Raw genomic sequence first — 143,372 nt, 5'->3', positions numbered from 1 at the left:
TGTGGGGCTCCATCCCAGGACCCTGAGATCATGACCTGAGCTGAAGGCAGAGGCTTAACTCACTGAGCCACCCAGGAGCCCCTCTTTATTTTTATTTTTTAATAGATTTTTCTACTTTATTTCTAAAACATGAATGCATAGACTACATAGCTAGTTCTTACTTCCTTTACACAAATTCTTCTACAGAATAGCTGAAAAGAGGCATTGGTTTCAAATTAAGCTTATACCTACAGTGACAGGAAATGGTGAGGCTAACTCACAGGAAATCAGGATAACAATGTACTTATAATGGCTAGGGGATCATGGAATACATTTTATAGAGATTTTCATCCAAATGGCCAGGGTAGGGGGAGGAAAGTTAAGCCGCTTCTGAGCTCTCTGGAAAACCGGGCACTCTCAGGGCTCACTCTCAGGGCTCTGAAAGGCAAAACTCCGCAAGATTGGTGTTAGGCTGCCCTCTGGTGGATCCAGTGGCACACAGCAAGGCTGGAAGTTCAAGGTCCACTCCGCAGTTCTTCAGGAGATTCCCTTCAGAAGCTTGTGTTCATTTTTTTGTTTGTTTGTTTGTTTTTGTTTTTTAAAGATTTCATTTATTTTATTTGACAGACAGAGATCATAAGTAGGCAGAGAGGCAGCCAGAGAGAGAGGAAGGGAAGCAGGATCCCTGCTGAGCAGAGAACCCGATGTGGGGCTCAATCCCAGGACCCTGAGATCATGACCTGAGCCAAAGGCAGAGGCTTTAACCCACTGAGCCACCCAGGCGTCCCCGAAGGCTTGTGTTTTTACAGGTGAATGGTAGGCTCCGCAAACGCCCCAGAACAGAAGGTGGAGAAGAAACCCTGGAGTAAGTATACCAGGTTTTGATAATCCAGACAGTCCTTTGCTAACTAATCCTGTTCTTATTACTAATATGCCTAAGACACTTAGGTAAGCGATCTCACCATATCATGGGCTCGACTGACGAGAAAGCTGAGGCTTAAAGGAAAGCAATGACGGGTCGAAGGTCACACAGCACACGTGTTGGATGTATGGTGTAGCCACTGATATTATGCACCTACTATGAGCCAGTCACGGACATGGACATAGAGAAATAATTTCCTCTGAAGAAAGTACAACAGTACAGAATGATGGCTGCTGGGATGGAGGCATACAACATGCATTTTGTCCAGACTAGGCCAGTTGGGAAAGTTTCCCAGCAGGACAGAGAACTGCACTGAGCCCTGAAGATACAATGTATATAATTGAAGAAGTCGGAAGACTAGATCAGTCAGGAGGCTAGAGAAGGATGTCATCCCCTCCCTGACACACACGCAAATATGAGACTCCAGTTGGAAGGAGATTTCTGAAGGAGATTTCACAGGCAGTTCTAGAGTCTTCAACTGGACAAATTTTCTGGAAAGTACTGCTTTGGGCGACATAAGTATATTTTAAAACCAGTACCCCATACTTTAAAAATGTATTAGATGGCTATCTAGATGGCTATCTAGGCAACATGGAGTCACTCTGGCTAAGCAGGCCCAGGAAGGCCCTAGGGGTTTAACAGGTTTTAACGTGGAATCAGCCCCCAACACAACGGATTTGCTTTGCAGCTCAGGAACAGCGAACTGGGGGAATCCTTTGCTTTTATGGCAAACAGTAAACATGCCTATTCTTTGTCCTGGTGAGACATGACCCTATCCCTCAAGGCGGCTTACTGCAAACTCAATTCTGAGCAATGATCTGGATAAAGAGCAGTCGGAGCTTCGCATTCTTGGCACGCCCAGTGAGACACGCAGGGGCTCCAGACACCCGTGATGGAAGATTACCCCTCCCAATAGCACTTATTATAGGAAAGTTGAAAAAAATAAATACAGAGTAAAATATACCTCCTACTTACATTTCCCACCAACTTTGTTGTTAAGTTAGTTCTTCAGAGTGGATCCAGCTGCAGGAGGTTTATGGGCAACCATTGGAGTCACACATCAAATTCAGGGGATCATATTTTTGAAACCGTGACACAAACGCTCCTGTTAGGGATAGCTCAAACTCCTCATACATTATCGGCCCTACTACTTGGGACTGGGATGATTCACTCAGGGAGGGTCCCTGAGGGGTCTCCATGTCCCCAGTCTCAAGGATGAGATTCCAGGGCCCCCCTGAGATGGTGCTAATGTCCTCTGTCTCAGAGTGTGGTGGGAGCTTCCTCACAGACCCACGGTTGTCCACTTCCAAGCCCTTGCCTGCCACCAGCATGCTGTCAAATTTCAGCCACTCCGCCCCAAGTGGCTTCGGGTAAGGACTGATCTCTACAGCAGAACAGCACATTCAATTCTGAGCTCAGAAGTCCCTGCTCCTCACACTTTGTCATCTTTCAGAGATCTTTACGTTGTTCCATCATCTACTCATTATTTCCTTTTCATTTAGTTTATTAAATATATCTTGAGATGCTACCATACTGGGACTTCTGCTAGGCACTGAGAGCTCATGCTTCTGCTCTCAAGAAACCAAACCCGAGAAAATCTCAAGTAAGTGTATATATATATATATTTTTTTTTAAAGATTTTATTTACTTATTATTTGACAGACAGAGATCTCAAGTAGGCAGAAAGGCAGGCAGAGAGAGAGGAAGGGAAGCAGGCTCCCTGCTGAGCAGAGAGCCTGTTGTGGGGCTCAATCCCAGGATGCTGGGATCATGACGGGAGCCAAAGGCAGAGGCTTTAACCCACTGAGCCACCTAGGCGCCCCTCAAGTAAGTATTTTTAAACCAAGTGTTCCTTATGATGGATGTCATGTGATTTTTGCGGGGTGGGGGGGGTTGCTAAATAAGATGCTGTATCACTTTTCAAAATTAAAGTTGTGGAAAAAAATGATTGCTTGATCTGTGTAGAATCCTTGAGGGGAAACTACTGTGTTTGTATATCTTGATATTATTAGCAAAGATGCACATGTGGTGTTTAAAATGTAACAGAAAATGAATTGAGCAGAAAGTATACAAGAAACCATCCACCTCTCTCTGGATAATCTTACAAAGGAAGAAAATACTCAGATTGAATCACTAAGTAAATAAACCAAGACAGGATCTGAGAAGACGACCACGACTTGGGTTGTGTTGTTTCCCTCTCACTTTCCCAAGGAACAAAGTGGCCACTCACGGACAGCAAAGGCCAGCCCAGCTGTCTCCTCTCAGTGTCTCCTCTCAGTCCTGGTACCCAGGGAGCTAGAGACCCAGAAATAGCAGTAACACACATTAGAAATAATCGTTCATGGGGTGGTCACGTCACTGTCCCTGACCTGGGTGACCTACTCTCCTAGCAAACACTAACACTTTGAAACAAGATTTTTTGTGTGTGTTTTGTTTTCAAGAAAAAACTTCCTGGACTCTGTTGATTAGTATTTCTTAATGAAAATTTTAATCTCCTAGTTCCTCATTAGCAAAATCTCATTTCACAGTCAATTACAAGCCATTAGGGTTAGCCTACAGCACTAATAGTCCTTCCATTGATTTATCAAAAAGGACATGAAGGGCTGTGGATTATGGAGACAGAATTTTGTAGTGAGTACCTCCATCTTTAAATGGGCAGAAATCTTATTAAATAGTAATTAATTAATGCCACTCCCAGCCCTTTCCTCTGATGGGCCTCAACATCAGTCAACAAAGGGAATGCCCTCAGGTCATGAGCACACTTGCAAAAGCTGTGTGTTCGGGGTGACTGCTCCCTCTACAAGCATCGAATGCGGAGTTGAATGACTTGTTCAAAGTCCCTGTCGCTCAGGAAAATGAGTGTTTCATTCAAGCCAGGCTGTCAAATTCCCAAATCTGTGCTTTTTGGGACTTCGAGGAGAGAAAGTTTGCTGAACACGTGAGAATCTGAGGGTGAACGCCAGCCCTTACCCCTTCCCAACTCCAGCCATGGCCCCCACCAGCGATCTGGTCTACTGCATGTGTCGAATATCTGACTGAGATTATATTCAAAGAAATGCATCTGTTGGTTAAAAAGAAAGAAAAGAAAAGAAAAACACCAGGCATCGCACTACTCAGAAAATTTTGGGGCTGAGTTAAGTAAGACTGGATGATTTTTTATCATCCAAACTCTCAGCCTCTAGTCATGGTTTTCAAGTCTTGGGTATGTAAGAAGCAGCATAAGTATTTGTTCAGCCTGGAGATTTGTAAGTCCCAGCCTCAGAGATATGATTGAATGGTTTGGGGAGAAACACAGAAATTTGTGGTTTTAATGGGTGCTCCAGGAGAATTTGATGCAGGTGCCGAGAGAGATGCATTTTGAAAAACTAAGCAAAGATATTTTAAAATAAATACAAACTGTGAATGCAAGAAATTATCCAATCTTCCCCATTTGATGGACGTGCCACTCCCTTGGGAAATCCCTCTTTGAATTGAAGGTCCAGCAAAGATCTGTCTTACATCCTGGAGGTCCGGTCTGATTTGAGGTTGGGGAGAGAATAGTAATGGCAACGGGAGAGAGAAGATGGGTCTTAGAATCCAGTATCAACTCCTTCATGTAAGACTGGGAGGCTAATGAACAAGGGACAGGTAGAGGGAAGCATCAGGGTGTTCAAAGCCAGCAGAAAGGAGACCCCTCCCCCCAGTCAGAAGAACACGTGAAAGAAACAAAGGAAATGAACAAAGAAATTATCCTCCTGAATACTGCTGAGTAGATTTCTTAGGAACTCAGAGTCGGACGCGTTTCTAATCTCAAATCATGGCCTGACAGCTGGCTACAGGCCAGTCCATCTCTGCTGGGAGCCATGTTCTGAGAAGCCTTTCTCCTTGGACTCGGCATTGCTGACGCATCCCAGGAAGGGTGAAGAACGAGAATGGGAGGTCGGCGAAGCCTCTGTGAAGGGATTAGTGGCAGGCCCAGGGTTCGGTTGCAGGAGGAGTTCATGCAGCCGTGTGTAGGCAGGGCGAGCGTGAAGCTAGGTTTGCTGAGGACTTTATGAGACATTGACAAAATCTATAATCTGCATCGGATGTATCTCCCAGGTAGAGATAAGTGAGAAGGGTTTGTGTTTAAATGCCTCTCCCCAGCCACCCAACCACATGCGATGTGACGTGATGATTAGTTGATTTTATTCTCTTTCCTGCTGTTTTCCCCAGGAGAGATGGCACTATGAAGGTTCTAGAGTTATTAAACTTGCACTTGCCAAGACTTGGTCCAGCTCACATCAGGAAGGGCGTGCTGTTCCTGGGGCAGCCGGGACTATCAGCCACAGACCATCCATCCAGTGGATCCTCAAGGCCATAGGCAAGCTTCAGTGGGGGAGGCATGACTGACCTAGAATGACCAGTGGTCCGTGTGTGCTGACGGGTTGTTACCCACAGATCCTACTAGTCCCTGAGCGCCACTAGTCCCTAAAGCTGGCTGTTCCCGCTCAGTCTCTCGGTGGGATTTTTCTCCGTATGTTTCATACATGTCCAGAGACTCCTGGCTGGCTGGGCGTCCCCATACAATCTCCCACAGGGACCTCAAATTCACCATGTTCCAAACTGAACTGATCATTTCCTACCTACCCAGATCTGCTTCTCTATTTTACCTTGATGGATGAAATATTCAGCCACTCAGTGGCCCGAACTACAGTGTTTGGAATCCTCCTTGACTCCTCCCTCTTGCCTACCCTGGGTCAGCCAACCAAGACCTTGTCTTGCTGGTCTTACTTCATAAATATTCCTTATACCCACCCCCTCCTCTGGATCCTTAGCCGCTGCCCTGGCTTAGGTCTTCATTATTTCTTCAGTAGATGTGCATTTGCTTCCTTATTGAACGTTCTTTCAAGCGTTTTCAAGGCAGGAGAGGCTATTGGCATTTGGGGAAGGACAGCTGTGCATTTGTGAAAAGTGGTTCCAGCACTCTATGACTTTCAGCTTGTGACATGTCAGTGCCCCCTCATTGTAAGAACCAAGGTCTCCTCCCACACATGGTGCTAGAAAGGAGTTTAATGCTGCCCAGAGACCCAGGAACAGCGAGGGGGAATGTGGAACTGTAGGAACCAGCAGGGGTGACCTGAGAGAAATCTGGAGGTGAGATCCTGTACCCTGATGAGGCTTTTATACTCTCCTAGGGTAGGAATATGGCTCCTCGGAGGGCCTTAGATGCAGCCGACATCACATCTCTGCCTGTCCTCCTTCAACTGTCTCTTCAGTGCCCTTCTTGACCTCTGGTGATTCTATATATTAGCCCCCTGGAGACTGATTTTACTTGCAAACCCCAGATGTCATGTAAATGTCGATTTCTGCCGCCTTTGCGTCTCTAGCCAAGTTATCTCTTTTGATTTCGGAATTGAGTATATGAAAGAGATGGCTATTCAAATCAACTTGAAAAGGTATGAACTACTTAATGAATTGTGTCTATTCATATGGGAAAAGGTTGAAATAGGTCCGTAACCAATCATAGACGTACACTCCTGAGGTTAAAGAAATTAATAGAAAAATTACAAAGTCATTGAAGAAAATAGAAAAGGCACATACCTTTTGATGGTTCAAGATGGCGACATAGGAAGATCCTGACTCGGCTTCCTCCCACAGACGTACCAAGTCCACAGCTGCGTAGGAAAAGAAACTCCTCTGAAAACAACCTGAAGGCTAACTGAACATGACTGTGCATTGGGCAAATGAGAAGAAAATCACCTCAAAGAGGAGAGGGGTATGGACACAATCTTGCCATAAACCTTACACCCAGGGCAGCGGCCAGCCACCGGCAGGGAACTCGAAATCTGGAGCTTCTCCTTGAGGAGAGAAGGGTTCCAACCCCACGTCAGCACCCTAAGTTTTAAGGCCTGCCTCTGAGAGATGAGCCCCCAAACATCTAGCTTTGAAAACCAACGCAGTTTGCGCAGATCAGCAATCCGACACTGGGCTCTTAAAGGGCCTGTAGGCGGAGACTGACCACCTGCGCGCCCAGGGCAAAGCAGCGGTGCTGCCCAGGCTGTAAGCCAAAGAGGCCCGTTTGCTCATATTTATATTATGTTATCTGGGTGGAGTGCTTGGGTGTGTTGGTGGGGAGTAAAGCGTGTTAGGACTCCAGAGAGATCTAAAGGGACTTGCGCGGCCAGTGAGCTGGCCATGATCCCCCAGGGGGGAATCGATGATAATCAATTCTCTCAACTGCCACAAGGAGGCAGACACGTGTCAGGAGGGGTGGGGAGGGACTGGGATATATTGGGATTCAATTTCTGCTCTTCCTATGGAACAGCAGTGCTACTGGTGGTGCGGGGTTTCCAAAGAGAAACTGAGTTAAAGCTGGGTGAAGCTTTATCTGTTTCACATGAATCCGAAGACTGGCACTCTTCCCGCACAGCTCTTGTTTTCTTACCAATGCTTCACCGTCAGACTGACTTCCCGAGAGACTCCTGGCAACATTCATGTTTATTCCATTATGAGATGGCTACAAGGCTCCACTGTTTTCTGCATGAGGTCTGGGCGAAGAATTCTAGTTGTGGAAGGAAACAACACACTCGGTTTAAAACTATAAGCAGTAGGAGGGCAACAGGGCATGGGGGCTGGCTGCAAGTAGAGCATGTAGAAAACTTCAATGAAGGGATCACACATCCACGCACTCTTTCCGCTTCAGTACCGTCCAGAGAACCCCCCAGTGCACCCCAGAAGCCTTTTTCTTGCTTCTGTACAAGGATTTCCTGACCATGCTTCTAGACTAAATTCAAATCTTACTTGCCCTATGAAACCCTGCCCAGCAGCTCTAGGGGAAAAAAAAAAGTTTTTTCTCCTCTTTGCTTCTAGAGTATTCTTTTAAATTTATCTTATTTTTGGGGGGCTTTATCGCTATGATTCGCTTCTATATTTGTCTTCCTCTGCAGAGCATGTATAAGAGAAATGCTTAGCGTTGTTTAGATTGGACTCAGTTAGATTCATGATGTTAATTAAACTGTGCACGTTGACTCATGGGTAGGGCTTGAAAACAATAGATTGTAAGCAGTATATTTTAAAAATGGAGAAGAAAACAGAAACCATCAAAGTGATCCAGCCATTATAAGGATGAATAATGCTTCATGCAATTTGTTTCTATTATCTATTTGGATGTTCTGAGTCACAATAAAATGTTCTTCTTATTGTGGATAATTTAAAAAAATCAAACATTGAAGGCTCAGGCATTTGGGGGTAGATCGAGGAAGAAAGCGATGGCCAGAGAGTCTGAATCTTTCAAACTATGAGGGGATCTACACCATACAGAAAGCAATGAATCAATTGATACAAGTTCATAGCTTCAATGGGCAAATAAAATAGCTATGGGTCACATTACGGAGGTCAACGAGCTATGTCTGTGAAGACAGTCAATATTTTAGGTTTTGTGGGCTATGAGGTATTTGTCATAACTACTCCACTCTGCCATGTAGGACAAAAAAACCAGCCACAGATCATATGTAAATGAGTGTGGCTGGATTCCAATAAAATTTAAATTTCATATATATTCAGGTGTCATGAAATCTTCTTCTTCTTCTGATTTCTTCAACCGTTTAGAATGTAAAAGCCATTCTTAGCTAATGGTGTTTTAAAAAATTATCTCATTAATAGAAAATTCGAGGTCTCATAAGGTCTATACATCAGATGATTGCCATTAACAAGATAGTTTGTTACTCACAGTTCCCAAGAGGCAAGGGCCCACCATGCCATGGGCTGGAGGGGCACACAGGGAAGCATTACGATCACTCTGGAGCAATGTGGGAAATTGTAGGCAAAAGCATTTACTGTGGTTTCTGTGGGAAAGAATGAGTGAGTCAGGGTAAACAGGCTTAGGACTCGCTAGTGTGAATAATTTCAGCAGGCTCGGGGATATAGGGTCTGTCCTGGTTATCGAGTACTCGGTGCTGGGGAGATGGGGTCAGGTGGACTGTGGCCGGGAGTGTGAAAGCCCAGTAAAGGGGGTGGTTGGGGCTGTAGGCTCTGGACAGGTTGGTTTACATTTGAAAAGTATGCTCATTTGTTTACTGTCTCTAAGAATTAATATATAATTCTCATATATTATAATTCTTATAATACTAACTCAGGGAAGGCCAGGCCGCCAAGGTCAGAACATCAGAATACAGAATACAGAATATCGCAAATAAAAGCAAGAAATATAAATACAGCAAATAAAAGACATGGTTAACACCTATGTTGAAAAACAGGGTAGAAAAACAGGGGTCAGGCCAGATTGGGCCCATGGGCTGTGGACTGCCATCCCATTGTCTAAGAGCCCAAAGATAATGTCGAATGTCAAACACGCAGGTGTTATGAAAAATAAATACTTCATGACAAATGAACAAATGTAGTAAATCATGAAGCTTCTTGATTCCTGCCGGCGAACATGAGAGAAAGAAATGATAATTTACGGTAAGAATCACCTGCATCCATTCACACTGAAGGAAGACCTTCTCCTCGTTGGCCCATGTACTCTGTTCATTCTGCTCCTGTCGTTCCCAGAGCAGGAATATCCCCTGACCTGCTGTTTCTGTCTTTACTGAGGAGAGCCACCGCCAGAGAATGGAACTCAGAATTCTCAAAGCAGTTGTCAACACGGTCGTATCTGCACAAGCCCTCCAGGAAAATATTCGTGAGATCTCTGTCATCTCATCACTCTCCCCAGACTGAATTAAAGTTTTTGAAGTTCACGATCTAATCACACCATTGCGAATTCCTTGAGGGCAAGGACGCTGTGCTCCTTCCCATTACTATCTTGCTCACGTCCTTTCGCTGGCTGCTCAGCGCAGTTGGGAGAAAATCCCAAGACCAAGGGGGGGGGCAAGCCTGTCTCCCTATCCGCCATGGATTGGACAGGTGCCTGCCCCAGCCCTTGCTGCCAGAAACATCTCTTGGCAAGTGCGCCCTCATCAGTAGCCCGGAAGGTGGGGGCCCAAATCCCAAAGGTGTCCTGCCTTTCCTGCGCTCTTCCTTTTGTGTATGGTCCCTCCTCCCCTTTCCCCCGGCTCATGCCCCATTCCAGAGGTCTCACCCTTCTCATCTCCATCGGGTGCCCTGGAGGGCGGAGGGCCTGGGACCCAGGAGCTACACCATAAACATTAACAGAGTGAATGCATGAAGGATGGAGCAAAAGCAAATCCATGGCAGCTTGAGGAAGAGGGAGAAGTTCTGAGCGCAGTGTTAGGAGTGACCACCGTGTTCCCCATGTGGGCCCGGAGGGTTCCTTCCTAGTGGCTTTGTAAATCTTCGTTCACACTTGACAGCCTTGGGCAGCAGCTACCTCTCAGCTAGAAGTGAGCCTCATGCAGAGACTGTGAGGGAATTCTCAGCACGCCCAGGGAGAGAGGGAATTAGAGGGAACTTTAGGGCTTTTAAAGGATGATCATAAGCGTGCCTATGGGGGCAGCTGGGACCTCTCCTGGATGCTCCTGCAAGATGGAGAGGGGAGACACACAGTGTAGTCTGGCTAGATTTTTACTACACACTGGGGACATTTTCCTCAACAATAACCTTTTTGCCCTATTTCCTTTGCTACCACAAGTTACACCAACGGATGGCTTTACTGGTATATGTAATTATTCTATTACCTACCAGGTGTTATGAGTAAATGAGAGTATTTACTCTGGTTGGTAGATCTAGAATTCCTCCCCCCCTCCTTTATTTTCAATGTGTTCTATAATATGTACATATTCATTTCATAATGGAAGAAGAAACGAAGGCCCAGTCCATACCCAGCTTTTCTCCCCATCATGACCTCTTTGTGTAGTGTGCTTGCTGTCACGTAAGGCATGTGGGTTCCAGAGCCACAGTGCTAGGGTTTATATGTTGTGCTGTGTGTCTTTGAGCACCTCACATAACCTCTCTGGGTCTCAGTTTCCTCCTATGGAAAATGGGGATAACAATAAAACTCATCTATAATTGTTATGAAGATTCAACGAGCAAACGTAGGTACGATATTCAGAATGGTGTCTGCAACACATTAAGGCCAAAGTCAATATTAATTATCATTACTATTTGTATATGACTTTAATACCTGAAAAGAAAAATAGTGATCCTAACGAAATGGTTATAAATATCTGTTTAAAGGGGCGCCTGGGTGGCTCAGTTGGTTGCACGTGTGACTCTTGATTTTGGCTCAGGTCATGATCTCAACGTTGTGGGATCATCGAGCCCTGAGTTGGGCTCCATGATCAGTGGGGAGTCTGCTTGCTTGTCCCTCTTCCTCTGCCTTTTCCCCCTAGTCTCTCTCTCAAATGAATACACAAATAAAAATCTTAGAAAAGAAAGCCTGTTACAGTGTTATGTTGACTTACGGCACAGATTAGAAGACTTTCCATTCAAAAAATCACAAAAATTAAATAGTCGTGTTGCTCTAAAATCCTAGGCTAGCTATGGGAACCCAGTTCTACAAAAGGTGTTCTTCCAGGCTCTGGAAGGCCCAATTTGGCTCTGTTTAGACTGCCCTCTGGTGGAGACCTTGCAGGAGGGCTGGAAGCTAAAGGACCCTTACATTCTCACTTAACACAGGCCCACCATTCCCCCCACGGCTTGGACAAAATGACTTTTAATGGAACTCTCTGTCTCATTCGCCAACAGCCTGCAGCGTGGGCTGGAAGCGGCTATGTTGGGGCATGGACTTTGGGTTCTTGTCGTCCAATATGCTCTCCTTGTGCAGTCCCCTGATCTCTACCCTGCTCTTCGGTGCACAAAGCATTGGTTCAATCCTTACAGCAACTCTTGGGATGGGCACAGGGATCCTCATTTTAATGATGAGGACACAGAGATTTATAGAAAAGCCATGACGTGCCCAACATCACACATCAGTGCCCTGGGTCCTCCGTTATTTAATCCACCAGGAGCTGAAGAATCCCCTCACAAGGGCTCTGAGTGTGCTATGAAAAAACCATAGTGGTATAGTGTTTGCTGGAGTGTAGGGGGTGGCCCAGGGGACTGGGCCATGGACTGGGCCATAAATGCTCAAAAATGGCATTTATACAGAGTTAGGCAGGAAAAGTCCTCAGAAGTGGGGCAGTTGAGCTCAGTCTTAAAACAGGAGTGGCACCTTTCCAGGGGACAAAAGTTGGGGAATGTCGGCCTCCCAACCTTGTAAAATCTCCCCTGTAATATAATACCTTGTAATACACATACGACCCAGCATAAACTAACTCGAATCTATATTTAATCTTTTTTGCTTCAATTATGAAGTTTAAATTTTTAAAATTATCACTTTTCCACAAGCAGTTTGACTTCATTATTACAATTCTGAATGTTACAGAAACAAAAAAATAACAAATACTTTGTTTTTCAGATTTCAGATCCTTTTTTCTTTCTTTCTTTCTTTTTTTTTTTTTTTCATAAAGAACCATGTATGCAACAACCTGACAAGATGTCAGGAACACTCTCCTGGTCAACAAACATGGGCGTTCAACATAGTCTGAATGTTTGCAGAGTGTTAAGCCCTGTGGTTGCCCCACCATGTACTTGGCCAATACCCTGCTGGTGGACATCAGGGCCATTTACCCAACAGCTCTGAAAATAAGCAGAGCTGAGCTGGAGAATGGGACCGAGCTACAAGCAGCTGGGGACAAACCAGGTAATAATTACTCAGCGACCCACCCTTGCCTTTCTTGTAAGTTATTTGCCTTAGACGGAGCTGCAATTTTGAAAGCTAATCTGGGTATTTTGCAAGAAAAGCAAATAAGCAGAAGTACCCTTTGGAGCCTTAAAAGTCGACGTGGGTTGTGCGCAGTGAAATTTCAGAGCCAGGCTGAAGTGGCCTCTGGGAGCAGATGGACGTGGGAAAGTGACAGACTTTTCATCTTCCTGAGGATGCATTGGTTATGGGCGTAGCTCCTGAAATGCAGTACAAACCTGTTAAAAAAAAAAAAAAAAGCATGAAGATTCCCTTGTCACCTTATCTTGTTTTGAAAATGAAATTCATGTCCACAGAAGTGAGGTGTGCTTCTCTCCTAATGAAACCTTACAAGATTTTCTGAGTTCCAACAGGCATGAGTATTTTAAATACTCCCAAGGGTGTGACCTTGAAATCGACATACCTTGGCTACTTCTTCCCTCTCTTCCCCTTTTCTTCACCCTCTCCTAGTTGTTCGAATACCAGCTTTATGCCGGGTGTGGCACAGGCACTGGGGATACATACAGGCAGTGGCCAGAGCTGACCTCTTAGGGACCTTATTCACAGTCCCTGGGGCTGTTGACAAATCCACACATGCACATGCGAAGGCAACGTGTGTGGGTCCGGGGAAAGATGGATGTGTGAGTCCATGAAGGTCAAATAGGTCCCCAGAGCAGCTGACATTTGAGCTGCATCTTGCTAGGAAACAAAGGGGAAATGCTGGTGCAAAGGCACCAAGGGTGAAATCTTTTGTCCTCCTTGTGCAGAGAGAAGTGCAAGGCTCCAGGAGCGCTGGGAGCCCACTAGAGGCCAGAGAGGGATCAGGGCTTTCTACAGTGTGGAGGCGGACAGGGCTTCTGCCACACACGGTGAGGGGGCATCAAAGTCACCTAAAGTCTTAGTGAAGAAATTAGGGTCCTTCCCAATCCCACCTTCCTTTTATCTGGCTAACTCTGATTATCCTACACCTTTTAGCTCAAATGTCCCAAAGACGTCGCTCTTCTAGTTCTGACACTGCTACTCAGTCTCCACACCGTGACCTGTCACGACGGGTCTCTGTCACCTGTAAAATGAGGAGCAGAACACGGTCCCACGTCTAGCGAGGGCAGGATGTAAGGAGGGAGGAGAGAGGGACTGCAGATGAGGGTCACTGCTGATTGATCTTCTCTGGAAGCGGGAGAGGAGCAGGGAGGTGACTGCGCAGCCAGGTCAGGGTCCCGAGAAGACTGCATCTGGACGGGGGATGGGACACTCACGGGCAGAGGAGGGGTGGTGGGAACGGTTGAGGAGAGGCGCTGGTACCGTGCAGATGGTCGGGGATGGCAGTGGGCAGGGACTGCTGAGAACAGCTGCCACAGGGAGAAGCAGGGAAGTTCAGGCCCAGAACTGCCACTTCCGCATCCCCTCCTGAAAAGCATTGCCAGGCTCAGGACAGTCCCCGGAGGGTGGTGTCCTCCCGGAGCTCGGCAGAGCTTCACAGGGCAGGCCATCACCATGGAGTCCTCAGTGAGGAGAGGAGGAGAGAGAGAGCGAGGGAGCCTCAAGGACCTCTGAACTCAAGGGCACCCAGGCTGTGGAGATGCCCACCCACTGGACGACTTCCTGTTCCTGTTCAGTGTCCCACGGGAGGCACCAGACTCCCTCTAACAGGACGGGGGCGGGGGGCTCTCAAGGATAGAGGCTCTAGCTCCCCAGCAGGGCGCGGTGCAGAGAGAGGGCCCGGTAAAGATTTGTTGCGTATCTTGCACCCTCTATGCTGCACAAACCCAAGTGGACCATCATCAAAACACATTTTTTATTTTTGTTCTACCATCCTTTTAAAATGTGCCTTGGACCCTTGGCTTTTTTGTTCTCATTTAGGCAGTAACTGTCTTGCAGTCACTGGGGTTGTGAACAGTCTTACTCAAACAGTTAAAAAGGTTAATTTGTGTAATAATAAAAAAAAAATCAGACTGGAACTCAGCATTCAGTCTTGTCCCCTCCTCCTAGTTGTAGCAGAAAGTTGGTGAAAACCTGTGGTGTCAGCCTCTCACTTTCTCAGCTCCTGTCCCCACAACTTACAAGTAAAGGGTGGCAACTGGTTGGGGGCAAGATTATTAGGGGTCAAGACAGGGTCTCCTGTCGTGGGACTGTGGCTGAGGGAGCCTCGTCAGGGGCCAGATATCCGAAGCTAAGACTTTCACTCATCCTGCCTTCACGGACTCTGCAGAGACGCTCCTCCTCACCACCCTGGGGACTCCCTATCACAACGGCCCCTGTGACGTGGGCAGTGTGTTCTCTTTGGATGTCATTCCCCGGAGCCCCTGGTTCACTGGTGGCCCACTGTGCACAGAATCTCACTGTTAGGGTCTCCTCCGCCTCTGAGGCTCTGCTTTCCCACAGAGTTTAACACCCCTCTGGCCAGGCTCTTTGGGTCCTCAGAAACACTTGCAGGTCCTCACAGATGAGTCCTAAGAAAGCAGCCCTGTCCTGTGTAGCCTCTCCTGTCCTGTCCTGTCCTGCTGCCTAGGCTGCCTCAGCTCTCAGAGGACTTCCTGTACCCCCAGTCTATGGGAACACAGTGGGGATGGCCTGTTGCAGCCATGGAAGGTCCCTGGTCAGGCTTGAGTGGAGGAAGCCGCCCCCTCCAACACTCCTTTGAAAGGAAATGGGCACTTGGCCACAGTGCCCTGCAAAGAAATCTTTTCACAGCTACCCCCCCCCCCCCGGGGGGGGGGCACAGACCCTTCTGTATTCTGAATGCGGGGACAGGGCTCAGGGATCAGAGAACCTGCTGGAGGAGATTTCCTCTGTGAATTCTAGATACGGAGAGCTGGCTCACACCCAGCTCTGTGGGGCCCGGTGAGACAAGGACAAAAAAAGTCCCATCGGCCTGGTCTGTTACCTTGCCGCTGAAAGCACTGGCAGCTGGAATGTCAAGTTCAGACACCCTGAATTGACCGCTCTTTTGCTCTGGCTCTCCACCCTCACTAAATGTCTGTTCTGAGAGTCAGAAACGCGCAGCCGTGGGAAACCGGACAGCCCTAACGTCTAAGCAGTCTTGATTCCCTTCAATTAGGATCACCTTTAAGTCATCAATTTTTAGGTGAGGCTATTGGCCAGGGCTAAAGCCAGCCGAGAATGGCAGTGGGTAAGATTGCGCCACAAACTTGCTGTGTAAATGTGGGCCTATCTCTCTCGTATTTCCACCGAATGGCAAGCAACCTGCACCTACTTAACAGAAAATCAGCACCTCCTTGAGGTTCCCGGTCTCACCCGTCCCAAATGGTCAGGGAAGGTCGGTCTGGGTGGGCGCGGGACCGCCCTTGGATCTGCCGCGGCCGCCGCTGTCGCTGCCCGGCGCTGCCACACGGCGGCGCCGTCGAGGGACGCTCAGTCTCCACAAAGCGGCTTTTGTCCGCGTCCCCGTGCCGCCGCTCAGGTTCTCCCTGGGAGGATGACCCCATTCCCTTAGCCGTAACCTCAGCCAGGGGTGACCCCCGCTTGAGCTCACGAGGTTGCAGCTCAGCTGAGCTCTGCCTCCAGTGTTTTTTCACAGCCGCCGTCCAGGTGCCAGCTGGTCCCAGGAGCCCCAGGGCCGCACAGCCTCCCGGGAATCCTAGCGAGCCTTTGTTTTCCACTCCCCGCACAAAGCGAGCTGTTATCACCTCCCCGTCTGGACAGGGGGCTACTGGCATCCATCTAGACTTCGGAGAAAAGTGCCCTCGGTGACTCGTTAGGGGAGTTCAGGATGCCCCAGCTCTCCCCGCCCCTCCCCTCCACCTGTGCTTAACAGCCCGTGAAGGCCGAGTGGGTTTTCCGTCTCAGTCTACAGGCCAAAAAGAGAAGTTGGCACTTTCCGCAGGAAAGCAAGGGACTACAAGTGTAATCTTTTAATCTTTCGCCGGCAGCCCTCTTGTAAGTCACTCTGCCTCAAAGTAAAACTGTGTCTAACATGCTTTAAGATCTAGAACAATCTGCAGCCCTGACCTTCAGAGCAAACCTCTGGGAGCTCATTTGAAATTGGTGCAGCGGTCCAACCTCTTGCCCTTAAGGAAGTGACTTGAAATTCCAAGGGCTTGCTCATGCAGGGCAATTCATGTTTAAAGCTTCCAAGAGCAAAGGGTAGACTCTGTGGAGATGCAGAGTGGGGAACCCGGTGTTACAGAGATGGAAGTCCTTGAGTGCTGATGTCCCACCAGTACTAAGCCACCTCTTAACTTTCCTGAGTAGGAGCCTGCACTGAGGGGAGCAGGATGGGTTGATACACCCCACAATCCAGGATAAGAGCGGCTGCCATCTTTGAATATGGGCATAACTCAGAGCCCCTGTGGTGGCGGAAGGGGGAGGGGTAGGTATTCTGCATATGTTATTTCTATCCGCATGACCAGTTTATTTGGTTAGTATTTATTACTCACCCCCCCCCCCAAACAGATGAAGAAAGTATGGCTCAGAGAAGTTAAGTAACCAATCCAGTGTCACACAGCTAGTAATTGGTGGAATTGGGATTCAAACTCAGATCTTAGGACTCTACAGTTTATTTTCTCGCCCTAGCACGCTATGCTGCCTCTCCAGAATGGGGTCTACCTTGGAAGAGGACGGCAAGGAGGAGATAGCTGGGAATGGATCTTGCCATGTTTCAGGTTCCTTGTGAAATTCCAAGGTTAGACAAATAATGGCTTGGCCTATGAGTCAGCCATGAAAATCATTCTGACTTACAGTCCCTGGCAGAAAGAGTGGGAGGGAACAAAGGGCACAGAATGAACGTGGCCACTGCTTTCTCTTGGTAGCACGTGGGCTTTTCATTAATGTGCATCCCCTTCCCATATCAGTCTTTGCTCCCGCTGCTCCTTTGCTTGGAGCTACTTGTGCCCTCTACCCTGCTTCCTTGGGGGAAAGTCTGTCTCCTCTGCGAAAGAAGGCTTTCTTTCCCTGGGGTTCCCCTAACAACCAGGTGGAGTTAGGCACTCCCTCACCTGTGTTCCCGTTGTTCTCGCCCAGGCCCCAGTGCTGAGGACATTATTCAGGACTGCTAAGTTGGGAGGAGAATTCTCTTTTACTCAAGACGAAAGCAAAGAGGGGGAATGCGCCCCAAACTTTGAAGAATAAGGAGTCCATGGTCAAGGGGGAGGGGAACTGGGCCAGGAACCAGCACCTAGAGAGGGTGGTGGGAGCAATCCCAGGTCAGGTCCCAAGGTGCACGTGGCACGGTGCCCACACTCAGATGGCCCGTCCTCCGTCAGCTTGACGAACGGAGGGAAGGCTGAAGTGATGAGCAGCGTTACTAAGCCAAACCTGAGGCCGTGTTGGTCATGGGCAGTGACCGCAGTCTGGCAGTCTGGACCGAACTCGTCATGCTCCTGGAACTTCCCCCGGTGTTTCCCAACTGGCTTCTCCACTGGTGTGACCAAAGACCTGGACTGCTTGACTTGGTAAACCACACCGACCATCCCAGCCAGCTGCATTCCAAGCCCTGCTTTCCTCTGCAGGCGCCTGTTTCCAGTCCTCCATGGAGGGCTCAACTCCCTCACTGGGGGGCCAGCCCCTACTCCTGGCTGTGAATCTGTGTCCCACACCCCCTTGTTTTTCCAATTGGGTGTTGGGAATTTCCTCCGTTAAGCCTCCAGGTCTTCCTTCCTTCTGGATTTAATGAGCTCATTTATTTTTCTTTTTCACTTAGCAGGTTTTAGGGCTGGTTAATGAGTGTTGGGGTTCTCTTTAAGAGCCAAGTTGGGCCAAGCTCAGGGCACTTTTCTTGCCATTTCCAGTCCTCAAGTCCCCAGTGTCTCTTGCAGTCTCTCCCTGGCTCTGGCAGTCACTCTCCACAGTGCAGTTCCCATCTGTGGAAATGTCTGGAATACAGTGACACATCAGCCTCAGGGTTTTGTTTCTTCACATACCTTAGCTAGGGCAGTTGTTTCAAGATGATCCTGTGCTTTCTAAAAAGAAGAAGCTGTTGAAGCGCCAGGGAAAGAGATCCATTTTTAAATGCAGAGTTTCCTCGTTAGGTTTTGTCTGAAGTTTTTGGTAGATTTGGGGGGGTGGTGGCGGCTGTGAATTCCAGGGAGACTTGCCAGAGGCTATTTAAACCTCCTTTCTGTGAAGTGTTGTAAAGAGCTGCCAGGAGGGAGCACTAATAGAAGGGAACTTGGAAGCCTTGCTGTGGTGATTGGCACTTGGGAGACTTTCAGCCCAGAGAGAATGAGAAAGAATGCAGGGTCCATGTGGCAAGAACAGGGATCCGCAGGGACTCAATGGCTTACTCGGTTCCCAGAAGCAACTTGAGGCCATGACTTCACAGCTGCTTTGGTGAATCATGTACCACAGGAAGTTTAGCCCAAGGGATCCCCTTGCCTGTTTTGTCCATTCATTTGTCCATCCAACTGTCCATCGTCCATTCATCCATCCATGCAATAAACAGAGATTAAGGACTTGCTGTGAGGCAGGGACTGGGTTAGGCCCTGCGGTGGCAGGAGGAATAACTGGACACAGTCCTATCCCACAGGTCATCTCCACACATGTCAGAGAGTGAGGATCCTGTGCAGGAGAGTCAGAGAGACAGTGGGAAGGTTCAAGAGGGTAAGTCCCGGAAACCCCCACATGCTGGGCTTAAGCAGTTTGCAGAGCTGTTGTTAACTCCTAGTTTCCAGCTCCCGAAACTTGGCACCACGCTGCCCTCCTGAGCTCCACTGCCCCCCCCCCAAGGAAGTCACAGCCCTCATCCTGCCTCTGAGAAGGGTCTAGGCTGAGGGTGGCCATGGGCGGTCTGAGGGGCTTCCCTCCCAGCTGAGAGCGAGGCTCTGGGGCCAGTGTCACTGAGGCACAAAACACATTTTTTGAAGCTTGTTGGGATCGACCCCAGCAAAGATGGAGAGAGGCGAGGCAGGCTGCTGTCAGCTGTGTCTCCTGGGGGTATTAGTTTGCTAGGGCGGCTGTAACAAAGTCCCACAGAATAGGTAGCCTGAGGAACAGGAGTTTATTTTCTCACAGTTCTGGAAGCTAGAAATCCAAGATGGAGGTGTCGGCAGGGGGATTCCTTCTGAGGGCTGTGAGGGAGATTCCGGTCCCAGCTTCTCTCCTTGCTTCCGGTGCTTGCTGGCAGTCGCTGGCATGCCTTGGCTTTGAGCAAGACCACCCCAGTCTCTTCCTTCATCCTCATAAGGTGTTCTCCCCGTGCTGTGCCTCTGAGCCTCAAATTTCCCCTTTTACAAGGATACCGGTCCTGCTGGATGAGGGCCCACTCTAATGACTTAACTAATTACATCTGCAATCACCCTATTTCCAAATCAGGTTCCATTCTGAGGCCCTAGGGGTTGGACTTTAAGGTAGAAACTTTTGGGGAACATAGTTCCAACCATAACACATGTTCCTGACTTTATTGTCCTCCTGCTACCATCAGCAGTGCCTATGAGGAGGGGCCCAGCGTGACTGTACCTCAGGAAGGGTCAGGAGTGGTGCCCCAGGGAGAAATCAAAGGGAGGTCTGGAAGCAGGGAAACATCTGCTGGAAGGAGAGCGTTTGTGCTGAAAGCAGCGTGGCCTGTGGAAACCCCCTGGGCGGCTGCGGGAGGGGCAGCTAGCCGTGCAGGGATTTGGTCCTCTGTGCCTGGAACTGGGTAGGACTCTGAATGGAAGGAAAGCCCCCAGCAGGCAGCCCTTTGGCCTGGGACAGAGTTGCAAAGGGGAGCAGGGACAGGCTGCCCCTGGGATCTGGGTGAAGTGGTTCCTGGAACCCGAGGAAAAGGGAAGAAAAGCAAGCAAGGTCCAGAGTTCTGAGGTACTTTCAGGTAGTCTGGTGGCAAGAACTGGCCTGTAGGGCTGATCTCAAGGGTGTCTGCTGTGACTGAGGCTGTGTGAGTGACTGCGTGGTCCTTCGTGCAACCAGCCAGGATTTGCTGGGACTCTGTCAACCACAGCCTCTTAGAAACACGGAGGAATTTAATTAAAAAGGGTAATTATGGCCTGTGATTGTAATAGAGCACTTGTGGACTTCGACAAGTAATTTTGAAAAAGAAAAATTGGAAACATTTACCTCAACCAAATAATAAAATTTGAGATAAAGTCATTGTCATTGAAAACATATATTTTGGCACATGAATAAATAGCTCAGGGAATGGGCTAGATGTCAGGAATGTGGACATATGGAAAATTTGATAAAGGAGACATTTCAATTCAGTGGAAAAAAAAATGATAGATTCAAGAAATGGTGTTGACCTAACTGGGTCTCCATCTGGAGAAAAAACCAAGGTAGACACCACCTCCTATCTCTTGCTCCTATATACAGTAATAAATCTCAGATGGGTTTGGTTTAAAGATCTAACTGTAAGTGAACAAAGAAACATGTAACATATTTGAGGAAAATCTAGTGGAAAATTCACTTTCCAAATTTCCAAACTGCTATAACTTTGGAGTGGAGGGGACATTTTTAATAATTGTGGAAATCCACAAAACTGAAAGGGGAAAAGGAGGGTGTGTGTCTATATGGTTTTTTTTTTTTTTCAAATTTTAAGAAAAAAACACCATAAGAAAGATCAAATGCCAAACTGTAGGTTCAGCTAAATGTGGGTAGAATATATGAAAAGATGTTATACTTATTTTACCCAAGGCTCATATAAACTGGTAATAAAATGGCAAAAAACAATAGGCACGTAAGGAAAAAACATGAACAGGCAATTCACAGAAGAGAAAATAAAGATTTAAGTGGATCCAAAAAGGATTGGTCAGAGAAAGTCAAAGGTGATGATTTATTGGTCAGATTGGCAAAAATTAAAAATACCAATAACATCTTGTGCCTGAGAGCATGTAGGAGGACGAACACTTTTACACCTTGCTGATCATATGAACAGCTGAAACCTCCAGGAAAAAGAATCTGGCAATGCTTATCAAACTTCAAAGTGCCACCAGTGATTCAGCAACCCCATTTTGGGCAGTTATTGCAGTAGATATAAAGACACTGGTACCCAAGAGCAGACGGACATGGAGGTTTACGGACCGCTGTCTGGTGCGGCAAAATATCAGGAGAGGCATAGTCATCCATCAGCAATAAAGTAGCAGGATAAACATGGTGCCCGCGTGCTGCGGGACCGTATGTCGTGCCACAAAGAGATCTGTCAACATATTCATCTGGGGAGATGCTAATACATTGAGAGCAAAAGCAAGTTGTGAAAAGTATGTATAGTATGATCGCTTTTTGTAAAAAAATTGACTAAAAGCACATTAAACCTAGCACCCATGCCCGTGTGTCCTGTGTATTTATTCCAGTGTCGAGAAGCATGTTCACTGCGTGTGTTACCTCCAGGCAGAGGCATGAGACAGAGTGGTTTTTAATTTCTTGTTTCTGTATCTTTGGCTGTTATGCTAATTACAAGAATCATGTTTTTGCTTTTTTAATTAAAAGCAATTGGATAAAGGCAAATTTTTAAAAAAGAATTTATTTATTTATTTGACAGAGAGAGATCACAAGTAGGCAGAGAGGCAGGCAGAGAGAGAAGAGGAAGCAGGCTCCCTGCTGAGCAGAGAGCCTGATGCACCGGGACTCGATCCCAGGACTCTAGGATCATGACCTGAGCTGGAGGCAGTGGCTTGATCCACTGAGCCACCGAGGCGCCCCCCGATAAAGGCAATTTTAAAGGGGAAGGGGGAAAGGGCAAAATGTTTAAAAAACGTCTATGACTCACGGGCCCTCAGGGTGAGTCGGCTCTCTTTAATGGACTTACGAGGCCCCTGGGATCTGGTGTCCATAGGCAGCCCCATCCTCTTTTCCCTCTGTTGTGCCTTTCCCCCTCTGTTTTCCGGCTGTGCAGACCCAGAAACATTTTTTTTTTTAAAGATTTTATTTATTTATTTGACAGAGAGAGAGAGATCACAAGTAAGCAGAGTAGCAGGCAGAGACAGAGGGGAAGCAGGCTCCCTGCTGAGCAGAGAGCCCGATGCGGGGCTCCATCCCAGGACCCTGAGATCATGACCTGAGCCGAAGGCAGAGGCTTAACCCACTGAGCCACCCAGGTGCCCCCCAGAAACATTCTTGACGGTACTCTGCTCTCACCACACACCTTGGGCCTCCTTCCATGGGCTCAGCAAAATACCCACCTACCGATTCCTATAGCTCCTTCTACCCCTGTCCCTGGTGGTGTTGTGGGCTTTCCCCTTAGTCACCTGTGAACTTAGTTTTATCCCCAGTGGACGGTAATTCCTCAGTGGGCAGGAGTAGCATTGGTCATGGTATCCCCAGGACCTTGTCTATCTCACTGGAGGTACTAAATCCAAGAGGAAATCAGGATGGAACAAATGAATGGACACCAGGCCTTAGAGACACAAAGGACAAAACATAGTCTGCGCCCTCAAGATTGCTCGGTGCCGAGACAGGCATGCAAACAGCCCAGTTATAATAGAAGAAGATAATTACCATGATAGGACTGAGGGAACATAAGCTGCCCAAAATTGCCCCAGGGGAAGTCTGAAAGGTTGCACAAGTGAGAAAACATTTAATCAAAGATTTGAAGAACGAACATTTACCAGGAAATAAGGGGATGGGGTGAGGTTTCTGGCACAAGGACAAGCCCCTGCAAGGGCACGGAGGCATCAAAAAACATGGGAGCCTGAAAACCTCAGCAAGCATGAAGTTCAAGGTTGGGGAAAGGACTAAACGAAAGAAGATAAATGGGAGGCCGTTCTCCTGGAACAGATCATTTCCAAAGGTCCCTGTGGGCCAAGCCTGGGAGTCAAGGGTTCAGAGGAGGCAGTGCGGAACAAGGCTGAAGCAGGGGTGTGACATGAGGGGGCTTAGATCACACCAGCAGGATGTGGAGCGGGGACACAGGTGATGTCAGATGAAGGGCCACTGGCCTAGGGTGCACAGCAGGAGGGCGGTCAACGCAGTCTTCTCCTGGGGAAGGCTCCAGCTGAGCCAGCACGGGGACTGATGCAGTAAAAGGGGGTCAAGCTGACATGACGGAGTGCTTGATGGGCTGGCGTGAGGTTGGGGAGGGAGTCAAATTTCTGATTTGGCAGCTTGTTTTCTTTATTAGGATTCAGATGACCCAGAAGAGAAGCAAGCCTGAGAAAAGCAGAAAGCCGAGAACTGGGTGTGGGCCACGTTGAGAGGATTCCTTTCCTAGGGCTGCTGAGTGCCCTGAACTGTGTGGCTTCAAACAACAGACATGGAATTCTCTCAGGGCTCTAGGTGGTGGAAGCCCAGCCTTGAGGCATCGGCAGGACTCCCTCTGAGACTCTGGGGGGCGTCCTTCCTTCCCTCTCCTCAGCTTCTGGCTGTGGCCCGTGATCCTTGGTATCCTTGGCTTGCGGTGGTGTGGCTCTGGTCTCTGCATCTGTCCTCACTTGGTCTTCTCCCTGTGTATCTTCCTGGGGCATTTTCCTCTTCTTTTGAGGACACCAGTCATAATGGATTAGGGCCCACTACCATGACCTCATCTTAACCTGATTACATCAGCAAAGACCACATCCACATCCACAGGTACTGGGGTTTGGACTTAGAAGGTCACATCCACAGGTACTGGGGTTTGGAATTCAACACAGTCTTCTGCGGTGGTGGTGTGGAGAGACTCGATTCAACACACAGCACGGAGTTTGAAGGGCCATGGGACCTTGGGTGGAGACATCCAGGAGGCCTCTGGAGACATGGGAGTAGGGGTTCCAGGGAGATGCCTGGGCTGCATCTTTATTTAGGATCTGCCGGCAAAGAGACAACAGCATGAGGTCATCACAACGAGCAGCTGAGGGGCCTGAGTAGAGAAACCTCGAGGAAGCTCAAGGTCAAGGAGGTGTGCAGGGCAGAGGCTCCCACAGGCAGGAGTGTGTTGTGTGTGTGCATGTGTGCACGTGTGCGTGTGAGGGACTCTGTGGGCGTGACCAACCCCGAGCTGGCCTGGGTCCTTCCTTTGCTGGGCGCTGGTCTTCACGCACCAGCGTGCCAGTTCTTTCACGCCTGAATCTCCGCACCACATCTGACACAGTTTTTTCCCTTACTCAGGAAGCACTGGAGCCCTGCAGCCATCCCCCGTAGGAGTCGTGGGGACGTTCCGAGATGCTGCTGGGGCAGCCGCCTCTCTAAGCTCAGCACACAGTGCAGCATTGATAAAGCAAACAAGGCTGGCTTGTTTGTATTGTGTGTTTCTCCAGAAGTGAGCTGGCAGTTTTGTAATAACACTGAGGAATAACACTTTACTGCATCACCAAAATATTCCCATATGGCCATAAAAGTGTTGTCCAGAGCCTATGCAGTCTTGCCCCTCCCCTCACGCACACCCACTCAGCCGTCAGAGAGGCTGCAAAGCCGCCTCTGGGGTGTCAGAGAAAGCTGCAGATTCTCGATTGTGAGAGTGAAAGTCAGAGCAAGACCAGAGCGACTGAGCCCAGAGTCCGGAAGGTGTCCTCGCTTGTCCCTGCATTTGATATGCCTATGGTAGACACCCAACAAACATCTCCAGGCTTGGGCGGCCTAGGACGTGAGGTGTGTGTGTCCACACTGTCATCAGTAAATGAGCAGGAGTGAGACGCTTGTGTGTCCCCTTATCTTTTTCCCTATGGGACTCAGGCCACCAGTGGCCAGGCCTACTGCAGATCAGTGGTCCTGGGCTAACACTGCTCATTCCAGCAAGACCCATGTCCTCTGGTTCTGCAAAATGCATGACAAATGATGGCCACAGTGACTATTTGCATTATGACTTCATAAAAACTATGGCTAATATTTGCCAAGTGCCCGCTACGGATGGGCTTCTGTGCTAAGGGTTTAATATGCCTTATTTCAAGTAGCTCTTGCAATAACTCTGCGAGACAGGTGCTATCTATATCATTGCACTTTAAAACAAATATGGAATTTAAAATGATGACGTCATGTTCCCCAAGTCCTCACAGCTAGAATGCGGCTTTGGGGGTGTTAGAACCCAGACCGCCTGGGACTAGAGCCCACCTACTGGTTGTGCGTGTGAGTTTTGCCTACCTCCCGTTGAGATTCCTTGTTCAGTTCCTGCATGTTTAACTTAGGGATTATTGCCCAAGAGATGGGGCAAGATCGGTGTGCACAGTCAGGATGTCCTCAGGGCAGCTGCTGTCAGGTTTCAGGAATTAGGACACAAGTTTGGCTCTGGGAAGGAAAGCAGCAGTGAGTTTAGTGGGAAATGCAGAGGAGCCTGAGTGCCCAGGGTCATGGGTGCCCTGGGACCCCAGCCTGTCTGTCAGGCTCTGTTCAGCTGTCCCCACGCGCCAGTTTTCAAAGGGCATGGACTTGAAGCCTGGGCTTCTTTGTCTGTCAGTAAATTATGCATCAGGTCCAGTGACTCATAGCCTTTGGGGATTAGCAAGGCCCTCAAAAATAATCCGGTTTGACTATCCGATTTCACAGGTGAGAAGCCTGAGCCTAAAAGGCAGTGCGAAGACAATGTCAGATTAAAGATGGCTGAGAATCCTTTGTCACTGCTCCCACTGAGAGGAGGACTGTATCCCTCCCCTCGAGTCTAGGCAGGCTCTGTGACAGCTTAGCTTATAGAAAGCTGCCCAGGTGACACCGTACCAGTTTCTGGACTCTGGCATTAAGAGACTAGAAGGTTCTACTTCCTGCTCTGTGAACATGGACTCTGGAGACCCAGATGCCATGCCATGAGGAAGCCCAAGTAACACCTTACAGACACACATGGAGAGGAACTGGGGTCCCCAGTCAACAGCCCCTGCTGAAACTCAACATTCTGGGGCCAACTTCAGGTCCAGCCAAGCACTCCTTCCTGGAAGCATGTGGAACAGAAATAGCCGTCTCTGCAGAGCCCTGCCCAGATGTAGATTTTGAGCAGACGAAATGCTTGTTGCAATTTTAAGTCACTAAGTTTGGGACTGGTTTGCTATGCAGCCACAGAAAATCAGAATGAGGACCAAGTAGTGGGTGTTATTCTGACCCTCCGCTGGTACACCTTCTACTCTATTGCTGTGCTGCTCACGGCTCACTTTAGGTCGCCCTGGTTACTCACCAGCCTGAATGGTCTGTGAGGTTGGGAAGGCTGGTGCGTTACCTTGCATGAGGACTGATGGATTTGAATGTCTTCAACAAAAGTTACCAAATCTAATGATCCTGAGAATCCTGGGGCCTGGGGGTTCTGTATAGATTCCAGGATCTATTGAATTAGAATCTTTGGCTGTGAGACTCAGACATTGCCATTTTTACTTGTTTGTTACCCAGGTGATTCTGAAGATCAGCCAGCTTTGGGGGTCACTGATCATGAATTATTTGCAATTAGGAGAAATGTCCCAGCATCACCTATGTGCACAGATTATCCTAGACTAGATATTAGTGAAATGTTTCCATTTATGTTAAAATTCCTGGGTGTGATGAGTTATTTCTCTTCTCCAGTTAAACGAACACGGGGATTCCAAATTCTTAAAATACTTACCCTTCATTTAACTTGGTGTTGGCCTGGATGTCTCTGATGCCGCTGGACCGGGCTAATGTGTGCAAATAAAAGGAAGGAATCCATTAATCATTAATGTTGTTCACTAAATATTTATGACTTTCTGCTCTTGTAATAGAGTAAGATTGCATTTCCTGGATCCCTGTGATGGAGTGGGACCATGTAAATAACTCTGGTTAAAGAGCAGAAGTGATATGTGTCACTTCTGGGCCAGAGCATCTTATTACAAGTGCAAAACCCTCCAGAATTCTCTTGCTTAACCTGTACTGTGAATGACAATGTCTGGTGGTTATTATAGCAGCATCGTCCCCTGAGTGACAATAAATGTTTGGGGCCTCCTTGCTGACCTACAATGGACATTATTATTGTTTGAAGCCCCTGAAATTTGGGGGAAGACTAGTGTAAGATCATCTAGCTAGCCAAATGATAGAGCCAGAGATGGTAGGCTTATCATTCCGAAGCCTCTTCTCTCTGTGTCTCCTGGGAAGATTCATGCCCCATAGCCAATTTGAATTTTCTCATTAAAGACTTAGAATCCCAAAGATCTATTCCCATTCTTATGTAAATGAACACTTTGCCCACCAGTAAACTTGTCAGAGACCTGTCAGTATTCAGAACAGCGAGTAAGTGTTGAGAACATGATGTTATCAGTTGAAAGGTAATGGATTTTGTTTGTCTATCACATGGGACTCTGATAAGGATGACTCCTGGGGCATAAACCAATTTAATGAAAAATCTAATTAAATGTATAAAATACACTATATAATAGTATCTTTTCAAAGGGCTGTCTTACAAAAATAAAAAACTTAAAAAACAAAGGGCAGGGCACCTGGGTGGCTCAGCCGGTTGGGGTCGACTCTTGATTTTAGCTCAGGTCGTGGTCTCAGGGTGGTGAGACCAAGCCCCATGTGGGGCTCCGTGCTGGGCGTGGAGCCTGCTTGAGATTCGGCCTTCCTCTTCCTCTGCCCCTCCCCCTGCCTCCTTCTCCAAAAAAATAAAAATAAAAAAGTAAATAAAAGGCTGTCTTGCCAGGCACGTTTCTTGACTTTTCTGAAAAGCCACTGGTGTGTGATATTTTTTGTCAGTGAGATGTGTGTGGGTCTCCTACACTCAGCAAAGTTGTGCTCGAGGTTAAGACTTGATTTTCAGAGATGGTTTTTCTCTTACTTTGTAGTAGAGAAGCTGAGAACCCCAGTATTCTAAGAGAGGCAGTGCTGCGTTGTCTCCTGAGCCTCCACGCAGCCCCTCATGCAGCCACGACGAGCCACCGATCCATATTCCTTCCCTTAGGAGAACAGGAACCTGGGAGGAGCTTTCTTCTGTCTTATTGGCAGAGTCTCCAATGCTTCCTGGTATCCTGGGTAGTGGATTTATTTTACCGTTTAACAAATAATGAGGTATCTTCTTATTTGACCTATGTTTGAATTTGGTTTCTGAATTTAGAAGCCTTATTGCTTTATTCAAGTCATATGCATATATATTGTTAATAGGTAATTCAATTATTGCAAATAATGCAAAAATCCCTCCTTGCTAACTCCTGTTTCCCATTCTGCTTTCCAGGGTGGGTTGCTGCTATCAAAATTGTGATATGTGATATGTGTATCCCTTCAAGTTTTTATATACGTGCTTACATCCATATATGTTTCTGTAACATTATATAGTATTTGAGGATTTTATTTTTTACATACATGGAATCTACCCACTGTCTGCAAATTCCTTTCTTCACTTAATAACATACTTAGAAAGTTTTCCATGTCAGTGAAAAATAGAGAAATCTCATTGTTTTCTATGATAGGGATGTGCCATAGTATATTTAATAATTTCTCTATTTAAAGACATTAAGGTCATTTCTAAGATTTTGTATCCAAATAGCGTGGCCACAAGCATCTTTCTATGTGATTTGTGTACATATGTGACTGTTTCTTTAGAGTTTATACAGAAAAATGGAATGGTTTTGTCAAAAATTCTGGAACTTTCGATTTCTTTTTTGCCTGTTTAGTTAGTTAGTTTCAGAGGTAGAGTTTAGTGATTCATCATTGTGTATAATACCCAGCGCTCATTCCATCAGTTGTCCTCCTTAATGCCCATCACCCAGTTACCCCATCCCCTCACCCTCTTCCCCTTCAGCAACCCGCAGTTTGTCTCCTATAGTTAAGAGTCTCCTATGGTTTGTCTACCTCTCTGTTTTCAACTTATTTTTCCCTTCCCTTCCCCTATGATCCTCTGTTTTGTTTCTTAAATTCCACATATGCATGAAATCATGATAATTGTCTTTCTCTGACTGATTTTGCTTAGCATAATACCCTCTAGTTCCATCTACATCATTGCAAATGGCAAGAATTTCATTCTTTTTGATGGCTGCATAATATTCCTTTCTCTTTCTCTCTGTCTCTCTCTCTCTCTCTCTCTCTATATATATATATATATATCACATCTTCTTTATCCACTCAACTGTCAATGGACATCTGGACATCTGGGGTCTTTCCATAGTTTGGCTACTGTGGACATCGCTGTTATAAATATTGGGGTACAGGTGCCCCTTCAAATCATTGTGTTTGTATCCTTTGGATAAATACCTAGAAGTACAATTCCTGGGGTATTGTACCCCACACAAAATCATAGGGTCGCTCTAATTTAAACTTTTTGAGGAATCTCCATACTGTTTTCCAGAGTGGCTGCACCAGCTTGCATTCCCACCAACAGTGCAAGAGGGTTCCCCTTTCTCCTCATCCTCACCAATATCTTGGAACTTTCATTTTAATAGATACTCTTTAATTTCCCTCCAAGTGACCAGATCATTACAGAAAAAATAGCCATATCCCTCTAATTTTGCCATCACTTATATTAAGGCACTTTTTTTCAAAGATGAAAATATTTTATTTGCATTTATAATTAACAGTGAAATTAAACTGGTTTTGTATTTTTATTTCTATGAATCACCTCTTTAGAATCTTTTCTCATTTTCCTATTGGACTGCTTATCTTTTTCTTATTTACTGATGTTCCTTTATTTTCTGCCTACTCTTCCTTTATCTGTCATACTCATTGCAATGATTTTGACTATTTCTTTCAACTTTGTTTGGGGGTGTGTTTTCCGGCTGCCTCATTACCTCTGTTATCCATTAGTCAAGTTCTTGTATTTCTTGTGTCTGGTAGCTCTTTTTGGAGGCACAGATGTTTTGTGACTGTGAGCAATTCTGTATGTATGTTCTTGTCTGTTAATTCCGATGCATGTATTACCTGCTCACTGGCCTGCATAGGACAGGGTGAGAAGTAGGAGAGCGCGGCATCTCCGGCTGCTTGCTGTGTTTATACCCAAGTGGGCCTAAGGCATGCCTAGGTAGGAGCAAATTGCTGCTCTTAGGTAGAAGTGCTCCTCATACTGGCTGGGGGTTGTGAGTTGCCCGAGGCAAGAGTCTGCTTCTCTGCGGGTACACAGGTTCGTGGCTCCTGGATAAGTACAGATAGCTCCGTTGTTTGCTGTCTGATCCCAAGGATCCATCTAAGCTGGAGGCATGGGCGGGAGCAAGGGAAGATAGAGCAGAGGAGGAAGGGTTCCACATGCTTGTGGCTCTTAGTGTGAAAGCTTATTTAAGAACCCTTTTAGTTGGGGCACCTGGGTGGCTCAGTCAGTTAAGCGGCTGCCTTCGGCTCCGTTCATGATCCCAGGATCCTGGGATCGAGCCCCACATTGCGCTCTCTGCTCAGCGGGGAGCCTGCTTCTCCCTCTCCCTCTCCCTCTGCTTGCTGCTCCCCCTGCTTGTGTTCTCTCTCTGTCAAAAAAATAAAATCTTAAAAAAAAAAAGGCCCTGTTAGTGATTACAGGACCCTCCTACTCTACCCTCTTGGTAGGCTGTGCCCTATTTTTGCTTCGCCTTTTGTAGGTGCCCTCTCCTGTGTGCACGTTGGTTGTTGTGGTTTTCTTCAGTCCAATCCTATCTGTGTTCCCTGTTTTAGAGACTTTTTTTTGGTTTCTGGTCTGCTAATGGTACATCTTACTTTCCAGCTTGGACAAGACTTTCTGAGAATTCGGGGTGAAAGATTGCCATGTGAAATCTGTGAGCTGTCTTGAATTAGACGATCAGAAGTCATCCTACCTGATTTACATGGCACTCTTCCAGCACATTCTTCTGAAACAGTAAATGCTTCTCTTGAGCAAGAGAGAACAGGGTAAGATGGGAGGGTTTGTCTCGTTAATGTAAATATTCTCATCTAGCAGTAGTTACACCAGACTATTTACATAAACAAAACAGATAGAAGCAGATAGAAGGAAGGAACCCAGACAGTGTAAGAGAAAAAAAAAAATCTATCTTCGGATTTCTCTCTGACAGTATTGTCTACTGGAATTTACCCGAAGGCCCTATCCTGACTTACGAGTTGCATGTGTCCATTGTTTTTGGATGTAATTTACATATTCATATCCTAGTTAGTTTTCAAGTTGTAACACGTCTACAGCCCTCACTAATAAGTCCCCTGGGAACAAAAGTGTCCTCCAACAAACCTGGCTGAGTGAAGTAGAAACAAACAGACTGTAAATCTCACAAAACAGCCTTGGCTTTGTGGCTTGTGGCTGGGGGCAATATTTTTGTAAGTTGCTCATGCCTGTGACAAATACGTGCCCTTGCAACTTATCCTTGACTGGGCCTTGCCTCCGGAGAACAGGGGAAATCCTGCTCACGGACAGTAGGCCTCCGTGAGCAGCCTGTCATTTCTTCTTTCCCTCTTCCTCCTTTTCCAGAGCCCGGGTCCTGTGTTCCCTCCCCCTATCTATGAGTGAGGGACAAAATGAGAAAGGACCAACTCTGTTATCTCTGAGTTTCGATGTGCTATCTGATCCTGGGGTAACACTGGGTTTTGCCCCTCCCTACCTATATACACAATCCCTTGGAAAAATTCCGTTCCCATGTCACAGATGGGCCACCACAAGGAAAAGTAGACCTGGCCTCTGCATATATAGGTGACTGCAAGATCGTTTCCATTAATCTCTCTGGAAGTTTTCTTCTGTTGAATGTTGTTAACTGTGTTCTTACATGATGAGATGGAGAAAGTGAACGGGCTGACTTTTCTTCAGGACTGTAGTTTGAGACGTATTTGAGTAAGTTGAAGCGGAGCATAAAAGTTTATTTTATTTAAAGTAGTCAGAAGAGGTTAACTGACTTTGTTCTCCTATCACCAATTTGAGGAAATCGAATATATCCCGAGATACCCCGTTTATCAGGCTCTCAGCGGCTCAGAGAATTTTACATCCTTGGTGAAATGACAAGACATGAACACACTAACCTTGAAACTGCAGGGGTAAAAAGCCAAGAGGACACCTAATTTGTTGAAGAAAGTAAAGATATTCAGTTTCAAATTGTACATATTTTCCTTTATCAAACTGTGCTGAATTCAGAGGGAATATAGATTTGTGGAAATTGCAGATATTTGATGGAAATGAATTCACAGTATTAAAAGAGAGTGTCAGATTTCTAGAATGCATCTGAATCATCCTTTATGTTTCTATAGCTGCGCTTGGGATGGAAACTTCAAGGTATTCAGAATGGGGGCGCCTGGGTGGCTCAGTCATTAAGCGTCTGCCTTTGGCTCAGGTCCTGATCCCAGGATCCTGGAATTGAGCCCGACACCAGGCTCCCTGCTCAGTGGGAAGCCTGCTTCTCTCTCTCCCACTCCCCCTGCTTGTGTTCCCCCTCTCGCTGTCTCTCTCTCTGTCAAATAAATAAATAAATCTTAAAAAAAAAAAAAAAAAAAAGGATATTCAGAATGGCTGAACACTCGCGCCCAACAGTCTGACTGTTTGGGTTACAAGTGTATTGTATCCACCAGGAAGAGGTCCTAATCCTGAAGTTTGGAGATAGGGATATACATACTAAACTATAAATATATTCCATATTCCATAGGTTTGATAACTCCTAGCCTGTTGATACCAGTTCTGTAATTAACAGGGATAAAATTGAACTTATACTCTTAACAGGCCTTTAAATGTTTTATGGAAACAGAATTTATTAAAATATGTTTTAAGGGGCACCTGGGTAGCTCAGTCAGTTGTGCGACTGACCCTTGGTTCCAGCACAGGTCCTGGGCTCTGCCCTGCGTTGGGCTCCAAGCTCAGTGGGGAGTCTGCTTGTCCCTTTCCCCTCTGCCCTCCCCCACTCGTGCATGCTCTCTCTCTCAAATAAATAAACCTTTAAAAACTAAAATTAAACAAAATAAAACGTGTGTTTATTTGTTTTGGTATTAGAGCTAAAAAGCCCGTATTCCTGGCTAACAAATGGAAGATCAGTAAAACTTACCTGCCGCTCACAACCGACTGTGGCCCAGCTAGTAAATAAAGTGCCCAGCTAGACAAGGTCTCTCTGGAGGGATTCTGACTCACGACGGCTCTCCACCACAGTTTCAGGACTTCTCGGTGCCCGAGGATGATTGTGCAAGACGGGAGCAGGTGCTGGTATCGTTTGGCCAGGCTTTTCCCCCGTATGAATGGGATGATGCTCTTTTTCATTTCTGTGCCTGAGGTTCTGTTTCCATCTGCCTTCTGTAAGGAGCCCTCAGCTGGGGAACGACTGGCCCATCCAAGCAAAGGCTGTCCACCATCCAGTGGGATCCCTCTGTGCTTGGTGTTTTGCCTGGGGCATTTCAGCCCCCTGATTGGGATTTTTTGTAGGTCTTTTTGGGATGGTTGCATGACGCATTGTTGGTAATGAAACTTACATCTTCGTTCTGGATGAACGCCATCCTTAAATATACGCTTTTCAGCTTGGATTATCGCCATACTTATTTTACAAACATTTGTCTGCCCTAAAATGTAATTTTAGGTTTTTGTCCAAGATGTGTGACAGATTCTAATCCCCCCACGCTCCCGGCTTTGTTCTCCATCTTTACATAAGGGACACTCCTGTCCAGTTGAGGTATCTTGGACCTCCTTTTCTATCTTGCTGGCCCTCTTTCCTCTAAGCCATTGTGACTGCAGACTTTTTTTCCTCCCAGCTCTAATGGATTAAGCCATAGTTCAGGTTCTAAAAAAAAGTCCTTATCAGTGGTTTTATGCTGTGCAATCTTTAGATGTTAATTCACAGCCCTTCAACATTCTCTCGTCAGGCAAAGCCTGAGGGAGAGGGGAGAGGTTGATTTTTAAACTGCTTACGTAATGAAACTAGCTTGAATCTTTTTATGGAATTTTTCTTTTTTTTTATGGAAGTCATACAATACCTATTTGAGGAAAAACAAAAACTAGAGTGAAAGAAAAGGAACCCAGTATCCAGAGAAAATGAGTATTCATTCTGAGTGTCTTTTTTTCCTCTGCACTTAAATTGCCCAGCCGTTAGGGCTATTACTCAGATTGGTGTCCAGCTTCTACATTTTGTATTACATCATAAACATTTCCTTATGGTAATACTAACTTCATAAACATGTGTAATGGCTTCAACACATGGAATCACAGAGACGGATAATCATTCAACAGTCCCATAGTTTTGTTTCCAAATTTTAACGTGTATGCATAATGATATAACGGGCATCTTTGTGCATATGGCTATTAAAGGTTATGTTCCCAGGCTGGTAGTTTGCTGCCTAGAACTAGACTCAAAACTCCAGAAAAAGTCTCCCCAGCATGAAATTCTAATACTTAAAAGAGAAAAAGAGGGAAATCTGAATTAACCTCTTACAGACCCAGGGTATATTGAACGATCTTGGTGCCACACTCAAGAGTAAAGTATAGACTTTTTCCAGATGTCTTTTTTTCTGTTCTATGGTGCAATCCAGGATATAGCTTTTAAGATTCAACTTTTAAAACATGGTCGTAGTAGTTTATTCAGAAAAAGAGCTGCGTTGTGTATTTTCTGGGTCATTGCATTGCTAATAATGTCTCCCTGACTCTGACTCATAGACGGCAGCCTTGTGGGTAGGATTCTTGAGTCACAATCCCCCCCTTCCCATTTTCCTCCTCTACTATTATTTTTTAAAGATTTTATTTATTCATTTATTTGAGAGACAGAGAGCAGGAGCAGGGGAAGAGGGACAAGCAGAGTTGGTGTTGAGCACGGTGCCCAACGCAGGGCTTGATCTCACGACCCTGAGATCATGACCTGAGGCAAAACCAAGAGATGGACCCTCAACCGACTGAGCCACCCAGGTGCTCCTGTTTTCCTCCTTTAAATATCTGAATGTAATTATTGTGTTCCTTTTACGCTCCTTTTTCTTCAGTCTGGTCATTCTGGGTCCCTTGAGTTTTTCTCCTGTGATCTGGTTCCTCACATGATCTTGCTCCTTGTGTGATCTTTGGCAAGGCGTCACGACTCTGATTGCTTGCAGCTTGTCCAAATCTCACTGGTGGCTTGCTGTCTAGCACTGGATCAAAACTCAAGAAGTCTCACAGACACACAATACAGTAGAGTTGCCGTCTTCAGCACTTGGCTTTGGGACACACAGCCCATGGCCATGATCCCTCCTTTGGCAGCTAGATCGCTTTGTTGCCTCAGACTGAATGTCTGTTCACATAAAGTGTTAATACCAAATAAAAAGTTGGTAATAACATGAGGAAATGCTTATGATATCCTCTGAGTTTGAATATTGCCTGTTCAAATAAAATAAATGCATGGGTTATTGATCTACCTTAACCCATGCCTTCTCAATGGGAGTGATTAGTGGAAAAATCTCTACATGAAAGTGGTTTATGGTTCTCCAAAGCTCAGCCTCACCTAACAAAATCGTACTCCTTAGTATTTAATTTCTGTGAGGGAGAGATTAAATCAAATTAAAATGTTTTCCTTAGGGGAAGTGATAATGAAAGCTGTACAGTTGTTATCTTCAACAAAATACGGATGGCCCCAATCTGGTAAATTAATTTCAAATCTAGGAAGGCCTAAATGTTTAAATGTCTTTACTATGAATTGACCCAAACCTTCAAAAAACAGTAAGCTATTAAATGAGGCAGCACCTTGGTCATAAACAAAATTGGTGCCTTGGTACGGTTATTAACAGACCAAAGATTCCTCCTCATAGGTAACATGATATCATTTTGAATACAAACATATAGTATAATGAAAGACTCTGCTATAATAGAATGAAGACAGATTGGGGATAGTGGTACTTCCTTGGTTTATTTAACCCAAGTTAAACAGTAAAAGAAATCAGTCTGGAACAACTGCTAACATATCTTTCCCCATCCTGCAAGATGTTTGCATTCTCTCTCAATGGCTCCAAACCACCACCACCACCACCAACATCGTCATCACTAATTTTTGTTGAGCAACTGGCAGGTGTAGGTGCCATGCTTACTGTCTTGCATTCATCACCACTTAATGATCTTCACAAAAAGTCCCGTGGAATAAGTATTAATGACCTCAGTTTACAGAAAAGGAAACTGAGGTTCAGGGAAGATAAGCAGATTTTCAACTTTGTATTTCTCTTAAAAGGTGAGGCTGGCCTTCAAGGTCTGCCTGATTCCCAAACTCACATGAGCATTGCCTTTCATTCATAACATCATATTTTTATTTCATAGTCACGAATAGGCTCTAGACTCCATCTAATTGGTATCATTCCTGGGATCCACCTTTCCCCCGTTTAAAACTTTGGATGTTGGGACGCCTGGGTGGCTCAGTTGGTTAAGCAGCTGCCTTCGGCTCAGGTCATGATCCCAGCGTCCTGGGATCGAGTCCCACATCGGGCTCCTTGCTCCGCAGGGAGCCTGCTTGTCCCTCTGCCTCTGCCTTCCCCTCTGTCTGCCTGTGCTCGCACTCGCTCGCTCTCTCTCTCTCTGACAAATAAATAAATAAAATCTTTAAAAAAAAAACAAAAAAAACAAAAAAAAAAACTTTGGATGTTATTTGGTCCATCTCCACTTTGATTTCTTGGGAACTATAACCACCTCCTTGATCACGGTCTGCATGTTCCTTTGGTAAACTGGCATGGTAGAGATGTGGGCCTAGAGAATTAACTTCATGGGGACCAGTTTACCATTGCTAGCACAATTAGGATTAGAGTTTAGTATAGAATGAGTTTGGGAACCATCCAGATTAGGTAATGAAATCCCATGGGGCTGAGCTTTTGTTAAAGAAAAAAAGTACCCCTTACCAATCCTGGTTCTGAGGGAATTCTGCCGGGAGAATGCATGTTCTAAGTTTCAGAGTTTAGTAAGGCTGCAAATTTTATGAATCACTTGGCTCTCTCCTATCTGAAGCTCTGGTCTGGTTTTCCTAAGTTTTGGCCAGGGATTGTCATGGCCGTGGTCAGCATGGGAGGTAGAAAGATTCTGGGGACAAGAAGACCCCTTTAAGGCAGCCGACGTTGACAGGTTGTGGCATTCGGCATGGCTCTGACCACCTCTGGGTCGCCAACTCCATTATGGTGGTCTTCTCTTACAAACTCTGGGGCTTCTAGGTTAGCCCAGCTTCAGTGCTATTCTGTTTGACTCTTAGTGCATCTTCAACATAGGAACACAGGAAAACGTTAAAACATTTTGATGGATTCACACGTTCTGATAGAAGGGCAATAGGTCTTTGATCTCTATTGGGGAAAAAATACAAAAGAACCACAGAGGATGAACATTAATGTGCTGAACTCCAAAAACAAATAAAAGGAGAGCTTTTGTCCTATTTGCTTTAGTTTCTTTTTCTTTGGAAAGAAATAAAATGTTGCAGGACACCTGGGTGGCTCAGTGGGTTATGCCTCTGCCTTCGGCTCCAGTCATGATCTCAGGGTTCTGGGATCGATCGAGTCCCGCATGGGGCTCTCTGCTCAGCGGGGAGCCTGCTTCCCATCTCTCTCTGCCTGTCTCTCTGTCTACTTGTGATCTCTCTCTGTCAAATAAATAAATTAAATCTTAAAAAAAAAAGAAATAAAATGTTGCAATAAAGTTGAACTGTCTTTTGCTTTCATCTCCAGCTCCATTCACCTCCTTTCCTCCCCAGAAGAAAGGACTACCAAGAATCTGTCATGTGTAAATGTACATACATATATATATATCCACAAACAATATATATTTTTCATAAAGTGTGCAGAAATGGTCTCATATGATACACAGTGTTATGCAACTTTCCCCACTGATATTGTTGTTGAAATTTGTTTTTGCTGATATATAAAATATAATAATTCAGTCACTAATTTTCTTATTTTTTTCTTCCTGTCAGTATTTATCTATTTTCCTTCTGATGAGCATTTAGGATGTTTTCCATATTTTATGATTGCAAACAGAACACTTTTCTAGAACACAGGGGCAGGACTATATCTGAGGCATTAACCTACGGTTAGTATGACTGGGTTGTCAACTTCCGGGTTCCAGTTTTTTGGGAACAATTCTCCAAAGTGGTTGAATCAAATTGTACTTGCATTTGCAGTTTTGACAATTCCTGTTTTTCTTCATCCTAGCCGACAGGAATATGTCAGACTTTCAGCTTTTGTGCTGTTAAGAAGTGTTAAATGGAAGCTCAGTGTTATTTTGTTTCATTTTCCCTGTGCTAGTATTTCATATGCTAATCATCCATTCATCTTATTCCGTGAATACAAGGAAGGAACGCTGGTCCCTCTCAAAAAGTGGATTTATTATACTAAAGCTTTAGTTTTGATTTAATCAAACGAATCGTGCTTTTATGATTTTTGCTTTTTGTGTTCTGTATAGGAGGTCCTTCCCTTTCCAAGGTCATATAGATACTATGATTTTTCAGTCAATCTGAAATTTATTTTTTGAATGGCATTAAATGGAAATTCAATGGTACTGTTTTAGCTACGAAAATTTCCATGTGGAAATTAAGTTGTCGCAGTTTGATTTATTAAATAAGTCTATTCCCTCAATGATTTATAATGTCTCATCTACTTTATAGCAAGGAATTTATATATCTACTTTATACTGGGTCTATTTCTGGACTCTTTATTCTATCCCATTGATCTGTTTGTCCATCTCTGGGCTGTTTTTCTGGCTGTCTTACTTTATGGTATACATATATAGCTTATAAAGTAAGATTTTTGTTCCAGAATTATTTGGGCTACAGCTTGGCTTTTTGTTTTTCCATATGCAGTTTAGAAATGGAAAAATTGCAATGAAAATCCCTTGTGAAGTTTTGATTAGAAATGCATAGAATTGGGGCACCTGGGTGGCTCAGTGGGTTAAGCCGCTGCCTTCGGCTCAGGTCATGATCTCAGGGTCCTGAGATCGAGCCCCACATCGGGCTCTCTGCTCAGTGGGGAGCCTGCTTCCTGCTTCCTCCTCTCTCTCTGCCTGCCTCTCTGCCTACTTGTGATCCCTGTCAAATAAAATGAATAAAATCTTTAAAAAAAAAAAGAAATGCATAGAATTTATAGATTAAGTTGATAAGAATATTGTTCCAGATATCTTCAACTTCTTCCGTCAAACTCACCCTTTTATTTTTATTTTTTTTTAAGATTTTATTTATTTACTTGACAGACAGAGATCACAAGTAGGCAGAGAGGCAGGCAGAGAGAGAGGGGGAAGCAGGATCCCCGCTGCACAGAGAGCCCGATGAGGGGCTCAATCCCAGGACCTCGGGACCGTGGCCCAAGCCGAAAGCAGAGGCTTCAACCCACTGAGCCACCTAGGTGCCCCAAACTTACCCTTTTAAAATAAATAAAACATTACAATAAATTTGAATTCCTTTCTCTTTTACTATTGTATGCTGGAAGGCTGACTTTTACTCAACTACCTTCCAAGGTATATATTTTATATATATACCTTAAAATAATACATGCTAGCTCTATATATGTTATTAAACAAATGAATACAATATCTAAAGAGTCAAGGAATTTGATAATACCCATAAAGAAGAACAAGGGATTGTGAAATAAAAACATTTTAGATGTGAATCCTGAACATAAGAAAATCTTGACATAAAATAAAAAAAAAAAAGAATCAGAAATCCTGGGAATGTCAGGAAATTCTCTGAAATTTAAAATACAAATCAATACATAGAATAAGCTCTAGACTAGGAACTCTTTCGAGATAATTGGTGAATTGGGATATAGTATGGTAGAAATCATATGGAAAGCTATAGAGCTAAAGAGATAAAAAATATGAATGTGATGACATGGAAGGCAGGCAAAAAGGTTCCAACACAAATGAAATAGAATATAAAGATGTACAAAATAAAGAAAATGGCATACAGCAAAAAATCAGTATTAGAAGCAACAGAATGTTAGAATTATAGAAAAATATGAGTATTAAGACTGTAAGAGCAGACAAGGTTCTGAGCAGGATGAAATAAACTCACAACTAGATATATTAATGGAAACTCTAGAACATGAAGGATATAAAGAGAAACCGTTACCAATTAATAGAAAAGAAAAAAACTAGTTAGACTGACAAAAGACATTTCATTAGCAGTTGTAGATGCCAGAAGAGAATAACATCTTTAAAGTTATGAAGGAATATTTCTGCCAACCTAGAATTCTGTACCCAATCAAGTTATTGTACAAGAGGAGAGAAAATAAAGATATTTTCAGAAAACTAAAAAGCACTTACCATTCATAGACCCTTGGAGAAAGTTACTAAAGGATGTACTTCAGCAAAAAGACAAGCAAATTCATACTGAAGACATGGGATGTAAAAAATGAGGCAAAGCTAGCAAAATTAATTGGTAAATCCAATGAAATAATTTGTGGGAATTAAGAAGATGGAACTAATATAAGAAAGCTGTGGATTTCAGTGAGGAGATAATACAAGGAAGGCCTTTCTCTTCTTCAAAATGTGGATGGGTGACAATCACTTGGAACAAGGCCAGATATTTCACTTTAATAAGCCACAATCCTAAGTGTGGTCTCAGCTTCTGGTAGCCTTCTTCCTTGTTTTAGGTCAAACTGTGATGTCAATAGTCTAGATGGCTTAAACAATAGACATCTACTTCTCAGAGTTCTAGAGTCCAACATCAAGGTGCCGGCAGATGGGGCTCCTGGTGAAGGTTGGCTTTCCGGCTTCAGATGGCTGCCTTGTCATTGTTTGCTCACATGACCTCTTTCTGTGCTCCTGGAGATACTGAACACGGTTTTCTTCTTCATCTTGTAAGGGCATAATCCCATTATAGGTACTCCCCCCTCCTGGCTTCAGCTAAACCTAATCAACTCTCAGAGATTCGATGCCTAATCCTATCACATGGGGATTAGGGTTTTAACACATGAATTTTGAGAGGATACAAACATTCAATCCATAACACCCATGAAGGGGTAGAATTCTAACCCTCTCTGTCCATTTCTGAATCCAGAGGTTTAGGGCTTCACCCCTGTTGATTGCTTTCTCATTCATGGAAGTGTTTACCTTGTTGGTGAGCATACCTTGTCCTACTTAAAAAAAATTTTTTTTTAAGATTTTATTTATTTATTAGAGAGAGAGAGAGCATGAGAGGAGAGAGGTCAGTGGGAGAAAGAGACTCCCTGCCAAGCGGAGAGCCCAACGTGGGACTTGCTCCCAGGACTCTAGGATCATGACCCGAGCCGAAGGCAATCACTTAACCAAGTGAGCCATCCAAGTGCCCCCACCACCAAATTTTAAACTGTTTTTACTGTCTTTGGAGCAGGAGGGAGAATCTCAAGCCAAAATGCATAAAATTATTATGCAAATTTCATTGACTGAAAAGCCCCCAAAGTTTTGGCAGGACTATCTGTGGGCAGCACAGCATCACTGTCACCAGCTTTCCCCCATGGATTGCCGGCACCAGGAAGGAGAGGCCAGAAATGACATTTCTTAGAGTTTCCTTCTGTGTTCCCAGGGTAATGTCAGTCAATGAAAGGCATTTGCATGAGATTGGAAGGCAGAGGAGTGGGAAAACCCACACCCACTGGAAACCCACCTGAGGTTCTCAGCAGCTCAGGGCTATTCACCCGTGAATGAACCTCTTGGAGACAGTAGTTTGCTAGAATGGCCAACAGTAGCCTCTAGACAATCTCTTGCTTCAGAGTTGCTGGCTAAGATGGATGGTAGGAATTTCTCAAAGTTTTCTCATATTTGAAGCAGCTACCAAGCAAGCTCTTCAGACCCTCTCATGATGGTGATGCAGGCTGAAATTATCACAAATAACCTCCTTGACCTTTGCTCTCTTGTCCTGCAAACATATGTGAAAGCCTCAAATGTCCTTGTTTAAAGTCTTTCATACTTGGATTAGGTCAAGGAATGTGGTCCCAGCCCCAGAGACAGCCCCAGTGATTGCTTTCTCCCACTCTTTATGACTTGGTGCAGTCCTTGCCAGCCTGAGTCAAGGATGGGCCTGTGCAAGCCTTCGAGTAGGTGGGAGGGATGGTGTGTGACTTCTGAGACTAGGTCACAAAAGGCATTGTGGCTTCTGCCTTGACCTACTGGAAGACTTGCTCTGGGGAAAGCTAGTTTCCAAGTCCAAAGGACACTCAAAGAGCCCTCTGGAAAGGCCTGTCTGATGAGGAGCTGAGACACCCCATCAACAACCAGCAGCAATCTGCCAGACATGGGAGGAAGTTGCCTTGCCGGGGATCCCCCAGTTCCGGGCAAGTCTTCAGATGACTGAAACCCCAGTCAACCTCCTGAGAGGCCCTAAGCTGGTATTTCCCAGTAGAGCCACTTCCAAATTCCTGGCCCTTAGAAACTGTGACAAATAATAAACGGTTATTGTTATTATAAGCCTCTAAGATTTTTTTGTGGGGAGGAGTGTGGTTATGCAGATGGAGATAACTAATACAAGCGGCTTCTATTTTCCTGACCAACCCCTTATTTAAAAACTTTTCATTCTTATGCTTCCTAAATCATCGTAAGTGCCTATGCAGTCACGGAATAATGGAGTTAGACTCATGGCCATTTTTTTGCCTGGATCTTGATGAGCCCAGGCAGCTTGTGTGTTTGTGTGCATGTTTTTTAAGTAGGCTCCGTGCCCAGTGTGGGGCTTGAACACATGACCCTGAGATCAAGAGCTACACGCTCTACAAACTGAGCCAGCCAGGTACCCCAGCTTATGTTTTTCAAACTGGTTGCCAGTTTCCAGCTGCAAGGGTTGTTTGTGTCTCCCCAGATCATCAGCGTGCCTATTGCCTTTTCTTTCTGCAGCAAGAAGACAGCAAGTTTGAGGGTGGTCAGATGTGACTGGTTGAATCCCATCGTTGCTATTCTATGGCTGTATAATCTTGAACAAATTTCTAAAGCTTTCTAAATTTTCATTTGTTTGACTTTTAAATAAGAATAATAGTTCCTACCACATAAATTTAACAACTGGTTACATTTTAAGAATATATTAAGAATTTATAACATAGTGTCTGGCACATAGTGATCATTTACTAATAGTTTTGATGATGATGATGGTGGTGGTGATGGTGATGAAGGATACATTTTGGTGTTTGGCAGTCAAGGCCTCCCATAAGTACTTTCCTGTTTCCATGATCTCTCTCTCTCTCTTTTTTTTTAAAAGATTTTATTTATTTATTTGACAGACAGAGATCACAAGTAGGCAGAGAGGCAGGCGTGGGGTATGGGTGGGAGAGTGGAAGCAGGGTCCCTGCTGAGCAGAGACCCCGATGCGGGACTCGATCCCATGACCCCAAGATCACGACCTGAGCTGAAGACAGAGGCTTTAACCCACTGAGCCACCCAGGCGCCTCTCCATGATCTCTTCTTATATAAAACATCAGTTCCAAATTTGTATCTAACAGCAAGGACCATTTTAGTGTCTCTTATTGTTCTCTGGGTTGACTGGGATTCCTTGAGTGGATCTTCTGCTCCATGTGGTATCAACCATAGGCATCTGGAGGCTTGACTGGGTTGGAATATGCAAGATGGCTTGTTCACATGGCTAGTCTTCATACTGTCTGTTGGCTGGGAGCGCAGCTGGGGCTTTGATCAAAGAGCCTACACATGGCTTCTACAGATGGCTTGCACTTCTCACAGCATGGTGTCTGGGTTCTAAGAGACAGTGTCTCAAGGACAAAAGTTCCAAGAAGCAGGAAGCAAAAGCTACCGATTCTCTTAAAGGCTAAGGTCCAAACTGGCACCCCATATTTCTGTTATATTCTATTTGTTAATCAGTCATGGAACCAGCCCACATTTAAGCATAGGAGAAGTAAAGTCTATCTTTCCATAGGAATAGTGACAAAGAACTTGGCATCATCGTATTCCCCAATTTCCTGTCCAAATATCTCTCCAAATTCCCCTAAGGGGATCCTAAGGAGCCTAAGTCTACTCTCATTGCCAAAATATATCTGGTTGCTCTTTGTCTCTCTGTTCAGAGCAAGCCCCTTCCTCCCCATAAAGCTTTCCCTCAGATACCTCTACCCTCTGGGGGACCCTTGGAACAGACTGTCAGGATCAGCCATTGACTAGGGCCTCCTGCACAGTTTTGTGACAACACATGTACCCGTTACTTGACACCTCCAGACTTGAATACTAACGTTGTTTGTGGCTTCCCAGTGAGTGGGTGTTTCCACTTCTTGGCTTTCTGTGTCCACCTGGTACAGGTCTTACCATTCATCAGTGCTTAGGCAATAGTGTCTTACATGAATGAGATACTGTGTGGAGACAGTGGGGGAAGGGAAATGACATTTATTGACTACTTGGGGTCGAGCATGCGAAGTGTACATGCTATCACTATCGGTGCTCCCTGCCTACCCTATAAGATGGGCATTACCATTCCCTTCCGACAGATGAGGAAACCGAGTACCAGCCTCACTCACGCAGAGTCGGCAGGTGAACCAGAACTGAACACAGGTCTGTTTGACACCAGGGCCTGTCTTCCTCTTTCATGGGTGTTAGCCTGCCTACAACTCCCTTGGAGTGAAGCTATCTGGGAAAAGAGGGGAAAACTCTGTAACTGTGGACTGTGGTTTTTAGAGCATTTGAACCATAAACTCCCCATGGCAAGGGCATGTTCTCATCAGCCTCTCTGCGTGCAGGCATTTACCCCCGCCCGGGGCCAAAGCTAAACATTAACTCACGCCAGCTCTGCGTTTTCTCTCCGTTCCCAAACCCTCACGGCTCCCAGTGGCTTTGGTCCTAGACCCTCTCAATTATTATTCCCTTTGAAACCCCTTCCGGGCATCATGATGACATGTTTGGAAACACCGTGGCATATTTGCAGTGATTTAGCCTCGTTGAAAACTCCCAGGTCCTCGGCTTCCACAGGCCTGCGGGCTCCAGCCGGTTCCTGGGGGCCCCTGCTCGTGCCTCCGTTTGAGGAAATCTCCAGAGAGTGTGTGTGGCTCCTTGTCCACAGCCTCGGAGGGAAGAAAAAATGCTGGCCACGCATTTCCAGAGGGTTTCAGGGGATCAAAGAGAGAAAAGCAAACACTGAGGGAAAATGTGCTATTTATTCTTGGAACAAAGTAACATTGGCAGCTTTCTCCTCGCCAGTAATGCTTGTTTTCCTGAAAGGATTACACACGCGTTTGCTTCCTCCCATAGGGTTTAGCCACCACTCTGCTCCTGACCTGCAACTTCTGCCTCCCACCCCCTCCCAGCCGAGCTTTCAGTTTTCTCCCAGGCTGGGCAAAAATTAAAGAGATTAAAATCATCCATGAGAGAAAGTGGGTTAGTGCAGGGGCTGTAAATGCCCGTGTCAGCAGTCCAAGTCAGCGGCTCCAATAAACGCGGCCATGTGAGCGGTGTCCTGGGCCGCAGACGGGAGGACCTCAGAGATTCTAGGCCTCCTTCTCTGAGGAAGGAAAAAGAGACCTCGTCTGAATGAGGAGGGCTGCCCGGTGGAAGTGTCTTTCTTTGGGAGAGCAAGTTCATTCTTGTTGTTTTTCATGGACATTTCTACTGTTAATTAAGTGATGAAACAAATTCACTGAAGGCTGTGTGGCAGAATCATTTATTGAGATGTTCTTTTACGTCTTGTTCTTTTTGCGGTGCTCTTCTCTCCTCTGCCTCAGGAAGGTGGGAAGACCCTGGTGTGCCCTTGTTTTGGGGGGCTTTTGTCTTTGAAAACAGACTTTCTGATAGGAGAAGACATCCTTACTGCCTATGTTCATTGAGGGGCATTGCAGTGTTATTCTGTGCTGGGGGTGGGGGTGAGAAGTTGGGGGGTGGGAAGAGAGGGGGTGTGGTGGGGGGAGGGGTGGCTGTGATTATTTGAGGGTTTTTTTTTTTTAAAGATTTTATTTATTTATTTGACAGAGAGAGATCACAAGTAGGCAGAGAGGCAGGCAGAGAGAGAGAGAGAGAGGAGGAAGCAGGCTCCCCGCTGAGCTGGCAGAGAGCCCGATGCGGAACTCGATCCCAGGACCCTGAGATCATGACCTGAGCCGAAGGCAGTAGCTTAACCCACTGAGCCACCCAGGCGCCCCTATCTGAGGGTTTTTATCCTGACTGGAAGCTAAGGGAGTCCCTGAGCAGGAAACTAAGGATGGAGTCACTGGAGTGTTCATGACATCTGAACACCTGGACTCTGCTTTCCCACGGCACCGACAATGGGTACTGCTTGGGGCAGGAGGGATGAGGGGGGCTGTAGAAATAACTAGACGTTCAGGGCTGTGGCCTTGGGAACCTCTGTGGGGAAAAAGTTCCAGGCCCAGGCCTCAGCAGACAGAACCTGCCTCCAGGTTTCATGCAGGCTTGGACAATAAACTTAGATGTGGTGACAAGTATGGACCGTGTCTGGAGGACCCTCTTTGCATCTGCGTTAATGGCCTATGTCACCAGGGACCTTCTTCTGGCGCTGGGAAGCTGGCATGCCTCAGTAATGACTGAGGTTGCATTTCTCCATGGGGAGAGTAGGAAGCTCAGGGCAAATCAAATTCAATGGGAAGAAATAAAACAAGCATGGGTTGTCTCTTGCACCCTTATCATGCAGTAGCCCCTGCTAGGTGCTGGGCACGGTGCCCAACTCTGGAGCCAGAGGGACAAGCACATACCGTGCTGGTGGGACCGGGATCCCGGTGAGGCAACGGCGCACAGCTCACGAGGGAGACATGTCCCCGAGGCTGCAGATTCTCAGGAGGGAAGCTGCCTCTATTGGGGGGCAGGGAAGCCTTCGCAGAATGGCTCACCTTTGTTCTGAGTCTTAAAAGATGAGTTGGAATTCCTCAGGGGAAGATGGGGGTGGAGTCGAGAACATTTTGTACAAAGGTACAGGAGCGTGAAACAGCAATGACATGTTTGGGAGTCTGTGAAGAGGCTGATCCGGTGAAAGCGTGACAGGTTGTTACCGGATGAGTGGGCGAAGCAGGCAGAGGCTGCCCCAGAGGGCTTTGCATCCCAGCCCAAGGAATCTAGACTTCATCCTGGAAGAGGTGGGAGACCCGGAAGGATTTCAGTGATGAGGATAAGATGTGTTCGTTGAGGAAGCAGAACCAGCTAAGGAAGATCACAAAGGAGGAAGGATCACGAAGGTAGGAGGGGGTGTAGGAGAGGGACAAGTGTGGAAGTGGGGGGGAAGAGTGTGCAGAGGGAAGGGGTCAAGAGTGGGCAACCTGCAGGGAGGTTAGCAACACCAGCTTGGGGGCAGCCCCTGGAGTTGGACATTTGGGGTCTGTTGGTGATGTGTGTGGTGAGGACAGTTTCAGTGGAGGGCTGCGGACAGACCAGATGGCAGTGAGTGGAGGATTGAATGGAGGTTAAGGAAGTAATGATAGTAAACACACCCGTTTGTTTGAGACATTTGGTTATGAAAAGAAATATATGGAAAGGTATCAATACATGGGGATATAATGTAGAAGGTTCATTTAATAGTAATTTACTAATGTGCTTTAAATGATAGAGCAGGTTCAGGCACATTCAGGGTTGAAGGGAAGGAGGCAGTGGGAAGATCAAAGACAAGGGAAGAGGAAGTAGCGTGAGGAAGAAAGTTCTGGCAAGCAGGGGCTTGAAGCACAGCGAAGACCCGTGACCTAACCGAACTTCCCATGTGCCCTGGGGGGTTCAAGCTCTGTTTCCTTGCCCATCTTACCACAAGTAAACCCTATGCTTCTGAGAAGTACAGTAAACCACTAAAAATAAAGCAAATGGATTGTATGTTAAATACATTAATCAAACTCACTAATTTAAAGAATGCCAGGTGTGGACATTTAAGTGAAGCAAATGAATCAAGCCTTTAATTTATTATCTTTTCTTCTGTTAGGACCATAGTCTTACACTCCTCGTGCACACCCAAAGTAGATACACACCAGATACAGAGGACTGATGGGTCACTGGTGGCAAGTATCAGTTTAATAATAGAAATCACTCCAACTTAAGCACTGGGGTAATGAACAGACTGCCATCCATTTGGTCCGATTGCATCTAACACACCTGTGCATAAGGACACAGTGTTCCAGAACTTGTTACCATGAAATTTATGGACCAGAGAAGGGATTAAATGGATGTGCTGCGGGGTGTGTAGAAGTTTGGGACCCCTTGACCATCCACCTGCCTAGTGCAATCTCTTCAGGGAAATGAAGAGCTGGTACGTCTTGTCATCTGTCCTGTGTTTGCCCGTTTATCTTTCAGACCATCTCACTCTAATTTGTCTCTGAATTTCCAAAGCTCACACCTTTTGACCACAGGAAGCAAGTCTTGGAGGAATTTTGGAACCGCTGCAGGCAGTCTTGTAAGGGGACTCTGTGTCCGGTTCATTGATGCCGGTAGGTTGAGCTGCTTTAATTTAAAAATTTTAAGCATTTACTTATTTATTTGAGAGAAAGAGAGCAAGAGCGAGCGCACAAACGAGCAGGGGAGGGAGAGGTAGAGAGAGACTCAAGCCGACTCCAAGCTGGCCGTAGAGCATGATGCCGGGTTCGATCCCACCACCCTGAGACCATGACCTGAGAGGAAATCAAGAGTCTAACACAGAACTGACTGAGCCACCCAGGTGCCCCTTTAATCTAAACTTTATACTTTGTTCGGAACTCTACTGTTTCTTATTCCTCTAAAAATGTGACTTTTTATTTGCCACAACTGAAGTATAATTTTTTATAAAATTATAGTAAGATGTCTCTGTCTCATAATGAGTCCATGGTATTTTCAACAGAAAAGTAGAAAGATATTTGTTTTCTAGATAACTTTTTAGGGTCAAATATAGCGTCCAAAATATAGTGGCCAAAAGATCTAACTTGCCTTGTCTTCGAGATTAGCTATTAGCAATTTCATTTAGGCATGCTTCATAGTTCCATCTTTTCACATTTTTATAATCGAAACCTCTTAGTTTTACAGTGGCTTCTTATTGGTTGGAGAGAGAGAGAGAGTTGGTACAGATGATTTATTAAAGTTCTGTTCATGTTTATTTGACCCCGTTGGCCGAGATGAAGAAGGGAAAGGACATGTCAGCCTGTGCATGAGAATCTCCCTATGGAAAACGGAGGGAGGAAAAAGATGCAAAATTTATACTAGCTAGGTTTATGGTTTAACTGGTGGATATGTTTTGATTCAAGACCCATGATTTTATCAGAGGTAAGATTGTATTGGGCAGCAGCCACTGGCTAGAGAAATATTTTGATTTCTACTCCAGTACTCTGAATAAGATATAGTGGTTGAGCCAAGAGTATTTAGACTTCAAATCTTCTGACTGGGGCCCAGGAGGAAATAATTCAATGGGAGAGAAGCTTCCCCTTTGAAACAGAATAGAGACCAAGCTTCACTGATGCTCGTGGCTCATGCTCTCATCCCTTCTGAGCACAAAGCACTTGAAGCAAGGTGATCAGCACGCTGTGGGCAGGAGTGAGGGGGACCCATCTGTACGGTTTATATTCCCTGGGGTTTTTTTGTTCTATTAAAATTTCTTTGAAACCATGACTGGTGGGCCCAGCATATCCTCATATGCCTGTGTACAGGTCAAACTTCACTTGGGGAAAAGGAAGAGGAAGGCCAGTTATGTAGATTTTTTTTTTTAAGATTTTATTTATTTATTCGACAGAGAGAGATCACAAGTAGGCAGAGGGGCAGGCAGAGAGAGAGGAGGAAGCAGGCTCCCCGCTGAGAAAGGAGCCTGATGCGGGGCTCGATCCCAGGGTCCTGAGATCATGACCTGAGCTGAAGGCAGAGGCTTTAACCCACTGAGCCACCCAGGCACCCGGGACTGTGGATATTATAATTTGGTTGTCTGCATCTGGAAACTAGAATTTCAGAGGGAACATAACCGTCAACATTGACTGATTTGGTGATTAAAGGCATCCATCAGACCTTGTACAAAGTTGGTGAAAGGTTGGCCTGGACGTGTTCGGTGTTGCATTCTCCGACATTCGGTGTCTGGGAGGTGTTAGTAGCTAATACTATCAAAGGAGTGGTTTCATCTTGACAGGCTGTTATGGAATGGAATGAATGAATTGAAATGCCATCTGGTAAAATGAGTATCCATGGACCTGCACAGATATCCCATTACTTTGTCAGGCAAAAGTATGTAATGGCAAAAGTGAGACAGTAGGTTCAAAAAAAAAGAAGAAGAAGAAGAAGAAAGAAAGAAAGAAGAAGAAATCATCCTGCTTCTCTAAACTATTATTTTAAACAAGTACACATTTTTCTTCTCATGCTCACTTTTGTAAGACGAGTAAACGTGAAATGACCATAGGGCAGAGCATTAAAAAAAAAAAAAGAATCTCGGCCTCCCGATTTTCCCAGAGTGACATCATTAATGGTGACACATTGGTGTCTCTGTCTGCACATCCATTAGCCTCTCATTGGGCCATGAGGCAATTTCCTTTGTCTTTCATTGTTAGGTTTACACGACTGTCTTGCTCTGACGCTCCTGGAGAACATTTACTACTTCTGGAATTCATAAGTGCTGGGCTTCTGAAGGCTTCTTGTAAATAGCAGTGCCACAGGAAAAGGGGCAAGGATTCTGGTTTCAATCATTTGTACTTTCTTGGGACAGAACCAGATTTCCTACCCTTGACCATGTGGGGATGACCTCACTCACTCAAGGCTGAGATAAATCTAGGGATTTTTGTCAGTTTGGAATTGTCCTAACATGCTTCAGACAAGGGAGTGATTTCAATATTTTCCTTTTCCTGATGACTTTTGGAAACCATCCACTACTCGACTGAGCTACTTACTGTTTTGCAAACTTCTCATCTGTGAGGACCTAGATTTTGTCTCTGCATTTCCTACAAAAGTGGTTCTTAAAACTGACTGCATATTTTAGTTACCTGTAGAAGTTAAAGAAAAAATTAAAAAGCCCACCTCTTGAGATTCTGATTCAGTTGGTCTGGTCTGAAGTCCAGCTTGTTATTTTAAAACACTCGCCAACTGAGGTCTGAGTGTCAAGTGTAGGTTGCCTACAGTGTCTGGGCAATTTCCTGTGAAGGGCCAGTGGTCTCCAGGAACTTGAGTTAACTGAGCTCATGGATAGGTACATGGGCTACATGGGGACACCGGTTTGGGGTGAGGACTTATCTGGACATACCTCCTTGCAGCTTGTTTTCAGGTAGAGCCATAGGAGCCTGAAGGTCTCACCAGGTCAGCTGGTAGCTCAGCTTCATTCGGTGTCTTCCTTTAGGTGTTGGGCCTCAGTTTGCTTATCACTAAAATGAGGATAATCAAAGTCTGAGGTTGTATTTTTGTTTGAGGCAACACCAGTGGTAAAAATTTGTCACAGTGAACTTTGTGTAAAACGGTCATATTGCTGTTCTAGAAACACCGATGGGAGTCTGGGAAGGGGCAGCAGCAGGAATGTGTCTGGGGATCTGGCCAAACAGAAACGAATGAATGGGGCTCAGCGAGGACCGAGATATAGGGATCCTCCTACCCAATCCTGGCATCACGATGTTGTCAAAGGAATGTCACAGCCCCCCTCACTGATGGATGAAATGACCACATCTCCTCTGGGCTAACAGAAGGGACCTGGTCCTGAGTGGGGTGGCTGTAGCCCATGGCATCAGGGTGTGGGGTGGTGGAGCCCCGCTCTGAGCCCAGGGCCTTGGGGGCCCTGTGAACTCTCCAGGGAAGACCAGGAGAGTCTGTGTCAGGCCTGCCAGGCCTGCCAGGCCTGCTGGCAGCCACACCAGTGAGGCTGCTCACACTGGAGCCTGGCTCACAACCCAGGGCTGGACCATACCGTGGTTCCTTTGGGTTCTGGTTTCCCGGGATGAACCTTTTTCTTTTCCTAACTCCCCACTACTGGCTGGAACTAGAGCTGACGCTGTGCGTGTGCACGACACCCTCCTGTTTCAGCCTCTGGCCAGCTAGTCCTCTGGATCTCAACCCTGTCTTGTGCTCTCATCCGCCTCCACCCTTCAGGCCAGTCCAGGAGGCCTTCAGGGACCCAGGAGAGCAGCTCTGCAAGGCGGCCACTGAGCATCTGCCCTGGCCTAGCACGGGGGCTTCAGGCCTCTTCCTCATGTCTGACCTAAAGGCTAAAATGCTGCCTCATGCTCTTCTCTTCCTCTTCCTCCTCCTCTTCCTCTTCTTCTCTCTCTCTCTTTTAAAGATTTATTTATTTGGGAGAGAGGGAGAAAGCAAAGGGGAGAGGCAGAGAGAGTTGAAACAGGTTGCCGAGCAATATGGATCTCGATCCCAGGACGCTGGGATCATGACCTGAGCTGAAGGCCGATGCTTTACCCACCGAGCCCCCCAGGCGCCCGGGTGTAATGCTATTCTTTCCTTATGTCCTCCTAGAGATGGAAAATAGAGCTCCTCCTTTATGGTAGTCGTGCTGTTACTGAAGCTCTGGAACTTCTCATCTTGGGACAGAAGCCCCACTTACTTTCAATCTCTCTTAGTCTACAGGTTATGTCCCCGCACCTGCCCTCAGGCTGTGGGGTGTCAAGCCACACACAGAGCCTTGGTAAAAAGGCAATCATGGACAACTATTTTATAGGTGGGAAAATGAGGCATAGAGGGGTTTGATGATGTGTCACTGTACAAATGAATGGGACTTGAAGGACTCTCTTTTCCCTGGAAGGGGCAGAGTGAGGGGAGGGCAGGGGTGGGGGGGGATGGGGACAGCAGTAGCAGCGGCAGTTGGGGAGCTGCGGGGACCAAAAGAGCTTCCCTTCATGATGCCTCAGTATTCTCGTTTATAAAATAAACAAACAGGAGCATTTCATCTGTCAAGACGCTGTGAGGATGAAAGGAAATACAGGTGAAGAGGCCGGGTGCGGGGTCTGGCTGCTGAGACACTAGTCCGTGGAAAATGCACGCACACGCAAAGGTGCACATCTGGCCATGAAGCCAGCAGCTTCCAGAACTCTCAGGCCTAGCCCGCAGGCTGCCTGGGGTAGCTTCTGGGTGCAACTACTTCTGTAGGCCCCTGGGCCAGTCACTCCAAAGCCATTCCTTCAAAGCCGCCCTCTACGTAAGGACGTATGTTCTGGAAAATCACCCATGGAAGACCCTCAAGAGGGCTCTGGAACCTCCTCTGTTGAGCTGCACAACCAGAGGCGGGGGGTGCCTCGGACAGCAGCTCTTGTCCCTCTATGTCTGTGGTGCCTACGACCAGCTGGGGTGTGGGGGCTCCCCAGTACCTTCCTCATTATCATGAAATGAGGTGATCCCCAAGCAGGGTATTTAGCCCAAGGCCTGGTGTGCACGAAGTAGTCAGCAAATGTTAGCAGTTCTTTATAGCCATGGTTTTAAATCCAAAGCTAGGTTCATGGGTCTGAGTATTTCCAAATGTCCTTCTTCCAGTTTAGGGGGACAAATGAATAGGTCCTGGATTAGGGCCAGATACGGTAAGTCTATACCATCTCTTGGCATCAGTGCACTTACTTATTTATTCGTATATTTGGCACACATTACCAATTATGTGTGTGGCCCTGCGCGCAGCACACAGTCCTTGTATCCCTCGTGTTCATGCATGGCTGTGCACGGGGCCGGTGTACATAAGAAGAAAACCACAAAAACCCACTTGTCAACATCGCCGTCCATTTGCCTGCAGATAAAGCTGGAGAGTTAGGAGAAGCTCTTGGCACGGTGCAAGCAGGGGATGGGGCGGGGGTGGAATCTGGAGTTAGTCAGGTGTTTCTTTTACAGATAGGGACACTGAGGTCTGAGAGGGGAGTACATGCCCAAGTACAGAGAGTAATTTAGGGACCATCTGAGGCTAGAATCTGCTTTCCTGATTAAGTTTAGGGAACAAGGGCCCTTTCCAGCACACCAGTCGCCTCTCTCTGTGTGAGAGTGAGATAACTAGTCTTGTATTTTCTTTTCTTTTCTTCTTAAAGGTTTTATTTTATTTATTTGACAGACAGAGATCACATATAGGCAGAGAGAGAGAGAGAGAGAGAGAGAGGAAGAAGCAGGCTCCCTGCGGAGCAGAGAGCCCGATGCGGGGCTCGATCCCAGGACCCTGGAATCATGACCCAAGCCAAAGGCAGAGGCTATAACCCACTGAGCCACCCAGGCACCCCTTATATTTTCATTCATACGTGGGTGTTCTTTTCCTTTCTGAAGAGGTGCATTTCAAGGTTAAATGAAGTAGCTCTCGAATGATTCTAGAACAGGGGTTCTCAACTCTGACTGTATTAGATCATCTGGAAAGCATTCCAGAAATACTGATGTTGGAGCCGCACCCCGAACCAGTTAAATAAGCATTTGTGGGGGTTGCGAAAGGGGTCTCATACTGGCTTTTAAAGCTTTGCAGTCTAATACACAGTCGTTCCAGTGTACGGCCACTGGTATAGAGAGAGGAGCTTCCAAAATTCTGGTGCATATTTGAATCTCTGGAGATCTTGTGAAAATGCAGATTCTGATTCAGTAGGTCAAATGAGACTGGCAAGTTCTGATTTCTAAGCTCCCAATCGGTGTTAATACTGCCAATCTCGGGGACACCCTTGGGTAGTAGCTCCAGAGGGCATCCTGGATTCTGTTCATCCCGGATTCTGATCATTGTTTACTCCAGCCTGAGGTCTGGAAGTTACCTCTTCCCTTCATCTTCTCCTCATTTGCCCCTGGCAGCTCTTGTCACCAGGTCCTGTCAGTTCCACCCCAGTGCTCCCTGCAGCTCTTACCCATTCTTGATGGACTGATTCAACATTCTCTTTCCTGTTTCCCCACCACCGCTCCCCGCTTTGGCCACATTCTCTGCCATACGGCCTCCTCATAGGGCTTTCTCATTCCTTCTTTCCTCTACCCATGTTGTTTTTATGACACAGAACGCTCTTTCTGTCCCCGACCTCTCTCTTAAGAGACCACAGCATCCCTGGACCTCCTCTGTGCTTCTACTCGTCACCAACGACGACTGTCTAGGAACAACCTGCCCTTCTGGTTCAGTTCTGCGTTTCCAGCGCCCAGCTCCATGTCGATCAGGCTCTCAGTAAATACTTGCTGAATTTAACAAACAAAACCTCAACTTTGAATGAGCGAGGCCAAACAAAGACCTCCGCAGCTTTCCTGATCAAAATGAACATTCCTTTCAGATTATGCATCAGGTTTAAATAACCCACTGGAAAACAAGACAAAACAAAACAAAACAAAGTCGATCAAAATTAACAAAGTAAGTACTTATATCCTGTCTGGGTTGGGTGGTTTAATAGGGGCTCAAAGCAGGCGACGGGACAGGAATGAGAGGATGGATGCTGGCAAGAGCTCGGAGATCTGCTTTCAAATCTGGACTCGTCCCAGCAGGGGGAAAGGCTAGAGCTCCGGGACAGGGTGGAGACGGCCGGCCGACCCGGGACCTTCCGGGGCCCTGGAGAGGGTCTGAAGCGCGCAGCGGCAGGCACGAGTTGAGGAGCATAAACTAACTTGGCGTGGAGGGAGGCGCCGCACGCCGCCACCGTTCAGGTTTCGCGTCTTTCCAGCGCCCACATGGGCCGCGGGCTTGGGGAAGGGGGCGGGGGAGAGGGAGGGCAGGTCCGGAGCCGAGGGGGTGGAGGAAGGGGGAGACCGAAGGAAATGAGACAACCTTTTCCTCCCACTGACTCGCGCTGCTCCAGCGACTGCGGGGCTCGGTGCGACCGCCCGTGAGCGCCGAGGCCAGCACCCCGCGCCCCGCGCCAGCCCCGGCGGCTCCTCCACTGGGATTTCTCTCCGAGGCGTCACTGGCGTCCCAAGTCCGGGGCGCCTCTTTGCTGCTTCCTCCCCTCGGCGATCGGCTCCGGGTCCCCCGGCTTGGCCCGGCGCGCCCCGAGCGCAGCCCCCGGAAGTGCGCGCCGGAGGCCCCGGCGAAGGTAAGCGGCGCCCGAGAGCGCGCCCAGGGCGCAGGGGACGCCAGGCATCCCCAGCCGACCTGGGTTTCTCCGGAGCGCCCCCTCTTCGGAAACACCCAGAGCACTTCTGACCTGAAGCCGCTGCTTTGTTCCTGAACCCTCTGCCCAGGTGTTGTAGGCTGGGTGCCCCAGGGAACTCTGCTTCCCAGCGCTTTCTTTTTTTGCCTCCTCTTCCTCCTGTTTTCCTGTTGCTTCTACACGCCCTACCCCCGCCCCGTTTCTTTTTCTCGATCCGCAAACTCTCAGCTCTCTGCCGTTGCAGCTTGGCTTCGGAGAGCGGGTCCTGCGCAAATCGCGGCGCTTCTCTGCTCCCCCGCCAAGGGAGCCTGGGCTAAGAGGGTCGGCCCATGGCAGTAACTGCCTTTGAGCCCAGGCCTGCCGGGTGCGGACCTGCCCGAAATTTCTGTGGCGCGCGTTTAAACTCACGGATCTCGCTCCTTTTGGAGGCACCCAGCTCGCCGTGCGCTTTTGGCGACCCCCAGGACCCCGAAATCAGAGCGCACTGGGGAGTGGAAAGACTGTTGGCGCCCCCTAAAGCCTAAGTGGGACGCTCTGCTGTTGGAGAGGGACGCTATCAGCTCCTTGCCGCTCTCCCCCGGTTCCCCAGGATTGAAAGGAGTTGGGGGAGTACTCGATCCCAGGCGCGAGTGAGGCGGGGAGGTGATGATGATGCCTCTCTGAGGGAGAGGAGGGCCAACCGCGTCGTGCAAGCTTGCCATCTTGCTCTTATTATACCACCTGAGTTCTCACATCTAGCCTCTGAGTAGGGACTCCCCTTGTTCTACACGCGGGCAAAATGAGACTCAGAGACGGTAAGTAATGTGTTCAGGGCCACACAGTTGGGAAGGGGCCCAGCCAGGATCTGGGTACCAGCTGGTTTATACCACACATCCCATGTCTAGACGTATAAAGCGTTTTCTCGACCCAGAGTGAGCAGGAACCGGCCATCTCCCGCTGGCTCATACCGTGGAGAAGCTTTTTCTTTTTTGAGCAAATGCATCTCGAGCCTATTTGCACCCAGATGATTTATTTAGTACCTACTGTCTTCACAGTTCAGCGGCAAGCACCGAGTTTTCACCTTTGAACCTCACTCTTTTATCCTCTTCTCATCAGCCAGTCTCTCAAAAAATACACGGTTCTGCCCCAGAATTATTTCCAGACAGGCAGTTCAGCTCAGCGGCTAGAGCCCAGGCCCTGGAGCTGGACCACCAGCCTGGGAGTCTGGCTGAGGCCCTCCTGTACCTTTCTTTCTGCAGCCGGAGTTCCTCATCTGTAGAGTGGGGATGGGAGGATTTAAAGCAGTTGTTCTCAACCAGGGTTTCCATTTTTGCCTCCCAAGTGACATCTGGCAATGTCTGGAAGCATTTTTGGCTGTCGGCATGTAAGTGGGGGAGAATGCTGTTCATCTGGTGGGCAGAGGCCAAGGATGCTGCTGAGTAGCCTGTAAGGCACAGGACAGCCCCCCACAGCAAGAATTCTCCAGCCTCCCACGCGTCGGTAGTGCTGAGGTGGAGAAACCCTGGTGTCATGTCTCGGTTCGTGAGGGGTACTCTTGTGCCCAGCTCTCAGCCTCTTTTCTGCTCCAGTTAGGTTGATTACACCAGCCCCGTCCCCAAATCTCCTCTCAGTCCACTGCCAGAATTCTGTTGCTCAAACCACAGCTGGCCCTGCGACTACTTTGTCTTAATACTGTTGTTGGACCCCGGGGGCTAACAGAAGGGGTGGGAAGCTGTGCATGTTTTGCAAGCGCCAAAGCCAGCTCTTGTAAACACCCAGGCTTGAGAATCGCTGTCTTGCAGGGTAACATCTGACCTGCGGCATTGGCTCACACGGCTCTTCATGGTAAGGCCTCACCTTACCTTCCCAGCCTTACCTTAGTTCACATCTGGAGGTGCCAGGCATACTACTCAACTTAAGATTTTGGTATTCTGGGTCCTGACTTTCTGGAATAAACTTCCTCCTCCTTGGCACATTCCTTGTCATTCTTTGAGGCTAGAGCTCCAGGCTCCTCACACCCTGCTGCCCCAGCGCAGGCCCTCCTCTGCCTTTATCTTTCAATATTTCTTCCCTGTAGGGGTGACTGTATAGGGATCCCTTGCTCATCCCCACACTGGTCTCTGGGTGCCTCGAACCTAGCACAGGGCTGGACTTGCGGTGGTGGTGAAGCTTGTGGGCTTCCCAGCTCTGCCCCTTATTAATTCTGTGACCTTGAGCAAGCTGATTCAGTCTCTCAAAGCCTTCTTTGGTATAATAGGAAGAAATCATCTGTCACCCCTGCAGACTGGTGTGACGAACTAATGAGATAATACTGACGGCCACTCCATCCATGCCAGGACAGAGTTCGAGTTTAGCATTTTATGTTGTTACTCATTCAGTCCTCCCAGTGAGCCTTTAAAGTTAGAATTGGTATTGCCCTATTTTCCCAACAAAGAAACAGAGGCAGAGGGAGACTCAGCTGTTGGCACAAAGTCATACAGCTAATGAGTGGTAGGGCCAGGACTCCCACAGACGTGAGGACTGTGGCACACAACACGCTTCACGCTCTGTAGGTAGAGGCCTTAGCTCGGTCCTCCCCCTAGAGTAAGTGCTCGGTAAAGATGGGCTGAGGTTTGTGGTGTGTGTTCATTAAGAGCCGAAGTCCGTCGGATTTCCCACCCTTACCATACCTGTGATCTACCACTGTGCCATGATTTTCACGGCTTCTGTTCTTTTCCTCTGCTCCTTGCCTGGAGCCCAGCCTCAGAGAGACAGCACGTTGGGGTCAGTCCTCTGTCACAGTGCCGGGTCATCACCAATACACTTGATGCTAAATGCAGCCATAAGTGAGCTGTAGGTTAGGGTCAGAAGAGCACGAAGTCTTGGGGGAGGAGGGTGTGGAGTTCACCTGCCAGGGGGAGAGAGAGATTTAGACTTGGGGTCAGGAACAGACTCCAGCTTTGCCCTTCCCAAGACCGGACCCCTAGCGGTGTGCAGCGAGCACGTAAGTACGGTGAAATCCATCAACGAATGTGTGATTGGGGGGGTCAGTGGCGCCCTCGGGGTTCCCCACCTTATCCTGATCAGATGCGGAGTGTGCTTTCTCTTCAAGTTTTATAAGGACCGTTTATATAATAAAGGCAAAACCTGCTAAGAGGATTTAATGCCCCATACAGGATTTCGGGGAACCGGGTTTGGAACTGGTCACTGACCTCCTATTTGTGCTGTGTGTGATCCTGGATACCAGATTTACAGATGGTCGCTCCACCGACTTGGAATCTTGTATTGCCGTGAACGCAGCACTGCCTTTGAAAGCTGAGCCCCTTCCTCACTGTTCCCTTAGACACTTGCTCTGTGGGCCAGACGGCCTTGCACAGATACCCGCATGTTTGTGTGTTCTGGCTTCTTCCACAGCTGACCCACATAGCTACGGCCCCCCTGAGTTTGCTTGTTTTGGCAGCTTGTCCCCCAGACTTCAGTGGGAAGAGGTTACCTGGTATGTGCAAGGCCTTGCGTTTTGGTAGGGGTCACAGAAATACTCTGATAAAGTTGCTTTTGAGGATACAGCAGGGTGAGAATCTTCCTATCCATCAACCCGTTAGAGACCCCTCAGATTACCTCCCCCCTTTCAGACACCACACTCTTACTGTCTCCTGGCATTAGCACCTCTCTCGGGCCAGCAGCTGGCTGATCTGAGAAACAGATTCCCCTGGGTGCTGAGGACTGCGGTAAGGTCAGACTCAACATCTTTGGGGCATCCCCTGCATTTTCACTGAGGCCCAGAACATGGCATCTTGGCTGCCGTCTTGAGTAGCCCTTCGTCACTGACCAGCAGGCAGATTCATGAAGCTCCTTCCTGCTTGGGTCTGGTTCTAGGGAAAGCTACCTCCCCCTGTTTTGGTCTTGGACTGTGTTCCCCGTGAAATCTACTTCCACTGTTGGCCTCTAGGTGAAAATCTGTTTGGTGCTGTAAGGGGCATTTGGTTTGGACTAAATTAGATGGGATCATAAGTGTCAGGGTGGGTTTGAACTACACGTGGGGTGAGTGGCTGGTGCTGGCTGCCAGAGACACAAACATGAAGAGGACATGGTCCTTTTCATCATGGTCATAGTCCGCGATGTGTGAGGGACACATGAACAGTGTGCGACAAGTGGAGAAGAGATAAGAGCTGAGAATTGGGGGCCAAAAGGCAACAACCACTATGGAGTGAGGTGAGATTTCTGACAGAAGAGGATATTGGAATTGGGTCTTAATGGAGAAGTAGGAGCTTGTTGGGTTTGGGGGGACTAGTGAGCGTGGGTGTGACAGACAGGAAACTGCATGTATGTGGTACAAAGCCAAGGAAGGTACTGATAGAGGCCAAGGTATGTGAAGAGATGGGAGCTGGTGATGGGGCCTTGGTCGGGGGGTAACTAACTTTTCAGCCGGGCAGGAGTCTGTTCCTCTTTGTTGGGAGACAGTGGAGGGGGAATTTTAAGCTCAGGTGTACTGAGCTCTTTGAATGATGGCTCTCCCTCCTGTCTCTACTGGCCTGTTTCCTTCAGGGCAATGGGACCAGAGCCCAGTGGCCGTGGGAGGGACACTGTCTCCAGTAAGCAAAGAAACCTCAGTCACAAACAAAGCTGCATTGGTGGTTGTGGGTTGTTTTGTTTTCTTTTCAAAGCTCTGGCTGATGAACTGTGTGGATGGCCCCTCCTGAGTCTGGGTTTTGAATGTTACCTTTACAGCATCCAAAAGGCTGAAACAATTGCTGAACTTAGCGGGGGAGGGGAGGAGGAAAGGAGAGAGAAGGGTGATGGGGGTTGTCTCTCAGCTCTGTTTTACATAAAATCCAGCATGTGACCTCCTAGATCAGACTCCAGGGCTGCCAAGTTCTCTGGGTGGGAGCTGTCTTCACAGTTGTAGTGCTCTTGGACCCCAGAGTCTTTTGCAAGAGGCTCACTACAGATGATGGGTACATATGCTTGCTGATGGGACCCTGGATATAGGTGTTTCTGTAGGTCATCCCAAGACTTCCCTCATTTACTCGCCACTCAGTGACACCTCCCCCACCCGGCATGTAGGAGGTGCTCAGTAAAAGAGAAACGAGTGGATGGATGCCCTAGCATGTAAGACTCATCCTGACCTGCAAGACGCCCTTTCCTGAATGAAGAGACAGACAAGAAACCCAGCCAACACAGGACAGTGTGCTAGTGCCACGAAAGAGAAGGCACGGGGGCACAGAAACAGGCTCCATCGTAGGGTCAAGGAACAGAGCCCAAGGGGCGGTGGTCACTTGTGAGGAGCAGCGTCACCCCAGGGCAAGTGGCTGGTAGATGATGGCAATAGTAACCACCGGGGCAGGTGTCAGTCCCCTTGATAAGGACTTGACTTGCTTTCCTGGCATTGCCCCTCACGACCACCTTCTGAGATGGGTGTTGGAGGAGGAATCGGGATCCCACCCACAGATGACAGGCAAACCTGGGATCCCATCAGGCCCCCAGACTCCAAGCCCTTCATCACGGCCCCAGACAGTTTGGGGACGGTCATGTGATCCTTGAAGATGCTGTTAGGAAATCTAGTTTGCAAGAAGGCAAGACCAGGTGTGTGGGTTGTGCGGGGTGGGTTGGGGGTGGGAATGACCATGTCCTCCTGGTTTATCCCCTTTCCTCTCCCCTGCCTGGTGTCTGAGGCCTTACCTTGCCGGGAGACTGAAGCCGTTGTAAGCTCTCTGTTCCGGGGATCCAGACGGCTGTCAGCCTCGTCTTTGATCGTGCAGGCAGCTTGCACTTTGTCCTCTAAGGTGAAAGCAGGCGGAAATGCCGCTCAGCAGAAGAGTAACCGTAACCTTGTATGGGAAAGAAGGCTTTTTACAAAACACCTGCTGTAACGTAAGCCTCTTCCCCTTCGCCCTGTGCCCTTCTGCCCGTGTCATTCTGACCGTCAGTAGCCGCAGGGAACAGATGTCGGGGGATCTTGTTTCTGCGCAGGGACCCCTGATCAAAAGGGTCTGCCTAAAGCTGTCTTCCTCTGGCACCTCCACAAACACAGCTGACGGGTCCTTTTACTCGCTCACCTTGTCAAGACAGGCCTCGGCAGCCCATGGGAAGGGGCCGGAGGGGGTCTCTTACTGGGAGACACATGCATCATTTTCCGGAAGCACCTATCCTTTGTGTACTTGGGAGAGCGCGCTCTGACGGCAGCTCCTCTCCTTGCTCTAGTGAGATGTGCTGGTGAACCTGTGGGTGGACAGAACGAGCACTGGAAGGGGAGTCAGTACTGACACTATTCTACTACGTGGACCTGGTCCCTTGCTCTCTCCACGGGTCAGTTACATGGGGCAGGGATGGTCAGCCTGGAAGTTCTCCAGCATTAGACCCAGCTGTGTGTCAAAACAGGGTGAGGGTGTTGCAGAGGTACCGAAAACAGTGACTTGGACATTTAGAGTCTGGAAAAGATGCCCGTGAAAGTGAAGGTTGTCCCTGGGCGTGTAGGCTTGCCTGGTCACAGAGACAGCTTTGTGGCTTTGCTGTGTCTGCTCAGCTGAAGCTGTCAGTGTTTGCTGACACCCTTTGCACCAGTGTGAGGTCCTGGGGACACAGAGAAGAACAAGATACTCTTTTTGCTCAAGAGCCTCAGCAGTCCAGCATGGACACAGGACACTCAGAGATAGGAATACAGTATTTTGCTATCCATCTCTCTCATTAAAGCAAGTGTTCTGAATGCAGGACTTATGTCTTGTTGATTCCCAAATCCTTGGAGGCTGCCTTGAGCTCTCACATATAGTAGGTGCTCGGTCAATGACTGTTGTGCCTCTAAAATTCTGTGCTAGACTCACTCACTGAGTGAGATAGCCATCAAGAGGAGGGGCACCTACACGGGGCTTGGATAGCAGCTGAGTCCAAGAGGACATGCGTCCAGGAGGCTGAGACAGAGGGATCCAGGCTCTTTTTGCCTGGATCCAGGGATCTTTTTGTCCTTCTCAAAAAGAAGGACATCACAGTCAGAGAGGCCAGGAAGAAAGACCGCCCTGCCAGGTGAGCAGGCAGGGTGTGCTCCAAGAAAGCAAGGGAGTGAGTATGGATGGAGAGAAAGGAGGCAGATCTATAAACGGGCAAAGGGACCGCATCAGGAAGAGTCTTGCTGAAGAATTGAGATTTTATTCTGTATGCACTGGGGAGCTACTATAGAATTTCACACAGAGAGAAGTCAGAGTTTCATTGTAAAAGTAGACCCCTATGGCATAGAGTAGACATCGGAGAGGAATAAGATAGAGGGCAGGAAGACCAGTTAGGACACCATTCAGTTTTCAAGAGTGGGGAAAAGCCCGGTGTATGGAGTCAGACAGACCTCCGTCTGCGTCCCCGCCCCACAACGTCTTTGCTTCTTTGTGTAACAGGCTATCTATTAAACCTCTCTGTGCCTCCGTCTTCTCATCTGAAGACAGGGACTCCCAAGTTCTCCCTCATGGTTGGGTGATGTTCAGGATTATGTAGATGAGGTAGGTGAAGTGTCTCTCTCCGTGACTGAGCCATAATCAGTACGTGATAATAGCGGTGGAAGTTATTTTTAATACTATTGTTACTTATTGTCATCCAGGTGAGAAATAACGAGGCTCTAGAGACATTGGCCATAAGGGTGGGGAATTGGGCACAGGCTCAAGAAATACTTTGGCAATGAAGTTGACAGAGTTTGGTGACTGATTGCGCGGGGGAGTAAGGGAAGGGCGGGAGTCTAGGATGACTCTGGGGTTTTGGCCTGGACAACCAAGAGGAAAGAGAGTGGTGCTTTTCATCAGGAGACTTCCTGGTGAGGAGGGGAGGGGCAGGGGGAAAGAGAGGAGGGGGTGGAGCAGAGGGAGGTGGGCTGTGGACAGGGAGAGCAGCATTTGCAGGAAAGATGATGAGCTCAGTTTCAGACAAACCGAACTTGAAGCATTTTAGGGATGGCCAGGGAGACATGTGTGGTAGGCACATGGTTTGTAGATTTGATGGTCAGGAGAGAAGTCTTTTTTTTTTTTTTTTTTTTTTAAGAGTTTATTTATTTATTTGACAGAGAGATCACAAGTAGGCAGAGAGGCAGGCAGAGAGAGGAAGGGAAGGAAGCAGGCTCCCTGCTGAGCAGAGAGCCGAAACCGGGCTTGATCCCAGGACCCTGGGATCATGACCCGAGCCCAAGGCAGAGGCTTTAACCCACTGAGCCACCCAGGTGCCCCCAGGAGAGAAGTCTTAAAGAAGGTTCCAGGGCAAACTTTTAACAAGAGGTGAGGAAGTCATGGTATGGCTCAGTTGCCCAAGGAGAGAGAGAGCATGGGAAGAGGAATTATGATGGCTAATGCTTATTGAGTCTCTACTGTGTTCTAAGTACGTCATGTGCCTTAATCCTCTCAACAGCCATTGCCAGGGAAGGCCATTATTGTACCTGCTTTATAAATGAATAAGTGGAGGCACAGGGACAGTACGTCACTTGCCCGAGGTCATACAGCTGTAAGTAATAGACCTGGGATATTAGCCCAGGCAGTCAGATCCAGGCCTGTGCTATCTGTCTGTACCAGACTGCCTCCGAGAGTGGGTGGCCTCTGAGGGAGGGGAAAGGGAGGACCCAGTGCAGGCGACAGGGAGGGGCTGGGCAGAGAGGCAGGAGGAGATGGGAGAATGCCATGTGGAAGAGGAGAGAGTCCGGGAGGGAGGAATCTATAACATCAAGTGACGTGGAAGTCCACTAAGAAAAGAAGTGGAATAGCCATGGATCTGGGAATTAGGGAGCTATTGGTGATGGTGAGGGGAGTTTGAAAGATGAGGAGGCTTAAGGAACAAATGTGAGGTGAGGAGGTAGTGATACCAAGTACAGGCAATTCTTTCCAGAAGCTTGGCTTTGGAAGTACCAGGAGAGAGGGAGTGTTTCAGAGATGGAAAGACCCGTTACTATATACAGGGGGAGGGACAGAGCCAGAGTGGGCCCCACAGAGTGCCTGTGAATGCACTATACACACCGGCAGCAGTATCTCTGTGTCATTTTTCTTTTTCACACAGATTTTTAATACTTCTCCCCATGTTCTGGAAAGCTTCCATGTGAATGGCTGGAAATCACTCATGAAGCTCCTGATAGGTGTTTCAGATCTTTAGCTTTTGGTAGGGGCAGTAGAGAAAATGTTTTTCACAGGGCCTAGCGTGAGTCATCACGTGTGGTCAGATCCAGATCATATCAGATGCATGTGTAATACATCATCTACTGAATTTGTCTTTGAACTAGTCTGTGAGAGAGCACAGTGCGCTGGGGCCCCACGTCACGTGGCTCTCGTCCATTTCAAAGCCAGTGCCCTTCCCCATTCCCACACTGCGCTGAAGAAGGAGATCAGGGCTGGAGGTGAATCTGCAGAAGGAGACAAAGAGTTGCTTGGGTCTTAGAGAAATTGGAAGACGCATTATCAGGTGATTTGCTGGGGTGACAACCCTACACTTAGAATGACTGTAGGTGATTGGGCTACTGCCGCTAAAGTTCTTAATAATAAACAAGACTGACATTTCCTTATAAATGCTTTTTACCAGGCTTAGAGGACACAGGTCCAACAGGCCCTGAGAAGATACATTTATCTAGAGCCAAAGACAATCTCTGTGTCTTAATACATAGGATTCTTTTGTTGTTCAGACCAGAGGTAGATGCCACAGAGGGTTAAAAGCTTGACTTAAACAAGAAATTCAGCTCTGCCTTTATTCAGAGTGCTGACATCCCAAAGGCTCAAGGCTAGAATTAGGGTTCAGCTGCCAACTTCATAAATTTGCCTTGGTTGAAATGGCGTCTTTGCTCTTCTTGGATACATCTCAGAGAAATGCACTTACCTTCACAGAAGGCCTTTATGGATGGGGCTTTCAGAGAGGCGCTGTCCAGAATGAGAAAGGCCACACAGGAAATGGCCTTGGGATATTTTTTTTCCCCACACGCAGCAGCAACTCCGCTGAATAACTTCTTGAACTTGAGCTTTGAATGTCAAGAAAAGTGAATAGTGTGTCTTTCAAGAGTCACATTTCAACTTCGACGGTTCCCTTGGTTCTAGAGGACGCGGTATGAGTGATTCAGGGAAGGTTCATTCCAGCCTAACCCCCTCCCCGTCCTGTCCCACCTGGGTCTCTCACACGGTGGCTGGGTATGAGTGTGAGGGACACATAGGTCACTCTCCCTAGAGACAGAGGGAAAAAGCTCTCGGAGTCTTGCTGATCTTTCCTCAATAGACAAGGAGTAGAGGACGTTCTTCAGGAAGGAATGGCCAGGATTCCGAATAGTTCAGTGCAAATGTGGACTCAGTCTATATCCTATATATGGCTTTCTTCCAGTTGTGCAGAATCTGAATTTACTGATATGGGAAAGGGCTATGTACACATCGCATGTGGATTCCAAGAATGAGGGTTTGCGTATGATCCAAACATCCACACAGCTACCAGTGCTGCTGTTGCCCACCCACCCTTCTGGGCCACGGGAGACCTGAAGGGTCTGAGAGGCAGGATCCTGCATGTTCAGAAAGTAACAGTTTTGATGTCTTCGGTTCTTTCATTTGCATTTGATTTATTAGCAAAATCTTTTTTTTTTTTTTAATTTGTTTAGTCATTTGCTTATTCAGCAAACTCAACAACCACCGTGTGGCTGGCTCCAGGCCACACAACGGTAATGTGGTGTTGAATCCACCAAGTCCTAGTTGCTGCCTTCTTAGAGCTCACAGTTGTTAGGGCACAGGCATTAAAGCGATAAAGACACAAAGAAATGCATGATTACAAACTTTGGTAAATGCGGTGCTGGGAAAGAACAGAGTGCTCTAGGAGGGGGAGAGAGAGAGAAGAAAGTTTAGCGTGGGGGTGACCAGTGAGGAAGACAGATAGGAAGACCCATAGTGTATACAACCATTTATCGGTGGGATATCATTTCCAAGGAAGGAGTGCCTTTGGATAGGGCTGAGGGGGCAATGCTAGAAGGCTTCATAAAGGAAGGAATATCGAGGAGTAGTTAGAAGTTTTCTAAATGGAAAGGGAATAGAGTTGCTCTGGGGAAGGGACCTGGCGTGTTTGGAGGGTGCTCATTCAGTGAGGATGGAGATTAGGTTGCAGGGGGGAATAACGAGAGGTGAGCTGGGAGAATAGAGAAGGGTCAGCTCACACCACATAGACTTTGTCTTGGAGGCAATTGACTGGAGAGAGCGGTGAGTTACCCAGGGGAGTGTTCTAGAACAAGTTACCAAGGGTCTAGCAAAAATTTTCTGTAGAAGACCAGAGAATAAATATTTTAAACTTCGCAGGTCATACAGTCTGTGTTACAGCTACTCAGCTCTGCCAACAGAGTGGCCAAAACAGCCATAGACAGACATAAACGAGCGAGCGTCACTCTGTTCCAGTAAAACTTGAAACACGTAAATAGGCAGCGGGCTGGATTTGCCTGCAAGCTGTAGTTTACCAGTCCCTGCTCTGGAATGACATTCTGGTGGCCTGCTGGAGGTTGGACTGGAGGAGGGGGAGACAATGGAGGTAGGGAGGCTGGTTAGGAGCCATTGCTTTAATTCAGGGTAACTAGATGAGAGATCCTGGGGAGAAATGGTTTGTGACATGCTTCGAGGTAAAAGTGACAGAACTGCATGGCCCATTTGATGGGAACATGTCTCATTGTTTCTTTAAGGCTCAGTGGACTAATTCTTCCAGTGAAGAAAAAAAAAAAAAATCTCAGACATTCTATGTGTGTGACTCAGAAGCAGGCATATGTCCTGGGAGGTCACCTGCTGGTCACAAGACACCGTGCTGGGGGCATGACATAGATGACCTCATTGTTAAGCATAATTCTTTAGGATATTAAGTTGTATTTCCTGTTTTCCAAAGTGAAGCTTAGAAATCTGAAGTCGTTTGCCCAGAGTCACAGAGCTGGCACGTGGTGGAGCGGAGATTGAACCCAGGTCTCCTGTCAGATGTGCCTGTGCCCTTCCAAATGTAGTCTTCTCCCCTCCTTGCGGGGTGTGGCACAAAGCTCTACTCCCTGAGTCTCCCAGCTCCCTCCTCTCCCTCTTTCTGTCCCTGTGAAGACCTATTCTGCCCTTTACGGTTTTCTATTAGCCTCTGGCGCAGCAAGGACAGGATGTATGTTTAAGCTGCAGAAACCTGGGGGTGAGCTTCTGTGTTCGACAAAGGCTGTGCAGCAAAACTCAAACCCAGACAGGTCTAGCCGGATGATCTGTGCGTGTTACCGTGTGGAGAAGTCGGTGTGGCCTTAGGTTATGGATGAGGAAATCCCTGAAAGTAAGTGCCTAGATTAAAATACCGTCTGGTTCACTGGCTGATGTAGATACCAGGAGATGTTTGTCACATTGAGGTAATAGTATCAGATAAGGGAAAACTACAGGTTTAAACCCAAGAGGTCAAGGTTAGCCTCTGAAAGGACAAACCTGATAAGGTGTGGTCAAGGAAATCAATTCAGTTACCAGCTCCATCAGGTTGTCTAGAAACCCCACTGATCATTAGTTTAGTATCTGTCCAGATTCGGCTAGACACTGTTTCTGCCTTGACTATTTTATTTTATTTTATTTTTTAAAGATTTTATTTGTTTATTTATTTGTCAGAGAGAGCGAGCACACACAAGCAGGCAGAGTGGCAGGCAGAGGCAGAGAGAGAAGCAAGCTCCGTGCCAAGCAAGGAGCAGAATACGGGACTCCATCCCAGGACCTTGGGATTATGACCTGAGCCAAAGGCAGCGGCCTAACCAACTGAGCCACCCAGGCGTCCCTTTGCCTTGACTATTTTAAACAGGACATTGGAGACAGATCCACGAACAGCTGAATTATGTCCTGTATATACAGCAGTCCTTTTAGTGAGATGTAGTGACCAGAATTGGGTCACATGGTAAGTGGAATGGCAAGAGACCACCAAGGTTGACGTGGGTCAATTATAGGACCCAGGTCTTGGGCCCCAGTGGATGGACACAAACAAAAGTGGGGCTCCTGTAGCAAGGAGGAGAGGCAGATGCCTTCTGGGGATTAACACAGGTGTCTGCCCCAAGTGTTGATCTATTTTGACCACCAGCCTGTATTACTTTACTAGGGCTGCCATGCCCAAGCACTACAAAGCGAATGGCTTAGAACAACAGAAACATATTGTCTCACAGTTCTAGAGGCCAGACGGGTATCAGCAGTGCCATGCTCCTTCTGAAACCACAGGGGAAGCATTTGTTCCAGGTGTCTCCCTGGCTTCTTGTAACCAGCTAGCTTCCTGTAACATTTTTGTCTTCTACCTGTGTCTTCACATCATCTTCCCTCTGTGCGTGTCCCCTTTTTATGAGGACACCAGTCATACTGGATGAGGGCCTACCCTGATGGCCTCATCTTAACTTAGTTAAACCTTGCAAAGACCCTATTTCCAAATAAGGTCGTATTCTGGGGTACCGAGTTTAAGACTTCGCCATTTATTTATTTATTTATTTTCGGATGGACACAGTTCAACCCCTAACACAGCTCAGGAGTTCAGAACTGCTTCCCGAGGTCAAGGTGACGGATCCCACTCCAAGGTTTCTTCACCCATGGTCATCTTTCTGTCTGCTTCCTCTGTGTGCTATGCTTCCTCTGTGTGCTCCTGGGGACATAGGGATTTCGTCTCTAGTGTCTCCTCATTTATCATATTTCAGATGGTTTCCCATTCTGACGTCTCAGCCTTTGCCTTGGCAGTGTTCTTGAGACCATAGTCAACTGCATTTGTCCTCTTGGGCTCTGCTTTCCCTACTTTGCCCTTTGCTCATTCGTTTACCGGTTCATATGACGCACGTGCTGAGTTCCTGTCGCACTCCGCTGTTGTCGTTCCAGGCACGACACTAGGTTCCGAGGACGTAAAGCTCATTCGTTTACCGGTTCATATGACGCACGTGCTGAGTTCCTGTCGCACTCCGCTGTTGTCGTTCCAGGCACGACACTAGGTTCCGAGGACGTAAAGATGAAAAAGGTGACGAAGACCAGGTTCTGCTCTCAGGGAGTTCTTGTGGGAGGCCACGCAAGCAAATGGGGTGACGCGATTGCGAAGGGCAGTGTGCGTGCAGATTCTGAGCACTGTGCGGTCCCCAGCACAGCGTCTCCTTCGGCTCCCTAGTGCCTACAGGAAAGAGTCCAAGCCCCTCGCAGAGCACGCCAGGCCCCTTCAGGAGCATCATCTCTTGCTGTTCCTTTCCTTTCACGTTGTGCTCCATTCCTTTTGGTCCGCCTCTGTTCCCCAGCCTCATAGATTTCCGTCTCAAAGCCCGTCTCTCTGCATGAATGCCATCTCTGTTGGAATGTGCTCCCTCTTCCCCATCCTCACTATTAGCCGCTTGATTAACTCCTGTTTCTTCTTTGAGACTCACATCTGGGGCTGCCTCTTCACTGTGCCCCCCCATCCTCTCTCTGCTCCCTCTGCTCCCTGTTGGGAACAATACTCCCCTCCCCCAGAGAGACACTGTTGGAGGCTTATTTATCTGTGTAACCCCAGCCTCTAGTAGCTTGCTTGTGTTACTAGATGCTCAATCAATGAATGAGTAAGTGAATGAGCCAGTGAATGATTCCTAGTCTGTGTCTTGCTTCTGCTCACTTCCAGCTGCCCTTTTTCTCCGGACTCCTTCTCCCCCAAGTCATATGTCTGACCATCTCGTCTACCACAAGCCCAGGGCTCTTGATGCTCTTTCCCTTATGCCGACGCTTCAGCTCTGCTGACCCTGTTGGTCAGTGGCCATTCACTATCTCATCTCTGGTCTGTCCTGCTTCCCACAAAGAAAGACCTGTTTCCTTGGGGAAGATGGATCTTCGAGAACAAGCAAAACTGCCTCCATGACCTTTTCTGGGTCTCCATTTCCAAAACGCCTCCCTTTCCCAGTATTAGGAGTGAGGGACAGGCCATTTCTGCCACACTGATTAATTCAATAATCATCTTTTTGAACCCCAAATTTGTACCTGGATTCTCTGCAGAAGCACACCAACTCGCTAGGTTCTGAAGATCTGTTTCTTTAACCCCTTCCTGCTGAATATATTGGGTTTCTCCTACATATGGACTAACATAGTGACTTAAAAAAATTTTTTAGGGGCACCTGGGTGGCTCAGTTGGTTAAGTGACTGCCTTTGGCTCAGGTCATGATCCCAGGGTCTTGGGGTGAGCCCTGCATTGGGCTCCTTGCTCAGCGGGGAGCCTGCTTCTCCCTCTCCCTCTGCCTGCTATTCCATCTGCTTGTGCTCTCTCACTCTGTCAAATAAATAAATAAAATCTTTTAAAAAAACTTTAAAAAATGTTTTAGCATTAAAACTCTTTAAATGAGTTTAAATGGCTTATCCATGAGTGAAACAGAAAAAAAAAACCCAATATTTTGTTGTATATGTTATTTTATGTGATAATTCTAGCTTACGATATAAAGTTAATTAATGAAAGCAATGAGACTGTTATGATGGATGAACATGAAAATTTGAAATGGAAGGTTTGGGATAACGGTTGCGGCCTCAAAGTGTCCTTGCCATTAATACATCATTGTGTTTTGTATTAGCTGTAAGGCCTTGAGAAAATTGTGACTGCCAACATTGGAAGTAATAACACTTTTAAATAGGATACTTTACAGATTCAGGTTATTCTGATTAAGGTGACCCAGAACCTTGAAAGAGGAATATAGGAAAAATTGGTTTTAACATTGACTCAAACACTATGTGACAACTGTTTTCATTCCTTAATTATAAAGGAGCTAATTGAAAGGAATAAACAGGTTCTTCAACCAATTTATATCTTTGTTTGACAGAAAAACATGTTGTATCATTATGAAATATTATGTTATTAAAATTATTTTCAACAGCTTCAGTGCCTGTTTCTCTCTAGTATCATTTAAAGCCTTTAACACAGCAAAAAAAAAAAAAAAAAAAAAAAAGGGAAGAAAAGAAAGAAATAAAAAGATACATTTACCATGTTGAGCCCAAATTTCAATTCTCACTTTCACTTTGTCACCTATAGGAGGAATGAATGGTAACAGCCTGTCCCTGCATTACTGAGTTGGAATTTTTGTTTCACTTTATTTTTATTTTTAAGATTTTATTTGAGATAGAGCAAGAAAGAGAGCACAAGCAGGGGGAGAGGCAGGCAGAGGGAGAAGAAGTAGGCTCCCCACTAAGCAAGGAGCCTGATGTGGGACTCCATCCCAGGACCCTGGAATCATGACCTGAGGCGAAGGCAGATGCTTAACCGACTGAGCCACCCAGGCACCTCTGAGTCGGAGCTTTAAAAGCCTGCCAAGCACTCTAAGAATAAAACAAGCATCAGTGCTACCCACATTCCCCGGTGCAGCGTGTTGTGTGATCACTCGTTACTGCACGGTGCACTATTATATCTTTATTAGAGCGTGCACTCTCTGCATACCCCTGAGGCTTGCCTGACATTTAATTGTGCACAGCCCACATGAGCCAGGGTGGTGGGAGTGTCCTTGCACACATGATTTTAAAGCATGAGGAGACTTGCTTGGGTCTGATGGCTAAAAGACATTTTTGGAACTGCGGCTTTCCTGATTAACTACATGTGTTCAAACATAGGCACGGTTTGGGCAGGAGAACCTTGTTTCCGAAGTGGGCATATCAACCTGCAGCTCCTGAGGTCTGTGATCGCTCACATTTGACCTATCACACACTTGACTGTATTTGCTTATGGTTTAAAAAACATTTAAAAAAATATAGCTGGACTCAAACATGTGTAGAACCTTTGGAACTCCTCGGTTGAGCCCTAGCATCTTGGAGGGAGGTGGGAGACCGCTGGGGCGTCAGGGAGGCTGTGGGGCTGGGGCAGGCCTCCTTGCTGCAGTCAGAGAGATGTCTGCTGGCTCAGGAATTTTCACCTTCCAGATGCTCAGCGTTTGTCTGTGTGGACTTGATTTGTCACAGAGCAGGTCGTGTGTGGCTGTGGGACCAGCTCCCCCTGGAAAAGAACCATCAGGAAGGTCTCAGGGGGAAGCTGCCTGCATCCCCAAGGATCGATGCGGTTCCTGCCGAGGAAGGCTGGCGTTGCCTCACCTCGGATTTCTCTTTCCCGCAGCTCCCTGAGGGACGGCACTGGACTTCCAGACTCCCTGCCATCAGGGTGTTTGCTCCGCCCTTCTGACTGATGCTCTGGTTTTAATAATGGTAGTGGACCAAGAACTCAGCTTGGGGCCAGGAGGCCCGCGGACACCAGATGACTAGGAATGCTTCTTGTTCCCACTTGCGTGCTCCTTGGTGGGGCATGATTTCTGTGAGTCCCCACACTTCTGGATGCCTCAGAGAGACCAGACTTGGGGGACCCTACCGGTGGTGGACCAAAGTCTCTGCTTGCGGAATACTGGTTAGGAATACAGTGGCAAGTGGATTGCCTTCTTTCATGGGCTTCCTTAAAGGAGCCACAAGTCTGCTAGCCTGTCCGGTCCTACTCGCCGTTCTGAAGAGAAAGCCACGCAGGATTTGGTCAGAATTACTCAAGCACATGCTGGTGTGGCTGACCCACAGGGTTGGAATCCTTTTCCTGCCCAGTGCGGTACGCAGTGTGATTCTTATGACTTCCTGACAGTCCCCGTGACTGTTTCTTCTCTTTCCAGCAGACACGGGCAGGCTCCTTTCCTCCAGAGTTGTCAGTGAGCCTTCTCCTCTCCATTTGGTCTACTCAGTCAGGGCACACATCAGCTGAGGACTCCCACACACCAGCAGTTAGCGCTCCAGGATCACTGCACGCCTCCAGCCTTCCTTTCCAATGGGATTCCCCCAGACACTGCATTTCATACCTTCTGGCCAAACTCAGTGCTCCTGGGTCTTCCTGTGCCTCCTCCATGAAGGAGAATATGATGTAAGGCCCCTCTTTTCAAAGAGCTTGTAGCCTAGTGCAAAATATTAAAAGCTCACACTTCAGCTATATGCAGAAGATTGGCATGCAGGGTTACAGGAGTCCCAAAGAGGGAGCAATTACATATGCAGGGTGGGTCAGAGGAAGTCCTCACGGGAGGTGGTGAGGTGATGTCGATCTTCAAGGATGGGTAGGACTCAGAAATGCAGTAAGTGGAGAAGTACATTCAGCACAGTGAAACCCAGAGGTAGACCCCATGGGGAAGTATATGAGGGAGAGAATGACTCCCATTCGCTTGGACGTTGGGCCATGTTGGAAGGAATGTGACTGTGTAGGTGGTGATTTTAGCACAGAGGAGCGGCATTGCTAGAACACGGCTTCCAGGTGCTCAACCTGGCACCAGTGTATGATGTTGGGGTGGGGAGGGTGGAGGAAAGGGAGGTTTTTCTGAGTCAGGCAAGTGGCAGATGGCATGGAGAGTCAGAAGGGATAGGAGGTAGAATTTCCAGGACAAGGGAGAGGAAGGGCCCACCATAACCCCCAAGTCTGATCCTGGAGGCTCAGGGGATTATGCAGACTGTAGAGAAAAGAGGAAACGTGTGGGCGGGGAGATGGATTTAGGACGAGCTGGGCTGGAGAGATATCTGGCAAATCCAAGTGGAGACTCCCATTTCCCCTAGCCCAGCCTCAGCTCTGGATTCCCCTTGGAGGTCAGGCTCCTGTCCCCTCTCCTCCTGGTGAGGATGAGCAGCCCCACTTTGACACCAAATACTGACCCCCTGATGGACTGACCTCAGGCTGATGATGAGAAGCTTGGTGTCCATCCCTAGCCCCTCAAAGGACCAGCCTTTGCTCATTTCCTTCTCAAATGCCTATCCCCTTTCTTATGTTCTTACTAATTAATGTTCTTACTAACTAATGTTCTTACTAACAGAAACCCCTGCCTCCTTACCACACCCCCCCCCCCCCCCGGCTGGTGCCAGAGCTCTGGTGTCTGTGGACAGAACCCAGAGGCTGAAAGGCAGTCTCTAAAGATAACTTCCTGGGTTTTCTCTTTGTCCCACCAGCCTAGGGGACACCTTGTGGCTTCCACTTTTTTGGAATGGTTGGTGACCATTTTTAAGGCCCATATGACTGGCTCCCCTCTGCTGTCTGCAAGGCCCAGTCCTCAGGGTGTGTATGGTCCTTAGAGCTGGGTCCTGGCCCTCTCTCCACTCCTAGGTGCTACTTCAAGTCCAACAGCACACCTCAGCAAGTGACTTCCAGGAAACGGGAGGTGTCCAGCAGGCACACAGCACACTCGGCGCCTGGCACCCACCCTCGACCTTTGATGAAAGCATCTTTCATACTGTGCCCTGGGGTCTGAAAATTCCTTCTGGATTCTCACCCCTCCCTCTGTTCTACCCTGGTTATCCTCCCACAGCCAGACACCTGGCCTTCATGCTGCGGGGAGGTCTCCGCCCTGTGGGTGCTGATGCTTCCTGTCTTGGTGGGTTTTGCTGCTGGCTGCATCCGGGTTCTGGCAGAGCCATCATCCGGTTTCTTGGGAGCCTCCCCTGTGTGTATGGTTTGGGGCATGCAGAAATAAACTGAAACTGGGGAGGGATCTGGGAGCGTCCAGGGCCTCTGGGACTGATTTAGTCAAACATCTTCAGTCACTTTCTTCTCATTCTGAAGACTTCACATAATTAAAACCACTCCTGGCCAACACTAAATAAATTTTGCACATGCTGCTTGAATTACTGTGCAGTCTTACCCCAGTGTGGCTTTCTCAGAGATTAATATTTCACTGAAACTATTCCTCTGGGTAGGCTGAAGCCAGCAGCTGTGGAAATTCAACATTTGCTTTATACAATGAAACTTTAGGACAAGGCTGCTTTTTGCATTTCTCAGATATGTAGCTCATTTGGAGGGAAAAAAAAAAAAAAAGCATTCTTGGTAGAGTGCATGTGGCATGAGTCAGATAGCCCGGCTTGTGTTGCTATGTATTTGGATATAAAGTGATGAGAAAATGTGACTTTAAATGTTTATCATACAACATGGGTGCATACAAGTTAGTTATACCATTTATTGAGCACCTACTGTGTGCCAGGCATCAACATGTTCTGTATTCTCATACACACCTCAGGAGTGGACCAGACCTGGGCCTATTTGCCTTCCGATCCCTGTTCTGCCCTGAATAGCGGGGTCTGACTGGGAGGCCGCCTTTCTCAGAGTCCAGGGTGCTCTGGCTTCCTGCTGGGTTTGGCCTATGGAGGCACCAGTGGGAGGTTAGAGGATAGAAGAATGGAGGACGCCAGAGTATTTCCTCACTCTCTGTCTTCCTTCTAATAGTGCCCACATTTCTATGGTTCCAGATTCTTCCTGGTGACCCTGGCTCCTGGGTAACATGCCTCCTCCCTTTGTCCCTTCAACCGTCTGCTGCCCATTGTTGCTGATCTCTTGATTGCTTCACGGTCCCATCCTTATGCCAACTAATTTCATCTTTTTAAAATGATGTCCATCTGAGAAGTTCTTTAACTCTTGACTTTGTCATCTATCATGTCAGGCTTCATCCCTCAGCTTCTCCATCACCTTCCACCTGTACGTCTATCTTCATCATTGCAATCCATTCCCTGCACTCCATTCCTTCTGTTGCAAATACTTGAAACAGTTTCTGTTTCTCTGCTTAGATGCTGATTGATTGACTGATTGAGGTGGGAACCAGCCTCATTTTAATGAGGAGGAAACAGAGGGTCAGGGAGGTTCAGCTCACTTGACCAGTCTTAAAGATAGGGGCGGATGGAGCTTGGTTTTAAATTGAGGTCTGATCAGTCCTGAAGCTTGTGCGCCTTCTCTGACATTAGCCTGTGTTCTGTTTGTTGGTGCCACATGAACCAAATCTAATCTCTCCTACATAATCCCTTCATATTCTAGAAGAAAACTCTCACCATCTTCTCTTTCCCTTCAACTGTTGCTCTTAAGAACGAATTTTGAATTTCCCCTGATGTCCTGGTTGAGTCTTTTAGATTAGTTCTTCTTAAACTTTAATGTGAAGATTATGGTTCAGGATGACTCTGGAGACAATTTTATGCTTATTGTTAGAAATCACAGGGAGAGCCTGTGTTCCATTTAACCAGTTTCCCTGATGATAACATTTTGCAGGACTGTAGTACAATATCACAGCCGGGATGTTCATTGTGATAGAGTCAAGAAGCAGAACATTCCCCTCACCACCAGGATCCTTCTGTTGCCCTTGCATAGCTGCACTCACTTCTCTTCTGGCCCCATCCCTTCCTTAACCCCTGAAACCAATTTGTTCCCCACTTCCGTAATTTGACATTTCAAGAAGGTTATAAAAATGAAGTCGTACAATACACAACCTCAATCAAAGATTGAGGTTTTTTTCCACTTGGCATAATTTTTTGAAGTTTCTTCCAGGTTGTTGCATGAGTTAAAAGTTGGTTTGTTTTTTCTTGTTCTGATTAGTATTCCATGTCATGGATGTACCACAGTTTGTTTAAACATTCACCCATCGAAGGAAATTTGGGTTGTTTCCAATTTGGGGCTATTACAAATAAAGCTGCTATAAATATCTATATGGGTTTTGTGGGAACCTAAGTCTTCATGTCTCTAAGATAAGTGCCCAGGAGCAATGCAGTTGCTGGGTTGTATGACAATTGCATGTCTAGTTTTTGAAGAAATCGCTAAATTGTTTTTTCCATAGTGGCTGTTCCATTTTACATTCCCATGAGCAATGTATGAGTGATCCATTTTTCCACACCCTTGTCAACATTTGGTGCTGTCACTATTTTTGAAGTTTCTTTACATATTCTAGATACTATTCTTTTTGGTAGATAAATGATTTGCAAATAATTTCCCCCACCCCCACTTTTTTTTTTTTTAAAGATTTTATTTATTTATTTGAGATGGAGAGAGAGAGAAGGGGGAGGGTCCAAGGGAAAAACAGACTTCCTGCCAAGCAGGGAGCCTGATGCGGGACTTGATCCTGGGACTCCAGGATCATGACCTGAGCTGAAGGCAGTCGCTTAACCAATTGAGCCACCTAGTTCCCAACCCCCCCACTTCTATAGTTTGTTTTTTTCATCCCCTTAACACAGAAGAAATTTTTTTTTATCTTGATTATATCCAAATTATCAATTTTCCTTGTTTTGGAATGTGATTTTGGTGTCACGGCTAAAAAATTCTTTGCCTAGTCCTAGATCCCAAAGATTTTCTTAATAAGAAGTCTGAGGTCTCAGAGAGGTTCCTTTGACTCCACGGGTGAGAGAAGTAGAAGATAGAAGGTTCTGGTTGGAGAGTGGGATTTCTGAGTGTGAGTCAGTCACCCACAGTCTCTCAACACTGGCTCTGTGATTTTAACTGTGGGAGGCCCTGGGAACAGAGAGCAGAAGGAAGACATGGTCCCTGCCCTTAAGGAGCTCGCACCCCCTATTCGATGTCAGAGGTCCAGGATGTGTCCCTGGAAATGGTTTGCTACGTTGGAGGGGAAGTTAGAGGCAGCAAAGGAAGCAAAGTGGCCGGCAGGCTAGTATGTTGGATGTGTCACTCACCGGTGTTTATCAGTCCTGTGGAGAAAAGCAGGTTTCTTTCTACCACGTGTATCCTCTTCCCATCCTGTGGTCTGGAAGCTCTTTTTCCATTCAAGCCTTTGCCTCTCAGATGCCATGTGACCACCCTGGGGACAGTTCTTGAGTGGTTTTCGCTAGTGTAGAGGGGAGGGTGAGTGGGTCTCCAAGACCTGTTTCCACGCTTTGGTGCTCGAGTCTCTAAAGAACTATCGATCCTGTGCTTTAAGTTTCCTTTTCGTTCTTGCCCTTAATTTCGTCACCAGGAAAATGGAGATAGCAAGGTGCCACAATTCCTTTGTGAGGCTGAGGCAGCTGGGACACGTATCTGTAAGACACGGAGCAACAAGCAGAAGTCAGATGCTGCAGGAGTCAGCAAGAAGTGTGTCCAAAGGACCACATGTGTATAAGGGGAGCCGGGGGACTGCTCAGCGCCCCAGGAGCTCCGGGATGGATTTCATTCCTTCTATACAGTTTTCAGTGAAGCTGGCAACATCAAGAAGTTGTGCAGATCTAGTTGTTCAGAGGCCCCTGGTGGCCTCCCCAGCTGGGTTGAACATAGCTTGAGGCCTTGCGACTCTGGCTGTGGGATTCCACGCATCAGCACTTCTGGGTTTTTTGTGCCTACACAGAGCTGCGTGAGACTTCATTTCATGGCCATCTAGGCACTGCTGTCTGGGAGCCAAATTCCCTCCCTTCCTGTTCCAAAGAGACTGGCCTGAAAACTTCACGGATGAGGGGCCACGTGGACACATCCCACGGTAGCTGTGGTTGTGGGCTTTGGCTGCGGGAGGGAAGAGGAAGCCTGCACCGCTGGTCTTTTACCCCTTGCTTCCCTTTCTGCTATGAACTTGGGAGTTTGGTGTCTCTGGCTGTCTGGCTCAAACTCTGTATGAAACTCTGGCAGCAGGCTTTACCCTCTCAGGAGATGCTACTGCATCTTTTCAGAGGTCCAGGTAAACCTTGCCTGGGTTTCTCTGCGGGGTTCATGACGATGTTAGGTCTAAGGCATGATGTGATCTTCTGAGCACGTGATGGCTTTCTGATTTTTTTTTTTTTTTTTTTTTTGGTGCCATTTCTCTTTTCTTTCAGAGCCTGAGAAGCCAATTGGGGCCAACCAAGTTTCAGAACCTCTACTGCTTGGCACCAGAATCACCAGGGATGAACTGTATTTGCCAGATGATCCTCTGTTCCTGACAGCACATCCCTCCCCAGGTAGCTAAGGGGATAATGAGTTTTTACCCCCCTCTGCATGCTGCGTAATGAGATAGTCACTTGCACAGCAGCTTATGCACCAGGGCCTACTCACTGCTGCTACTGAAGTATAAGATGAAATCTGTCAGCCTTGGGCACATTTCATTTTATACACTCAGTGATTACATGCAAGATAAATGAGTGGACTCAGAGTTCCAGAGAATATGATTTTGCAGCACTGGGAGTGAGGTTACCTCTAAAATGGAAGCCAGTGAAAATAATGTCCAATGCATATAATTAGCCATTCCATCTAAGAGATGGTGCTCATAGGCTGTCATCTTCATCAAGAGACCAGCGTGTGTTTAGGGACACAAAATTATGGGATGTAAGTGATGGACAGAAGCTGTGCTTTTTCAATTGTGTTGCAGTTTGTCAGTAATTAGTTGAAGGAGCTTTGAGTCAGGAATGAGAGAAGGCCATCGGAGAGTAAGATTTGTAAGAATTGGTGGGTGCTGTCCAAAGAGAATGTGCTGTGATGTTGGTTGACTGGACCTGGAGTGTCCTCTAAGCACGACTTCCCCTAAGTAGTGTGGGGTTAATCCAATGGGTTATCACCAGGAGAAAGCCCTAGCTTTGAAAATACGCAGCTCCATAGTTGTAATTTTGTCCTTGCCAAGATAATCCCCAGGATCCGGTTGTCTACAAGAGGACCTGCTTTAGCTCTGGTGCTAGCTGACTCCCCAGTTATGAATTAATAAACTGCTACTGGTAGATGTATTCCCTTGAGGGCTTCGTTACTGTGAGCTGTTCTGGTCACTGGGAATATTGAGTTACTGACCTAGAGCTTGGACTCCTGTCCTGATCAAGGCCTGCCAGCCCTCTCTCTGACACTGTCCCAACAGTACTGGTGATACATACGTGTTTCACAAACACTGAGAATCACTTAGACCGGTAAATGAAGTAATGATGTTTGTTTTAGAATCGGGTTTCTCCACCTTGATACATTCACATTTTGGACCAGATAGTTGTGAGTTCTTTGTTGTGAGGGACTAGGCTGTATGCTGTAGAATGTTTAGCCTATCCTTCCCTCCTGCCCACTAGATGCCAGTATTAACACCCACTGCAGTTGTGACAACCAAAAATGTTACTGAACATAGCCAATGTCCCCTGTGGGGGGCTAACTGCCCAAAGTTGAGAATCACTGATCCTCGGAGCTAGCCAGCGGTAAGGGACTTCCCTGAGGAACAGACCACAAAATTGTACTTGGGGGTGGATGAGTGCTTCATGCCCCTCACCTTCATATTGGTAGGTGAATTGGTGATTGATCTCCAGAGAAACAGAAGCAGTAGGGAATATATATCCTACCACTAGGATACATAAGAAGTCCCAGGGTCTGCCATCTGCAAGCTGGAGACCCAGAAGAGCCTGTGGTATCATTCAGTTCGAGTCTGAAGGCCTGGGAATGAGGGGAGCCGAAGGTGACAGTCTAAACTGAGGCTGGAGAAGAAGAGATGAGCTGTCTCAACTTAAGCAGTAAGATAGGAAAAAGGAGGCAGATTCCTCCTCCCTCCAGCTTTCTTTCCATTGGGCCCTGAGCAGCCTAGATAATGCCCACCCACAGTGGGGAGGGTGGTCTGCTTTTGTGAGTCTACAATTTCAAATGCTAACCTCATCTGGAAACACCCTCACAGACACACCCGGAAATAATGTTTAATCTGGGCACCCCACGGCCTGTCAGATTGACTCATAAAATTCATCACCACAGTAAGAGATGCAAAAAGGTTTTAATGATAGGGCAGATCACCAGGGGGAGGTGTCCAGAGCTACTTGGACTTCTCATCTCTATTAAGGGAGAGTCAAGGAGAAGGTTTGGATTTAGAGTTTGGCTCTGGTGTGGATCACTTTTCTAACTTCTGAAGACCATGCTGTCCTGAGCAGAGTCTCTTCTGCCGAGCCCTGCCCTCTGTCTTGGTCTCCTCACTAAGGTGTCCTGTAACCATCTGGAGAACTGCCTGAGCAGCAGGGCTGGTGAGGACTCGCCCTTGTACTCTAGGTCAGCTTTATAAAGGAGGCACTAAGTGCTCAGGCTGAAGGGGATCACAGAGGTCAGGTAGACCACTTTGCAAACTCTGCTGGGCATTTTATAAAATGGGAATTTGATTCTAAAAATCTCAGGTGGTGTCCAAGATTATGTAGGTCCAACAAGCTCCCAAGTGATGTCAATGATGCTGGTCCTTGAACCATACTTTAAGTAGTAAGACTTTAGACCAGAGGTCTGAAAACAATGGCCCATGGACCAAACTGGATCCACTACCTATTTTTGCAAATAAAGTTCTGTTGGAACATAGCCACACTTGTTCGTGTACATTTTGGCTGTGGTGGCTTTTGTACTGCAATGGCCAAGCTGAGGAGTTGAGACAGAGATTCCATTGCCCATGAAGCCTGAAATAGGTACTCCCTGGCCCTTATAGTAGAGATGCTCTGACCTCTGCTCTAGGCTGACTTGTGCCACGTGGACCGACTATGGAGGATCTTCCTGGTCACTCCTTTGGATGGATCATCCAGAGGTTACCTTTCCTTACCCTTGGCCTGTCTTCTTCATCCCTCTTCTTCTTCCTCTAGCTCCTGCAGCCCTCCCCATTAGTGCCTGGGGCATGACTCAGAAGAATTTCTGTGCCACAGTGAACTTTCCATCTTGTATGTGATCTTCTCATTGTCCTGACAAAGTGTTCTGCCTGGCACCCCACTCAGAGCCTGTCAGCCCTGGTATTCTTTGGTCGTCTAGGTGAATCACACTCAGAACTGTTTAGAAACACCCTCAGAGACTTATGCATATAAAGCTCATGCCTGAATGCTCTATTTGTTTCTCAGCCAACCAACATTTCATCAGGCACTATGCTAGATTTTCAAGTGACAAGGATACATCAGATGCCTCTTCAGTCTAGGGGAAAAACCTATAAACTGATCATTCAATTACCGTATCGTGGGTGCTATATTAGAAGAGTATTTAGATACTTTGATTGCCAAAGAAAAAGGTCTGGGTAATGTAGAGCTTCACTGCAGTGGACCTTTCTTTTTTTCCCTCTCAGTCATGAATTTTTATCAAATTTTAGACAAACACATTTTTGCATCTGGTGGTGTGATATGTTTTTCCTCTTAATCTCTAAATGTGGTAGATTACAATTATTTACTCTCCAATTTTAAAAGTGAAATAACTTTTTTAATTTAAAATTAAACTACATTTATGTGTAGATATACATTGGAATTTTATTTGCTTCAATTTTAATATCAGTATAAAATAATTCTACCACCATTTCTGTTAACTTAAAACCAGAATTGGTTTGCAGGATTCCCTAAATGGAGCAACACTTTTAAAATTCACTGTTGTACCACATGAACACCTTATTTTTGTTATTATTTTAAAATTGTGCTGAAATACATACAACACAAATTTATTAGCTTAACCGTTTTAAACTTACAGTTCAGTGGCATTAAGTGAATTTACACTGTTGTGCAACCATCCATTTCCAGAATACTTTTCATCTTGCAAAACTGGAACTTTGTACCCTGTACCCACTAAACAATAACTTCTAATGCCTCCTTTCCCCAGTCGCTGACAACCACCATTCTGCTCTCTGTCTCTGAATATGACTACTGTAGGTATTTCACATACATGGAATCATACAGTATTTCCGTTCATTACAGTTCTTTTGTGACTGGCTTATTTCACTTAGCTTAATGTCCTCGAGGTTCATCTATGTTGTAGCATGTGTCACAAATTCCTGTCTTTGAAGGCTGTGAATAATACTCCAGTGTGTGTGTGTGTGTGTGTGTACATATATATGTATGCACACACCACATTTTGTTTATCCATTCATCTGTGGATGGAATGTCAATTGCTTCTACCATTAGGCTGCTGTGACTAATACTTCATTAATAATTGGTGTGCAAATATCTTTTTGAGTCCCTGCTTTCTGTTCTTTTGAACATGTACCGAGATATAGAATTGCTTAATCTTATGGTAATTTTAGGTTTCATTTTTTGAGGAACTGCCACCCTGTTTTCCATCGTGCCTTGACCATTTTACTCTCCCATCAAAAATATGAGGGTTCCAATTCCTCTCAATCTTCTCCAACCCTTGTTATTTCCTTTTCCTTTCTTTCTCTCCTTCCTTCCTTCTTTCCTTTTTTTTTTTTTTTTTTTTTTTTTTTTTGTACTACTAGCTATCCTAATGGGTGTGAAGAGGTATCTTGTTGTGGTTTTGATTTGTAGTTCCTTAGTAAGCTTATTGATCATTTGCGTATCTTTTTTTGGAGAAATGTCTTTTCAGGTCCATTGCTTATTTTTTTTAATCAGGTTGTTTTTTGTTGTTGAGATTCTAGGAGCTCTTTATATAATCTGGATATTAACCTCCAATCAGATATATGGTTTGCAAATATTTTCTTGCATTTTGTGGGTTGCCTTTTCACCTTGTTAATTGTGTCCTTTGACACATAGAAGTTTTAAGTTTTGATGTAGTCCGGTTTATTTTAACATTTGTTGCCTGTGCTTTTGGTGTCATATCTAAGGAATCATTGTCAAATCCAATGTCATAAAGCTCTTCCCATGTGTTTTCTTCTAAGAGTTTTATAATTTTAGCTCTTGCATTTAGAACTTTGATCCATTTCTAGTTAAGATTTTTTTAAAGATTTTACTTATTTGACAGAGAGAGAGATCACAAGTAGGCAGAGAGGCAGGCGGAAAGAGAGGGGGAGGCGAGCTCCCCGCTGAGCAGAGAGCCTGATGCAGGCCTCCATCCCAGGAACCTGACACCATGACCTGAGCTGAAGGGAAACGCTTAACCCACTGAGCCACCCAGGCACTCCTCTAGTTAAATTTTAATATGATACAAGATAAGGGTTCAACTTCATTCTTTTGCATGTGGAAGCTCAGTTTTCTCAACACCATTTGTTGAAGGGACTAGTCTTTCCTCACTGAATGGTCTTGGCTCCCTTGTTGAAAATCATTTGACAAGGGGTAAGGGCTTATTTCTGAGCTCTCTGGTCTATTCCATTGGTCCACATGCCCGTCTTTATGCCAGTACCACACCATTTTGCTTATCGGAGCTTTGTAATAAATTTTGAAATCAAAGTGTGAGACTTCCAACTTAGTTCTTTTTCAAGATTCTCCTGGCTATTTGAGATTCCTTGAGATTCCATATGAACTTTAGTATGGATTTTTCTATTTCTGAAAAAAAAAAAAAAAGTCATTGGGATTTGAGATTGCTAAAGGACTTTTGAATTTCTTTAAAGGAAATGTTGCCAAACCGATAAGGGGAGGCGGGGGCATTTTAAGCAAAAGGAAAAGCGTGATCAAATGCATGAAAAGATAAAAGAACTTGGTGTCTTTGGGGAACTAAAAGTAAGCTGGTAATGTTGGAGCACTAGGTATGCCTACATTTCTGTGCATATGTGTATGGGTGTAGACTCGATTAGGAGATGAATTAGGAGTTAAGGTCAGATATTATGGAGGTGGCTGTGTTTTGTGCTAAAAAGTATAATGGGGATTAGTTGAACGGTTGGGCTGTGGAGTAAAGTAATTAGATTTGTACTTTATGGAGATGACCCTGTTGGTGAGAGCGTGTGCTAGATTGAGCAGGAAGAAGGCGTTAACAGAAGGATTTGGTGTGCATTGTGGCAAACCTCCCAGAAATGGAATGGTGAGACCTATGCTATAGAAGTAGTGGGGAATGATAGAGGGAATGGATCCGAAGTAGCTTTGCACCACCACATCCTCAGACATTTTCCAGTGACTTCACTCTCTTCCTTGGTCCCAAAGACCTCACATCTGCAGAATAGTGTCTGAACTCAGAGTGGCGGTTCTAACTCTTCACCTGCATCACAGAGTTGTGACCTTTTAAGAACTCATATGCTTGTTGAAGAAGGCCTGAGGCTCTGGCCCAGAGAAGCAGAGTCCCTCAGCAGCAGCGGGCCCCTTTTCAGAGCCCCTGAAGCTCCAGCTCTTCATCCTGCTACTCTTTTTTTTTTTTTTTAAAGATTTTATTTATTTATTTGACAGACAGAGACCAGAAGTGGGCAGAGAGGCAGGCAGGGAGAGAGAGAGGGGGAAGCAGGTTCCCCGCGAGCAGAGAGCCCAATGCGGGGCTCATTTCCCAGGACCCTGAGACCACGACCTGAGCCGAAAGCAGAGGCTTCAACCCACTGAGCCACCCAGGCGCCCCCATCCTGCTACTCTTGGGCCTCTAGCCACTCCAAGGACCTTGCCATCATTCCTCTCTTACCTGTGGGTTGGGCTTTCTTTCCTTGCTGTGGTTTTCCCTGAGCCCATTGGAATCCACCAGAATGTGAGTTGTCTTTTCTGTTGAGACCCAGTCTCTTCACTTGCGGAATTGCAGTTCCCCAGGCCCTCTTGTGTGGTCCACGTTATTGAGACCGTGTCCCACCTGAGAACCTGTGTCTTCTCCAAGGACTGGAGCCTTCTGCTTCTTTAGCTTTCCGCATCCTGACATCCGTCCACTCGCTGTGACTTAGTTCCCCGTCCTTAGTTTAGAGCTGAGGAGTTCTTGAGGTCATTGCTGCTTCTTCCCGTCTCCATCTCAGCGAGAGCCTCACTGGGTGAACTGGGTAATGACAGTGCTGGGTCTGAGCAGCCGCAGCAGCAGCTGGGAGAGGAGGTGCTCCGTCAAGCACAGGCTGAGCCGCTTAACATGGAGCAACCAAGTCCCTCTTCTGAACCCTGGTGGGACGGTTCTGCAGGCTGTGTGTGTGTGTGTGTGTGTGTGTGTGTGTGTGTCTGTGTCTGTGTGTGTGTGTGATTGGCCCATCATGGTCACAAGTGGAGTCATGGAACTGGGGGCAGAGAGTGGGCTCAAGCTCCCAAGTTCCTGTGGGCATTTAAGAACCGGAACCACTTTGGTAGTTCTGGAACAGCCAGCTCTGACCCACTGCCAAAGACACCCATCTGGTGATCTGTGGGATGAGGCAAAGTGATCAAAGTACACCAGTGCTGTCCGTGCTGGAGAAAGCAGAGCCAGGAAAGGAGTGTGCTGCCACTTGGGGTTACAGTGAGTGATTAAAGTGAATGATGGGCTGTGCCTAAGAGGCGAGCCAGACAGAATGCAGTAAGAAGTTCCAGGGAAGGTGAGGGGGAAGTGTTAAAGGGGAACTGGGGAGGAGATGGGGAAGAGAAAAGGGAAAGTCTGGAAAGAACATAAATGGAAGGAATTGCTCCTTCCTTGAAAGTCAAGAAGCGGGCTAGAACAAAAGGGACAAGCGCCCGGATCCCTGGCTGGAAAGGCTGGCTGGCATTTAGGAGACTGGTTCTTTGTTCTCGAGTCCAGCGTACCTGGAGCACGGCCTCAGGAAAGCAGAATGTGTTCTCATCACTCACTTTGTGTTCCCAAACAGAAGAGAAGAGAGGGAGGTGCCGCCTTGATCGGGCTCAAGCATTTCCAGGAGGCTTCCTCTGGAGGCCACGTCGAGGCCGCCCTTCTGCCGCCGTAGCACGGAGCTGCTGATTACCGAGTGTGTGGACATGGCTTTGCTCAGCAACATCCTAGCGGCCTATTCCTTTGTCTCAGGTAGTTGTCCAGTCGTGACTGGGCCAGGGCTGAGGGCCGAGGCTATCTCCTGGGTGGCCATCAGTGGCCTTGTTCTCAGGAGAGAAATGTTACGTGGTTGTAGCAGAGGGATTCTGCTGTGCCCAATTTTGAGATGAAAGATCTTCTGGTCTGAAAGTTAAGCTTGGCATTCTCTAATTTGGCAGTGGGTGGTGGTGTGGGGTGTGGGAGGACTCTAAAAACTTTATCTTGCTAAAGATGTTTGGTTTCCTTTGGGCTCACGTGAGTGAGTGAGGTAGCCTGGGGCTGGCTATTGTGTGTTTGTCATGTATTTGACTCCCAGTGAGAGAAACTCTTGGAGTAGCCTCCCCCTGCTCCTTTCCGTGAAGTGGTTCTCAGTCCCACCCAGTGCACACATGCGTGCGCCCTCCCCTGCATGTGCGTGTGCCTGTGTATGGGCTGTGTTTGTGGGGCTGTATGAGATGCGTGATAACCTCCTGGGAGACATGGAGACACAAAAACATGTGAGTCTGAGAGAGCCTATTTGTCCCTTCCTTAATGCAAACATACATATGCTCTTAGGAAGATGGCTGATTGTCTCTTCAAGATCCTTTTTTGAGAACAGATGCTATTTATATAAGAGGAGCCATTTAAAAATACCTGAAAATATCCCTCAATCAAGCTGAAATTAAAAAAAAAAAAATACGTGAAAATGCTCAAAGGTTTCAATGACCAAACTGATTTTCTGCTGCTTGAATGAGTTTTTTTTTAAAACATTCTTCAAGTTTTATCATTTATTTAAATGATATTCCTCAAAGAGTGAGTTTTTGAATACATAGAAAATCAGAGTATAGTGCAAATATACATTCAGATGACAGATTGACATATATTTTTAAAAATGGGTTTAGTTTTTGGGTCCCCACAGTATAAATCCATCTCCTGCAACCTTGATGTCAGGGGCCGGTTTATGACAAAACTGGGTGGAAATATGGTGCTTATGTGGAAAATCCACATATAATTCTATGGTGTCTTTTGGAGCCTACTACTTTTTTTTTAAATAATTTTTTTATTAACATATAATGTAATATTAGTCCCAGGGGTACTTTTATAATTTTTTTTTATAGTTTGCTTTCACTGTGTTTTGTTTTGCCTATTGTCTCTGGATGTTGTATAAAAAGGAAGAGGCTGAGGTTCTGATTAAAATTCCTCTAATCAGAGGACTGATTTTCCTCTCTGGCTCTCTAGCCAGGGTTGGTACATAGTGACCTCAGAGTTCAGATATAAAACCTGACATTTCTATTTACAGTGGCAAATCTGAGCCAGGGTTGAGGATAAAGGAAGCTAATGGCTTCTTTTTGAGAGAGGATCTTAGATGACATGCAACCTGATTTTAGAAAGGTCTTCTCAGGGGTGGCAAGATGCAGCATATCGTCTGCACAGACCTCAAGGCCCAGGGTTCACCCTTCCTAGGTCATCAAAGGCCTGGCCATCAGTCAACTCCTCACCTCCCTAGGAAGTCTGGTCTCCGGGGCCTCCTTCCCTGGGCAACCGCACATCAGAGGAATCTCAGCTTTGCCCCTTCTTCAAGGCTATACTAGTATCATGTTTCACAAATAATTGAATGATAATCCTCTCAACTCTTTAGTGAATATATCCCCAAAATGAAGTGGGGGCAGGGAGGACCTGGAGGTTCCAAAGCCTCCAAGGACACTTGCAAACCAGCTGTTGCAAGAACATATCTGGGTGAGAGCATACAGGCTCCCGGACTTTGGAGTTCTGCTTGGCACAGGAAGTACCTGGCAGTTTTCCATTTCAGCCGGCATGACCCTGAGTAGTGACCATTGAATGTGGTAATTCATTGAATGGTCTGGTGTTTACTGTGTGTCTTGTGATCTTGCTAGGGCTGAAAGAGGGCATGGCCCCATTTCTCTGCCCCCTCCTCCCACCTTTCTCCTTCCCACCTCATATTCTAGAATTAAATAGAGGTTGGGACACAGGGAGATAATGCTCCTTTTAAAAAAATATGGGATGAAATAAAAAGAGAATTCAAGGAAATGGAAATGGAAAATAAAATGGGTTAGATCCGGTAAATAGACTTGCTGGCTGAAAATGAATTCTGAGTGTGATGGGTAACAATCCTAGCTGTAAAGAAAATGAGTTAAGAGAATTTATAATATGAAGGTGAATATAACAGATAGAAAAATAATTGTTTTAAAAGAAAAAGATAGAACAAATGGATTGAAGGCAATAATAATAAATATGTTCGAAGAAAATTGTAGAAAATGTCCTGATCTTGTGGCTCTCTCATGTTCTCACTTAGCTGAATCTGGTCTTCAACTACGCAGGGGCCCCTGATTCCTCCTAATTTTTTCCAGAGCATCAGTTGCCTCTTATTTTGTCCACATAGTCCATCATTTCAGCAGCATACTTTTAATAAATGCATATTAATGCTTTATTATAGAAAATTTAAAACATAAACAAAAGTAGGTAGAAAGCATAATGAACCCCATGGGACTCATCGACCCATCAATAGCCTTTCTCTTCCCTACTTGTTTATTTTAAAGCAAATATCAGAAATTATATCATCTTTTTTGTTTGTGTGTGTGGTTGTTTTTTTTTTAAGACTTATTTATTTATTTTAGTGGGGAGGGGCCGAGGGAGGGCGAGAGAGGATCTCAAGCAGTCTTCTGGAGTCAGCAGGGTGTTTGCTAATGCACACAACTCCCTTCTTTGTCCAGTTCCTGATTAAAACAACTCGAAGTACATCCCACTTTCTCCCCTTTTGCCCTCGGAGCTGAAGTAACCAAATGCTGCTACAGCTTTGCAGATTGAAGCCATTAGAAATTCATGGCATCAAACCTCAGCTGAGCCTTTCAAGTAGTACTTCAGTCTCTGATTGCCTTTGGAAACATCTCGTTCCCACTCTCCACAACAGCCATTTCAAACCTTGACAATTCTAATAATTTTACATACCTGTTTATCCAAATGTACCCTAAAATTAAATGGCAAATGCAAACTAAGAGAAAAATGCAGCCTTAATGAAGAAGGGTTAACATTTATAACATATAAAAAGCTTTTACCAATCAATAGAAGATCGGTGTCCCAAAGAATAGTAGAAAAGGCACGAGAATCAGCAGTTTGCCAAGGAGAAATTACAAATTGCTGATAAAACATACACCGCCCGAGTTCTAGCAATTAAACAAACGCCAAATAAAAGCAACAGCGAGGTTAACATTTTTATTTTATAATTTTTTTAAAGACTTGAGTGCTTATGTATTTAATTCCAGTTTTACAGAAAGTGTGGGGAAATGAGTCCTTGCACACAGTATTATGGGACCGCAAATTGCTACAGCCTCTCTAGAGAGTGATTTGCGAACCTCTATCAAAAACCTTAAAAACATGTATACCATTTAGCCAAAGTTCCACATTTAGGAATTTATCCTAAGAAATAACTGGGGATATGGACAGAAATTTTACTATGAGGACAATTGATCTCAGAACTGTTTATATAATAAAAAATCAGAAAAATAGGTGGATATTAATTGAAGTAGAAAAATAGGTGAATACTAATTGAAGTAGAAAGATGTTTATGGTGTGTTTTTAAGTGAGTAAAACCATATAGCCTGTGCAGTATAGGGCTATTTATGTTTGTATATTCACACGTATATGTAAGTACATTTTATTGCAAATTATATCTGGATGCTGGGATTTTATAAATGTGTCTGTGTATTTTTAAATTTCTTTTGCTTAGTTGTATGTTTAAATATTCTATACTTCATTGATACCACTTTTGTAATAAATAATGTTATTTTACTGAAATTTAAAATTTAGAATTAGGGCGCCTGGATAGTTCAGTCGGTTAAGTGTCTGCCTTCAGCTCAGGCCATGATCCTGGAGTCCCGGATCAAGCCCTGCACTGGGATCCCTGCTCAGCGGGAAGTCTGCTTCTCCCTCTCTTCTACCCCTCCCCCCCGCTTATTATCTCAAATAAATAAGATCTTTAAAAAATAAAATTTAGAATTATGTCCTACATATATTTTACAAATTACCACTCCCTTGTTCTTTCCTGACTTCTAGACCTGTGTATCTAAATGCCCTGAATGTTACCACTTGTGTGTGCCATAAGCATTTCAGATTCAACCTGGCTGCAATGGAATATGTTTTTCTCTGTCAGTTGCTCTTTCTCTTACGTACCATGTAGGGCATCACCCACGCCAGAAGTATGATGTATCTTACTCACTGTGTATATCTAGTTGCTTAGGGTCAGTCCATTTTGCCTCTCAGTGTCTCTCAATGTGACCCCTCCATTTTATTCCCACCATCATTGAATTAATTGATCTGATCCAAGCCCCATTCTGCTTTTGCTTATCTTGCATAATGGCATTTTCCATGATCTATCTGCCTCCCATCTTGCTTCATAGCAAAGATTGTGTTTTGTGGCAAAATGATCTTTCCAAACTATAAGTCTGATGACTTTATTCTTTTTTATTTTTTAGAATACTTTAGTGGATCCTAATTATCTCTGGGATGAAATCCAGATACTTTTGTATGGTTTAATAGTTAGGATTGCTTTCAGCTGCAAATAACAGAAAACCTCAACTTGGAGGCCTAAACACATAGAGTTATCTTACCTTCATAACAAGAAGTCTGGAGGCATGTGGTGCGTTGGCTTAAAGATGTAGGGACCACCATCTCTGTGATTCTCATGTCCTTTCTGTTATGTTTATCATCTCATGGCTGCAAAGGGCTGCTGTTGCTCTTGCTCTCATTCAAGATGGTTGAAAAAAGGAAGGACAATCCAGTAGATCTCATATTTCATTGACCAAAACTGTGTTACATGACCATCTAGCTGAAAAAAAAAAAAAAAAATGACAAAGCCTGTTCATCCTTTAGACCAGTGCTTTGTAACCAGGGATGATTTTGCCCTATGGGGGATTGCAGGAAGTATCTGGAAAAACCTTTGGTTGTCACAACTGGGGTGTGAGGGGGTGCTGCTATTGGCATCTAGTGGTGGAGATACAGCCTATAATGCACAAGACAACTCGCTACAACAAAGAATTAACTGGTCCAAGAGGTCAATAGTGCTGAGGTTGGAAAACACGCTGTAGAGGCAAGTAAGGGAGAAGAGAAGGGGATTATGTGAGTTATCCAATCTGCAGTTTCTTATGGGGCTTCTCAGGGCTTTTAGTGTCTGAACTTGACTTCTTGCTGCTCTTATTTAGTTGTAGAGCTCCCTGATCAAGACCTCACTCCAATTATTTTAAACCACTTGCTGCATCTTTTCTCATCTCTGCTTTTTGCAGCCATTTCCTTTTCCAAGTATTCTTCCCTTCGGTCCTGGAGTGGCTATTGCCCTCACAGTCTTCAGGGTCTGCCATCCTCTCTCCTCACTCCCCAACCCTGGCTTAGGTGCCACCCATGTACTCCTCACACACGTTTTGTTTCCCTGTATCTCAGTACTGGGATTGGAGGGGTTAACATTTCTTGTCTCAACTCTGTGCAAGCAACCCCTTGGGATCATAATATAATAATTTATGATGAGGATAATAATATCATTTATAGTAATAACCTCATAAATAACTTCTAATAGGGTTGTTAGAAAGATTAAATGGAATGATTGCTCTTTTATTTAATGTTTTGAATTGATAATACATTCTCCTGGTCACTCTTCCATTTCCTTTCATTTCTTCCTTAAAAGTCACCTTCTTGGTTAGATTCCCTTTGGTCACTCCACCTGCCCGCTCTCCTCCAGCACACATCCCACACTTTGTACCCTCCTTCCTATTTTTACTGTTTTCTTCTCCTTATCACCTTATTGCCATCTAACATATACCCTGTCTTATGTGTTTATCTTGTTCATTTACTGTCTCGTCTAGTAGAATATAAGCTTCCAGGAGCACTTAGATTTTTCTTTCTTTCCTCAGCCTCTAGAATAGTGTCTGGCACCTATTAGGTGCTCAACTAATCAGTGAATTAACATGGCTCAATGATCAAACAATATAAAGGGATATATAGTAAGAAGTCATAGAGCTGCCCCCTCCATCCAGTCCCCACATTTGAGCCATCATCAGGCCTTTCTGCATCCTTCCAGAGTTCTTTGTGCACAGGTAAGAAAGATGAACATCTAATCTCATCCTCACCCCCTTTTAATTCACAGATAGCATTTTGTACTTTGTACTCTTTTGTACTTTGCTTTCTTCACTGAAAAACATTATCATAAAGATGTGTTATAGATGGTATTCAGTGTATAGAGGGCTTCCTCCTTTTAGATGACTATATACTATTCCTTTGTACAGATGAACCATAATTTTAACCAGTCCTCTGTTGGCCAGAGGTAGTGGTTCAAATCTTTTCCAGCAGGGCAACAGAGTTGCAATAAATCCTGTGGGCACACATACATGTTCACATGCATTTGCAGAGTAAGTTCCCAAAAGTGAAACTGTTGGATCAAAGAGTGTATAAATTATGAGTTAAGGTCAATATCACCAAAGTGCCACTTAAGGAGTTTTACCCATTTACTCTTTTTAAGATGCATCAGAAGGTCCTGCAAGCTATTTTCAAACTGTTGGATTTTTGGCAATCTGATAAATGGAAAATAACATCTAAATGCCATTTAATTTCTGTTCCTCTAGGTCACAGGTCAGCACATGTTTCCTGTAAAGGGTCAGATAATAAATATTTTTGGCTTTGTGAGCCATACAGTCTCTGTTCTATTGAACTCCTGTGCTGTTAGCATGAAAGAAGACACAGACAGAATGTATATGAATGGGCGCAGCTGTGTGCCAACAACAAAACACAAAGTGGTCAGGTTTGGCCCCTGAGCCACAGTGTGCTAAGTCCTACTTTGGGTGAGCAGCTTTTCATACATTGAAGGGCCATTTGTATTTCTTTTTCTGTGAACTGTCCATATCTTTTGCCCATTTTCTTTATTGGTTGTTGGTCTTTTTTTCTTAGTGCTCTTTCTAGGTGTTCTTTATATACTAGCCCTTTGTCTCTGTGGCCTATTTAAAATATTTTTCATAATTTTGGCAAATGCCAAGAACTTTAACTTTGTTTACAGTAATTTTTTCCGGTGCAGATATGCTGGGGGATCGCTTTTTTTTTTTCCACTTAACCAATATTCCTTTTTTTAAAAATTTAAATTCAATTAGCCAACATAGAGTACATCATTAATTTCAGATGTAGTGTTCAATAATTCATAAGTTGCATATAACACCCAGTGCTAATCACATCATGCACTCTCCTTAATGCCCATCGCCCAATATGCTTTGAATGTGTAACAGTAAGTACAGCGGTGTGAACTATGTAGTAGTCAGCTAGAATAGGAATCACTTTTCCTATGAGATTGGCTTGAGAGAGGTGGTCTCTTAGCAGTGAGGGAGCCTAACCCAGCATAACTCTATTGATAGTCACAAATTTGGGGTTTGGAGAAAGTACCGTAGTTTCTGTTTCATGTTATTCCCCTTTATACTGGTAATCCTGTGAGAGTGAGAACTTTTGTGTTTTTAGCCTGAAAGGCACTGTAGACTAACAGTAAATTTTTGTGGAATAAAGAACCCATTTATTGACCTATCATATTAGAATAAATTTTAGCAGTTGAACTATACTCTCCTGGAGAGGGTTTGATAAGAGTAGTGCTTTCACACGCAGCTGATGGCAAGAAAGTATAATGTATGACTTTTGAAAAGCCACTGGCAATATGTTTCAAGAGGTTTAAAAATATGTATGCCCTCTAACACAAAGATTCCCTTTTTGAGAATGCACTACAAGGCAACACATGAAACAAGCAGAAAAGGAAGTAGCATTATACACAAAAGTACTCTGACTCTGCACTTGTCCAAACCCATACAATGTGCAACACCTAGAGTGAACCCTAATGTAAACTATGGATGCTGTGTGATTATGATGTGTCAGTATGATGTGTAGTTTCCTGAGTTATAACAAATGTGTTGCTCTGGTGGGGTATGTTACTAAGGGGAGAGGCTATAGGTATGTGTGGGTGAGGGTTATGGGGAATCTCTGTACTTCCCTCTTAATATTTTTGTAAACCTAAGACTGCTTTTAAACATAGTCTTTTTTTTTAAAGATTTTATTTATTTGTTTGTTTATTTATTATTATTATTATTATTTATTTTATTTGTTTATTTGTTTGTTTGTTTATTTGAGAGAGAGATCACAAGTAGGCAGAGGAGCAAGTAGAGGGAGAGGGGGAAGCAGACTCCCTGCTGAGCAGAGAGCCTAATGCTGGGCTCAATCCCAGGACCCTGAGACTATGATCTGAGCTGAAGGCAGAGGCCTAACACATTGGGCCACCCAAGCGCCCCATGCTTTTAAACATAGTCTTACAAACAAACAAAAAAGGTATGCAGATGAAAACATAAAATGCAACCAAGTAAATATAAATAAGTATGTACATATTTATAGGATAGGAAGAAAGAATAGAGGAAAATTCACTACATTACACAGTGTGTAGTTATATTCAGGTTGTGGGCTTAAGGTGATTTTATAAATTTTTTTCATTCCTTACTCTTTTAATATTGTATCATTACACACACACATACATTTATATGTATACACACGTATATACACATATATACATATTTATCCATATATGATAAGTTTATTAACTGGACTTTTAGAAATTGTATATTCATGATTTAATTCAGTAAATATTTGTGAGATACAAACAATGAGCAAGGCAATGTGCTGGATGTTCTGGAAATCCAAAGTGAATCAGGTGGATTCTGCCCTCAAATTTCTTACTGTTGTATGGGAAAGATAGTCATTACATAACTAGTTATCATGCAACTACATAAAGTGCTGCCTAGATCAGAGGGGCTAATTAATCATATTCTTCCTCCCTTCCAGACTCAAGGAACCAGAAAAGCATCAGAATAGGGTATCAAGTGCAGCATTGGTTACACCAGGGCAGAGAATGTTCAGGGCCTTCTACAAGCTTCTAAGTTCCCCTTAGTCCTAGGGTCATAGGACCATAGGTCTTTCCTGCTGTAGATAAAGGAAGGTGAGCAGGGTGGTTTAGGATGATGGGTAAGGTAAAAGAAGCCCTCTTTTGGGGGTGCTTATGACCTGGACAGGTGGTAAGAGAAGATGAAAGAGGCGGAAGCGAAAGAGAATCCTCCAGAGCCAGCCTAGTGGGGGAGCAATGCTCCCATAGCCCCTCTTCCCGAGGAAGAACAAGCCAGGGCTGGGAGAAGGAGGGCAGCTTTCTCCAGCATTTCGTAGAGGACAGAAGTGTTAGTGGGGGTTTTTGCTTCTTTATGGGGAGGGGCAGAATCGCATAAAGAGGAATTCTAACAATGCTTTAAGAGTTCAGAGAAGAGATTATGCTGAATGCTCCCTGATTCTACAAAAGCCCCAGTACTCTCTTTAAAACCTATTTGCAAAACATTTTTCTTTCCAATCAAGAGATTGCAAGTTTGGGGCACCTGGGTGGCTCAGTTGGTTAAGTGTCTGCCTTTAGCTCAGGTCATGATCCCAGGGTCCTAGGATGGAGTCCAAAGTCAGGTTCCCTGCTCAGTGGGGAACTGAGCAGGGAACCTGACTTCTCCCTCTCCTTCTGCCTCTGCCTTGCCACCTGCTCTTGCTCTCTCTTAAAATAAAATAAAAACAAATAAATAAATACAATCTTAAAAAAAAGGGGGGGAGGATTGCAAGCTTTGAGGTCAAGAGTCTAGGCAGGGGAACCAGTTACACAAGCACAGAGACCAGCTGATCAGGCCTAGACGGATGCTGCTGGGCATGGTCTGACCTCCAAGGGTGCAAATGAAATTAGCTCAGGACCTCCACATAGAGCCTCTTCCTGCCCATGAAAACAATGACCCTGCAGGAAGCTAGATACAGCAATACATTTATTTTTATTTACTGAGGGAAAACAACTGACAATAGCCCTCCCCACTCTACTTCCTGGGCAATTAACAGCTGTCTGGATCTGGCCAAGACCAGGGTGGATCATTGGCCAAAAGGAAGTGACCTGGAGCAGAGACTAGAAAAAACAACCATGATAGAGCTACAGTTTCGATTTTTGCAGAAGCATGATGAAGAAAAACAAAATAAATTATATCAGCTGTGAAAATCAGCCCTGAGTCATCTCCTCAGGAACCAGTGAGGCCCAGTCAACTCCCTTGCCCGCTCTTGTTGCTTTTACTGGGCTTTTTTCTGGGGATCCTTGTCTGAAAGCTGTAGGTAAAAGAGTATGTTTTCTGGTTAGAGTAGCAGGATGGGATGCACTAGTTAAGCTAGAGGGAGAATAGTGATTCCCGGGATCAAGTTGAGTAACCGTCTTCAAAGTTAACCTGTGTAATAGCGGGGTGGTGAGGGCAGGGTGCAGAAAACATGGAGACACACTCACAGGGAAGAAAGGGTGGGATGAGAAGAAAAGGAAGTGAGGATGAGGAAAATGGATTAGATGGATGGAGGGTTGGATGGAAGGGAGGCAGAGAACGTGGAAGGAAGGAAGAAAGGGAGAAAGGGAGGAAGGAAGAAAAAAAATAGAGTTATCTTTTATTGAATGCCTATCTCTGCCAAGATCTTGGATAATCTCTTTATGCTGGTCACCTGCAATCCCTTTAACCTTTACCACAATTGAGCCCAGTAGGTAAGTAGTGTTTAAAAGATGATGAGATGAGGCTGCAAATTAATGCTGGTCTGCCCAGTGGTTTTCCATCCTGGTGAAAGCATGGATTGGGTTATCCTTTGGGAAAAGCCTTCTCAGACCCACATATCTGAACTTGAGCTTTTCCACTCACCTTTGTGTTTCTGGAGATCCCTCTTCAGGTTCCTATAGAAACTCTTCCTTTTAGTATGGGAATGGGTGGGTCTTCTCCCCTGCTGGGCTGTCAAGTTCCTCAAGGCAAGAGCTCCTTCAATCTTCTTCCTTTGCTGGATATCAACTAGACAGAATTCAGTTTTATTCTTTCACTGCTTTCTTGCTTATTTATTTATTTATTTATTTATATCAAGCACTCAATTAATTTTTATTGAGATATCATTGGCATATAACATTGTGTAGATTTAAGGTGACGAGGTGTTGACTTGAAACATTTATATATTGCAGTATGATTACCATCGTAATATTAACTACTTTCACATTACCTAATTATCTTTCTTTTCATGGTGAGAACAATTAAGATCTTATGTCTTAGCAACTTGAAAGTCTATAATACAATATTGTTTTCTATATTCAGTAGGCTGTGCATTAAGCCTCCAGGACTTATTTATCTACTGGTTGCAAATTTGTAGCCTTAAACAACACATACCCAATTCTCTCTCTCTCCAGCCTTTATTAATCATCACTATACCCTGTTTTTAGAAGGTCTTTTTTAGATCCCATGTGCTAGTGATATCATACAGTATTTGTCTTACTTTGACTTAATCTCAATTAGCATAATGTACTTAAGGTCATAACGCATTTTCTTTATGCATTCATCTGTTAATGTACACTTAGGTTGTTTCCATGTCTTGGTTATTGTAAATAATGCTGCTGTGAATACAGGAGTGCAGCTATCTCTTAAAGACAGTGATTTCATCTCCCTATGTTTCCTTGATGATCTTAATAGATGAAAGAAAAGCATCTGACAAAATACAACATCCTTTCATGATTAAATTCCTCATCATATTGGGTATAAAAGGAGCATATACCTCAAAATAATAAAGACCATATATGACAAACCATAGCTAACATTATGCTCATTAGTAGAACATTGAAAGCGTCTCAACTGCATACAAAAGCTCCACACTTTTATTCCCCTCTTTAGTTCTGATGACACCATTTACCTCTTTTTATACATTGTGTTCATTAACAGATTGTAACAGTTACTGTTACTTTTAGTACTATTTTCCTTTAACCTTTATACTATAGTTTAGTGGTTAACATACCATTCTATTACACATTTAGAGTTTTCTAAATCTGACTGCATACTTAACTACAGTATACACTTTACAGTTGTACACTTTCAGATGTTTTCATGGCACTAATTAGCATCTTTTCACTTCAGCTTGATGAACTCTTTTCAGCATTTCTTGTAAGGCAGGATACCTTCAGCTTTTGTTTCATGGAGAAAGTCTTTATTTCTCCTTTGTATCTGAAGAATAACTGCCATATAGAGTGTTCGTGGCTGGTAATTTTTTCTTTTCACTTTTTTTTTCACATTTTCACTATATCATTCTACTCTCTCCTGGCCTGTAGGGTTTCTGCTGAGAAATCTGCTGATAGCCTAGTGGGGGCTCCTTTATAAGTTATAATTTTTTTTTCTCTAGATACATTTAGGACTCTTTTTCTTTGATTGTTGACAGTTTCATTATAATGTGGCTTTGAGGTTTTTTTGCATTACAGTAACAGGGTGATCTATTAGCTTTGTCAACTTTGATGTCAAAGTTTCTCCTCAGTTTGGGGATGTTCTCTGCTATTATATGTTAAATAAACTTTCTGGACCCTTCCTCCTCTTTTCTCCTTCTGGAACCCTGATTATGCTAGTATTTGTACATTTGACTGAATCCCACTGCACTGGGTTATTTGAAAAGCACTCTCTTCTAGGTCACTTATTTTGTCTTCCATTTGTCCTACTGTGCTGCAGATTCTCTCTCTTGCATTTTTCATTTCAGTCATTGAATTCTTCAGCTCTAGAATTCTGTCTGATTCTTTTTTAGGGTTTCTATCTTGTTAAATATCTCATTTTGTTCATGTATTTTTTTCTGATTTCATTGAATTGTCTCCTATGTTTCTTTGTAGCTCATTGTTTCTTCAAAACAGTTACTTTGAATTCTTTATCTGCTAGATCATAAGATTTCATGTCTTCGAAATTTTTATTCAAGGATTTTCTTTTGATGATCACACTTTTTCTTTTTTTTTTCCTAATCAGAATTTTTTTATTAACATATAATGTATTATTTGCCTTAGGGGTACAGGTTTGTGAATCATCAGGCTTACACACTTCACAGCACTCACCATAGCACATAACCTCCCCAATGTCATAACCCCGACACCCTCTTCATACCCACCTCCCCCTGGCAACCCTCAGTTTGTTTTGTGAGATTAAGAGTCTCTTATAGTTTGTCTCCCTCCCAATCCCATCTTGCTTCATTTTTTCCTTCCCTACCCCCACAAGCCCCCATTTTGCCTCTCAAATTCCTCATATCAGGGAGATCATATGATAGTTGTCTTTCTCTGATTGACTTATTTCTCTCAGCATAATACCCTCTAGTTCCATCCTCATCATTGCAAATGACAAGATTTCATTTCTTTTGATGGCTGCATAGTATTCCATTGTATACATATACCACATCTTCTTTATCCTTTCATCTGTTGATGGACATCTAGGTTCTTTCTATAGTTTGGCTATTGTGAGCATTGTTGCTATGAACAGTTGGGTGCATGTACCCCTTCGGATCACTACATTTGTATCTTTAGGGTAAACACCCATTGGTGTGATTGCTGGGTTGTAGGGCAGCTCTATTTTCAACTTTTTGAGGAACCTCCATGCTGTTTTCCAGAGTGGCTGCACCAGCTTGCATTCCTACCAACAGTGTAGGAGGGTTCCCCTTTCTCCATATCCTCACCAGCATCTATTGTTTCCTGACTTGTTAATTTTAGCCATTCTGACTGGTGTGAGGTGGTATCTCATTGTGGTTTTGATTTGTATTTCCCTGATGCCAAGTGATGTGGAGCACTTTTTCATGTGTCTGTTGGCCATCTGGATGTCTTCTTTGCAGAAATGTCTGTTGATGGATGACACATTTTCTTAATTCTTCATGTTCCTTGTAATTTTGTGTTGCTGCTTTGCTTTTGAAGTAAAGGATACCTCCCTAACTCCTCCCTAGTTGCTTTCGGATGGGGTATATTGTTTGTTGGTCCTATTGTATATGGGGTTCTCTCAGACCTTGTTTTTATACACCTGCTCCACATTTCTCGCTCCCTCTTGTGGCAGAATTCTTAAGCTTTTATGTCTTCTCTGGATCTTACAGCTCACCTGGCTGGCTCCTGGAAACCTCTCTTTTTTTTTTCCAGAAGGTGGTGCTACAGTTCAAGTTTGTAGTTTCTCTCCTGCCCACAGAGCCAGGTCTGTTTTTCTGATAGCATTCCAGTTTACCGGATTTTTGAGGCCAGTCTTGGAGCTGGAGTAAGGGAAGTGAAGGAAGGTATGGGTCTAGCACTTGGGGTATTAAGGATGTCTGCCTGGTAGGAAGATCCTTGGCTGAGGTTCTCCCAGAGGCATGTGGGACTTTCCCCAGACATCCTGAGCTCAGTCAGCACAAACCATGTCCCTTTATAATCCTTTGATATTCTTATTTATCACTTTCCCTCCCCTCAGTCACGGAGGTCCCGCTTTAGCATTCTGTGTGTTGCTGGAGGGAAATGGGTTTCCCATGCAGCATCCAGCAGAGCTAGGGTAGCCAGGCACTCACATACTGCTCTCCTTTCCCCCCACGGAGTGGTGCCATGGGATAGTTCAGTTCTGTGCTATGTCAATTTGGCAGGGAGGGACACTGCTGGAAAAGTTCCTTCAAGCTTGTTTTGTTTGTTTGTTTCCTTCAGTGATGTGCTGGAATTCTGTTTCATCCATGGGTATTTGCCCAGGTCAACACTTATCAAGATTTTCCCCAAACACAGCTGGGAAGGATCAGGGTTGTGGTTGCTAATTTCACAGTCCTAACTGAAGTCTGTCTGCGGTCTGTCTATTACTGGACGACCTGGTAGGCGGTTGGGTGAGACTCCTCCTGAGCTTTTTGGCTTATGCTTTTGGGTCAGAAGACTCCCACAGAGACACTTTTTTTTTGGTAGATGGATGTTTAATTAGCTGTTAAAAAAAGGGACACCAAAAGTTGGGATATTACACCACCATGATATTGATGTCACCCTGCTTTCCCCACATTTACATTGTTTATTGACTACTCATATCTGCTATTAGTGTCTTCTATTTTCTTCTTGCCTCTCCTCTTTGTACCTATAATTTATGTCTGTTGTATTCATATCACTGTCATTTTGGTAGGAGTTTCAGAGGGAAGGAGGTATCATAAACACATGCATTCAATATGCTGTGTTTAGACTGATAGAACCTTTTCGGGGTACAATTTAGAATGCATAAAACTTCAAAATGCCTATGCTCTTTGATGCAGTTGCCATATTTCTAGATAACTAATCTGAAGAAATAATTCTACATGTATATAAAGAGATGTGTACAAGGATACAATCATCTTGACGTTAGCATTGCTCATCATATTGAAAAATTATAAACCATTTATGTGATAGTAATAAGGAGATAGTTAAATAAACTTTGATATGTCTGTACTACAGAAGACTATGCAACAGTCAAAAAGAGTGCTGTTGGCATATCTGGAAATCTCTCTAAGAAATATTCTATTTTATGAATATTAAAAAAGGTTATTATATATAATCCCACTTATATTCTTTAAAAACCCACAAAACAATGTATGTTTTGAGTCATACTAACCAGTGAATAGAGATTATGGAAAACTAATTTGCTGAAAAGCCAATTTGAGTCCTGTCAGATTGACCATGCCCTGGGACCCACGGCCAGGCGTGCCCCTATGTTCTTATACTTACCCACAAAGGGAAGGCTATTCACCCAAAGGCTCTCATCCTGTGGAGCACATCAGAGATGTGGGCCCACGAAGCATACTGCACATTAACAGAATGATTATTTTCTTTTCTTACCAAAGAAAACCACAGATTTCTCCCCCACAAAGTCACCAGATGAGGCCATCACAAAATACCGACACTGGTTTTCCAACTGTGATCGTATAAGTTATCAATTACTGCGCAGCAGATTACCTCAAAACTTAGTGACTCAAAACAACACACATTTCTTATCTTGTTTGTGTGGGTCAGGCCAGGCCTGCACCAGGAGGGCATGCTTCCCTGCCAAACTCCTGCACATGGCTGTTGGCATGGTCCGTTTCTTTGCAGGCAGTTAGCCAGAGGCTACTCTTTGTTCCTTGCCATGTGGGCCCCTCTGTAGAACAGCTCAGAACATGGCAGCTGGCTTCATCAGAGCAAGGGAGTGAGAAAAGCCAGAGAGAACGCACAAGCAAGTTGGAAGTCGGTCTTATGTAACCTAATCTTAGACTCATCCGTCAATTTTGTCATATTCTGTTTTTTAGAAATAGATTATGGGGTCCAGCCCAGTAGGTCCAGCCCTCAAAGGAAGGACTTGGGTAAGATTTGGAATACTAAGAAGTGGGGGGGCATCTCAGGAGCTAACTACATGTGTTGACTTGGGCCTGTGATGGTATAGTTACAATAAAGGAGGCATTGATCCTTGATTTTACCCATAAATTTGTTGCTCCCCCCCAAATGCTGCTTACATCTGTGATTAAAAGGTTCTTCAGGGGTTGCAGGAACAAATTCAGAAGCCAAGGATCTTTCCCTATAGGCAAAAATAGGTTTTAAACACATACACACCTCCTAAGCAAATGACATCTAAGGACAGTTGCTTGCTTATACTACATCCTAAGTAATACTTCTCTTTTATCTTTTCATTCTGAAATTATTTCAAATTTAAAGTTGCAAGACTATAGGAAAATGATTCCACACGCCCTATACCATTTGTTGATAATTATGTTTTGAATCCATTCTGTAGTTTGTCCCATGGGAAGGCAGTATTTGTAACCATCCGAGCTTTAAAGTGTGATGAGAGCTGTGCAAGGCGGCCGGGATCCGTGGGTGCTCCCCGCATCTAGAATCGTCATCTCTCAAATGCCTCTTCTTCCTCCTTCTGCAGAAAATCCCGAGCGAGCAGCTCTGTACTTTGTCTCGGGCGTGTGCATCGGGCTGGTGCTCACCCTGGCCGCCTTGGTGATGAGGATCTCTTGCCACACGGACTGCCGGCAGCGTCCCCGGAAGAAGTTCCTGCAGGACCGAGAGAGCAGCAGCGACAGCAGCGACAGCGAGGATGGCAGCTCGGACACGGCGTCTGACATCTCGGTCAGGAGGCACCGCCGCTTTGAAAGGACTTTGAACAAGAACGTGTTCACCTCGGCGGAGGAGCTGGAGCGCGCGCAGCGGCTGGAGGAGCGGGAGCGCATCATCAGGGAGATCTGGATGAATGGCCAGCCCGAGGTTCCGGGGACCAGGAGCTTGAACCGCTACTATTAGTGGTGGGAGCCGAAGCCCGCGCGGGGCAGGAAGCCGCCGGCGAGGGCCAGAGTGCGCCGGGAGGGTGGGCACAGAGCCCAACGCAGTTCTGCTGAAGTCCTGGGGGCAGAGATAAGCAGGACACGCCCGTTTTCTAGCCAGGAGACCTCAGCTTTCCTTTTCGACTAAATTAACGGAGAAGTAGAAAAACCAAGCCTGTTTATCAATCTTTCCAGGTCGTGGAATGGTGCTGAAAAACCCTCTCCAGAAATGTGGATGGAGATTAGAGAAACAGGACTGTGGTTTCTCTTGATTTCTGAGGATCTCAGAAGTTTCTGCAGACTTCAGTGCTATGTGTTATTCCTTTATAAAAGGAAGATTATCATGGCATGAAGGCTAGGAAAAGCAGGGTGAACTTAACCCAGTAAATGCAATTTTTAAAATGACCCCATGCTATGCAGGTGGTACTCATCCAGATAGCATGATTTATGATTATTATTTAAGGCTGATTTTTAAATCTTGTGTTGCAATGGAAACCTTGTCCATTTTAACTGGCACCTCAGGGATTAAAATCCTATTTTTTAGTATAGTTCCCACCTCATTCATGAAAATGGGTAGAATTAATGTATTATGGGAGATGTGTCAGTGTGCTAGAAAATATCAATAACCTCAAAGGATGAAGGGTTTTATTTTAAATAGTTTATAAAATATATATTAACGTGCATATTTGAAGATGCTGCATAAGAAGAGCTGTGTTTTCCCTCATTTGGAGAGAAGAAATTTTGTTATGACTCTAGATGATGATGATTTTAAACATTTTGTTAAGAAAAAAAACAAACAAGTTTGGATTTCCAAGAAAAGAATGAGAGTGGGAGATGAGGAATAAAGCCAAAATTAGGATGAGATTAAAAAAATAAATAAATGTTACATAAAGCTTTTTTTTGTTTTTTTTTTTTGTTTGTTTGTTTGTTTCATGTCCATCTCTGTTTTATACTTACTTTAAGTGGCAGCCCTTTTTCATAGGTGGCTATGGTCTTTTTTTTTTTTTTTTTTTTTTTTTTAAAGATTTTATTTATTTATTTGACAGAGAGAAATCACAAGTTGATGGAGAGGCAGGCAGAGAGAGAGAGAGGGAAGCAGGCTCCCTGCTGAGCAGAGAGCCCGATGCGGGACTCGATCCCAGGACCCCGAGACCACGACCCGAGCCGAAGGCAGCGGCTTAACCCACTGAGCCACCCAGGCGCCCTGGCTATGGTCTTTTGCCAGGCCCTTTCAACAACTCGAGAACTGGGAGAAATGGAAAAACTGGAGAATAAAGAAATGGCCCCTGTGTGACTAACTAGGGACCTGTCATTTGCTGTGTGTTGTGTGTTATAGTTACAATGTGGCTGAGTGGTTGTTTAAGCATGGGATAGATTTGCCCAAGGCTAGAAATAAGATGGTGGCCTCTTTGTGACTTACTTCACTAAGCATAATCTCCTTCAGAGGAAGTCAATTAGCATATGGTTTCACTTATTTGTGGAACAGAAGGAAAAGCGTGGAGCACATTAGGAGAATGGAAAAGTGAAGGGGGAGAAGTCGGAGTGGGAGAAAAACCATAAGAGACTATGGACTCCGGGAGACTAATAGAGGGTTTTAGAAGGGAGGGGAGGAGGGATGGGTTAGCCTGGTGATGGGTATTAAGGAGAGTATAGATTGCATGGAGCACTGGGTATGATGTGCAAACAATGAATCATGGAACACTACATCAAAAACTAATGATGTACTGTATGGTGACTAACATAACACAATTAAAAATAAATAAATGTGACAAACTTAAATAAATGATGATCACCTCTTATGGAGAAGGGAGGTCAGTAGGGAAAAAAGAGAGTGAGGCTGAACCGCTTAGAAATGGGCTACAGAGAAGGAAGCAGTATCCTCTGGCCTTCTATCTCTGTCAGCTCCCTTCTCTTGATATGCAGTGGGTTCCGTATTCAGCCTGTCTGGATGCTCCTGAGCCTTCTTACTGGGAGTATTTCCATTGGTGTCCATCGGTGTCATCATGGGACCTGAAATGTTGGTCAGAAGACTTTATCTGATGGGGTCTCTATTGCTTTAGCAACTCACTGTCTACCCTAAGGGCTTGGAAGGCTGTCGTAAGAAATGAACAATCACAAATCTGTGTGCCCAGGGGGCAATACATTTGGCTTGAAACCTTGGTGGATGGTCTGATTATATGAATTTGGGTTGCCTCATTGGGTAGTAACAACGGCCAAAAATCTTGTTAAATCAGTATCTTTGAATTTGGGTTCCCACCCTTGTGATTTCCCTCTAGGCAACAATTGCCTGGGCTTCAGATTAACATCATCTTGGTCTCTGTCTCTTAGAAAAGTGAAAGAATGAGGTGTTGCCTTCATCCCCAGGATTCATCCAAAGCTGCTAACAGGGAAGGATATGACCCTTGTTAGGATGGAAGTGTTTGGGAAGGTTCTGGGTCATCTGGCTTTCTCACCCCAATAGCCTGATGCCTTTACCAAGTCTATGAAGTTCCTATTTTTAGGGTGGTGGGGATTTCCCTAAGTCACAAAATACTAGATAACAATTTGACCTACTGCTTCACTTCCATATAGCAAGGATTTCAGCTTTTCAGCCAAAGATATGGAGACTTCTACTGTTACCTTCCTTATCTTGACCCAAGCAGTTCTACATTTAGGTCTGTCCCTCCTGGTTCCAGTTTCTGCCTTGGGTCACTTTCATTTGCACCAGAATAATATCCAACTTAAGAGCATTTATTTCATATAACTGGGTAAAGTAGGGTTGGATCAGGCGTCATGGATGACGGGGTCCAGATGCTGAAATGCTACCAAAAGTTCTTTCTTTCTCAGCTCTTATCTCTGCTTCTCTCTGCTGCTGGTCTCATTTTTTTCTGTTTCAGGTGATGCTATGTCCTGTGTGTACCACTACAGTGTATTGGATTCATTGCTACTCACTGAGCTTCCATACAGCCCACAGGTTGTGGGGGAGGCGGGGAAGGCAGTTTCACTGTTTACTTAGCTCAGAGGACAGCATACAAAGGATGCTTCTGTCCAGCTTCCCTAGTCTTCCATGGTTCCTCAGAGGAGCACTGGCTGACAGTCAAACATCTGAGAAGTTGTTAGAAGTACAGTTACCCTAGGAAGCTCCCACCAACTTCCTTTGAGGGCCTCTTCCTGCACTGTGAGGCACAGGTGGTCACCATCCACTCATGGCATATCTGAACCCTCTCAGCTGAACCTTCAATACTGGCAGGAAGTGCACCTTAGGCACTTTTGGACTTAACATCATTCCAAAATGACACAAAAGGAAAGAAACACCTTGCTTCAAGGTTGAAAATTAAAATCACAGGGAAGGAAATCTAACAACAAGAACAAAAAAATGGGACACCTGGGTGGCTCAGTGGGTTAAGCCACTGCATTCAGCTCGGGTCATGATTCCGGAGACCTGGAATGGAGTCCTACATCAGGCTTCAAGCTCTGCGGAGAGTCTGCTTCTTGCTCTGACCTTCTCCCCTCTCATGCTCTCTCTCTCAAAGAAATAAATAAAATCTAAAAAATCAAATCATATCAAATCAAGTCAAATCACAGGAAAGGAATCCTTGACCTGGCTTGTATACTGTGCCCTTCTAGGATTTTCACCATTTCAGATATTACATTTAAGTCCTTTTAGAAAGGATTTGTTTACCTACTTGAGAGAGGAAGAGAGAGAGGAGTGGAGGGAGAGGGAGAAAGAATCCCAAGCAGACTCTGTGATAAGCGCAGAACCAATACAAGGCCAATCCTGTGACCCTGAGATCACTAGCAGAGCTGAAACCAAGAGGTGGATGCTCAACCAACCATGCCACTCAGGCACCTCGACATTTAAGTCATTAACCCATTTTGAGTTAATTTTTGTAAGTGGTGTATGATGGGGTTCAATTTCATTTTTTTGCATGTAAATTCCCAATTTCCCAGCACTATTTATTGAAAAAACAATCCTTCTCCTATTGAGTATTCTTGGCTCCCTTGTCAAATATTACTTACCTATATATGTGTGGGCTTATTTCTAGACTCTCTATTCTGTTCTTTTGGTCTTTGTGTCTGTTTTTTGTGCAATACCAGACTGTCTTGATTACTACTAGATTACTAGATTTGTTATATAATTTTTTCTTTTTTATTAACATATAATATATTATTAGCCCCAGGGGTACAGGTCTGTGAATTGCCAGGTTTACACACTTCACAGCACTCACCATAGCACATACCTTCCCCAATGTCCATAACCCAACCACCCTCTCCCTAGTCCCCTCCACCTGGCCACCCTCAGTTTGTTTTGTGAGATTGAGAGTCTCCTGTGGTTTGTCTCCTTCCCCATCCCATCTTGTTTCATTTATTCCTTTCCTACTCCCCAAACCTCCCATGTTGCCTCCCAACTTCCTCATATCAGAGAGATCATATGATAATTGTCTTTAGATTACTAGATTTGTAATATAATTTGAAACCAGGAAGTGTGATGCTTTCAGCTTTCTACGTTTTGCTCAAGCCTAATTTGACAATTTGGGGTCTTTTGTGGCTCCATATGAATTTTGAGACTATTTTTTCCCAATTTCTATAAAAAAAAATGCCTTTGGAATTTTGATAGGGATTGCACTAAATCTACAGATGGCTTTGGGTAGTACAGACATTTTAATAATGTTTATTTTTCCAATCCATGGGATATCTTTCCATTTACTTGTGTCTTTTTCAATATCATTCATTGAAGTCTTATAGTTTTCTAGGAATAGATCTTTCACCAACCTGGTTAAGTTTATTCCTAAGTTTTTAATGTATTCAATGCTATTGTAAATGGGATTGTTTCCTTTATTTCTTTTTCAGATGGTTCATTATTAATGTAGAAAAATAGAACAGATTTTTGTATTTTGAATCCTGCAACTTTGTTGAATCTGTTTATTACTTTTAAGAGTTTTTTGGTGGAGTCTTCTAGGTGTTCAATATATAAGATCATACAACCTACCAACAAAAACAATTATACTTCTTCCTTTCCTATTTGGATGCCTTTTTTTTCGTTTTCTTTCCTAATTTTTCTGGCTAGCACTTCTAGTACTGTGCTGAATGGGAGTGGTGAGAATTGGCACCCTTGTCTTGTTCCTGATCTCAGAGGAAGAGTTTTTGACCTTTCATTGTTGAGTACATTATTAGCTGTGGGCTTGTCATATGTGGCCTTTATTAAATATTTATTGAGAATTGTTACCATAAAAGGATACTTTTAAGGTATTATGCTTTAATTAGACCTACTTTATATTCATTGAGTATTTTCATCCATTTCCCTTTGTAATAATTCATGTTAGAGTCAAAGTTAACTTGTTCCTGCCTTTCTTGATGCTAAATATTTTCACCTTTATTTATATTTCTTATGGTACCTTTTCCCTTTTGTCCTAATATTTTATTTACATGTATACATTCTAATATTCACTGTGTTGAAGTAAAATGGCAGCACTTCCTGCCTGTTGCCATGGCTTTCACAGTTCCAACATCATTCTTATCAGAGTGGCTCTTTTGATAAAAACAGCTAGACTTACTCTTCTAATCAGCTTTGGGCAGAGCAAAAAAGCTCATTTATTATGTCTTTTCTCATCTTCTCAACCTCTACTGCAATAGCACACATTGACACATGGGCTCCTCTTAAAAATTGTGGTTGAAAAAAAATTGTGGTCAGAAAGGGGTGTCAATCTTCTAATTGTCTGCCATCCCAAATCAGTTTTTATAGGTCAGGGTATATTCTTTCTTTGCCCTAAAGATTGGATTTAATATTTAACAAATTTAGTACTGGTAAGTATTAGGCTTCAGTGTAAGAGTCTCCCTAGGTCTTGCTTGGGAATCTGCATCATGACCTCACGTTAGCCTCATTGTAGATTTGAAAATCCATGAGTTTTTCTTTAAGTTTTTAAATATATGAATTGCTCTTTCACCATGAGATAAGAATATCTTCTTTACATTTTCCAGCTGGAATCAAACCTTCCATTGTGTCCCCTGTGTTGCTTGCACACTCACACTTTATGTGATTTTTCTGCACCTGCCAATGTGCCCTAGCCTTTAAGCCTCTGGCCGCTGTATGATAACCTTACTCATCTCTGTACTCCCAGTATGCATGCAGGCCTTGGATCACAGTAGCTTCTCATTAGATAGTTTTGAATAATAGAATAACACAAAGCCTCAGAGCATGGGAAATAGGGCCAATTGCAGCATCCTGTTCTACAGAGCTTCAAAGCCTTAAGTGGTTGCAATTATGATTTCTCTTAAGTTTATGAAGGTTTGCTTTATCTGCCTTCTTTATTCCTTCCTCTACAGGTGAACATTTTCATGTCTTTTTCCAATTTAGAATCTCTACTTTCTTCTTCTACATTAACTTAGATGTGACCAGGTGGGAGGGCTCTCAGGGCACTTCCCACATTTAATCCAGCACTGAGAGTCATACAAAATTTGTACAGGTTCATAAGGAAGGGGTATTTCTTCTTGAAATTGCAATAGCTATTCTTAACCTCACTGATGGCCAATTTTCCAGTCCCTCAGGCTTGAGCCAAATAAAGGGAAACTTTTATATTAGGTCTAAGCACTGGGAGTGTGCTTCTTGTGCCTCCAAAGTCATTTGATCATCTATCCTTTAATTATTCCTACTTTCAAGATCATCTTGGCCCTGCTTGATCTGAGGCACTTAACCCTCAGATGCATTTTAAAATCTCCTTTCCATAGGAAAAACCACTGTTCAGTCCTTGAGAGAGGGAACTGTCATATGAAAGTCTCTTTCTCTAGCTCTCTCTTCCTTTTTGTTTTCTTCCTTTTAGCAGTAGGCAGAGATCAGGGCCTATGAGTGGCATCAATGAAATAAAAAATGACCTTCCCTTCCAACTCCCTTCTGAAGAACACAAGGAACTTCTGAGACTCTAAGAAGAAATACTTCTCTGGGCTCAAGACCAGGCCCCATATTTGGGAATCTGTTCAGAGTCAGAATTTTGCCACCAGCTCCACATAGTCAAAAAGGTGATGGGGGTGCCTGGGTGGCTCGGTGGGTTAAAGCCTCTGCCTTCGGCTCAGGTTATGATCCCAGTGTCCTGGGATGGAGCCCCACATCGGGCTCTCTGCTCAGCAGGGAGCCTGCTTCCTCTTCTCTCTCTCTCTGCCTGCCTCTCTGCCTACTTGTGATCTCTGTCAAATAAATAAATAAAATCTTAAAAAAAGACGAGGTGACGAACCAAAATCTGTCCTTTGTACTCCCCCAAATTTGTGTTTTCATCCATAGTCTCCAGTCTTTTCACAGAGAATATTTGATTCCTTAGACTGTGTAATAACACCAAAGCTCATATATGTCCTCAGAATGGAAAAACTGTTATCACTCAGGATGATATGTGGATAAATACATACCTTGAATGGGAAGAATGCATTTCTGCACCAGGAACTTTTGATAGGAAGGAGAGATATATAAACAGAAAGATGTTTTCTCTTTAGGATATTACTGTTATTTTGCAGAATTAGACTTATCCGGGACTCAAGTGGCTCTTCCTACCTTTTTGAATACTTCTCCAGGTGGGCAATTCATCAGTGGTATTGAAGAGTGACCAGGATATCTGTAAGTGACAGAGGCAAGATAAAGTAGAAGTGATTTAACTGAATGGCATGGGCCTCTAAGGAAGTACTTCCTGAGAGCTTATAAAGCAGAATTTTGCAAATTTCAGCTCATGGGCGAAGTCCAGCGTACCACCTGTTTTTGTACCACTTGCAAGTTAAGAATGGTTTTTACATGTTACAATAGTTACATTTTAAATGGTTAGTTACATAAGTACTACATAATAGCCTCAATGTTGCATTGACCCACAAAGTCTAAAATACTTACCATTTGGCTTTTTATGGAAAAAGTTTGCGGACATTATTGTAGAAGAACGGTCCGGAAATATTGATAAGGAATAGGATAAATGCAGAATTCTATCCCCATCTGGACTGTGGCAGGCTGAATAATGACTCCTGAAAGATATCCATGTCCAAATCCTTGGAATCCATAAGTATGTTATCTTACATGATGAAAGGGACTTTATAAATGCAATTAAATTAAGGAGATAACTGAGATAGGAGATTATTCTGCATTATCTGTGTAAGCCTGATGTCACAGGGTCCTTGTAAGAGGGGGACAAGCAGGGTTTGAGTCAGAGAGGTATGATGACAGAAGCAGAGTTTTCAGTGATGTGACCATGAACCAATAAACATCAGCAGCCTCTAGATGCTGGGAAAAGAACAGATTCTCCACAGGAATCTCCAGATGGAATCAGCCCTGCCAACACCTTGATTTTAGCCCTAAGACCCATTGTGGACTTCTGAACTTCAGAACATATGATAATAAATGTGTGTTGTTTTAAGCTACTACATTTGTGGTGGTTTGTTACAGCACCAATAGGAACAATAGGAAACAATATGTTTATCAACCCTGTGTTCCTTGGGCTGTAGAAGAATCATAGGCTTCACCGTAGAGTCTCAGAAAATGATAGGAAATTCCTATAGACAAGCTGGGTAAGAGGGAGAGGTGAAGTTGAGGAAGTTTAGGGTGGAGAATGTATAGCTGATTGCAGACTGATGGTTTTGGAGAACATTTGGCAAAGGCGCTCAAGGAAGAGCTCAATTATAATCAGTTAGGGAAGGAAGAGCTGCCTAAGGGAATGTGACTAAAGTAAGGGGAGGTAAATGATTGGCAGACCTGAGAGGTGAGACTTAGCTGCATTAGCTAGCCTCAGGTTTCAAATAGCCTCCAACCAAGTACCTATCTGAAGGCTAATGATGTCTCCATTGGCAGAAGGGGATAAAGGATGGCGGCTCTTAAAATGATGAGGATGTGTTTTTATGTCAGCCACATAAATCTGTGACTTCTTTTCCAATCAGAGTATTTATCTCCACCTGCCTCTTAGGTTCAGATCAATCCTCCTCCCTCCAAGAATCCATCTGTTCATTGTGTTTTCTGTAATTTACACACAGTGGTATCCTTGGCAACCAGTCATTTGTCGCAGATACAGCCCTTAGAGTTCAAAATTAGGTCCTTATTTCAAATACTATTCACTAAACAAAATACTATTCACTAAACACACCAATATCTATTAAGATAACTGTTCTCAAATTGTGTTCTGCAGTTCACTAATTATCAGTCCTTGGACCTCGGGGTCTGTATAACTCACTTTGGGAGGCACCTTCTTTAAATCAATAAAACTGGATGGAAAGCACAGATTAAAACTGAAATTTGGAGTGAGCTCTTGCTTGTATTCCAGGCCTTCTAAGAGCCACTAGTACATAGAATTCCTGAAGCTTTCTCAGAAATTTGGGTCCACACTGACATTGAACCTAGTATTAAAATTTTTTTGTGAACCATATGAAAACAAAAGCATGAAAATTCACAGCTACTTTTGGAGGGTCTCCCCAAATATCTAAGAGTTTTAAAACTTTTCTAAACCAACTTGCATGTGAGTGCAGTGACCCACAATGTCTCCTTTCCCAAGATGCCTGGAGCCCACAACCACCAGTTCCTCCTAGGTGAAGGGAACCATTGGCAAGATTTCTCTAGGGACCAGGAAGGCAGCAGGTGTTGCTAAAGGTGCCCCTTGACATGCAGGATGCCCAGCTTTGCCCTTTTGTCTAACCTAAAAGTGTGGAAAATTTTAAGAATGCTGATGTTCCCTGGCTGGATTTGAAACAGAGCCCCAAGGATCAACCTTGACATATAGCAAATAAAGAGGCAGGCAGTTTGTTCATTGAGTTTAACAGCTCTAACACAACTCAGTGCTTAAACTGTATCTGGCAAGTAATTTCTTGTTTAATTATCTCTCTCCTCCTAGATTTCTGGGTTTTATGAGGTCAGTTAAATCTGTCTTTTCAGTATTCCTAGCACAATGCTATGCCTTAGTCTGTGGTCAGTAAGCATGCATTGAATGAATGACTCAATGTTAAGTTTTTAGCATCCAAAAGCTCTTTTGTAATTCAGAGGCAATTCTGGTGTTACTGCTATTGCTATACCAGAAGGCAATACTAAATGTGTTGATTGTTTCTGCCAGGCTCTTTGAACTGCCAATAGGGGAAAATTTGTTCTTTGGCAAGAATGAACAAATAAATAAAATAACCTCTGATTATATCTGAAGATTTTATTATATGAGGAAAATCTATGAAAGAGGAGAATTTTTATAAAGCAATTTTATTTATTGATTGATTGATTGATTGATTACCACTGCGATTCCTTGGCATAGATTCTGGACTTTCCACTGGTATCATTTCACCCAAGTGTTTACTGGTACTTACTATGTTCAAGATACCAAGAGAGCTGTGTCCTCTACCTAGTCTGCAGAGGAGGTGAGAAAGTATATAATGGCTGCCTTGCAAAGAATATATGATAGAAATAAGATTGAAAGACAAAGTGCTAGAACATTCTAGCAGCTGGGGGAAATAGCCCTGGAGCTGCCCCTGTTTCTCTGAAACATTCAGTCTGAGGGAGAATGAAGACTCAATGACACAAGGAGAACTGAATGCACATTTAAAGAAGATGCTTTGTTGGACATATTCATTAGCCATTTTTCCTTCAAGCAGAGCACCTAGCTTTTGGGAAACAACATATACACATAGTGTTTGCCTTCTTCCGTAGGAAGGGCAGCCTTATCTTTACATCCCAGTTAGCAGTAATGCTTACCCCCACACCTTGTTAGTGTCTCATGCACCAGAGTTCTGCGTTATTTCTTATTTAACAAAGACTTTTGTGGATACATGAGGTGTTCTCATATATGAGAGAATCTTATAGGTCAGAAATCAATCATTCAAGATTAGCAGAAACTGCCCATCTAATCCAGGCTTCTGTCTATTCAAAATCATTTAAAATGACTACATAACAATTCCTTTCTGAACACCCACGGAGGTCCTGGAGTTGGGCCTGAAAAATGGTGAGGACACTGACAAAAGAGAGGAAGGACAACAACCTGTTTATAGGCAACAGCCAGGGAGAGCTTGAGGCAGAATGAGGGACTGTGAGAGGCTGCAGTTAGCTAGAGGCACAACACATACTTAGGGAAGTGGTGGGGATTCAGTCCTAAAAGGTAGGTTAGATCTAGTTTCTGGAGGGTTGGGCTTTGAGAGCTGGCTAATAAGACTGGCCATTTGTCTTTGGGCAATGGAAGGCAAGGAAAGATTTATGAACCAGAGGTTATACGATCAGCACATGCTTCAAAAAATTGAATTTGTATTGGAGAAGGCAGAGTCTTGTGGAAAAGGGTTTAGGTAGAAGGCTAATAATTTAGGTTACAGAATCAAGAAGATCTGACAACTGACTGATTGTTGATGGGGGACAAGGAAGAAAAAGATGAAGTCCAAGGGGGTCTGAAGCTGAAATCCGAATGATATAAACTTGCAATATCAATAAAATAGTAAGATTAATAGCACTTAAGGAATACAGTTTAGTTTAAATAACGTTTTTACATAATTATATCCTTAAAAAGAAAAAGTGAGTCAGTGGAAAAACTTGTTTTTGAGGGGAGTAGATTATAGTTGACATCTGTTGCTTTTGCCTATCCAGCATTCTTTCTTCTTTTTCTCGCTTTTTCTATAAAAGACTACATACAGTTCATGTGATTGAATCCAATCCATCTTGCAAGGACTTAGATCAATAGTGAACATAACTGTATATTTCTGTCATGTGAGTGCTTACAGGATGGTCAGTGTCCCAAGTTAGCCCAGTGAAATTCAATTGTAGGACTTTCGATGGAATTATTGGGAAAGAGAAGTTCTTTCTTTCTCTAGGTTTACTAAAGCAGTGAAAGTAAGTCTGGTGCTTATGGTAACTAAAATGAACATATTCTAATAGAGAGACCCTGACTTAGAAAGAAGGGAGTGGACACAGACATAAACAAGAGAGAGACAAGTACAGAGAGACAGAGACAGAGAAAGGGAAGGGAAGGGAAAGAAAAGAAAAGACAAGAGGATGAAATTCTATTCTTGACAACACTGAGTTCCTGGATCTAGCTCAGGACTCTTATGGCTATGTAGGGAAATACATTCCTCTTTCTCCCATTTCAGCTACTTTAAGTTGGATTTCTGTCATTTGCAGCACCCAAGACCCTGGTGAATGCAGCAATGATGTGTTTGACTTCAAACATATAGAATCTGTTTCCAGAATGGTGTCTTAGTGGACTGTAACTCCGAAGAGAAGCTGTAACCAGGGATACATATTTGAAACTTACCTGCATGAAAGCAATGTTAAATCTCTGGGAGGAAAAAAAAAATCTCTGGGAGGGACTGAGGTCCCCAAGAGAAAGAATGTAGAGAAAGATGGGAGGGAACAGAGGGCAGAACAATGCTTAGTCATGGGAACTGAGAGACACAATTGGAGAGAAAAAAGAAATGGTCCTCGGGGTTAAGAAGAGATTAAATAGAATGAAGATTGTCACTGGGCTGGCAACTAGCAGTCACTGGCTCTCATTAGGTATTGATCTATAAGGTCATGGGTGTTAAAAATTACGAAAGGAGGGCGCCTGGGTGGCTCAGTGGGTTAAGCCGCTGCCTTCGGCTCAGGTCATAATCTCAGGGTCCTGGGATCGAGTCCCGCATCGGGCTCTCTGCTCAGCAGGGAGTCTGCTTCCCTCTCTCTCTCTCTGCCTGCCTCTCCGTCTACTTGTGATTTCTCTCTGTCAAATAAATAAATAAAATCTTAAAAAAAAAAATTACGAGAGGAGATGAGAGGATTTATAGGTTATGAGAGGATAAGATTTGGATTTCCCCCTATAGAGGCCTTGACTTTATCCTCCATTGGAGTCTGTAGAAGATTTCAGTAAGACGTTATGTGTCTTACCCACCTTTAACACTCTGTGCCTGATAGCCAGTAGGTGCTCAATAAGTGATCGAATAAAAAGAAAATTGGCCAATGTATGTAAGGAGTGTTTTTATTTAGGAAATGGATTTCTGTCAGGGAAAACACGTTATTTACAATGTACTTCAAGTCTGAAGTCTGAGAATGTGCCTCTAGCACAACAGCATCCGCAATTTAAGGCTGGAACATAGGATGAACCAGCCTAAGGAGCTGCAGAGCCCTATGACGTAAATGGGTCACAAAATACCACAGTCTTGAGTTATAAACTCAAATATACAAAGTAAGCATTGCAAAAGGACAGAAACATCTTCTGTGTATGACAAGAAAATGGAGGAAGGTAATCGATCTTACATCATTAGGCTCACAAAGATGGGCAAAACCTGTCCCCAGATTCATTCTCTATTTTACATTTTTCCTCCTTGCTCTAGAAAAGGAACAGGATGGAAAACAGGCCTAATCATGTATGTTAACGCCAACCAAAAAGCACTGATAGTTTGGATTGCTAAGAGGATTGTATGGCTCCAGGGAAAAGAGTTGATGGCTCTGATTGATTATTGATGTCTGCATGGGCAAGGGAAGCAGAGGCGGGAGGGGGTGCGGAATCTCTATTTTATTCAGATCTCTGCTCAGATGATACCTCAGAGGGATCTTCCTTGATTATTCTATCTAAAAGTATCTTCTTATTTTTCTTTATAACACTTAGCACAATCCAATATCATATCATTTTTACCTATTGAATTGTCTATTTTCTCCTCACTGAATTACAAGGTCCACAAGGATCTCACTGCTGTATTCCCAGCTCCCAAAACAGTCTCCTCAACAAGTATTTACTGAGTGAATGAATGGTTCTCATGCTCCGTGTTAGTCAAACTGGACTAAGATAAAGTTCATTTTGGGGACTGGAGAACTCAGAGCGACTATCACATGCAGACAGTTGTAACGCTTTCAAATTTTTTACAGTCTCCTGGTGAAAGGAAAGGAGAGTAGAATCCTTATAACCCATGTGTACAAGCACAGACATCCACCGAAAGTTGAGTTTTCAGAAAAGATAAATAAGCGTAACCTTCCTTTCCTCCCCTTCTCAGAGCTGTATCTGGAACACAAGGCTGGGACCACCCACAGAGCTGGGGCTTTGCGCTGACATATGCGTGTGTTCTAGGGGGGCTCTTCCACTTTAATGGAAGAGCTGCTTGAAAGAAACAGTCACAGCCTTGAGCGAGAGTTAGAGCAATGAATCATAACATTGTAGTGACACTAATTTAAGATTCAAAGGGTTTGGGAAACACAACTGTCAAACAGTGGGATGAGCGTGCTGGGCTCGAAAGCCTTGGTTGCGAATGAGTGAGCAGGCATTTACCAAACAGCAGGATGGAAATACACAAAGGAAGACCTTGCTTAAGCTATTTCATTGCTTGGGATTTGGGGCCAGAGCTTTAGAATCCCTGAACCAAGTCCCACTTAAGTCCCCCAAGTGAATGCTCAATTTCCCCGGGGGGAATCCTTTGTGGAAAGGAAAGTGGGTCTGATCCCTCTCCAGGGGGAAGGGGTGTTGGTGTGGTGAGGATCCTGGAGGCAGAGTGAGGCATCGGAGCCAGGGAAGAGCAATGAACGCTAACCTTAGAGGTCAGGGCAGAGGTGGAAGCCAGAAGCAAGACCAGCAAGTGGAAATCAAGGCGAATATGAAGGGAATGAGAGGTTCCAGGGGCATATGGGGGCCTGCAGTGACTAGTAACTAAGGATTATTATGAAGACTAGGGAAAGGTCGGAGAAGAGGCAATGAATGTAGTCGGAGTGAATGTTAAGGGATTGCTGTGTGGGAGAAAATGGACACATGGGCTTGATTTATTCATAATTTATGCCTGCATAAAACTTCCAAAAATTTTAAGACAGCCTTCAAGAATAGAAACAATTGCAGTGCAGCTGTTAAAATAGAATAGAGAAATATTTTTTGGAAAGGAGAAGTAACAGGAAACAAATTTACTAAATGTCGAGGACAAATCTGGTTGTTTTATTTATTTTTATTTTTATTTTTTTATTTTTTAAATTTTTTATTTTTTATAAACCTATATTTTTATCCCCAGGGGTACAGGTCTGTGAATCAACAGGTTTACACACTTCACAGCACTCACCAAAGCACTTACCCTCCCCAATGTCCATAATCAAATCTGGTTGTTTTAATTGGACTTTGACTTTAGCTCTGAATTTCCTACTCACCAAGGAAAAGAAGAGAAAAGTTTTTATAACTGGCAGTCAAAGACAAGAAAGCAGGATTAAATTCCAGTTTTCTTTTTTATTCACAATGAAGACAACAGAACCCGCCTGTAGGAAGAGATGGCGAGCCAAATAAAAGGCAGAGGGAAAAACTGAGGATGAGGCGGCGGGACCACACCAGGTCTGCCGTTTGCGGCTTGAGTCCCTTTTCCCTCTCATGCTGGCTCCCTACCCCCACTGACTTCTGGCCTTAAGCTTCTCAGCCACCGTCTGTCTGCTTTCCACCTGCCTAGCTGCTTGTGGCACCAGGGAATGAATATAAGCCTCTCACCCCGTCTTTGCCATGCTCTGAACAAGCCCACCCCCTCTTTCACTTTCTGGCATTTACTATGCCCCCAATACTATTACTCACCCAAAGGTGAGGCTTCAGATGCCACAGAGACTGGGACAGTCTCCCACCTCCTGCTGCCATTGAAACAGACTTCTGCCCTCACCAATGCATTCCCTGGACCAGGTAGAGCCCTTCCATACCCCACTGGATCCTTCTTTTATTCCCACAGGGGGCACCCCTCCCGCCTGCCTCCCACCATCCCTGTCCTCTGAGTCCCTCAGATCTTCTGGGCTGAGTGAGGTCTCAGGCATCTGTGCTGGGGAGGAGGAGGGAGCCATCTGTGCCTGAAGGATAAAGAAGGGGTGTTGACCTTGCCCTCCTTTCTGTGGCTTCCTGAGTCATATCCGCAAAGTCTGGTATTATTCTCACCACCCCTGATCATAACACTCCTTACTCCTTGTAATCGCTTGTTTAGTCCCCGATCTGTTTGTTGCTTGACACAAAGTGAATGTTCAAAAAACATTTTATTTATTCAACAAATATTTATTAAGCAACTACTACGCAAGTGGCACTCCTCTAAGAATCTGGGATACGCCAGTCAACAGAGAGTCAAATCCCCTCTCTTTGTAGATCTTACATTCTCATGGGTTTTGGTAAACGAATGACTTATGTTACGGAGGAAATAAGGAGCCGTCAATTAAAGAGCCAGGAAAGGGGTCAGGACATTCCGATAGTGGTTCTCAAACTGGAATGTGCCTGAGAGTGCACTGATAAACAGGGAGATTCCCAGCCCAGCTCTAGGGAGTGCGAGGCTGGCGTGGAGCAGGGGCTGTCTCCTGTGGGTGGTCCTCAGACCACACTTGGAGCCATCTTGCCCGGCCTTCTGGTGGCGGAAACTTGAGAGCAGAATATTGATGAATGGGGTCAGGTTCCACGGTGGTCCGGTCAAAAGTGCCATTCTCAACAGAGCACCAAGTTGTGGAACCGTTTAAAAAAAAAAGTAACAAAAGCAGGTGAGGCTGTCTTTTATCACAGGTGAAAGACTGGCTGACTTCTGCCTTAGATGGGCACAGCACGTCCGTCCTGCTCTGAGGCACTAATTAAAGCTCTGCCGGCACCGCCCCTTTTGCAGGCCCAAAGAACCCAGTATCACAGAAGGCTCTGGGGGGACATGGAAAGAGGCCTGGGCCGTGTTTTACCGAGAGGCCAGGCTGTCCCTACAAGATTGTCTCAGATTGGCTCAGTTGTCAGCTTTTTGCTCCTATATGCGTGGCAGTGAGTAGAGGGCAAATCTGTTTTCTTGCTGTTCACATTCTTTGGGATTGAGGCATGTGGGTAGGCAGCCCAAAGGCACCATTCTCCCCAGGGCTCTCTCTGCCTCCCACAATTTCCCTGTCTCACCCTCACCCTTCCTGCAGTTCTTGGGAAGAAGGCACGTTGGCAGCGAGGGACAGAAGTGTCCCCTGGGGTCCCGACCAGTCCCCACCTCAGCTTTTGCAGGCCGGATGCCAGCACCTGGAACTTCAGTCTAAGCTGGTCAGGACGAAACCGTGCTCCAGAGTCCCAGGGCATCTGTAGGGCACCAGATACTCTCAAGCTCGTGAGGCAAGCCCTCGGGTGGGCCGCCCTCTCCCGGCCTCTGGACCCTACACACTCCTTGCTTTCTTTACTCTCCCTTCCAGACCTTTCTACGCTGCCCCGTGGATACCTCATTATAAGGTTAAAAAAATAAAAAATAAAAAAGATTATCCTATATTATCTATTTCTTTCCCGAGGGTGTTCTTCACATCTTGTTTTAATGGAAACCTGACTTCTATCTATGTGTCGAGGCTGCAGGCCTCTGGGATGGAGGCTGTTTGTTCCCCCAAGTTCCATGAAGTGCTGGGCAGGAAAGAAGAAGCCGTATCACCTTCCAGGTATATGCCGTCTGCTGTGTACCAGTCTGAAGAAACCCAACTGGTGAAATGCCAATTGAATATTACCCCCACCTTAAAAGACCACCAGAGACGTGAGTCAAAGCCAATCAGCAAGGGTCGTTTATTGCAGGTTCGAACCTGGACCTCTGCGCCGCTCGTTGCCGATAACGCCGAGAGGTCCAGAGCTGGGTTGGTGCAGGATTTTTATAGACAGATACAAACAAGTTTCGGGTGGGGCTGAGCTGATTGATTGATAGTTTGAACAGGCATACTTGGCGTCAGTGGATTGGGTCAGGGGACCCCGCGCGAAAGCAGACAAAGCAAACTTACAGAAGCAGAACTGGCCGGTTAGCCCACGCATGCGAAAAAAAGCACTACCAGGATATTGAAGGCCTGGTTACTTATCAAGTAAAGACAATTGGGAGTCTCCTGGTGGAATGTTAAATTCCTGCTATCAAGCATCCTTGTTAATGAGATTTAGGTTTAGAAGAAATTTAATTTTATTTACTTTTCCTTCTACCTCCGCCTCCTTCGGTGTTTTATGGAGGGGAGGGTGACATTAGGGCTATTGATAAGGTAACTTCTTTGTTGTAAATCTCAAGGACATTTGCAAACCAAGGGAGACTCCTGTCTTGCAGGATTGTGATCTCAGCAAGTTAACTATTTATCATTTTATGGCAGTCAGGGGTGCCTGAGGAATGCTACACATATGGAGGGGAGCGGGTGAAGGGGGGGTGCAAGGCGCCAGCTTTTGCTTTGTCCTCAGCCAGCCTCCTGCTCCTTCACTGTCTATCTTACTGTTCTAACATATGGGCCCCGATGAAAATGAAAATCATCCAAGTGTGCAGAATGGTGCTTGGGCTAAGCGTGGTTCCTTAGTGCTGCCCTGAGATTGCCACTAGCTGTCTCTCTCTCTCTCTCAGTTCTCCAAGTTCAACCTTTCAGACATTTACCAGCCTGGGCAACCTGCCTCCCTTCACTCCCAGCAGTTGAGTTTGTGCTGCATGTGAGGTAGGGCCCTGGAATCTAGCAGGAGCCAGCAGAGATCAGAAGTAGGAGCTGCCTGGCTCTGAACCTGGGCCCGTCTGCTTCTTGGCTATTTAGCACCAAACCAAACCAACAAACAAAAATTCTTCTCTGTGCTTCAGCTTCCTTCGTAAAATGAGGGTGATATCATTTACTTTGTAGGGTTATTATGAGAGTCAAGTAAGTTAATGCATAGGAAAATAAAAAGAGCCGAGAATATGATACAAACTCAAGAAATATTGTTGATCATCTCCTTTAGTATTTGCAGGACTCCTTTCACTAAGAGGGTAGGAGTGTAGGCTTCCAGACACAGAACCTTGAAGATGGAGGGCAGAGATGGGCCATGTTCTCAGAACAAGAGGAAGCTTTACAGATGCCTGCACTTATCATAAGAGCAAGCAATGTGATGTCTCAAGCCCAGATCAAAGGACTTTTGCACAGAAGCTTGTGTAACTTACAATGTCCCTCCCCACTGCCCAGCCCCCCCCCCCAGTTTAATCTTTGCCTATCACTAACAACTTGTATCCCTTTACTTTTTTAAAAGTCTCCTTTTATTGTTTTTAATTTTAATTCCAGTATGGCTAACAACTCATATCCCTTAATAAGGGGAAGAGGCATTTTCAGGAAAAGCCGGAGTTGTGTCTATAAATGCAGTCTTTGTCCTGATTCAGAATTGCTTGCCCTCAGGGGTGTAATTCTGGTATTCTGCGGCATAGAGAACCTGCTCAGGAGCCCTGGGAAATCCATGTGGTGGATTCTAATGTCTCGCTACCAAGGAGATTCCTTTCCCAGTGCCTAGCTAATAGCAGTATTAGAAAAATCTATCTACGTCGCAAGAGCAGCACACGGCGCATGGCAAACCAGCCATCAGGAAGGAAGGCTCTGTTCTAAGCGGCAGAGGGATGCAGTCCTCTGCCGGCGTTAGCTGTCAGGGGCAGAAGCTTCGGGACTCGATGCACATACCTAATCTAGCTCACCTTCACCCCACATACATTTGCATTTTCTATAAATCTACCTAACATTCACAGTTTGTTTTCGTAATAAAAGATTTAGGCTTCCTCTTCTACATGTCCAAATGGCCTTTACAACAAAGTGCAATGAATTCCAAACACTCCGACTGGGCTTCAGGGAAGACCACAGTGAACCACAGTTAGGCACAGATGGTGGATGTGATGATGGCGGGGGCTCTACCACACACGCAAGCTGATGTTCCCACTGGCGGACTCACACAGAACACCAGAAACAAAACACACCCGACTCTCCCAAGATGGGAAACAGCCCAGAATATCAGATCTGCGAAGGGGGTCCCTAATCTCTTCATAAAAAGCAATTAGAAAAAAAAGAAGAAAAAAAAATATTATTTGAAAAGTCCCTCCTTACCACTTTTCTTTTCACATAATCTCAGATAATTTGCCACTCCTCTGTCTCTTGGCTCAGGCAGTGTAGACCCACTTTGTTTTCTCCATCTCCTTAGGCCAGCTTTACTCCCTCTTCCAACATCTTGTTCACATCTAGGCTACAGTTAACAGCATCAGAAGGTTCTAGGTCCTAATCTCCATCCTCTGGAGTTCTGAATCCCATTAGTGATCAAGATCTGAAAGGTCTGTCTCGGGTACAGCAGGACAGATACTAAGAACCTACGGTCATGTGGCAGTTTTAGTTTCACTAAGGTGACTTTCATCAGGGTTTGCCCAGGACTACCTTGGACTTAATACTGAAATCCCTCAATCTCAGGCATACCAGGACAGTTAGTCACCCCACGATACTTGGGAACTTTATAAAAAAAAAAAAAAAAAAACCCAACACTAATGTTGAAGGCCCCTCTGCAGACAATATCTTTTAATTGGGCTGGGGTGGGGCTGGGCATCACTGTTGTTCAAGTGTTTCATAAGGTGATTCTGATGCTCAGTAAAGGTGAGCATCATACTTAGATGTATGAAAACCATACCTCTAAGGGATTATCAGTCAGTTTGGATCAGGCCAGTGAAAAAAGGCTTCTCTTAGGACATGATGTGTCTTCTAATAGGCTTCTAGCCTGACACAATTTCTCAGAGGCCTTTGAGAAATAAGTCACTCATGGTATAGCATCCTCCCAATCCTCAAACAATAAAAAGGTGCCAAACAGGGAAATGAGACTATCCAACAAAGTCAAATATCTAAAATCATCATAGGAATACACCTGACATTGCTCTTCAATTCCCCAGACAGTTATATAAGAACAATTTCTAAAAGTCCAGGTATCTTACACCATATCATCTAGTTCCTCAAGAATCCAATGCCAATGAATTAAAAATTCAAACTGAAAAGGCCACCACTTGGGCTCAGCTGATGCCCCAGTGGTCTGCACCTTCCATTGCTGACTGTAGCACATTCAACTAATGACCATATTCTTCTTATTTTCAGATAGCCTTCAGTATATGCAATAGGGAATCTGGAAACCCTTGGCAAAATTTGAGGATGCTTTTCAAAGAGATAAATCAAACTAAATTAAAAAAAAAAATGAAACCAAACCAAACCAAAAAATCAAAAGCAAAAAAATATTAAAAATTATTTAGTACTTCTTAATAAGTTTTGCTGCAGTGTGGGTGAATTTTCCCTCTGTAATTTTTGGCTTACCCTCTTAGAAACCCAGTTAAGAACTGACATGAGGCCTTGGGAAAGGAGTCTATTTTGGCCCGCCTCATACAGACAGCAGGAAATCCCTACCCAATGACCAAGGCTGGAATTTGACATGAGGGTTTGGACTCCAGTAATGAGGAGGGGTTCCTTGACCTGGCATTGTCCCCAAGGTACTCCTGCATGCCTCCTCCTCAAGGCTAGGAGAGATCACGGCCACCATGTTCCTGACCCTGGGTCCCAGCCCTTTTACATTCTGAATGGTAGAGACCCATCCACAAGAAGGCACCGATTGCGAGCTGTATAATAACGAGATGGGAAAATCATTACATTGAGGCAAGAGATGAGGATGGGTTATGACAGATACCTGCAGATTTAAATTGATAAAAGACTAGTTATCAGTAATAAGTTGCTATTTAAAGTAGCACAACTGTTAGAGCTCTGGTATCCATGACAAAATTCTATAGATATGTGTACCAGAATTACCGGAAGAGTGGAGAAAATATGGATTCTGTGGTCATAACTATATAGATCTCAAATCGGTAATGTGGTGTTGGAACCAAGGTATCTTTGTTTTTCAAAACTATTCAGATAATTTTGCTCATGCCTGGTCTGTGAGCTAACTCTATAGGCCTTTTTACTCTATCAGCTATGTCTCTGAGAAGATTAGAAGGCTGAAGACCAATGTTCTAATCTGATATGATTCTAAAGAAAAAGGAGAAAACCTTGAGGTCTTCAGTTTTCAGATAAAAGATCCATTGAAGACTGGCTACTACTATTGTTCTTTTGAATTTCTCTTCTGTCCAGCTCTTCGTTCATCTAATGAACCCCTCTGGCCTTACCAGGGAAGTCCCATATCTGGTACCCATCTGCCAGGCACAGCAGCTGAAGGTGCTTTATTACTAGGTGACCATATCAGTGATCTTTTGAAAGTGAAATGGGGAACTATTAATAATCACTCTAGACAATGGGCATAAAGTGGGACTGTCTGAGACAAACCCTGACATGGGTCAGGACTTATTTTTCACTAAGCTCCTACCATTGATCCTTGGATCTGCTGATTCATGACAAAAACCATCTGGAACTTCTTTTTCCTCCAACCGCTACAAAACTTTGGACCTTCTGGCCTTTGATTGAAGGTCTGCAGCCTTACATCAAACCCTAGTCTTCTTTTAAATCCTTTTCATTACAACATATTTCTCTTATACACAAAAGTACATAGAATGACATGATAAATCGCACCCAACCGTATCAGACGTCCAACAGAAAGAGGTAGGACTCCTCAGATTCCATTCCCCTTACCATCCCTCCTTCCTTCACCAGGAAAACAACCATCTTGAATTGGCATTCCTGAATTTATAATTCATCTGTATGTTTTTTCACTTTACCACATAGGACGACCCCACAAATAATGTCTGGCATTGTTCTCCCTATTTTATTTATTTTTTGAGAGAGAGACAGAGAGACAGAGAGAGAGAGGGAGAGAGTGCACTCGTGCAAGTAGGGGATGGGGAGAAGCAGAGGGAGAAGAAGAGAGAGAATCTCGAGCAGACCGCATGCGCAGTACAGAGCCTGACGTGGGGCTCATTCTTAGGACCCTGAGATCATAATCTGAGCCCAAATCAAGAGTTTGGGCTGACTGAGCCAGCCAGACATCACTGTTCTATTTTAAAACTGTTATTCCACAAGTTGCCTGTTCTCATTAACATTACGTTTTAGAGACATCTCACTCTACTTCATTCACTTTAAACACCATGTAAAAAGTCCATTCTAGCAGACCATGATTTAGGTATCCATTCTTCTATTCATGTACATTTATGTACATGCAAATTTTTTGCTGTCACAAACAATACTGTTATAAAAGTTGTCCTATATATTTTCTTTTGGAACATGTATGAGAGTTTTTCTGAAGTGTATTCCTAGAGGTTGAATTTGGGGTCATAGCTTTGTGCCTCTTCAACTTTAGCAGATATTGCTAAATTTTTTTCTAAAGTGATTGTACCAGCTTAGACTCTCTGAATCTGCCCAGAAAAGCTCCCCTTTTGCCCCAACCTTACCAATAACACATGATATTATCAACTGTACTAAATTAATCACTTTGGCATTTGAAATAGTACTTGGTTATTTTAAATTGCATGTCCCTGATAATTAGTGATGCTGGATTCTTTTCACATATCTATTAGCCATTTAGGGTTTCTCTTCTGTGAAACACTCACTCATATTCCTTGCCCTTTCCCCCCACTGGGCTATTTTACTTTTGCTGAGTTGTGGTAGTTCTTTATAAATTCTGGATATAATCCTTCGTTGGTTATATGTTTTGTAAATCTCCTTGTCTTGAATCTCCTTGGCTTGAATTTTAATTTTGTTGGTGTCTCCTGTTGCATGTAAATTTTTATTTTACTGGAGTCAGTTTTATCAGTCTTTCCCTTTATGATTTGTGCTTTATTCGTGTCTTATTTAAGATTCCTTTCCTACTTGGAGAACAAAAAGATATTTTCTTACATTTTCTTCTAAAAGTTGAAAAATTTTGTTCTTTATGCTTTCCTCATGTTAGAATTGATTTTTATCGTTGAGATGAGTTAGAGATCTAACTTCATTTTTCCCCCCAGGGACAACCAATTGTCCTGGTATCACTTATTAACTAGTTCATTTGTTCTCCCCCTGCTCTGCAAAGCCATCTATGTTACTTTTCAGGAATGTCTTTTCCTTTATTTTATCCCATTGATCGATTTGTCTAACCCTACACAGTCTTAATTGACATAGCTTTATGATCAGTTTTGAGGTCTGGTAGATAAATATCTTCAGGTTTTTCCTCTTCAGAATTGTTTCTGCCTTTCTTGTTAAAGACTCAAATATTTGCTGTCTGGCCTTTTGCAGAAATAATTTGTCAATCCTTAGTTTAGGGCGATCAGCAAGGCTGTTACTGGGCCAGGGAGCAGAGGCCCCGAGTGTGGGCAGTGAGTTCTGTCCCATGACCCTCTGCCACTTTATTCTCCAGGGCTCCACTGCGGCTGGTGGGGCTTTGAAGACCTGGGGTCAGAGCCCCTTTAAGACCTGTGAATGTTTTAGCCCCTCCTTCTCTACTACATCAAACTTTACTAAAATGTACTTCAGTTGACTCTTGAACAATGCAGGGGATACGGGTGCCGACTCTCCACACAGTAGAAAATCCACATACAAATTTTGACTCCATGAAAACTTAACTGCAGATTAGCCTACTGCTGACCAAAAGCCTTACTGATAACGTAGTCAAGTAACACATATTTTGTATGTTATCTAGATTATATGCTGTATTCTTCCAATATAGTAAGCTAGAGGAAAGAAAATGTTAAGAAAATCATAGAGAAAAGAAAATACATTTACGGTACTGTACTACAAAAAACCCAAGTATAAGTGGACCTATGCCATTCAGATCTGTGTTGTTTAAGAGTCACCTGTACATCCCTCAATAACAGTACTTTATGTATAATTCTAGAGTTGGAAAGCAATATTCTAGTTGATAGGATGATACAGTTTGTAGATATTAAAATTAAAGATGCATTCTTTAGAGAGGTGTCCTGGCTTAGAGACCCAGAATCAAGGGCTCAGGAACAGATGCTTGGGTTCAAATCCTGGTCCTACTACTCACTAGCAGAGTGATCACTATGTGTCTCAGTCTCCTCAGCTGTAGCGTGAAATGGAAATAGTACCACAGGGGTGCTGGGCAACACATTAGTTAACGTGAGAGAAGTGCTCAGAACAGAACCTGGGGCATAGCAAGTACTAGATAGGTGTTTGTTGATATTGCTGTTTTATTTTGTAGTTTTCTTTTCATACTTCATAGGCTGTATCATTTTAAGTTGATTCACAAGCACTTTTAAGAGGAATAAGCAGTTGGACATCCATCAGGCCTCAGATACTATCCCTATAGCTCTTAATGATTTAGACAAGCCACGCCCATCTTTAGGGAAGAGCCAGTCCCTGCTATTTCTGGGTGTGCCTTTTCCTTGGGCTTAGCTTTTGTCTGGCCTACCTTTATTTGCCATTAGAGAAGCAAGGCCTAGAAGGCTAAACTTAGGGTTAAGCCCTTTGGGGGAAAGGACCAGGAAAACCACGAAGCCTGTTTTGGTTCTAAACCTCAGTCTGGGACTTCATGAAGTTAGCTTAACTCATCAGGAGACAGTGTTAAAGGGGTCAGCTGATGAGGGTAGAGGAGAACCTGCCTTTGTCGGACCTCTTCTTTGTATTGGATGTGGTGTGCTGTAGGTTGCATGGGTTCAAAATCCTGGGTGTTAGCCAAGACATCATTACTTAAAACTGTTTATTCACAAGATATATTCTATATTAAAATAATACGATTGGCCACACCAACCCTGAAGGTAGGAAATCCTCTACAACTAACTAGCCTGAACTTCTTAGGGTAGATTCCCTGAGTCCTTTGCTAACCATTCAACTCTCAGATGGGGCTATGTGTTAACATCCTTCTGCAATCCAGACAGCTTGGACTGAAGAGAACTTTGTAAGAATCTCCAGGAGATTAGTTGCTCTGTTGCTCTGGTTCCCTTTTTCTGTCTGTTATATTTAGGCAGATTTCAAACCACCCATAATCCTGGTTGGCATGATTTTATATCAAACCATTTTATAAGTTCTTATTCTCATCCCCCCACCCCCCCCCCCGCCCGACCCCGTAAATCTGAGCATTTCTATGTAATGAATATTGTCTTCGTAAGCTGGTGAGAGACCTCCCTCTACTGGGCAGATGTACAACTGCTGCCCAGACTTAGGATGAGAAATACTAATCTTCACTTTATATACTGAAAAAGAAAATAATTTTTATCTTTGGTTTAAAAAAAAAAAAAAGTTTAATAACGCAGTTGATCTTGACCTAGTTTGACCTAAGAGGAATTGTCACCAAGTCTCTGCCCCTTCTGCTTTCCTCTGCCCTTTGCACAAAGCAGCTGAATGTGTGTTGCTGTGACCTGTCATGGTAATGACCGAAACACCACCAGGCTGTTTGTCGGCTTTTTCACTGCAGTAATGTGAAAAACTGATGTAAAGCCAGCAGGCAAAACCAAAGTACTTTTAACTTGGTCCTGTATTGGAGAAGTTTATTTTAAAGCCAATTCTATGGTAGACTCGGGCTATACACAGATTTGTATCTGTGTATACACAGGTTTGACACAGATAGGCACTAAGTTCCGACTCTTCTTAATGCAGGGTAGTGTTTCTAATGCCTTGTCTGGGGAGAAATTCTGCAGCCTTTCTGCAACTGGTTCTCAGAGCTTCTTCCCCCAACCCTGCTCTCGCAAATCCTTTGTTCATTCTTTTTTCCTTTCTTTAAGATTTTATTTATTTATTATTTATTTAGAGCAAATGAGTTCAGAGGAGGGGCAGAAGGGCTGGGGACAGAATCCTAAGCAAACCCTCTGCCATTTGTGGAGCTTGATGCAGGGCTCAATCCCACAACCCTGGGATCATGATCTGAGCCAAAACCAAGAGTCAGATGCTCAACTGACTGAGCCACCCAGCCCTCGCTTGTTCATTCATTTTTCTTTCTAAGATTTTATTTATTTATTTGACAGATAGAGATCACAAGTAAGCAGAGAGGTAGGCAGAGAGAGAGAGGGAGAAGCAGGCTCCCAACTGAGCAGCAAGCGCAACGTAGGACTTGATCCCAGAACTCTGGGATCATGACCCCAGCAGAAGGCAGAGGCTTTAACTCACTGAGCCACCCAGGTGGCGGCAGGCAAGGCAGCATGTTCATGGGTTGAGAGATAGGAAAAGCAGGGTCTATTGTGGCTGTTTTCTATGAACTCAGAGAAACTAGAACACTGGGATGCAGATGTAATGTTGCTGGAGCGGTGAGCTGGGGAGAGGTTGAATAGGTCTGTGATGTCGACTTTAGATTTTATCCTGAGACAAAGGATCATAATCTTAAAAACCTTCAGGGGATAGGTAGATCTGAAAGTCACTGAAACAGCTGAGTGGGAACAGGAGAGAAACTGACGCATTCAGAGAAGACAACTACAATTTTTCCAGCCAATGGTTGCCATGTGCAAGTGATCCCCACCCCCTCACCCCCCCCCCCGCCCTGCCCAAGTTAATCTGTACTTGAAAAGTTTGGCAGTTGGCGCCTGGGTAGCTCAGTTGGTTGGGCAACTGCCTTCAGCTCAGGTCATGATCCCCAAATCCCGGGATCATGAAAAATAGTAAAGTTTGGCAATTAATTTTTAAAAACCCTTAATTTAGGCTGTCTTGTTAAACCAGTTAGTAAGATCATGGAACAGAGAAGTGATGATAGTCTGGACAAGATTAGGTCAGCGAGAACAAACCCATCTCTGTGGTTTTGTACGTGGAATCGTCATTATCCAGCTAGTTCTCTTTACAGCAAATTCTCAGAATGATGCGGGTTGACTTCCTACCCTGGCAAAAAGCTATTCAGCTTTCCACAATATGCCTTGTCTAACTCACAGAAGTAAGTTTACTGTTTATGACAGACCCATTTATTAGATGACTGGATCAATGACTGTGCACACCGTAGGTGCTTAGTTCACACTAAATAAATAAATGCATGCAAGAATGTTTGCGTTCCTCTCACAGAAAATACAGTTCCCTGGATTAGAAGAAATCCTATGCCTTCCATAGGCCAATCGATGGCAGACGGCTTTATTATAGGCTTATAAAATAAAAACTTGTCATTTCCAGCTCATGGCTGACTTGGTTATATACCAAAAGAGGGTGCTGAAGCCCCTTATTTTTATGGGAGAAAAAATGGTAAACGATGAGGGTAAATATCAGGATATGTGTAGCTTTTGTAGGCTGTTGGAAATAGCTTTTTCAGTACTAGAGTACTAAGTACTAGAGTCATAAGTATTAACAGCACTAAAGAAAGTAAAGCTTCCAAGGAAAGTGAGGGAGATTGTCCTCCAAAAATGGAGGTTCCACTGTTAGGCCAGCCCACTTTTCTTCAATCACTCATTCAACATCCTTTATGGAGAAAGTACTCTTTAACGGGTGCTGGGAGCAGAGTGTGAAAAAGACATCACTCTGGCTCTCATAAGCAGATAATCACAACACAGAGTGACAAGTGCGTGGGAAGGAAGGTGCAGGGTGTTTGAGGAACTCTTAGGAACACGGGTTGGGGGTCCTGAGGGTGTTTTATGGACGTGATGCCTGTGTGGATAATTAGTAGATGACTGAAAATAATCCAGGAGAAGATACTTCTTTGGGGGCTGGAGTGGGATGGGCAGGGAAGAGTTCCAGGAAGAGTTTACTCAAATCCCAGGAGGAGAAAGCAAGCTTAGTATGTCCCTAGAAAGGAAAGAAGTTTATTCTAGTTGGAGTTTAAAGTAGAAAGTGAAGTGGCAATATCTCATTCTGGAGCCATAATTAGAGGAGAGACCCCACAGGGCCTTGTAACCATGGTAAGGAGTTTGGACTTTCACATAAGAACAAAGGGAAACCATAGAAATTTAATCAAGAAACCCATCAAGGGATTCACATGATCACACTTAGATTTTAGAAAGGTTACTTTGAGGGAAGGGCAAGTATTGAACTGGAGCAGACTTGAAGCAGAGGGATCAATTAGGAGCCTGTTGCTGTAATCCAGGAGAGAGCTGACAGTGGCCTGGAGTGGGAGAAGGGCAGTGCGGCTAGAGAAAAATGACGTAGATGTGAGGGGTTCTTTTTTTTTTTTTTTTTAAAGATTTTATTTATTTATTTGACAGAGAGAAATCACAAGTAGGCAGAGAGACAGACAAAGAGGGAGAGGAGGAAGCAGGCTCCCTGCCAAGCAGAGAGCCCCATGCGGGCTCAAACATTTTAGGTTAACTTAAAATGTAAAAATATTCACATGGCAATATTCAATATAAAATTATGGCTTTTAGGGGCTCCTGGCTCAGTCTGTGGAGCATGTGACTCTTGATCTCACGGTGGTGAGTTCAAGCCCCACATTGGATGTGGAGCTCATTTTTAAAAAATAAATAAATAAATGATGACTTTAAAAACAACTTGGGTCCAGTGATTAGAATTCTACCTGGTCTTTTTGCTTAGATCACACTTCGAATGCACCACCTGGGATTTCCAGTTTCAGTTTCTACAGAGGGGAATGAAAACCAAGAAATGCTTGCAAAAAACCTTTGTATGCATTCTCTCTAGATGTTCACTTTTCCTTATGGTTATTTATGGTTGTCTCAGTCAACCTCGTTCATTTTTTTAAAGCCATTTTTCTTTATTGAATCTTTCTAAAGCATTCAGCTTTTTCTTTTTGCAATGACATTTTATCAGATTATGGAATATTTCATTACAGTGGATATAAAATAACAAGTAGAGTTAGGTGAGGAACAAAGATACATGGTAAGTTCACAACTCAATGGGTGGGGGGCATTTTACAAAGTAATGGGACAGTCTGAGCATGGGTCAGATTATTTTACAAAGAGAATGGGGAATATTGGTCTAGCTATTGATTCGTTGAGATTGTTTAAGAGAGCTTCTACTGTAATATAAATCTTATGAATATAAATATTCCCACAATGACAGACCTCCCTACAAATTTATTTGTTTTGTCTCCATAGAGGAAACAGCTTCCCTTTTGAATTCAGTATTTCTCATCCCCACTTGACCTTACCCAAACTTGTTCCTCTTCCTGTCTTCCCTCTTGCTCCTTGACACATCATACCCCATCCATCCGTGATCCCAAATCATAAAGGGGAGCAGCATCCTGGTCTCTTCTTTAAACCACAGACCCCATTGGTCACCACCTATTCAATTCTCTCTTCCAAATATGTCTTTCCAACTTGGCCCTTCCTCATTCTTTCACCTGGTTTACAGCCTCGGGCTCCTAGTAGACCTTCTTCCTGTTAGATTCAGCCCATCTTTCATCAGTCATCGACATTGGCGCCAGGGGGATATTCTAAAACTGCAAAAGTGTGTATATCATCTCTGTGTGCAAAACTCCACTTGGCTGAGCATTCCCAGCAGGACAAAGTTCCAGCTCCTGCTGGGACTCCTGCCTCTCCTGCATCCCTGCGTGTCCCAGATTCCGTGAGTTTCCCAACGCCACTGAGGTGTGTGTCCCCTCGGTCTAGAGAGCCCTTCCCCACTTGGAAGCATGCCAAACTCCTACTCACCCTTTAAAACCCATTTCTCCTTTGTATTACTATAGTCCTGAATAAGGGATAGTTCATCGCATCTGGCTCCAGTGGAATTAGAGCCAGGATAGAATAGATCTCCATGAGGAATAACATAACCTAGTTGGGTACCCCAGATCACTGTCACTTCTGGGTATCAGAAAAGAAAAACAGTTGGTCTGTATGAACACTGGGCTTCCCTCACCCCACCATCTCCCTGGAAGGAAACTTCATCAGTAGGCTAGTAACATGGGACTTTTTCTGGCATGCTTGGTGTAAACTACCCCCTATAAGGTCAGCTAACTGTGTATAACAGTAAACGTCACTTAAAAATGTCTCAGATTTAATGAGCACTCACAGCATTATGTGGTAACCTTAGGGAGAGAGGCTTTTGGGCAAGGGCTAGGGCTTCATGAGTCAGCAATTTGGAATGTGGGTTTTATGATTCATGTAGTAAAACCTATTCTCTGAGGTTGTCACCTCTGTAAGGCAGGCATCCATTTACTGTGACGTTTGTAGAGACAGACGCTAACCTCCAGCTCCAGAACAACGAATGTGACATGGAACCAGTGAGCCTGACTAAATGAGTTAGGATTCCGGGTTACTAATGGAACAACCTAGCTCAACGAGCTGAAGTACAAAAGAATTTATGATAAGAATGTAAGTGTGTCTCATGGAAGCCAAGAAAAAGAATAAGCCAGAAGAACTGGACCCAAAAGGACTCTGGTTTCTTTCTTCTACCTTTTTGCCTCTGAGCTATTTTAATGTTTTCTACTTTCTACCTTTGGTGAATCAGCCATCTCTCCTGGCAAACGAGAAAGTTTGTCTTTTTAGTGGTTAAATTTTTTATTTTAGGGGCGCGTGGGTGGCTCAATGGGTTAAGCCTCTGCCTTCAGCTCAGGTCATGATCTCAGGGTCCTGGGATTGAGTCCTGCATCAGGTTCTCTGCTCAGCGGGAAGCCTGCTTCCCCCTCTTTCTCTCTGCCTAGTTATGATCTCTGTCTGTCAAATAAATAAAAATAATAAAATCTTTTTTAAAAATTTTATTTTAAAAAGTACCATACAGACTGACTTTTTTCTTTTTGAATTTTGCAAGTTTCAGTACACGTATAAATTTGTGTAAGAATGAGCACAATCAGAACACAAGCATCTTCCTAGCCCTCGCAACTGCCTCGCAAGAACCCCCGGCAACCTCCATCACTGTAGTTTGTCTTTTTGAGAACATTGTATAAATAGAATCCTACAGTATGCAACTTTCTGGGCCTGGCTTCCCTCCATCGGCATGATGTCTTTGAGATGAACTTGAGTGAATGTGCTCATCAGTAGTGTCTTCCTTTTTATAGCTGTACAGCGTTCCATCGCATGGATGTACCAGGACTTGTTTATCCATCCATCTATTGAAGAACAAGATAAGAGTCTCAACACTTACCTCTTTAGCTGCCTGGAAAAGATTAGCTGATGTTCGTGGTTTCAAGTCCAGAAACCCCTGTGAGGCACTCGGAGGCCCGGCACCGGTTAGATTGCCATTTCTGGAGACAGGAGCCAGCGTGGGGGTAAGATGTTAGGATCGGCCGGCCAGCTGCTGGGGTCTGTGCTCAGCCTCCCTGGGGCATCATCATCTCTGGCCAGGAGTAGGACAGCCACCATGGAAGCCCTGGGAATGGAAGGAGAAGAGTGAGTGGTAGAGAAATAAGACATTCCTAACTTGTTCTCCCACGAACTTGTTCTTCACCCCGTTCCTGATACATCGGTCTAAAAGGTATGGTTCCCCAGCCTTAATTCATAAGCCTTCAGAGGGAGTCGCAAACTCCATGTGGTGGGAATGACTATGTCCCTTCATCGTCTGGGTGGTGACAGACAGGTAGAGATTCCCCACGGGGTGCACGGCTCAGCCCATTCAGCTTCTCGGCACCGGCCCTCCTCTCTCAGCACCGTGACCTGTTGGATGTCCTTAGCAATGGTAAGGATTCAAACGGAAGATGAAAGGAAAAGAGTTTGAGCCCAACCTGAGGCAGACGTTTTGCTTGCGAGTCAGGTTCTCATCTCTCATTCGTCTTTGCTGTCTTTGAAAGATAAAAGGTTTCTTGTTCTTTCCCATTTACGGCATCTTTCTAACCAGTGCTGAACGGCCTTCAAAATAACATTTATTCTAGCCGGTGAACAATATGGCTGTTGTGATCGGCTATGGGCTGAAGCCCGCTGCCCCTCAGCCTCCTCTGTCACCTCATATCACATGCATCCAACAGAGCTGCCTCCGCTTAAATCCCTAAAGCCAAGGAAATGAAAAGAAAAAGCCAAATAGTAGTGGCTCTCACTCTCAGAGGTGCCTTGGCCTTTGTTCCTGAGGAGGGGGAGAGATAAGAAAGAGGGACCTCAGGCGTAAATGCTCAGGACCTCCTACCCCTTCAATCAGAGCAATGCTCCTGTGATCTCTGTTATAAACAAGGCCTCTGTGTAGATTTTCTGAGAAGAAAGGATTCTAATGCTGGAAAAAAAAATGTGACAACCACTCCCCAGCCAAACACAGAGACACGGAGAGTCCTACCACGTGTGCGTGCCAGCAGTCTTATTCCGGTTTCATCTGTTTTGCTTTTCTCTTGAGGAGTTTTCTTATTTGGAAGTTAATTCTCCAGGAGCTACCTAGTACATAATCTAGTTATTGCTTGTTAGTGGATTCAGGAAGATTTCTTTTCTTTCTTTTTTTAGTTTTTTACAAGTTATTGGTATAATCAATGTTTTCTGTAGAAAATGATAAAATTTATAAAAAGAAAAAAAGAGGTGACTAACAATTATCCTTCAGTGCCACCACCTGGAGACAGCTGCTTTTACCATCCATTCCAACAACAAATCCTATCATTGTGCCTTTAATGCATTTGGAAAATCTTTCCCTTTATGCCATTTCTACTGTCACCATTTGAGTTCAGTTCTTTAACCAGTCTCTTAATCTCTGAAGAACAGGAACCCAATTTATCGCTCTTTTGGTTAAAGCCTTTCAGCGGCCTCCATGGACAAGTGAAACACTCTTCTTATGAGCTGCTTGCTCAGTTCCTGAGGGAACTGCGCCACATTTTGCTCTGAGGGCCTCATGTCAGTCCCCAAGGACGAGTCCTGCAGAGTACGTCTGAGTAAGTACTTCAGGTGTCTAGACTGTGGGCACACACCGCTGGCCTTCAGTGCTGAACCAGATGATTTCCTCTCTCGTTACTTCATTGAGAATGTGAGAGAGGAGAGATTAGGTGCATGGAATCATGTTGCCATCTTGCCTCCTTAAGAAAAAACTCCTTCTCACTCAACAGTCAGCTGTGCCTTTTTATGTAGTGCCAAATGCATCCCTAAGGCATGGTAATGAAGGTCAGAATAAACAGATTTGGCCATGGATCACCAGAGAGAGCTGCATTCAACATTGACAAAGCAACATGGTCACTCTCTTTGGCCTCAACCACATGATCTGTAGCTCTTGTATGCATGAAAATTCAATCCCATTGTCTTAGCGGGGACTGGGAAGCTGGTGATCAATGGGAAGTATGCCTCCACCTTATAATATCAAATGGGGATGATGCTGGTGCTAAATAGTTTTAGGGGTCCACTAGTGTCTTTAGGGTTCCACTAGTGTCTTTACTACCTTATAGAAAGCTGGGGCTCACCTCAGGGATAGACTCCAAAGGGCTATCATCTCTGCCCCTTCTGCTGATGCTGCCATGCTTGTGCTGGCAATGAACCATGAGAGGTATGACCCCTCCCTCAAGGTTGTCAGCAATGCCTCCTGTATCAACTCTTGGCCTCCCTGGCCAGGTGATCATGACAATGTCGGCATTATGGAAGGATGGTAACCATATTCATGCTATTACTGCCATATAGAAAGCTTTAGCTACCTCCTTTGGAAAATTAGCATGATGGCTGGGATACTGCCTGGGACACCATCTTTACATCCATGGGCCCTGCCAAGGCTGTGGGAAGGACCTCACTATGTTGAACAGAAACACTGGCGTGATCTTTCAACTTCCTACCCCTTGACTGTCATGGATTTGACCTGACCTCTGCAGAAAGCTGCAAAATATGACAACATTAATAAAGTGCTAAAGCAAGCGTCAGAGGGGTGTTCCAGGTGACAATGAAGTTTTATAGCGATGCTTACTCTTCCATCTCTGGTGTTGGGTCTGTAATTGCCCTCACAACTGCCTTATAAGCTTATTTTCTAATATAATGGTGAATTTGGTTATAGCATCTCTGTGATAGACTCACAGCCCAGATGACCTCTATATAAGCACCCTGGACCATCAGCCACAGCAGCAGCATAAGAGTGGACTTTAGTGAAGGGTTTTACTATGGACTATGGCTGCTATGGACTGAATTATGTCCCTCCCACCCCCAGATTCATACACTGAAGCTTTAACCCCAACGTGGTGGTATTTGGAGACGGGGCCTTTGGAGGTGGTTAGGGTCAGATGAGGTCATAAGGGTGGGGCTCCCATGATGGGATCAGTGTCCTTATAAGAAGACACAAAGGAGAAGGCCACTGTTTATAAGCCAGGAAGAGAGCTCTCACTAGAAACCAACCAAGATGACACCTTGATCTTGGGCTTCCAGCCTCCAGAACAATTAAAAATAAATAAATAAATAAATTTCTATTGTTTAAGCCATCTAGTCTATGGTATTTTGTTTTGGTAGCCCAAAGTGACAAAGACACTGACCCAGCTCTATTCCTTAATCACTGAGAATCTCTCCTCCTTGAAATATTTCCATCCCAAGTCTCCTGAAGAAGAGGAAGGGCTTATAGAGACCTCACTTGTCCGGATCATCAGTCACATTAATCAAGTCTATACACTGTCTCCTCACAAAGAAAAAAAAAAAAGTTCAACGAAGCAAGCTAAGACAAAACAAAACAAAGGCAAGAAAGAAACAAAACAAAGTACCCCCGAAACGTTCCAATCAGAAAACAGAATACAAATAAGAAAAAAGAAAAAGAAAGAATCGTAGATGGTTAGGAGCATAAATACCCTGGCTGAAGTCTCTTACTTGGGAGCAAATGAGATTTTCTGGGCAGTTAGTGCTATGACTTGGGACCCTCAATGGAAGACTTCTGTGATAATTAATTAAAGAACCAAAAGTCATACCTGAAGCTTCTTCTTTTTCTGACAACGTATACTGGCAACTCCTGCTCCTCTAAGTTCATGGTTCTAAACTGCTTCACAAGGAACAGATGAACACTTTAGCAAGTAACTTGTCTTGGGACCAACCTTCCCTCACACGTCACACATCACTCTGCTTTTATATGAATATGTAACCACCTTAACGTTTGTGTAACATGATTTTCACATGCATTACATAATTTCAATTCCTAAATTCTAGTGCGAAGTATCCACATCTCAGGAATCTCGAGTCTTGAGTCTCTAATCTCAATATTTTTAATAATTTGAATTTAAATGCTGAAGTGGGTCATCTTTGAGCATCCTATGTTCTCTTCCTGTGTTAAAAGACTCCATTCTCCCCTCTACTGACCTGAGGTGTTTATTTGACAAAAAAAAAGTTCAACGAAGCAAGCTAAGACAAAACAAAACAAAGGCAAGAAAGAAACAAAACAAAGTACCCCCGAAAAGTTCTAATCAGAAAACAGAATACAAATAAGAAAAAAGAAAAAGAAAGAATCGTAGATGGTTACCTTGCTGAAGTCTCTTACTTGGGAGCAGTATGAGAACAGTGGGTTGATAAATATTTGTTGTGTGAATAAGTGAATGAATAAACACATAAATATTCCTATATTTATTTTATTTTATTTTTACAGAGAGCAAGAGAGCAGGCACACATCCATGTGCAGGGGCATGGTAGAGGCAGAGGGAGAGAGAGAGGAGAGAGAGAGAGCGTGCGCATATCTTAAGCAGACTCCATGCCCAATTTGGAGGCTGAGACAAAGCTTGGTCTCAGGATCCTGAGATCATGACCTAAGCCGAAGTCAAGAGTCAGACACCTAACTGACTGAGCCACCTGGGTGCCCCCAGATAATTCCACCTTTAAAGTAATAGCTTAATGCATTTTCCTTTCTATCTGTGACTTCTCAGTTAATTCTCCCTTACTTTCATCCCCTTTGTCTATATCTCCACCATACCCCGCTGGTCTGTGTTGAAATCACAGCAAGCAATGAATTGCTCACTGATACTAATATTTTCCCTCTTTAGCATTCGCACTCAAGCTTTTCCCTCTGTCTGGAATGCCCTTCTCTCCCAAATCTTTGTCTGCCAATGAACTCCACTTACCCATCACTGCCCAGTCTAAATACTGTGTCTAACCTATGGATTTCTCACTCACCCTCCCATTCAGTATTAATTGCTTGCCTCCACCGCACTTTATAGATGCTTCTACTGTAGAATGTACAACCCTGAATTATTACTTCTTTTATGGATGTTTATCTTTTTCCTAGACTAGTGAATCCCAACTCAGACGACATGACAAAATCTCTTGGAGAACTTTTATTGAATCAGAATCTCCAGGATGGAGCCTGGAGACTTTTATTTTTATTTAATAAGGACCTGAGTTGCAATTGTTTGCAACCCTTTGGGCTGGCTTTAAGACATCTTTGCTTAGGCTATATGGTCTTAAATAAAGAAATGTATTTTACTCAGCTTTATATCCTAAGCTTAGCATAGTGTTGGTCTACAGGAGTCATTCAATACATGTTTATTGACCCAAAATGAGTTGATTGTGATTTTCTGCCTGCAGCTCTCACATTCCTGAATTTAACAGAAGGGGAAAGATGTAAAGGGGGAGAAATTGCTAATAGTGAAATTTCCAGCAGCTATTCAGAAGATAATTTGAGAGCAAAGCAGTCTTCTTAATGATTGTCTATAAGACTCATAAATAAGGTCCTTATATAAATGAGGGAGTCTCTTCCCACCGCCTAAACTTAGCAGAAGCTCATCCTGACTTTGGTTACAAATTGTATGAACTAGCTAGGGGAATCATCTCCATCATGATGGGCACATCAGCTTCCTCTCTCTCTATTTCTTTTCTTTTTTTTTTTGGTTACCATATAGATCTCACCAAGTGTTAAATTGATCACCAGAGGGCAAGATGGCTTATTGTTGCTGATTAGGTTATAAAAAGCAGTAAGACATCAGAAAGTGAGTTCTGTCTTGCCATACTTCAAAGAATTTAAACTAAAAGCTTTCAATAGTTCTTTGCTGCCTTCTTTGTTCAAGAGCAGCTATGTTTCAAGACCAATAGCAGAGAATTTATTGCTCTAATAAAACGAAACAGTAAAAAACAGCTGGAGAGTATTGGCAATTCCTAAGATCCGCTTATCAGAATAGCTTAAAAGCACTTCGAGAATATTAGTATTAGGACCTCAAATAACCATCAAATCTTCATATCTACTCAGATTATTTAATTGCTTCTTTGGACAAAATATTGAATTTTTGCTTCATCACACATTGTAAATATTATCAAGTTCCTTAAAGGAAGAGTATACGTCTCATTCCCATTTCTATCTGTCTTACAGCTTTGCCCAATGCAGCTGACCAACAGATGGTGAACTTGCTAAATAATATCCTTTGCTTTTATTTTTCATTTTATTGTTTTAATTTTAAAGGTAATACAAACTTCTAAAAAAAAAATCCTCAAATGTGTAGAAATATATCAAGTAAAAATTTTAAGTCCATAAACAAAGAGAGAAGTCTGAAGCAACCCCTGGGGTGTCATTTAAAAAAGGATTTTGTAGTCATGAGACTTTTGCCATGATTAGCATGCCGTTCCCAGCTATGTTATATATTAGCTACCAGTCCAAAACAAATAAAATGAACAAACAATCCCCCCAACCCCCTTTAGCTTAGAAGGGGATATACAACATTTTTCTGCCATAGATTCTTCCCTTCAGAAGTTGGTCCTTCTCTACTATTGTTCGACATCTGACTTTTGGGAAAGGTTCAAGTCTCACCTTCAACACTGACTGGTCAATTTGAACATTACTGGTTGGAGGAATGTAAATAGGAAATCCAGGAACGGGGAGCTGAAGTCAGTGTGAGGCTGGGGTAGGCAACTCCGACCTGTACAGATTACACCCTCACTCTGATTCTCCCCTTTCTGCAGAATTTATGCTCTGCCCTTTCCAAAACCGATTCCCACCATTTGTACCTTGTATGTTTGATGCTTTCTCCATCTATATGCCGTAATACATACTGCAGAGCTATTCGTTTTTGTTGTTGTTGTTGTGTGTTTGTTTCATTCCATTCTGAGCCATCTCCTTAAAACAGAGCTATGATTCTGGAGCCAGCTGGACCTAGAGTCTCTGTTTTAACTTTGTGATTTGGGCCATGTTATATAACTTTTCTGGGTCTTACTGATTATATAATGATGGCAATACCTACCTCATGAAGTTGTCATGATGGTTATTAAATGAGATAAGGTGCTTGTAAAAGGCTCTGCTTAGCATAGAACCAGTGCTCAGTAAATCATAGCAACAATCAACTTGTGGTCTCGGCATTGCCTGCCACGCCTGGTACCAATCCACTGAGCTGTGTGATCGGCAAGTCTATATACACGCTGGGCACATTGTGACATGTATTGAATGCAGGCTGGCAGCTTGAGTTGCTGGCCAGGTTAACGTGCATCCCTGATCCAGAGACTTCCTTGTCAGGCTATGTTTGGAGATATAGCTGTTTTCTGACTTCAGCCCCTCTTCAGGCAGAACATTTCAGTTTCTCAAGCTTTTTGGCTTGTGTTTTCCATATTAAACTGATCCCTTCAGAACGGAAGGTAATGGTGGAGTGGTGCTGTCATTTAATACAAAGTTGATTATGCTACCATCGATTTCCGACATGGGTGGGATCGCCTCCCAATCAGAAGCTATTGTCCCCCACAAGCCCCGATTGAATGTGCACCTGCACGCTTCTCATGGGCTGCATCTCGAGCCTGAGAGACTTCAAAGCTGTGGGTGAGGGCACGGTCGGGGGGCCTAATGCCAGTCAGCTTGGAGGCATTCACTACTACATACCGAAGCATCTCTCTGCGTCAAAGAAAGATGCCACTCAAAAATCCGCTCCTTGTTGTGATGCAGGGCACCATGAATAGTTGGTGATTGCATTCTCCTGGAGATTCTTGCTGGGTGGTTTCAGTCAGACACAGAAGGTGAGAAACACACAAGAAGAGGAAGGCACAGGAGTTCAG

At 44.8% G+C, this 143,372-nt stretch overlaps 1 protein-coding gene and 4 long non-coding RNA genes across 11 annotated transcripts in view; 2 read left to right on the top strand and 3 right to left on the bottom strand.

Annotated features, from left to right (window-relative positions):
- The window catches only part of LOC116595816, a 17,959-nt gene extending 1,623 nt beyond the window's left edge, over nt 1-16,336 (bottom strand). The window contains exons 1-4 of one of the 2 annotated variants that reach the window (XR_004287871.1): nt 15,757-16,336; nt 12,622-12,781; nt 7,308-7,410; nt 6,464-6,537 (exon numbers count right to left, since the gene is read on the bottom strand). This is a non-coding gene — a long non-coding RNA (uncharacterized LOC116595816). Of the gene's footprint in view, nt 1-6,463; nt 6,538-7,307; nt 7,411-12,248; nt 12,782-15,756 lie in introns of those variants that run through there. The other variant, XR_004287870.1, reaches the window with a different exon arrangement.
- Nucleotides 16,337-24,051: 7,715 nt separating this feature from the next.
- On the bottom strand, nt 24,052-26,968 carry LOC116595815. The gene is made up of 3 exons (XR_004287869.1): nt 26,917-26,968; nt 25,479-25,622; nt 24,052-24,208 (listed from the first exon to the last, which is right to left on the bottom strand). It is a non-coding gene; the product is annotated as an uncharacterized LOC116595815 (long non-coding RNA).
- Nucleotides 26,969-54,325: 27,357 nt separating this feature from the next.
- On the top strand, nt 54,326-105,073 carry EVA1A (eva-1 homolog A, regulator of programmed cell death). Of its 3 annotated transcripts, XM_032352589.1 has the most exons (5): nt 54,326-55,443; nt 55,665-55,898; nt 79,370-79,492; nt 86,878-86,994; nt 103,787-103,876. In XM_032352589.1, exons 1-4 carry the CDS (start codon nt 55,290-55,292, stop codon nt 86,985-86,987), a joined length of 621 nt encoding a protein of 206 aa, XP_032208480.1. In that variant the 5' UTR covers nt 54,326-55,289; the 3' UTR covers nt 86,988-86,994; nt 103,787-103,876. The 3 variants fall into 3 exon arrangements, with proteins under 3 accessions (XP_032208480.1, XP_032208479.1, XP_032208481.1); XM_032352588.1 differs by lacking the exon at nt 103,787-103,876 and having other exon boundaries at nt 54,342-55,443; nt 86,878-87,050; XM_032352590.1 differs by lacking the exons at nt 79,370-79,492; nt 86,878-86,994 and having other exon boundaries at nt 54,345-55,443; nt 103,787-105,073.
- Nucleotides 78,513-119,772, bottom strand: LOC116595814. Of its 3 annotated transcripts, XR_004287866.1 has the most exons (6): nt 119,633-119,772; nt 111,697-111,757; nt 97,796-97,928; nt 93,541-93,610; nt 91,661-91,878; nt 78,513-78,605 (listed from the first exon to the last, which is right to left on the bottom strand). It is a non-coding gene; the product is annotated as an uncharacterized LOC116595814 (long non-coding RNA). The 3 variants fall into 3 exon arrangements; XR_004287867.1 differs by lacking the exon at nt 93,541-93,610; XR_004287868.1 differs by lacking the exon at nt 93,541-93,610 and having other exon boundaries at nt 91,661-91,874.
- Nucleotides 119,773-135,727: 15,955 nt separating this feature from the next.
- Nucleotides 135,728-143,372, top strand: part of LOC116595812 — a 13,950-nt gene continuing 6,305 nt past the window's right edge. The window contains exons 1-2 of one of the 2 annotated variants that reach the window (XR_004287864.1): nt 135,728-135,975; nt 137,205-137,341. This is a non-coding gene — a long non-coding RNA (uncharacterized LOC116595812). Of the gene's footprint in view, nt 135,976-137,169; nt 137,342-143,372 lie in introns of both variants that reach the window. The other variant, XR_004287865.1, reaches the window with a different exon arrangement.

This window comes from Mustela erminea, chromosome 7, assembly GCF_009829155.1.
Source record: "Mustela erminea isolate mMusErm1 chromosome 7, mMusErm1.Pri, whole genome shotgun sequence".
NCBI lineage: Eukaryota > Metazoa > Chordata > Mammalia > Carnivora > Mustelidae > Mustela > Mustela erminea.
Note: the sequence above shows the minus strand (reverse complement) of the source record. Positions and strands in the feature narration are given on the sequence as shown.

Coding starts and splice junctions, on each gene's coding strand:
- EVA1A (XM_032352590.1), top strand. CDS start 55,290: ATGAGAGGATGGATGCTGGCAAGAGCTCGGAGATCTGCTTTCAAATCT. Junction 55,444..55,664: donor AGGGTCTGAAGCGCGCAGCG/GCAGGCACGAGT, acceptor GCGCTGCTCCAG/CGACTGCGGGGCTCGGTGCG. Junction 55,899..103,786: donor CGCCGGAGGCCCCGGCGAAG/GTAAGCGGCGCC, acceptor CTCCTTCTGCAG/AAAATCCCGAGCGAGCAGCT.